A 112797-nucleotide genomic window follows, 5' to 3' on the forward strand; every position below is an offset into this window, starting at 1 on the left:
TCATATGATGTACCCCAGGGGTTGGTGCTAGGCCAATTCCTCAGTCCCTACACAATAATGATATTTTCCTCTTCCCTTCCTTCTTTTTAAACCTTTTGATACAGGATTAACATCCTCTACCCACCCTCCCCTCCCCATATTATCGCTCCTTTTTATCGGTTTCTCTGATATCAGTTTTAAGTGTTTTAATGCAGTAATCTTATGTCTTTATGTATTTAACTTCATTGTTTGTAGGCCCATTCCTCATGTAAGATGTCCCCAAATAAAATCTATTATTATTGTGTAGTAGACACTTGAAAGTTTGCACTGAGTCTGCATTTCTAACCTTATTTGGCAGCTCTATGAGAAAAGGCCCTGCCTCTAGCTGTTTGTTAAGATATTCTAGGTACAATTAGGAGGCCTGCATCTTGCAATCCTAGGTTACATGTAGGCATGTATGGCTGGATCATTTCAGCAAGGTAGGTAGGAGTAAGTCCATGTATTGCTTTATGGGTTAAAAATAAAACCTTCAAATCAGCCCTAAAACTAACAGGCAGCCAGTGTAAAGAGCATAGTATTGGAGTAATGTTTCCAATTTTTGTTGTTCTGGTTAGGATTCTAGCAGCCATATTCAGCACTTTTTGAAGTTTATTTATTGATTTATCAGGGTAACATTGCAGTAATCTAAAAGTGACAAAAGAATGGATTAGTTTTTCTGCATCGGTTTTTGATAAAAAGTTTCAGATTTTTGCAATGTTCCAAAGCTGGAAAATGCAGCTCTTGAGATATATTTTATATGTTAATCAAAGGAGAGATCAGGGTCGAGCTCTCCTTTGATTAACTAATTTCTAGCTAATTTGGGGAGATCTCCATGTTTCATCAAAATATACACCTGTGTGTAATCAGCATAAGAGTGAACATTGACATTATGATTCCAGATTACATCACCCAGAGGCAGCATATACACTCACCTAAAGGATTATTAGGAACACCTGTTAAATTTCTCATGAATGCAATTATCTAATCAACCAATCACATGGCAGTTGCTTCAATGCATTTAGGGGTGTGGTCCTGGTCAAAACAATCTCCTGAACTCCAAACTGAATGTCAGAATGGGAAAGAAAGGTGATTTAAGCAATTTTGAGCGTGGCATGGTTGTTGGTGCCAGAGGGGCCGGTCTGAGTATTTCACAATCTGCTGAGTTACTGGTATTTTCACACACAACCATTTCTAGGGTTTACAAAGAATGGTGTGAAAAGGGAAAAACATCCAGTATGCGGCAGTCCTGTGGGCGAAAATGCCTTGTTGATGCTAGAGGTCAGAGGAGAATGGGCCGACTGATTCAAGCTGATAGAAGAGCAACTTTGACTGAAATAACCACTCGTTACAACTGAGGTATGCAGCAAAGCATTTGTGAAGCCACAACACGCACAACCTTGAGACGGATGGGCTACAACAGCAGAAGACCCCACCGGGTACCACTCATCTCCACTACAAATAGGAAAAAGAGGCTACAATTTGAACGAGCTCACCAAAATTGGACAGTTGAAGACTGGAAGAATGTTGCCTGGTCTGATGAGTCACGATTTCTGTTGAGATATTCAGATGGTAGAGTCAGAATTTGGCGTAAACTGAATGAGAACATGGATCCATCATGCCTTGTTACCACTGTGCAGGCTGGTGGTGTAATGGTGTGGGGGATGTTTTCTTGGCACACTTTAGGCCCCTTATAGTGCCAATTGGGCATTGTTTAAATGCCCCAGCCTACCTGAGCATTGTTTCTGACCATGTCCATCCCTTTATGACCACCATGTACCCATCCTCTGATGGCTACTTCCAGCAGGATATTGCACCATGGCTAGAACGTGTCCATGTTGCCCAATATGGGTTTCCAGTCTCTCTTAGAGAAGGGAGTGATCAGTAGTGTCAAAGGCATCACTAAGATCAAGAAGCAACAGGACGGATGTAGCACCTTTGTCTGAGGCCATTTGAAGGTCATTTGTTACCTTCACAAGTGCATTCTCAGTACTATGATGGGGTGTGAAACTGGACTGGTGCATTTCATAAATGTTATTTTCTTCAGGAAGGCATTCAGTTGTGGGAAACACATTTTCTAAGAATTTTGAGAGGAACAGGAGGTTCGATATTGGCCTATAATTGTTTAATATATCTGGATCCAGATTAGTTTTTTTCAAAAGAGGCTTAATTTCTGCTGTTTTTAGTGAGTTTGGTACACATCCGGAGCAAAGGGAGCAAATAATTATGTTCAACATTAGTAACATTTTTGTTCACCTCAATCGGGTTGGAGAAATAAGCTGATCAAGCAGATGTGAGTGATCAAGCAGATTGTAGTGTACTGTCTATCCAAGCTAGTCTAAATACTTCCAACTTGGTGTAGCACCACTTTTGCTCCAATTTTCTGGAGGCTTATGTGGTGCTCTAGTATTGTAAGTGTACCAGGGAGCAAGTTTCTGTTGCGTATTTCTTGTTTTTATTGGTGTAACCGTATGTAAAGTAATATGCAGTGTTGAGTTTAGCTCCTCGATTAGATTGTTTGCAGATTTATTTACTCTGTCATCGATGAGCAAGCCCGGAATAATATAAAGAAATCTATTTGTAGTCTGAGAATTAATATTACGGTTTTTAAAAGTAATTATGGTGCAAGTGGGTTTTTGTTTTAACGGTAAATGTAATAAGATATATTCCAGGATTATGGGGGGAAATTATTAAATCTACAATATCTATTTCTCGTGAGTCTAAGGCAGAGGTCTCAAACCGGTTCCACAGAGGGCCGAGTGTCTGCAGGTTTTCGCTCTCACCTTGTACTTAACTGACTAATTAGGTCACTAACTGGTTCGTTTCTACCCCCACCTGGTTGTTTAGGTCTGAACTGGGAACCAATTTATAGGAAAACCCAAAAACCTGCAGACACATGGCCCTCCGTGGAACCGGTTTGAGACCTCTGGTCTAAGGTATGATTGTGGCAGTGCATTGAACCTGAGACATGCTGGACAAAACTCACTGAGTCAATTATGGCTTCAAAGGCTTTTTGAAGTAGGTCATTGGACTTTTCCATATGAACACTGAAATTACCAATATTTAGAATACTATCTGCCATGCCTACAAGGTTAGACAAGAATTCTGGAAACTCATTGAGGAACACTGTATGGCCCAGGGGGCCGGTAAATAGTAGCTATGAAAAACGATTTATCAGCCTGGTTAGCTTTCACTAGTAAAACATCTAAAGAATAAAAACCCGTTTATTTATTTATTGCACCGATTACAGAGATTCTTGTTGTATTTGATGTAGTTTACCTGGTCTTATTCTTTAAACAATTCACCACTCAGGTCTGGCCTCTATCAAAATGTTGATATTGTTGTCAGTTAACCATATCTTGACCACTTTCACTGTATGTTTCAGATCATCGTCTTGTTGGAGGGTCCAATGCTGCCCAAGTCCAAGGTATTCTGCAGACTGCCTGATGTTTTCCTCCAGAATCTTAATGTAGTCCTCTTTTCTCATTATGCCTTTGACATTGACCAGGTTGCCTGGCCCATTGGCTGAAAAACACCCCCAAAGCATTGCATTCCTACCACCATGCTTGACCTTTCTTTCTTTCGCCAAACAAAAACCACGTCCCTGTGTCCCAACAACTCAATTTCCCTCTCATCTGACCACTGTTAGAAATCAGCCATTTCGTAGAGTGGTTGTAATAATTATCGCATACCCGTTTGTCAAGGGAGAGAGTAATTCAATTATTTATTGCAGCATTAGAAAGCCTTGTTCATGAGGTTACGGACCTGGTCTTCCTTACACAACCTCAATCTCATCTCACTCAATCGCTTCTCTCTAATGTTGGTTACAAGCTGATATATACATTGAAGGGTGTGTCTACCTAGCAAAGATCAGGGGCCTGTTGCACAAAAGTAGAATAAAGAAATCCAGGATAACTGAAAAAGCGCAGCTTGACTTAGTGTGATCCGCTCATCGCGGCTTAACCGGTTGCACGTTTGCAGAGCCAGGATGAGAAGGTGAAGCTATTTCAAGCCAGGTGTAGATAGTCGGGATAAGTGCACATCCACGGCGTTCTTAAATAGACCACAGTATCGATCACAGATTCAGAGATGGAGAAGACGCGTGCGGCATATTTTTCACCCGAGGCGCAGCAACTAATTATGGAAAGTTATGAGGAGGTAAAGCATATAATATGCAGAAAAGGAAATACGGCTGCTGTTATTAAACTGAGAGAAAAAGCCTGGCAGACAATAGCGGACCGACTGAATGCGTAAGGATTTAAAAATATCTACTTTCTAGAAAAGTTGTACACTGTTTTAATTGCTTTTAATATGCTTGTTTTATGTGTCGGTCTCAGTGCTGCATCTTGTTGTGTGCTAAATGTGCTGGTTGTACTGTAGGTGTCTTTGAGTAGCCTAACATGTAAAGCACAATATAAATAACATTATATTATTTAGCCTACTTTGCCATAAAAGTGAGCAGAGGGAATTAATGTTCCTCAGGAAATGTACCCTAAAGACTAGGCTTAAATTCAAACTCTCATGCGAGAATGTTTTACAACCATGTGCACAAATCTCTAGAAGCTATGTCTAAGTCTAAATATCTTCCTACAATTAATGTTCATACAGAACATATGTGACTGGGGGGGGGGGTGCCTGCTGCAGACTTCCCCCCCAGCTGAGGAAATGGCCCTTGATTTGAACCAAGGAAGGCCTGTGTTTGAAGGATCTGTATGTAACAGGATCCAGACGCAGTACAGTATGACAGCCAGCCTGGCAACATAGTAAGTATGGGCTAATGGCAATCTGAATTATGCACAATTCCTGCTGTGCTAATCAATGGGTGGTTTACAGAATTCACAAACTGTAAGATGTCTGTATACATGACATCTGAACAAGCAAATAGAGCTGGCAGATGCACAGATTGCTGTAAGTAAAAGGACTCTCCAGGATCTGGACCTTGGTATAGAAATCAAGAATAGAACACTGAGGAAAATCCAGAAACTAGAAAAATAAGTGACTTCAATCCACACTGTTAGCGCATCTGTAAAACAATGTATTAATCATATTTTTCTTTCTCTCTCCCAAGCTCCAAACTGACAAGTGGCAGCACTAAAATAAAAAGCTTAAGAAGCATTGTGGTGTTCCCTGTGTGATGAATGTACAATACACTATGCAAAGTTATTAGTTCAGTGAGGTGAGATGAAAATTGATGTTATGAAACCAAAGTAAGCTACTATAATATCGAATAAAACATTAGGCCTAATTAACACAAACAATCCTTTATTGGAGAAGGACATGACAATGAAATCACTCATCTGAAATAATGTATTGGTCTCTGACCAGCCTGCCATTAATGTCATCTGAGAATATAGCTGCATTGTCCCACTCAATCTCCGGTGCCACTGCTGGACCCCTTTCCTTTCTCAGACAGGCAATATTGTGTAGGACCGTGCAGGCTACAGTAATGTGACAGGCCCTGTCTGGGGTGACCCTCAGGTGGTGGAGACACTGAAATCGTGACTTGAGAAGACCAAATGCCATCTCAATTCGGGCCCTTGTTCTTGCATGGGGAAGATTGTATCCTTGCTGTGCTGCTGTCTGAGGGTCTGCAAGGGGAGTGAGAAGGTATGTCTCACAGGCATAACCCTTGTCTCCCAGCAGAACGCCAGAGAATTCACCTGAGAATACAAAATGTAATCATTACAACTACACACAAGTAAAACCTTTGACGCAATTGTGTTTATCAGTGAAATGTGTGTGGCCTACCTTGTGATAGTCGCTGGGAAATGGTACTGGACCTAAAAACTCGGGAGTCAAGGACGGACCAAGGCCACTTTGCCTCCAGATTGGTAATGATGCAGGCAGCATCACAGATCATCTGAAACAATGCAATGTTTCCTATTCAGTATACATGTCATGCACAGAATACATTTGGGCTAGTTGACAGTAACTAAATAATTTTTACCTGAACATTGATACTGTGGAAGGATTTTCTGTTGACACAATCTCCCTCGTGGGCCCCTGAGGGGCGTTTAATGCGGATCTGTGGGCAGTCCAGCGCACCAATGACATTAGGAAACGCTCTAACACAAAATAGTCTGAGTATATCCTGTGACTGTTGTAATGTTACACGTTTTTGTAATCTGTAATTCATGTTACCTGCAATCTTGTAGAAATCTCTTTGATGAAGCACATTCTTCTGTGGCCAGCGAATGTAATAAAGATGTTTGCCAAGGATTTCAGTGCCAAACACACTTCTGACACAACGGCAAATAGTGCCTTTATTTAGAATTTCGGCATGTCCCACGGCATATACAAACATAACGCTTCTAAAAAAACGCAGTGCCACACAATAACGGATTCCATCTCCAGTAAATCGATACCTCTCATGCAGGTACTCGTCAGGAAAAGCTAAAGGGTCTGATCTGTCCCGAAACACCCTCTCACGTTTGAAAGCACGTCTAAATATCAGCGCTTCTTCATCCAAAACGTCATTCAGAAATGGGCATGCCATGGTGCAGGGAGAAACACAGGTGAATGGGACTTCATATATTGCCCTCATCACTGACTTAATTGAAATCCCTGTTGCAAATTCATCAACCATTTCAAACCATCTAAACTGCAATAGTAGGATTTAAATCAAACTCGTCACAGCAATAGTGACAAGTAATGCATGTTAATAACAATAAAGCAGAACACATTCAGAAGACAACGGAACGACTGTTAAAAACGTTTATTTCGAGTCAGAGCGGCAGCTGATTTAACACAAGACTCCAGGATTAATCTTAGCCTGGCTGTTAGCCTGCTCTGGAGCAGGCTAGCTGCAAAGAATACATCTCCATGGTTACTTGGCTGGGTTTAATTCAGCCTGCTTTTGTGCAACCAAGTCAAAGCTAAATTAATCCAGGATAACTTGGATATCCCGGCTTAATCCCTTATCCTGGTTTTGTGCAACAGGCCCCAGGTTCCCAAGACAGTTACCCCCATGCCAAATGGTCAATGTAAACATTCCTGTTGGTAACAGAGAGAATCTAAACAGAGAGGTTTCTATTGTTCTCATTATCTAGGCACTTTCACTTCCAATGAAATGTACATTCATATTGTAATTGTTAATGCTCAGATTCCACACTACAGAATTTATGACAAAAAGCTTTCTTTTTTGTCCAGATGAGCTTTTGCAAAGTCTAGGTGAGCTTTTCTGTGCCTGCCTTGGAGAAGTGTAGTCCTTCTTGGTCGGCGCCCATAGAGACCAGCCTTGTGCAGGGTCCATTGGAGTGTCTGCCTTCAGATGTTGGTACCAGATTTGCTCAGATTCATCAGGATGGTCTTGGTGGTAATTAGGCTTGATTATATACATTAGTCAATAAACAGAGGGTAGCTTACATTGTTAAATTCTGTATGGTAATTATAATGCCTTTTAGTGGTTTCTTCTCTAAACTGGACAATACTGAACTTGCGCTGATAACGAAATGTGATATCCCAAAAACATTGTGAAAAGCTACAACTTCATCTCACTGCCTCCCTGACTAGCTTCGATCAGATTTAACGTCACTGGTAATATCAGTAGCTATCATAACAGTGTTTACTTGGTGGTGTTTCTGCCTCTGTGATGTGCGTACATCGTCCTCTTGAAGCAATGTTTGTAAAGACAGAGCAGGGTCTTTATGTAGACCATCCACGTTACGGGGACAAATACCAAAAGCAAATACTTTTCATGCAGTTGGTGTTTGTTTTAATTTTGTGAAATGTCAGGAGCTACATAAGGGGATGTGGGCAAATACCGCCGGACTGGCATGTTCATCAGTTGCATATGTAGTTGGTTCATTTTCTGCGGGTTCACTTCTCTGCCTTAGAGAACATCATGATGCAGAACTGACGTTGTGAAAGGGCAAGACAACTGTTGACAACAATTAACAGCTATAAGGGGAATAGTTTTTCACTGCACTCTGACCAATGAAAGCCACTGTGGGGAAGTGAAAATCTTGCACATGAGAACACAGGATTAAGGGTTATGGTATTTGTTACACTTCCACATCTGCGGTGAAGGAACATGAGTTCTGTGTGTGGTTTAGCAGCACCTAAGTTAAAAGGTTTAGCAGGACCTAAATCATGGACAGTTCCCAGCACTGCAGACTCTCAGAGAGTGCATTGCTAAGTCATTCTCCCTTCTCACAGAATACAATTCACAGCAAAATGCAACAGAACAAGTGCCCTTAATTGCCATGGAAACGAGGACAAAGACAGGTGAGCAAGGGGAAAGCGGAATCTAACCTTTTTGGTTGGAAAGGGTTGATGCATTGGTGGGGAGTGTCCGTAACAGTGATCAGGAGGAAAAAAACTGGAATAGAAAGCACATACGTTGATCAAAAAGCACAAAATGAGGTCCACATTATTTTTTTTATTACAAGCTAAGACAGTCAAGAGCCTTCCCTTCCTTCCTTCATTGAATAAGAGGCATGCATGCCTCCTAGAGTTGCCTCTGGAAGAACTGGGGAGTCTTTGGCACTGACACTACTTCCTGGAAGAGATTAAACTCCCTGAATGTAAGTACCCCATATCTGGGGTACCTCTGTTACTGACTTAAATTCAGTCTCATTGGAGAACGGTAGGCCCTATCTGGGTAACCAGGATGTCTCCTGGAAGCTGAAGTCTTGTCTCAAGTCTTGTCTTTCCAGCTGTGCCTTCCTATCTCACTAGCATAGAAATCTACCATGTTGTTATTACACATAACCTATTACATAATTAATTGGGATTATTGTATGTTTACCTCTGAATCTTTCAAATTGTAGAGCACGGTTTTCTTTCACCGGGGCCCCATATTTTACAATGGATTACACCCTCCATCCCTGAAAAACAACTCCCAAACCACAGTTATTACCATACTCTTTCAATGTGTTGTAGTTTAAGAGTTCTGTTGTATTTCGTTTTTTGGAGGGATGAAGGGAGATGGACTGGCTTGCATACAATGGTTTGAATGGTAGTTACACTATCAGTGTGCCTACGAGTTGTTCTGCTCCTTTTTCCAACATCATGTAAAATGGGAATGGTTTCAGGATTGCATGCTGACCACCAATTAAGGCATTCCTGTTTTAATATAATATCGTTTATCAGGGACACAGCTTGTTCTCAACAACAACACTGCATCAATGAAAAACATATTGCTTGACATAGTGAAAAAGGATGAAAAGAACAGGACAAGGGTACAGAAGAAGAGTGTCAACTTCATGCAGGAACTTGTACATCAGGTAATTGACTATATTGTAAATGAATCCCTCAGGAAGGTCACCACAGCCTTGCTCTGCGCAGACAAATCACGCTCAGAACAGGTTCAGTGAGCTAGGCTTAAATCCAACCCGTGCTAAAAGGGGTTGAGTGATATGAAGGAAAGGCTAGTAGCATGAAGGCCAGCTGAAGACATCATGACCCAGAGGTAGGGAGTTCATTATCAGCCCAAACCCCGATCACAACCGGGCAGGGACTTAATTTCTGATATTGTAGTCGGGCTGGGCTTGTGACAATGATTTTTTTTAATTCATAAATGCAACAATAAATAATAATATAAACTAGCAGGGCATGCAGTTTGTGCAGCATTGTGCATAATGTGAATCAGCTTGTGCTGTAGTTGTTGCAATATTTATATTTTTATAGATGTTTGGAGAAGTAAAACCAGACAATTTTCAGAAACAATTCAATCTTTGTTTCAAACACACAGCTAATAGGCTATATACATTGTTAAACTTCCAAATTTGAGTCCTGTTTGTACAGTGGGCCTGTACTATAGGTTACCTTTGTATGTATATTGTTGAGTGGGCAGGGTTGCCAGATGTCATTGACCCTAAACCGCAGAATCACCTGTGGATTTGCACCCGCAGTCATTAAAAAAAGCACAATTTAACAGGAAACCGCCCATCTGGCAACACTGAGTAGTAGAGTTGGTTTTTGAGACCACATGCGCTCAATCTACTTTTTAATCAGCATTTTGAATGGGAAGGGTCCAGTATTTCCCCCCCAATGGCTCAGGGAGGGTGATGTGAAAATATTTTTGCTTTGGGGAGCATCAACCATTTTCATATTATCCACCCTATCATAAAACATTTGTTCCTTAAACAGCTGGTTATGCTAAGTCAGTTGAATTGGGAAGAACTGGCAGTGAATACCAAAACAATTCAACATTTTCCCTTAAACCTAATGGATCTGTCAACATTTGGCCAGCACACTTACGCTATTAAAGTCAGAGGATCACAGTTAAACTAGGCTGTTGGGAAATAGACTGCAAGATCACGAGCAAGGCAATAAAAAACAAAAAAGTAATTGACCGACTAAGAAAACTATACTTTTCACTCCTCAGTAGAGCAAAGTTCATCCAGTAGGAGTGCAACACAAAGGTCGGTTTCTTTTTTAGGTCACAGTTCTGTATCTTTTTGGTACAGGCAAGAAAACATTTGAGTTACTGAAGATCAGTTTTAAGTTTATTTGGCAAACACATCCAAAACTAATCCAGGAAGAAAATATAAATGCCTGAGCAAAATCAAAATAAAATATGTATAAGTACAATATGTAAACCTGGCACAAACTGTTCTACAATCTAGTGTGGGTACTACCTGTTTGCTAAAAGTCGTAATGTGGCACTGGAAGGTCCTGAAACACTATACACACTCATTCCTCTAGTTGTTTTTTTCCGGCACAATGACTTCTTGAATGCATTGAGGAAATAAGGTTGTGTTTAAAAATAGCAATTAACTGACATATTAAATAATCGATTAATCTGTCAAATATAATTGCAAATGATCCCTTAATCAGATTTGAAAAATCTTGGGATTAGATTGGATTAATTACAAGTATTACATATTAAATGAGTGTTTTTCCTGAACTTAACTCTTTAAAACAACTTGAGATTTTGTTTTAAGTAAATTTAAACTAAATGTGTTATAAATAAAAAGAAATGAAAAAAAGGTTTTATGAAGTGCATATACAAAACGGCATGCCGGGCACTACAAAATACTCTTCAGGAGTCAGAAGTCAGGAACATGGAAACATGACACACACAATAACCAACATGGAGAGGGAGAAAATGGCTGAACTAAATTCACAGACTAACAAGGAGAACAGAAACAGGTGGGGGCTAAACACAGGTGAAAGGAATAGACCGATTAACTGAAACAAGAACAGGAAAGACCATACAAGGACAAGACAAGGAAAAACAGAAAACACAAAGCGGAATAATCCCCTCAGGCTGGGACCGTTACAGTAGCAACAGATCTTTTACAAAGCTGTTTTTGTCTGTAGTTTAAAAGGTACTATTTTAAACTGTTTTGATCACTAATAAAGAATAAAGGAAACTTTATAAAATACTATGGTTAAATAACACTAATAAGTCTTCTTTAACATGTTGGAATTCCCCCAGAATATCTGTAAGGAAGAAGGTAAGACATTGTTGACAATCTTATAGCAGGCAGTTTAAAAAAAGAAAAAGAAAAGTACAGAGACAACATCCCGGTAGATTGAAACATTGAGATCGACTGGGGATGCATTTCGCTCAGTTTTGTGTTACAAAACTGCACTTCATAGTGGCCTTTTATTGACCCCAGCCACAAGGGGTTCCTTGTGTAGTTATCTTACTGTTTCATAAGCTTCCTGACATCCCGTACCAATATCAAGGTGGATGGATTATATTGGCATAAGGTGAAAAAACCCATAAACCAGGATATAAAGAAATTTGCACACATCTTAGAGCCATTACTTTTTTTAAGTATCTGAAATAGCCTATTATCTAAATCCCTGGCGTAGCATGGTGACACCGAGCCCGGGTGCAAGATGTCCTTAAGAATTAACTTGTGATAAAGTTAGCCAGGAGACATACACCAGACCTATGAGGCCTTACCGATGCCATAAAAAGCAGCGGTTCAGTCCGACTCTTCACCCTGGTTTCTTTCAATTTCGACCGGTTGTCCTAGACATTACAATTACATTACACAGACATCAATTACCCCAATACATTAGTGATGGGACGCTTGAAGCGACGCTTCGGTACGCGCCTCGTGATTTTCTAGCGAGACAGGTCGTAATGAAGCTTCCGTACTCGATTCAGTTATGAGAAAACGCCACTTAGATGACTTATGAAGCTTTGTTTCTGCAGTGTACAACCTGATGTGCTGGCTTTTGGTTTCGTGTCCAGTTTGAGTATATAAGGAAGTGAAATGCTGTTCATTTTCGAGAGTGGGTGAAAGTAGTTTGATGACTGAACAAATATTGTCACTTGTGAGATTTTTGGAATGGACCCATCTAAAAAAAAAAATCCTCAATACAAATATTTCCCTGTTACAAAAGCAATGTTCTTCCCTCACTATCCAGTTACAAAAGCTCAGTTGCCAGTTCAAAACACATGAAAAAGCATACACAAATGCTCTCTCTATTCCTCTACTCTCTGATTAAACATGCACTTTTACATTCAGTATTTACCAATTACTTATGCAAATAAAAACAAAAGTTTAAGAAAAAATAAAACAAATGAAATGGGAACAGGCATTTTGTAAGAAAAAAAACATTTTAGACTGTAGTTATATTGGCTACATTGACTTCACATTGCGAGTGAAGCGACTGACATGAGTCCTTGAAGTGGATGACTGATGCTCCCGTTGAGCCAATGCAACGTCATTGTGGTAATCATTAGTCGAGCTGCTTTTAATGATTTCAACCAGCGGGTACCCTCCCTCAGTGAGCACTATTTAGACGAGGCATCGAGAAGTACACAGGAACATCCAAAAGTTTATGTTGTTATCTGTCGTTGAAGCTTCAGTAGTTTGGTGGCTTAGATGCAATGTAGCTAACAGTAGCATCATGAAAATATTTTGGCATATAGAGGCTACAGGTTTGAATCCTTTTAATAACAACAATACATGGTTCTAATGGAGCGCCATTGAAAGACCAAATGATGCTTTACTACTAGTACAACATCAAAACTAAGGTAGGAAAGAGTAATAGCGCAGCACACTAACACACACACACACACACACTACGGAGGAAAAGAATACTGGTAATAGACAGGAAACAAGATGAGGGAAGGAGGTGTGGGAGTGAACGTTGACACAACTTTTCCAACCAGAACGGAATACCCCACAGTGCACAAATGACCAAAGACCCAAGCAAAGTGTCTCAAACTGTGGTTCAACTGTCCTATTCCAGACTGCTGTCGACAGGGTCACGGGTTTGATTCTTCCTGTTGCAGGTCTGACAATTTTGTTGAACACAAAATTAGAGGAAGTGTCTGGGGAGAGGGAAGTCTGGTCATCCCTGCTTAGACTGCTGCCCCCGCGACCCGGCCCCGGATAAGCAGAAGAAGATGGATGGATGGATGGACAAAATGTCGTCAACAAATTCCTGTTTTATTGAGTTTAGCCTTTTCAATGGTCTTTATTATTAATTAATCCAGGGCTGTTGGCCGCAAACCACACAAAAAAAAATGTACCGCTCCGGGATTAATGCAATAATGTCTAATGGTGCATTCAATTGTCCTCTGAAGTTGGAACTCGGAACTGGAAATGACGTCACACCCAAGTTAACCCAAGTTGATTGCGTTCCAGTGTCCGAAAGTCGGAAAACAAGACATTTTTGTTTCTTAATCTTTCACCACAGACTACAAACAAACTTACGAACAAACTGCTGACCATGAGATATTGACAGTAAAGGCACAAAGACCACAGTGGCCGTAGGGCGTACAGTGATTTTTGGGGCATCACAGCCAGAGCGAAAGGCAACGACGGCCGCTGCTGTTGATACAAGGTGCTGCCATCTTGGATTACAACCTCGGGGCTAGTGGGGTTCTTCCGACTTTCCGAGTTGGAATTCCGACTTAAGGGGGCGTTCCAGTTGAATCTGCTGACTTGGAACTCGAAAATGTCAACCTCCGAGTACAAATGGAACGTGACATATATCAAACATGTCATATTACATTTTCGCCAGCAGATGTCCCTGCTGTGCACTCTGTTGGAAAGCTTCGAGCAATGAAGTGTTTTTATTTTTAAACGGGCCTCAGTGGTTCAGATAGACTCGGTTTCCCATCCCTAGTTGTCACGGTTTGGAGGCATTGAGCTGTAGTGGAGAATCATTCCTTTTTTTGTCTTCAAAGAGCAACAAAAGAAGGGTGTGATGGCAATTTCAGTGATCAGAACTCTTAAAGGAGGAAGTACAGAGACAAAATTCTCTTGGCACAATTTAACAGTTTATTTATTTGCAAATAGAGAGATGCGTCAAACGCTTACAATCATAATCAAAGGTGTGGGGTCCCAACTGCAAACCAGAAACACCCAAGGCGGGACAGGGCCCTGGAGCAGAGGGAGGCTCCGCCCCCAAGGCAGGGGAGGGCGCTGGTGCAGAGAAAGGCTCCGCCCCCAAGGCAGGACTGGGCACCAAAACCCTCAGTGAAGAGATGCCTAGAACTACAATAGCTTTTATTTTATTCTCCTATACAGTGTTAAGGCTTATGTATCTTTTGGGGCAAAACTTAACCTATAGCCTAATGACCTGATACAGATTAAGTGAAGGTGGTGATGAAGCAGTTCTGCAACTGGTATTAGTCGTTTTTCCAGTTCCTCATGTAAGTCGAGCTGGATGATAGCCATTACCTTTAACATAGATGTTAAAGAGTATTTTCACATTGATATTCTGTTTGTATTAGCTCTCTATTGCAGCGGTTAAAGAATGTCCTAAATAAACAAAGAACACGATGAAAAAACAATTACTCTGTTTATAATGCCTAATGTATCCAGCAACCTATCAGGTAAAGTTTCAAATATGAGCTGCTGTCTTTGTCTTGTTCATGAGGTCGTGCACTGCGGCTAAATATAATGACAGCGCCACCCCAAAGCAAAGGGACGAAAGTTATGAAGGGAAAAAAATTATTTCTTAGCAATCTAAGATAGCCAGCGTTTTGCAATTCAGAGAACAAATGGAACAACAAGCTATCTCACTGTGCTGTTGGATGGATTGGACTTTTGATAAACTGGCCACTAACTGTTAAATAGGCCACGGTATCGATCACAGATTTACTGAGGCAGAGATGGAGAAGACGAGTGCGGCATATTTTTCACCCGCTGAGCAGCAACTAATTATGGAAATGTATGAGGAGGTAAAGCATATAATATGCAGAAAAGGAAATACGGCTGCTGTTATTAAACAGAGAGAAAAAGCCTGGCAAACAATAGTGGACCGACTGAATGCGTAAGGATTTAAAAATATCTACTTACTAGCAAAGTTGTACACTCTGTTTTAATTGCTTTTAATATGCTTGTTTTATGTGTTGGTCTCAGTGCTGCATCTTGTTGTGTGCTAAATCTGCTGGTTGTACTGTAAGTGTCTTTGAGTAGCCTAACATGTAAAACACAATATAAATAACATTATATTATTTAGCCTACCTTGCCATAAAAGTGAGCAGAGGGAATTAATGTTCCTCGGGAAATTTACCCTAAAGACTAGGCTTAATTTCAAACCCTCATGTGAGAATATGTTTTACAACCATGTGCACAAATCTCTATAATCTATGTCTAATTCTAAATATCTTCCTACAATTAATGTTCATACAGAACAAATGTGACTGGGCAAAAATGAACCTGGCAACAAGTCAAGATCAAATATAAAAACTGTTTGCAGGCTGGTAAGTGCCTTAATTCTTAACAGTGTGCAAATGGTATGTAGAAATTACTTACAAGATGCCTGCTCACATTTTATCTAAATGGATTTTAGCAGTTAGAAGACTCATTTGTCTGGCACTGGGGGGGGGGGGCACCAGCTCCAGACTTCACCCCAGCTGAGGAAACGGCCCTTGACTTAAACCAAGGAAGGCCTGTGATGGAAGGGATTCAGGGTGGGACAGCTATAGACTCTGATTCACCTGCAGAAACTGCCCTCTTCATACGAGGTACATTTTCCAGTACTGCACATCAAACAACCATTTATGGGCATATGTGGACTGTCTGACCTTGTGTCTTGCAGTGTCCGGCGACACAGTCACTCTCATGCCACCAGACGATGATCCAGTGAGTATTATTTATTAAAAGCATCTGGCTTGGCACATCCTGTCAATATAAATTATATTTAATATGGCAGGGGGAAGGGGCTGCTGCAGCTGATGATGAGGAGATGTGTCACTGGACTCCAGAAGGCCTGAGGTATCATGTCAATCTAATGGAAATGCATATTTAGCCCATAATGGATGAGAAGTCAGTGATGAAGCACTAAAATGTATGTATGTAACAGGATCCAGACGCAGTACAGTATGACAGCCAGCCTGGCAACATAGTAAGTACGGGCTAATGGCAATCTGAATTATGCACAATTCCTGCTGTGCTAATCAATGGGTGGTTTACAGAATTCACTAACTGTAAGATGCCTGTATACATGACATCTGAACAAGCAAATAGAGCTGGCAGATGCACAGATTGCTGTAAGTAAAAGGACTCTCCAGGATCTGGACCTTGGTATAGAAATCAAGAAGAGAACACTGAGGAAACTAGATCTGGAGATCCAGAAACTAGAAAAAGAAGTAAGTGACTTCAATCCACACAGTTTTACAGATGTGCTTACAATGTATTAATCATGTTTTTCTTTCTCTCTCCCAAGCTCCAAACTGACAAGGGACAGCACTAAAATAAGAAGCATTGTGGTGTTCCCTGTGTGATGAATGTACACTACACTATGCAAAGTTATTGGTTCAGTGAGGTGAGACGAAAATTGAGGTTATGAAACCAAAGTAAGCTACTATAATATCAAAAAACATTAGGCCTAATTAAGGAGTAACACAAACAATCCTTTATTAGAGAAGGACAAGACAATGAAATCATTTATCTGAAATAATTTATGTATTGGTCTCTGACCAGCCTGCCATTAATGTCATCTGGGAATATAGCTGCATTGTCCCACTCAATCTCCGGTGCCACTGCTGGACCCCTTTCCTTCCTCAGACAGGTAATATTATGTAGGACCGTGCAGGCTACAGTAATGTCACAGGCCCTGTCTGGGGTGACCCTCAGGTGGTGGAGACACTGAAATCATGACTTGAGAAGGCCAAATGCCATCTCAATTCCGGCCCTTGTTCTTGCATGGGGAAGATTGTATCCTTGCTGTGCTGCTGTCTGAGGGTCTGCAAGGGGAGTGAGAAGGTATGTCTCACAGGCATAACCCTTGTCTCCCAGCAGAACGCCAGAGAATTCACCTGAGAATACAAAATGTAATCATTACAACTACACATAAGTAAAACCTTTGACGCAATTGTGTTTATCAGGAAAATGTGTGTGGCCTACCTTGTGATAGTCGCTGGGAAATGGTACTGGACCTAAAAACTCGGGAGTCATGGACAGACCCAGGCCACTTTGCCTCCACATTGGTAATGATGCAGGCAGCATCACAGATCATCTGAAACAATGCAGTGTTTCCTATTCAGTATACATGTCATGCACAGAATACATTTGGGCTAGTTGACCGTAACTAAATAATTTTTACCTGAACATTGATACTGTGGAAGGATTTTCTGTTGACACAATCTCCCTCGTGGGCCCCTGAGGGGCGTTTAATGCGGATCTGTGTGCAGTCCAGCGCACCAATGACATTAGGGAAAGCTGTAACACAAAATAGTCTGATTATATCCTGTGACTGTTGTAATGTTACACGTTTTTGTAATCTGTAATTCATGTTACCTGCAATCTTGTAGAAATCCTCTTTGATGAAGCACATTCTTCTGTGGCCAGGGAAGGTAATAAAGATGTGTGACAAGGACTTCAGTGCCAAACACACTTCTGACACAACGGCAAATAGTGCCTTTATTTAGAATTTCGGCATCTCCCACGGCATATACAAACATGCCGCTTGCAAAGAAACGCAGTGCCTCACAGACCAGCTGAATTTTGGGACCCAGCAGTCTGCACAAATAACGGATTCCATCTCCAGTAAATCGATACCTCTCATGCAGGTACTCGTCGGGAAAAGCTAAAGGGTCTGATCTGTCCCGAAACACCCTCTCACGTTTGAAAGCACGTCTCAATATCAGCGCTTCTTCATCCAAAACGTCATTCAGAAATGGGCATGCCATGGTGCAGGAAGAAACACAGGTGAATGGGACTTTATATATTGCCCTCATCACTGATTTCATTGAAATCCCCGTTGCAAATTCATCAACCATTTCAAACCATCTGAAATGTAATAGTTGGATTTAAATCAAACTCGTCACAGCAATAGTGACAAGTAATGTGTGTTAATAACAATAAAGCAGAACACACTCAGAAGACAACGGAACGACTGTTAAAGACCCCAGATCCTCCATGAGTTGTGTGTTTGTTGTGGCACGGGCCTTAAAAGTCAGCCAAGGATTCAGGGAATGCTATAAAATGAAAATATTTATTTCAATAAATCTTCAAAAACCAAAAAAAGTTGCAATATGTGGTTAATAACAACACCAGTCTTTCACAGTCTTTGTTGAAACCTCTAGTTTCTCTAGTCTCTCCCCACACCTCACACTAAAGAGTACACAATGGCCAACAGGTGTTTGGAGAGTGACCAACACAGCTGTGTTGGACCGGAGACCAAATGATCTTAGCAGGTCAGGGCTTTGTCTCCACCTGTTGGCCACATAGCATCCATGTAGTGCAGGGCTGTCAAACTGGTTCCTCGGAGGGGCGAGTGTATGATGGTTTTTAGTTTTTTCCTTTCAATTGGATCCCAACCGAGACCAAATAAAACCAGGTGAAGGAGGATATTAACTAATTAGTGACCTAATTAACCAAGCACAAGTTGTGAGCGAAAACATGCAGACACTCGGCCCGCCGTGGAATCAACCCGGTCTCAGATTGGTGGAACAGGTGTTCTGCCGAAAACATCCCCTCTGCCAAAAATCTCCCCCCTTCGGGTGAACGCGCACTCTCTCGATTCTCATTGCTGCGACTTGTTTGCTTGTTGAAAGGACAGTTTAGCCTACATATTTTACTGATCTTCGTAGCAAAAAGCTTTAATTTAATTGTGTACATTTTACAAGTTTGCAAAAACAAACATCAAGTCCCCCAAAAGCACGTCGGAAAATTTGTTATGGTCTGATGAAACCAAGGTTCAACTTTTTGGCCATAATTCCAAAAGGTATGTTATGCCACCAGGTTATTGTAAGGTTTTTCTTTTTCATTTTTCCTCTTAGAAGATTTCAGTTTGTTTTTCAATTGAATTGTTCACATTATAGGACACATTAAAAGTGCAAAAAGTTCTGACCTAATTTATCTTTATGGTATTTTAACAGGGGTGTGTAGACTTTTTATATCCACTGTATGTGTATATACACTGAACAAAATTATAAACGCAACACTTTTGTTTTTGCCGCCATTTATCATGAGCTGAAGATCTAAGACTTTCTCTATGTACACAAAAGGCATATTTCTCTCAAATATTGTTCACAAATCTGTCTAAATCTGTGTTAGTGAACACTTCTCCTTTGCTGAGATAATCCATCCACCTCACAGGTGTGGCATATCAACATGCTGATTAGACAGCATGAGTACTGCACAGGTGTGCCTTAGGCTGGCCACAATAAAAGGTGTGTATATAAATATACACTCACCTAAAGGATTATTAGGAACACCATACTAATACTGTGTTTGACCCCCTTTCGCCTTCAGAACTGCCTTAATTCTACGTGGCATTGATTCAACAAGGTGCTGAAAGCATTCTTTAGAAATGTTGGCCCATATTGATAGGATAGCATCTTGCAGTTGATGGAGATTTGTGGGATACACATCCAGGGCACCAAGCTCCCGTTCCACCACATCCCAAAGATGCTCTATTGGGTTGAGATCTGGTGACTGTGGGGGCCAGAAATACTAATCCATGCTTTTGTCACTTTTACATTAGATCACTGCAATGCTCTTCTCTCCAGTTACCCTGATAAATCAATAAATACACTTTAATTTGTGTTGAACCTGGCTGCTAGAATCCTAACTAGAACAAAAAGAAATTGTACACATCACTCCAGTACTAGCCTCTTTACACTGGCTACCTGTTAGGGCTAGGGCTGTTTTTACTTTTTTATTGTTAACCTATAAATCAATACATGGACTTGCTCCTACTTACCTCGCTGAAATGATCCAGCCATACATACCTACACATAACATACGATCGCAAGATGCAGGCCTTTTAATTGTACCTAGAATATCTTAACAAACAGCCAGAGGCAGGGCTTTCTCTCATAGAGCTCCACTACTGTGGAGTGATCTGCCAATTAAGGTTAGAAATGCAGACACAGTGCAAACTTTCAAGTGTCTACTAAAGACTCATCTCTACAGAATGGTCTATGATGTAATGCAGTCTGGCCCAGGGGCGTGAAGGTGAACAGAAAGGCTTGATACTGTCCACCCTTGCTGTCTTGCCAGGTGGGCCCTCATGGCCACTGGGATGCCCTCCCTCCAATGCCATTCAGGGGCAGGGTCACTGGCTTGTTGTTGTCTCGCTGTTGCGCCAATTGTGCAATTGGGCTGTACTCTGCTGGCAATACTCATCCCTCATTTCAGGGTGGTTGCGGTTGGTTGGGGTCCCTTTGGTTGATGCTTGGCAATGTGGGTGGATTGACTTCCTGCCTGTTGGGTCCTGTCCGGATTATTACAACTTGTACTTTTAAAATGTTCACCTGGCACAACCATAAGAGGACTGGTCACCCCTCCGAGCCTGGTTCTTTTAAGTTTCTTCCTAAATTTCAGTGTGTTGCAAAGGTCTCAGAGCGTTTTTGATGTTTCACCAGCACCCATCACTACCAATTAGCACCTAAAGAACTCTCACATCATGAGAAACAGGACTCTCTGGTCTGATTAAACCAAAATTGAACCAGTGAAAGATGAATACAAAAATACAGACAGATCCTAGATCCCTGGACCTCAGATCCACAGTGCTCTGGACCTCAGATGTTTATGCATTTGCAAATACTTATTGTTTTGATTTGTCATTGTGGGTTATTGTATTGTATGAGGACAAGATATATTCACTTGATTTTAGAATTAGGCTGTAACATTAGAAAATCTAGAATGAGAATCTCTTAGAACACCCACACGTCCATACAGTTGTGGTAGAAACGTAACAAGGATGTTTATTCAGAAAGAGGACATTTTGTGTGGGTGTGTTTGTGCCTGGGATGTTTGACAGCCAGGCCAAACTGGTGTTAGTTTCAGTTTCAGTTTCAGAATGACAATGCTCTCTCAAATGGTAATGCCAGTGGAATGACCCCACTCTATCTGCCAAACCATTTATATCAAGGCGCTGGCTCCTAGACAGTTTCGATCAGGCTCATGAAAGGAGCAAAGTAATGGCTGCATTGCTTGCTGGATGTTCTGGATCTATCATAAATCAGAATAAGGAAAGCTCAATCAGTTAATGTGAAACTATGAAGAGAAACTTTTCCTAATGTCTCTGGTATGTTGAAATCAACTGTCATGACAATGTATTTCCTTTTATTACTTTCCCCTCTCTTTGTGTTATTGTTATAACTATTATTCGCTGTGATGTAGAGTTTTTGTCCAATAAACATTTGTATAGAAAGGGGCAAACTAAAAATGTTTGCCCCTGAAAAACAACAACAGATGAAAATGTGTCGGTTTTCTTGGAATGTGTTATTGGTGCACATTGATGTACAAGTAATGTACTTGGGTATTATGTCGAAATTTTGAAGCCAATGTTCTCTAGACTTAATGTACTTTCCCTTTTAAAACAAGTTATTCACCTTCTTGTTTATGTCTCACAAAAGTGAATGTGTTGTGTCTTGTATTGAACTGCTGATATTATTCTACCAATGTTTTTTTTGTTTTTTTTAAGTGAAAGGAAAAATATTCTTTTGCACACTGTCCATCAAAGGATTACCAGGTAATTCACACAGATAGTTAGTATCATGGATAAGTCTTCTCAGTCTAGATCATTTACAATTCAACTGTTAAAGCTTGTCCTTTCATGACCGAAAGGACAAGATCCCGGATACAGGCGGCCAAAATGAGCTTTCTCCGCAGGGTGGCTGGGCGATCCCTTAGAGATAGGGTGAGAAGCTCGGTCACCCGGGAGGAGCTCAGAGTAGAGCCGCTGCTCCTCCACATCGAGAGGGGTCAGCTGAGGTGGCTTGGGCATCTGTTTCGGATGCCTCCGGAACGACTTCCTGGGAAGGTGTTCCGGTCCCGTCCCACCGGGAGGAGACCCCGGGGGAAGACCTAGGACACGCTGGAGGGACTATGTCTCCCGGCTGGCCTGGGAACGCCTCGGTGTCCCCCTGGAAGAGCTGGAGGAAGTGTCTGGGGAGAGGGAGGTCTGGGCATCCCTGCTTAGACTGCTGCCCCCGCGACCCGGCCCCGGATAAGCGGTAGATGAGGCCATGATGCCAACTGTTAAAGTAGTATTTAACCTATTTATTATTTTACATCTTTATTTTCGGTTATTACCATCTCCCTGGCATGATGCCTTTGTACTAATGTCGGTAAAAAAATAATAATTTCAACTTCCATTGTCCTCCGACAGTGGCTTTGTATGCAAACATCCACATCATTGTGAAACCAACTGAATAAAGGATGTTTATTTGGGAAGAGTTAGGGAAATACTGTGTGCGTGCGGACATCTGTCAGGGCATGAATGCTTGGTGTGGGCAGGGTCACGGAACAGGCAAATGCTTGTTTATACAAATCACATGATTCCAACATCAACTCTGCACAAGTTTTAGTAATGCTCCATTTATCATAAGCATAAAACCTGGCATGAAATAACTAGAGCACTTACAATTTGACCCCCTTTTTACACCCCGGTGTCACCACTACAAAGCCCATGCGGAGTCGCGTGTCCTCAAGTCCGAGTCCTCTGAAAACTGTCCGATATCCCGGTCGGATTCTCTTACAGGCCCTCCCTAAACCAGGAAGGCAGTGTGAGCCAACACGTCGGAGGAACCACTCGCTCACATTGTCTTGACTCTAGCCAGGTCAGAGGCGCTGCTGGAATGCGGCAGCACAACGAAATCCCCAATGCCGATTACCTCCCCCCGGACGTATCAACCCAATACGTGCCAGCCATAGCGACGCAGTTACACCCGGCACCAGAGTGACATGACTGAGGGGGCATTCTGTATAAAAGATTGGGCTTGTTTAAACCACCCTTGCCCCCCTCCACCACGTCCCCCCACCACGTGCCCCCACCACGTCCCTCCACCACGTCCCTCCACCACTTCCCCCCCACCACGTCCCCCCACCACGTCCCCCCACCACGTCCCCCCACCACGTCCTCCCACCACGTCCCCCCACCACGTCCTCAACCACAAGGACTTTCAACAAAATCAGTACTAAAATCAGCACTACCAAATATCAGGTCATTAACTAACAAATCGTTTCTAATAAATGATCTCATAGCTAATCATAAACTCGATTTAATGTTTTTAACTGAAACGTGGTTAGATGATAACAGCAATTCAAAACCTATGGAGGCAAGTCTGAAGACCTATAACTTTATGCAGTCAGTAAGACAGGGCAGTAGAGAGGGTGGGTTAGCAGTGATCTACACGGAGCAGCTTATCTGTACAAAGGTCGACCTGGGAGTTTTCATCTTTTGAATACGTGATCTTCATCCTCAAATTAGAAATACCAGTGCTCTTCTTAGCGATCTATCAATCTCAAAAGCAACTATCAGCTTTTCTTTCAGAATTGTCTGAACTAATGTCACTGATTATCACCAGACATGACACTTGTTTTAAATGGTGAACTAAACATCCACATAAATAATACGGCTGATAAAAAGGCTATGGAGTTCATTGACCTGTTGGACAGTTTTGAACTAAGCCAACAACATGTCACAGAAGCCACACATCAACTCAGTAAAACATTGGACCTAGTCATGTCTAAAGGGTTAAAAATAGAGAATGTATCTGTGACAAATGTATCCCTCTGTCCATTATGGTGTATTTTACAATACGTACTTGGTTGCAACCAGGAACAAGGAAGGAACTGCTGTCCGAAAGCGGTTCCCAGATGAAGCATCAGAGCAGAACTACTCGGAACCTGTAAGTGCACTCAAACCCAAGTTGTGTAAACAGTTCAGTGCATGAAACATTTCCACAATATGATTTTTTTTTTAGATGCATCGATATGTCTATTTTAGTAAAGGGTTATAGCATTTTTATCTCAGATTTTTACCCAATCCAGTATTATATTTTGACAATTTTTAGGTTTCCGGTTTGCTTTTATATTTTCCTAGACTTTTATTGATGTAAATATGTTTTTATCTCAGATTTTATTGATGAAAAGCACTTTGAGCTGAATTCTTTTTATGAACGGTGCTATATAAAGGTTATTATTATCTTAAAATGCGTCCAAAAAAACCTGGCAACAACAAAGTTAACAAAGTTGTTGTTGAATAGTTTGACGTGTAATTCAATCATGATGAAATTGAAGTCTACCTTGAACTTATCCTAATTTAAAACATAATTCAATAACCCCTCAATAAATTACTTTTTATAATGACGCGATCACTGAGCAACACCCAAAAAACTATTTCCGTTAAGTCACTTCACCTCTCAGAATTCCCATTAAAAGCAATGGCTATATAAGATGTCCATGTCAACAAGAATGGGATTAGCATTTGGGTGTATAAAATTGGATCATATTAACATTGCCCGGTTTTCTTTCAGCAAAAATACTGCAAAAGCTTTGAGAATCAAATGTTTTTCTATGGTAAACACAGCATTTGCATCATGTGGACAAAATAATTATGGGGAACAGTTGTGGAAATTTCCACTGGCACTGGTATATGCCATTTAATTGGGTACTTTCATTTTGAAATAGAAAGTAACTCTGGTTTCTGGTTGGCTGCCAAACCTCCCAGGCACTTGCACAAAATGGAGCATGCACACAATTATATATATATAGAATTTCATTTAAAAATGATATCTGTGCCCTACTATGGACCAAAGCTCCGGTCAAATGTAGTGCACTACAAAGGGGTTATAGTGCCATTAGGAACATAACCAGAGACAATATTTTTTATTAAAAACATTTATTAGAATAGTTCACATTTAAAAGTCTGTAATTGACATGAAAACATGTCATGCCACAACAAGTCTGTTAAGATCAACAAATCACTTTCAAATATTATATTGTACCTTGTCAAAGTGAATCAATTAAAACACGTAACTCAGTGTAAATAGCCAAAGAACATGGATTAGTAAGAAAACGCCCATCAAGTCTGCAACATCAATGGTAAAAATACAGCTGAACAACAGCCTACAAGTCACAGTATATAAACAGTGTCTAATCATTCTATACATGTCATTACATTCCCATTCCAAACAATAGTACACAGAAAGTAAAGCAATCTTACCAGCACAGACAGACCATCCCTGATACAAGTCTGGCACCCTTTGTTATTTGTCTATAGCATTTGTTTTCCCAAACAACAGATAACTGTTAAAAGTATATTGGTGATGGTCCACCACACACACACACACACACACACACACACACACACACACACACACACACACACACACACACACACACACACACACACACACACACACACACACACACACACACACACACACACACACACACACACACACAGATGTCCATAGTTTGTACATTTTTCACTTTCATTTTCATATTTACCAGTGCATTAATGTCAGGCCAAGTTGTAGATAAGGATCAGATTTTTCCACCAGCAGATTAGATTAGTTCAAACTTTGTCATTGAACAGTACAATACAATGCAGTAAGCATATAACCAGATGTGCAAGTTGAAGAGGGCAGGAAATGTTATATATGTATATTACAAGTGCAATGTATAGATGCACAATGAAGGCAAATACAGTGCAAATGGCAATAACAAATAAGCAATGAGGGCAGATTTTTCCACCAGCAGATTGTGCAAGACAAGGAAAACATAGAAAACGGGTTAATAAGGGGGAGAAGCTACAAGCTGGCTACTGTTCATAATGTTGGTTAAATGTTACCTTGAGTATGAGTTACATAACACTGTCATATAACACAAGGTCAATGTTCTCATTTCAGATATCACCCTTTGGTCTAGTGAAAAGCACCTACTGTGGACTACTGCTCTTATCAAATGAAGTGCACAACTGTGGACTACTGCTCTTATCAAATGAAGTGCACTACTGTGGACTACTGCTCTTATCAAATGAAGTGCACTACAAAAGGGCTATAGTGCCATTTGGGAACACACAGTGTTCCTCAATAAATGATTGAACACTGCAAATATCAAAACATCTATTATTTCATGGCTTGATTCCATTTAGACCCAGTCACATAATGTCTCATTATATTTGTGGACATACTCAGGAACAGATATCTTAAATTTATTTTAAATGCATTTTTTAGTAACCCCCCCCTTTTTTTTTTTTTTACTCAAAAACATTACAGGCCAAAACAATACTCTGCTATAAAGCTTTGGTTTTTCAATGGGGAAGTTAATCATTTATCATTTAGATGCTAACTGTACATGTTTTTAGTAAAGCTCTTATCATACTGAATGATATGTTCGATACATGAACATTCGCCTACAGTACAGGGTATGCATTCATACATGGTCTAGTAGTGTTTACATGGTCGGTTAGTACCAGTTATAACAACGTATATTACAGTATAACAATGTTTTAAAAAAAAAAAGTGTTCACTAGTAGCATGGCAACCCAATATAGAAACGTTAATATATCGTGCAGATGTATAAGGTGTAGCTACCACATCAGACATCTTCCCTTTCAAGTTGCTGACGTGGGACTTCTGGCGTAGACACAGGGTCCTTAAACAGAAAAGCATGAGTCAACTGCTTTATGACAACAATAGAGGTGGAGTCGCGATTATCGTATGTGTTTGTTAAACAATTACTTATAATCGCTATTCTAAAGTGTGTTGTGATGCAATGTGCTGAAAACACGTCAAACTAACCTACATAGAAAACTCCTGAAGTGTGTAATAGGATAAGACAGATATCCATATGTAAGGCATATCAGACATGACACCGGAACTTCACAAGGAACCGAAAATGTGTTGATATAAATTAACATGGCTGTGCTGCAATGTCGTGCCCAAAAAGAAAACTTGAGTCCAATGGTTCTACTGAACTAGGACAACCATATCTATACCGCTACTACTGGGATGGAGTAATAAGGAAATCATTAAGGCCAAAACCACTTCAACAATACATGATTGCAGAAAATGGGTTCAATCAAGCAATGACATCATTGGTTGAACCTTTCCAGTTCAAAATTGAAAAGACTGTTGCATAATATTCTCAAATACACTCGAATCATTATGCAGACAACCGTTCCTCTCAGGAACTATGTTAATATGACACTACTTTGTACAATGCGATTACGTTCAGAATTAATATAAATCGGTGCAGTTACATTGGCTATCAACATATCCCCAGTGCTATTAGTCCTCATATGTTCATAGTCAATGAAAACATGTTTTCCAAAATTGTTACATAGGTAAATCCTGCGATGCTGCGTTGTTTGTAGAAAGACATATTAGGTTATATATAAATATACTGCATGCACAATTATTAGGCAAGTGAGTATTCTGATCATATCATTATTTTTATGCACATTTTACAACTCCAAACCATATAGACCTGAATGCTCATTGGATTGAATCATTTTCAGGTGATAAGTATTTGTGTAATGAGGGAGGATGTGGTGAAAGTAAATTACACCTTACATCAATGCATAAGTATTAGGCAGCTTCATGACCTCAGATAAAATGGGCCAGAAAAGAGATTTAACTGAGACTGAAAAGTCATAAATTGTAAAATGCCTTTCAGATGGATGCAAATCTCTTGAAATAGCGAAACTATTAATGCGTGGCCATCACACAATCAAATGTTTTGTTGCAAATAGTCAACTGGGCCACAAAAAATGCATGGAGATGAAAAGACGCAAATTAATTGCAAAAGACTTGAGAATAATTAAACGTGAAGCTACCAGGAACCCATTATTCTCCAGCGCCACCATATTCCAGAACTGCAAACTACCTGGAGTGTCCAGAAGTACAAGGTGTCAAGTGCTCAGAGACATGGCCAAGGTCAAGAAGGTTGAAAGAAGACCACCACTGAATAAGATTCACACGTTGAAGCATATCGATTGGGCAAAGAAATACCTGAAGACAGATTTTTCAAAGGTTTATGGACAGATGAAATGAGACTCTTTATGGACCAGATGGATGGGCCCGTGGCTGGATCACTAATGCACATAGCACCACATAGAGTCAGGCGCCAACAAGGTGGAGGAGGGGTATTGGTATGGGCTGCTATCATTAAGGATGAGGTGGAAGATGGACTGAAACTCCTATACATACTTCCAGTTTCTGGAAGATACTTTCTTCAAACAGTGGTAGAGGAAGATGGCCTCAGCATTCAAGAAGGCCATGATCTTTGTGCAGGACAATGCTCCATTTCATGCATCCAGGTACTCCACTGCTTAGCTAGCAAGCAAGGGCCTCAAAGGTGCCTGAATAATGACCTGACCCCCTTCCTCACCTGACTTAAATTCAATTGAAAATTTGTGGGCCCTTCTCAAACGTGAGATTTACAGTCAGGGAAGACAATACACCTGTTTGAACAGCATTCGGGGAGGCTGTAGTTGCTGCTTCAGAAAAAGGTGAAAGTGAATAGATCAAGAAACTGACAGACTTCATGGATGGAAGGCTCATGGCAGTTATTGCAAAGAACGGTGGCTATATTGGTCACAATATCTTTGAAAAGACACAGATTTTTATTAACTGTCATTTTGTGTTACTTATGTGTTACACTTACAGTCGATATAAAAAGTCTACACACCCGTTAAAATGCCATGTTCTTGTGATGTAAAAGAATGAGACAAAGAAAAATCATGTAAGAACTTTTTCCACCTTTAATGTGACCTATAACGTGAACAATTCAATTGAAAAACAAACCGAAATCTTTGAGGGGAAAAAAATTGCATAAAAAAACCTCACAATAACCTGGTTGCATAAGTGTGCACACCCTTAAACTAAAACTTTGTTGAAGTACCTTTTGATTTTATTACAGCACTCAGCCTTTTTGGTTAGGAGTCTATTAGCATGGGACATCTTGACGTGGCAATATTTGCCCACTCTTCTTTGCAAAAGCGCTCCAAATCTGTCAGATTGCTAGGATATCTCCTGTGCACAGCCCTCTTCAGATCACCCCACAGAGGTTCAATTGGATTCAGGTCTGGGCTCTGGCTGGGCCATTCCAAAACGTTAATCTTCTTCTGGTGAAGCCATGCTTTTGTGGATTTGGATGTGTGATTTGGGTCGTTGTCGCGCTGAAAGGTGAACTTCCTCTTCATCTTCAGCTTTCTAACGGACTTTGGATTTGCCTGGAATTTGGAAACGTTCATAATTCCCTCCACCCTGACTAAGGCCGCGGTTCCAGCTGAAGAAAAACAGCCCCAAAGCATGATGCTTCACTGTGGGTATGGTGTTCTTTGGTTGTTCTTTGGGGGCAGTGTTGTTTTTGTGCCAAACATACCTTTTGGAATTATGGCCAAAAACTTCAACCTTGGTTTCATCAGACCATAACACATTTTCCCACGTGCTTTTGGGGGACTTCAGCTGGGCTTGGATGTTTTTCTTTTTAAGAGAAGCCACTCTACCCCATAGCCCAATCATATGAAGAATACGGGAGATTGTTGTCACATGTAGCACACAGCCAGTACTTGCCAGAAATTCCTGCAGTTCCTTTAAAATTGCTGTAGGCCTCTTGGAAGCCTCCCTGACCAGTTTTCTTCTCGTCTTTTCATCAATTTTGGAGGGACCTCCAGTTCTTGGTAATGTCTCTGTTGTGCCATAATTTCTCCACTTGATGATGATTGCCTTCACTGTGTTCCATGGCATATCTAATGTTTTGGAAATTATTTTGTACCCTTCTCCTGACTGATATCTTTCAACAATGAGATCCCTCTGATGCTTTGGAAGCTCTATGCGGACCATGGTTTTTGCTCTGAGATGCAACTAAGAAAATGTCAGCGAAATCCTATTACAACAGCTGAACTTTATTTGTGATTAATCACAGTCACTTTAAATGATGGCAGGTGTGTAATGACTTCAATTTAACATGAATTTGAATGTGATTGGTTAATTCTGAACACAGCCACATCCCCAGTAATAAAAGGGTGTGCACACTTGTGCAACCAGGTTATTTTAAGGTTTTTATTTAAATTTTTTCCCCCTTTGAAGATTTCAGTTTGTTTTTCAATTGAATTGTTCACATTATAGGTCACATTAAAAGTGGAAAAGGTTCTGACATGATTTATCTTTATCTCATTCTTTTACCAAATTTTTTTTATTTTAACAAGGGTCTGTAGACTTTTTATATCCACTGTAAAAAATTGAGAACAAAAGTGAGTTGGAAGAAATAGTTTTTGTAATTTTGTTGCCTAATAATTCATCACACCAATTGTTGCCTAATAATTGTGCACACATATATTCCCCTTAGAAAGATCAAAACTCACTTTTCCTTTGTTAAACAGTCTGGGTTTAGGTTCAATTATATTTTGGACTGACATAAAGCATTGTGATTGTTCAATAATAAAATGTATCTTGAGAAATACGATGTGCCTAATAATTGTACACGCAGTGTACATGGATTGTCCCTGTAAATTTGTCAAAATGTCTAGAAGCGTTTGCTCATATTCTTCTGTGAGAAACAAAGCATGGAGGCAAGGCCAGTGTAAAACAAACATTTGATCAGATATGCCATGTTAACACACTGACAACGGGCTTGTGTACATTACAAGAAAGAGAATATTTTTTAGATGCTACATTAGACGTATCTTGGTTTGCATAATCAATTCCATAGCTTTTGAATTCACACCGGAATGTTCAAGACTTACCACACAGGATTGTGGCCATCAATCACAAAACAATAGAACGATATGCGTGCACACTGCATAGAAACTTGATACAGTTTAGACAGAATTGTCTTTGGGGGGTGGGGGGGGTCTCGTTCCAAAAATTTGCTACTACCTCAGAAGGAGGAGTCTCAAGCCATCGAAATCTGCAAGTTTAACAATATAATCTAGAGTCTTGGAAATTGTAGCGTAATGTTAACAAGCCCTAATGTAGCTAATAGCTAGTCCAGATAACACATTGGCTAATCTAGCAGCTAGTTAGGCCAGATAACACTGGGCAATAGTCACTATGAGAATAGCAAATCATGTACTTACGTTGTCGGAAGCGGCTCCTACTAAAATACAGAGTAAAAAAAAGGATCAGGGCTAGTATTACAACGATCACACCCACAGGAAGCCGACTTGAGGGGTCCGGAGGAGCTTTTGGTATATCTGTCAATCATATGTGGAGAACACACAGAGAAAAATAACAATAAATCAATAATTCATGTGTCAATTAGATTTAATAATAATATATAGAGTAAAATCCAGGTAAAATAGATTCAGTCTAACAATTCATTACCAGTTTCCCATTACTACATGCGTCATATGGCCTACCTATCAGCCCACCAGATCAAGAACAACTGGTTGACCCCAGATCATAAACCGATTAAAATCGGTTGCCATGCGATGAATAGTGACAGAATGGAAGGGGAATAACTGCACATACTATAATTAAGATGTCATAAAGAAACAGTGCAAACAAAAATAGATTGGACTGAGGCCTGAGTTTCACATTTGGTAAGAGTGAAAATATAAGATAATAGGGCAGACTGAGATGACTTGCTTTCACAAAGGGGGACTTCCTCAACATTGTATACAGCCATATACAGTGGCCCTCAAAAGTATTCACCCCCTTTGACATTTCCAACTTTTTATTGTTGCAGCTTTTTGGGGATTTGCTACTGCATAATCATCATCATCAACATCATCACAGCAACACAGAATTTTGGTACAGGCCTCTGTGGCAGCAATTACAGGCAGCAATCTACAAGCTTTGCACATCTGGACAATTTTTGCTCAATCTTAGTCAGGTTGGATGGGAACCATAGGCAAATTCTCTCTTTAGTGAACTCTTACCACATCTAAAAAGGGATTGAGTTCAGGGCTTTGACTGGGCCACTCCAGAACACTGACCATTTTGTTTTTAAGCCACTTCATTTTGTTCTCAAAAGCTAAATTTCAGTCTTTTGTCTAGCCAAGATTTTATGATCATTGTTTTCTTTTTGCCACCCTCCTTTAAAGGACACTTTTGTCAAGCACAAGGGCTGTTGTTGCAGAAAAGTGTCTCCCAGCTCAACCGTGGAAGACTAACTTCTTTTGAGTTCCCACAGGCCTCTTAGTAGCTTACCTGACCAGTGCCCTTCAAGTCTGCATACTCAGTTTTTGAGGATGGTCTGTTCCAGACAGATGCAGAGTTGTGGAATATTGTCTTTATTTTAAAATAAGATTTCACAGTGCTCTGGGGAATATTAAATTTTTCTTTTATATGTGCAAATAAATCACTTTGACAATATGAACTTTGTGTTGATCAGTGGCAGAAATCCATTTAGATTTTCATGCTGTAACAATAAAATGTGGAAAGATGCCGTTTCCTCCTGGAGTAATATAGAAAACTTTGCAAATGTTGTTTATTGAATCCTTTTGCACATACCTCTCGATTCCTCAGGTGACACGTTTTCTGGAATAGAGAAAGAAGAAACATTGTGTGGGATATACACTCACCTAAATGATTATTAGGAACACATGTTCAATTTCTCATTAACGCAATTATCTAATCAACCAATCACATGGCAGTTGCTTCAATGCATTTAGGGATGTGGTCCTGGTCAAGACAATCTCCTGAACTCCAAACTGAATGTCAGAATGGGAAAGAAAGGTGATTTAAGCAGTTTTGAGCATGGCATGGTTGTTGGTGCCAGACGGGCCGGTCTGAGTATTTCACAATCTGCTCAGTTACTGGGATTTTCACGCACAACCATTTCTAGGGTTTACAAAGAATGGTGTGAAAAGGGAAAAACATCCAGTACGCGGCAGTCCTGTGGGTGAAAATGCCTTGTTGATGCTAGAGGTCAGAGGAGAATGGGCTGACTGATTCAAGCTGATAGAAGAGCAACTTTGACTGAAATAACCACTCGTTAGAACAGAGGTATGCAGCAAAGCATTTGTGAAGCCACAACACGCACAACCTTGAGGCAGATGGGCTACAACAGCAGAAGACCCCACCGGGTACCACTCATCTCCACTACAAATAGGAAAAAGAGGCTACAATTTGCACGAGCTCACCAAAATTGGACAGTTGAAGACTGGAAGAATGTTGCCTGGTCTGATGAGTCTCGATTTCTGTTGAGATATTCAGATGGTAGAGTATTATTATATTTTTTTACTTACTATGACTGAACTGGTTCTTGGGCTACAGTATTTTAGTTGATTGACTTGAATGGTATTTACGCTACATATTAATATCCCTTTCAGATAGGACTACGGGGATTTTGGTATTGCTTCTAAAAAGAACTGGCAATGTTTCTTTGGTCACTGTTTATATGTAGATATGTTTCATGTCAATGTTTGCAGAACTCCAGAACATTGACCATTTTGTTTTTAAGCCACTTCATTTTGTTCTCAAAAGCTAAATTTCAGTCTTTTGTCTAGCCAAGATTTTATGATCATTGTTTTCTTTTTGCCACCCTCCCATAAAGGATACTTTTGTCAAGCACAAGGGCTGCTGTTGCAGAACAATGTCACCCAATTCAACCGTGGAAAACTAACTTCTTTTGAGTTCCCACAGGCCTCTTAGTAGCTTACCTGACCAGTTCCCTTCAAGTCTGCATACTCAGTTTTTGAGGATGGTCTGTTCTAGACAGATGCAGAGTTGTGGCATATTGTCTTTATTTTAAAATAAGATTTCACAGTGCTCTGGGGAATATTAAATGCAATTTTTCTTTTATATGTGCAAATAAATCACTTTGACAATATGAACTTTGTGTTGATCAGTGGCAGAAATCCATTTAGATGTTCATGCTGTAACAATAAAATGTGGAAAGATGCCGTTTCCTCCTGGAGTAATATAGAAAACTTTGCAAATGTTGTTTATTGAATCCTTTTGCACATACCTCTCGATTCCTCAGGTGACACGTTTTCTGGAATAGAGAAAGAAGAAACATTGTGTGGGATATACACTCACCTAAAGGATTATTAGGAACACATGTTCAATTTCTCATTAATGCAATTATCTAATCAACCAATCACATGGCAGTTGCTTCAATGCATTTAGGGGTGTGGTCCTGGTCAAGACAACCTCCTGAACTCCAAACTGAATGTCAGAATGGGAAAGAAAGGTTATTTAAGCAATTTTGAGCATGGCATGGTTGTTGGTGCCAGACGGGCCGGTCTGAGTATTTCACAATCTGCTCAGTTACTGGAATTTTCACGCACAACCATTTCTAGGGTTTACAAAGAATAGTGTGAAAAGGGGAAAAACATCCAGTACGCGGCAGTCCTGTGGGCGAAAATGCCTTGTTGACGCTAGAGGACAGAGGAGTCCTTTTGCACATACCTTTCGATTCCTCAGGTGACACGTTTTCTGGAATAGAGAAAGAAACATTGTGTGGGATATATATGCTGCTCAAAAACATTAAGGGAACACAAATCACACATTTGGTCTTGATGAAAGAAATATATTAGCGATCAAAATCGTACTCTACATTGTACAGTTTGTTGAGAACAAAATGACGTAACAACGGTCAATGGAAACCAAAATCACCAACCGATTGAGGGCTGGATTCAAACTCACACGGAAAATCTAAGTAAACAATTGAAATCACACACTGTTTCAACTTGCATGAATTTCATCACAGCAACTCGTAATGTCACTCAGTAGTGCGTATGACCCCCACGTGCCTGTATGCACTCCTGACAAAATCTGGGCATGCTCCTTTCACACCAGGTCCCAATTGACATAATTTGTATGTGTTTAAATGTTTCCCCTCTGCTCCCCACATGGTGGATCATTGTTGTTGCTGTTATTGTCTGTTCGTGTATCAGTGAGTGTTGCTTGAAATGCCTGCGCCTGGTTCCTTACCCAACATTACACCGCAAGAACATCATTACATACTCTGTGTTGAGAAATTCGTGTTTTACCTTTAGTTGTTTTTCTATGAGAAAATGAATGGGTCACGTGACCCATGGAACCAAGATGGCAAAATATGGGCGCTTCCAGTTTCCAAGTCTATGGCAACATATCACATTGATGGCAATAACCAAAACGTATATTGCTTCCCAAGAGTGGCTGAAAATCATAAGGTTAATATATTTTCTTAAATTCTCAATTTGTGGACAATTTGTGGAGACTATACCTAATAAGAAAAACGTTACTGGAGTATCCTTTATTTTGAAACTGTAGGGGAAACCTGTAAGTTCTTTAATGAAAAATGTTACTGGAGTATCCTTTATTTTGAAACTGTAGGGGAAACCTGTAAGTTCTTTAATGAAAAATGTAAAATGGTATAGTAAAGAACCATTTATACTTGTTACTCAAAGAACCAGATAAACAACATAGCTGCTCAAAAATCTATCCCAAAAGGTTTTTCAATGCATACTTAGAACCCTTTAACCCTCTTGTAAGAACCTATAGGGGTTCCCTCCAAGAACCTTGGCTTTTAAGAGAGTTAGAGGACTTACCGATGACACTGAGGCTGACTGTGTTTTCATTTTGCCCCCTGTCAGTTAGCACCTTGCATTCATACTCCCCCATGTCTTCCATCTTGGTGTTGGTCAACAACAGGGACACATTAGATGACTTGTTCCAACCAGGTACAGCAAACTGGAATCCAGGGGACACATCCATTGTGCCATTATGGAAGTTCAACAAATCCGTTCCCATCTTCTTCCAGTTCACTCCTATGATGGTCAAGTCATCTTCCCTACATTTCACTATACATTCCAGCAATGACTGCTGGCCATTAACCCCAGAGACTTCCTGTTTACAGTCCAATTCTACAAATTCTGTGAGAAAAATCAGAGAGAAGAGGTGACATTTAAAAATATATTTACTAGTCCATTATATAATATCATAAAAGTAGTCAGTGTTTTCATAATGTTACAAATGTAATTATACTTCAAATTATTCCTAATAAAAATATATAGTTATTTCAACAACACAGCAGGTTAACAATAAGCTGAAAACAATTAATATAAAAAATATATAATTATGGAAAACATACTCTCAGATTTGCCGTTACAGGCACAAGGGATCGCCAAAAACAACAGAGTGATAACTAAACTCATCTTTGGATTCCTGAGAATAAAGAGAGAAATATACAATGAAAACACATCTCACAACAGTGTGCAGTAAGTCTAAGAAGAAAGAAAAATGGAAACAGAAAAATAATTTCAATTGTATGAGACAATGTTTTGAGTTAGAGAAGGTATTGATGTATTCCAAATCTCCCAACTGGCTGGGTAAAATTCCAAACCCTGTTCCTGGTCACGTCTTTCCTTAATGGGATCTGGTGAGTTTGGGTTGACAAATTAAAACGCATACTATAGAGATTTAACTATGCTCGACATGGGGCACATTTTGAAGCATTTAAATGAACGATGATATTTTGTTATCTCTAACCTGTTGGAATAAGAAAGTTATTTATGGTAAGGTTATAGGTTTTCCTCAGCAAAATAAACACTTTTTTGTAAAGATTCCCTAAGTTAGTGATTCTCAACCCTGCTCCTGGGCGCCCCCCTGCCCTGCATGTTTTAGATCTCTCCCTGTTCAGTCTCACCTGATTCAAATGATCAGGGCCCGGTTTCCCAAAGCACTAAGATGATCGTAAGGCGCACGGAAGTGCCTCGTTATTTAAGTGGCACGTAACATCGCTCGATAATTAACGAGTGCTCCGGACCCCATGTTAGTCCATCTTAACAGGCACTTTAATGGTCTTGGGAAATAGCGCCTCCCTCAACATGCGTGGAGTGATGGCAATCACTTAATTTTAAGGCAATTGAAAAATTATTAAAACGGTTTTAATTTAGACAAATGTATTTAGGCCAAAATTATCTTTGATGGATAAGTGCTGGTGCCTCTACCTCGTCCAGAATAACATTCATTTCTTCAGATCTGAATGCTTGTTTTCCATTTTTATTTCAAACAATTAGAATGGATTTTTCCTACTATGCTTTCTATTCCAATTTAACCAGTCATGTGTTGATTGCTACAGTGGGGAGAACAAGTATTTGATACACTGCTGATTTTGCAGCTTTTCCCACTTACAAAGAATGTAGAGGTCAGTAATTTTTATCATAGGTACACTTCAACTGTGAGTGACGGAATCTAAAACAAAAATCCAGAAAATCACATTGTATGATTTTTTTGTAATTAATTTGCATTTTATTGCATGACATAAGTATTTGATACATCAGAAAAGCAGAACTTAATATTTGGTACAGAAACATTTGTTTGCAATTACAGAGATCATACGTTTCCTGTAGTTCTTGACCAGGTTTGCACACAGCAGCAGGGATTTTGGCACACTCCTCTGTGGAATCTGAGCATTAACAATTACAATATGAATGTATGTTTCATTGGAAGTGAATGTGCCTAGATAATGAGAACAACAGAAACATCTGTTTCGATTACCTCTCTGTAGGTGGTGCTCTAATGACCACAGGAATGTTGACAATGACCATTTGGCATGGGGGTTACTGTCTTGAAAACTTGATCTTTGCTATGTAGAAACGCCCTTAATGTATAGGCTAGCTGGCCACCAACATTACAGTGAGAACGTTCACCGAATGACATATGTGCTGCAATTTTCCAATAAACGTGAGCGAACTTCTCCCTCAATTTGATACAGGTTCTACATTATTTGACCAATTTACAAAACCGCAGATTTCTAACACTTCCATACAGACCTTCTCCAGATCCTTCAGATTTCGGGGCTGTCGTTGGGCAATACAGACTTTCAGCTCTCTCCAAAGATTTTCTATTGGGTTCAGGTCTGGAGACTGGCTAGGCCACTCCAGGACCTTGAGATGCTTCTTACGAAGCCACTCCTTAGTTGCCCTGTTTCGGGTCGTTGTCATGCTGGAAGACCCAGCAACGACCCATCTTCAATGCTCTTACTGAGGGAAGGTTGTTGGCCAAGATCTCACGATACATGGCCCCATCCATCCTCCCCTCATTCTGTCCCTTTGCAGAAAAGCATCCCCAAAGAATGAGGTTTTCACCTCCATGCTTCACGGTTGGGATGGTATTCTTGGGTTTGTACCCAAACCTTTTTCCTCCAAAAACGGCAAGTGGAGTTTAGACCAAAAAGCTCTATTTTTGTCTCATCAGACCACATGGCCTTCTCCCATTCCTCCTCTGGATCATCCAGATGGTCATTGAAAAACTTCAGACGGGCCTGGACATGCGCTGGCTTGAGCAGGGGGACCTTGCGTGCGCTGCAGGATTTTATTCCATGACGGCGTAGTGTGTTACTAATGGTTTTCTTTGACACTGTGGTCCCAGCTCTCTTCAGGTCATTGACCAGGTCCTGCAGTTTAGTTCTGGGCTGATCCCTCACCTTCCTCATGATCATTGATGCCCCACGAGGTGAGATTTTGCATGGAGCCCCAGACCGAGGGAGATTGACCGTCATCTTGAACTTTTCTAATAATTACGCCAACAGTTGTTGCCTTCTCACCAAGCTGCTTGCCTATTGTCCTGTAGCCCATCCCAGCCTTGTGCATGTCTACAATTTTATCACTGATGTCCTTACACAGCTCTCTGGTCTTGGCCATTGTGGAGTTGTTGGAGTCTGTTTGATTGAGTGTGTGGACAGGTGTCTTTTATATAGGTAACAAGTTCAAACAGGTGCAGTTATTACAGGTAATGAGTGGAGAACAGGAGGGCTTCTTAAAGAAAAATGAACAGGTCTGTGAGAGCCGGAATTCTTACTGGTTGGTAGGTGATCAAATACGTATGTCATGCAATAAAATGCAAATAAAAAAATCATACTTTGTGATTTTCTGGAATTTTGAGTCCGTCTCTCACAGTTGATGTGTACCTATGATAAAAAATACAGACCTCTACATGCTTTGTAAGTAGGAAAACCTGCAAAATCGGCAGTGTATCAAATACTTGTTCCCCTCACTGTCTGTAAGTAGCAACCCCCCCAGACATGAGTTTTACAACGTTGTGGCGATCCTGCCACACATTAACAGCACAGGTGATGTCGGATTGCGATCTTCCCACTGAAACACATGATAAATGTGAAAACACAAACAATAACATGGGCCCTCAACCCACCGCGGGCCCTGGTGCAACCGCACTAGCTACGCCAGGGAGGAACTGATGTTGTGGTCGATTTCAGGAGATATGATTGATTTGGCTGATGTCCATTCCATTGGTTGGAGATAATGTTTCGTCTACCCTACATTTCACTACTTTTTCGAGTCTTACATTTTCCTATTGCCTAAGTAGTAGTAGCATACATCGCCAGTGATATTAAATGCATCAGCTCTATCGACATGCAGCAGGCTTTTTTATAACGTATTCATGGCCTTATTCCATTCCAAACACCAAACATGGCCTAATTCCCTTCCAAACAGCCGTAACGTAGAACTTATGATGCACTTTATAAAGAGTAATGTACGTGGTGCTTTGGGAAACAAGCGTAAATCCGACGTAACAAAGTCCATCTTAAGGCTACTTGCATCGTTAAAACCGGGTGTCCAGGAGCAGGGTTAAGAAACACTGCCCTAAGGTATGCTAAAAGTTATTGTCAAGTTTAAAGGGGACAAAAGACCGGATCCTCAATATCGGGAGCCGGAAAGATATTGGCCAAATGTAAAACATGAACTAGTTCTTGAACGCAATAAGCTACTTTTCTATTAGTTGTGGATTGCGGTATAAATGGTGCCCGCGTAATGATAGGCTGCAATATTTGGGGTTGCATGTTTAAAGTAACTGATTGGTCAAATCCACAGAGATGGGACGATTTCAGCCGTCTCCCGTTGTTCGACAGCGGAAAGGCAAGCAATTCACCGCTAATGTGTGTAAGGGGGTCAGACACCAAGTTCATTGCCTCCACCTGGGTTCAGGTGTACAGATCCACATGGTTTTAGGACACATTCTGCAGTTTTCGTAGGTTTGGTAGGCAACTGCGGAGAAAATCTTTAACTATGTGGAATAAGCAACTTTCAAAAGATCTAAGCGACAACAGCATGGAAAGACAGATTGGAGGATGGGTATATAATATTTAAAGGCCTTATGTATGTAACAGATCCTACTCAGACTCAAACCCGGGTGGGTCTCATTGCACAGCTCTGTACTCACTGGCCTCCGTTACATGTAAACATCCTTGGAGCAACGTCAAGATGATTATCAACAAGCAGAAAGTGTATGGAGCAAAAAACAACATGCCTACGTCAGACTGTTCCATTCAAACTGGATGAAACTAGGAGAAATATTACCAAGAGGCCAATCGCAACTTTGACAGAGATACAGGTTTTTATGGCCAAGACTGGTCAGTGTGCATGTACAAAGAATATCGCCAACACACCAGAAATCTGGTGGAATCAATTAGTCAAGAAAACCATCCTTGAACCCGGTTTAAAATATGCCAATAATCAACGGGAACTCTGTAGCCATGTAGGAAAATGTTTTCTGTTCTGACAAATGTAAAACGGAACTTCTGGGCCTACATGCAAACTGTTACATTTGGCACAAATCAAACATGCTACATCAGCCAAAGAACAACATACGTACTGTGAAGCATGATGGTCAAGGACTGGGGCAGGGGTCTGGATATTAGGGAAGTTAATAAAGCAATTTACAGAAAAGTCCTTAAAAAAACCTGCTGCCTGATGCAAGAAAGTTTGAACTAGGCAGAAAGCTTTCATTGCAAGTGCAACAGCCAAAGCTACAGTACAGTGGCTAAGGAACAAAGAGGTAAATGTTTTTTTCAATAAATCCAATCAAGAATTTGTGGCATGATTCTGAGATTGCTGTCCATCAACAAAGTAGACAAGGCAAACAAAAAATATGGGTCAGTCAAACTCGATATTAACACACATAGCTAGAGAGCTAATTAACCAATAAATATATACTATGTTAAATAAGGAATTGTTGGAAAGCAAAGTAATCATTGAGTTATATTTGTATTACAAATAGTTGAACACTCATGTACCCATAGACATTTCACAAAGGAATTCCAACAAGTTAATAGCAAGGTTGCCAGATCTTATTGACTGTAAACCGAAAAATCATCCGCGGACTCCACACAAAAATGTGTACAAAATCCAAACAGTAATTGGACAATCTTCACAGTATACTACCAATAGCACAGGGACATTTTTATTTATGGGAAGGTTATATAACAATAGTTCAGTCAATTAATTCAGTACTTAATCGTTTGGTCAATATTAGCCTGTCCGACAAATATATACAAAAATGCTAATTTGCGTCAATTAAAAATAATTGTGCATGTTTGCCAGAAGAGAGCGTTGTTGAAGTTACCCATTAAACATGATTGACCTCTACAATGAAATGCACACGTAGTTATTCACCACATTATTGTCGCGTTGGATTAAAAGAAATGCAATTGTGCTTCTTCATTGACCTACACAAAATAAGTTAACATCAAAATAACTACTCAATATGAAAGGTGACATGAGTGTACGTAGAGAAAATATGGGTAAAATGACCGTCCCAAGTCCCCAATGACCATGGCTAAAAACATGTGAAACTAGGCAACAGGCTACTTGAACAATCAGCAAAACAGTTCCAATGATACAGTACTGCAACAAGACTCAAGAAGTATACAAATCATGCAGAAAAACTGATTTAACATTGAAATGACTTTAATATCAGGAGTGGTGCCCGTTGTGTAATAACAGGCAGTTACATTACCTGTAATGCAATAATTGGCAACAATGCGCTTGTAATATTAAGATAACATATAATACATTAGTTACAGACAAAACGTTCTTGTCTTACCGCACAATCGTTTCAGGCTGTTCTCGTCTGGGTCTGCGTAAATCTGATTGCAACATGGACAGACTGGCATACACTTTCGATTTTCTTTTAGGGAACTTGGCTACCTACTAGAACGGTGTGATTGTAGCTTGCCCATTACATTGAGATTAGTATTAGTATTAGTATTAATCTCAATGTAATGGGCAAGCTACAATCACACCGAAACGCGAAGACTTCACAGATTTGTATAAATGGGTGCTGCTATAAGTTTTCACTTCTGAGTTTTTCAGACTGTTGCGAGAGGAATTGTAAATTATTTTAAAATATTTGCAAGCTGAATTTGTAAGATTACTTTATATTAGGTAATGTTAGAGTAAACACCAGCAGTTAGCAGTGGAGAGCACAGTATAGTTAAATAAGGGATTCTAGTACCGGTCGTGGATGGTGGGTATGGCAGAAACCCACCACTGCTTCACCCCACTGGCCAGTTAGAATACAAGGTGATTTTTTTTCCTAACCAGAACGCTACTTTAATCCCAGTGCTATTCCCAACACTAGTTAAATTGTAACGTATCATTACGTGTATATAAATTAAAAATGTTATTGGAGTGTTTATAACATAAGTAACGAATTTGCCAAAATGTATCACACATTTCGATTGCACTTCTTAATGTATTCAAACATCATACAAATCACATAAACTTCAAGTCAGGTTAAAAGGGAAACAGCATGTCAATCAGTTAACCCCCACGATCTGAGACTTTCAAGCTGTTTGTCAGGTTTGGTGTGTAGATGTAGTGATTGTATGAGTTAGTGAACTGTTATAAGCTGTTGTAACCAATGAACCAAAATATTAATTGTTTGTAATATGAGCTGAAACTGACAGAGCAAGTAGGAGAATAGGAAACCCTGTTCAAGCGGTTGCAGGGGAGAGAAAGATTTAGTATGTCTGTCTTTTGAGAAACAGGACACAGGTTAGAGACACACACACATAGTCAGACAGGCCAGACAGAAACCAGGAGGGGACAAGAAGATGTTTGCATTTATCCTTATAAGGAATAGAACTGGAACTGGACCAATAGCATACTTGTTTTGTGAATTTAACAACTCTATCTTTTAGGGGGCGTAGTAGAAGTATAAAATGGTCTGTTGAATGTTGATCCTTAGACATTGTGTGGCGACACTTCTGTAATAAATGGACATATAATACGGTAATTGACCTGACTCCCTGTGTTTTATTCTCCTTTCCAACAAACCAACTCGGGGAAGTGTTAGACTTCAACAGGTGGCAGAGCAAATGTTGAGTTACGTTATTGTAATAAGGGAGGGGGGCCCTGTTACCCCATGTAAATATATTTAGGTATTTTTATTTAGCGACTGCTCTATAATCCCATTGGAAATTAAATCCTGGCCATGTATGGTCAAAAGTGACTAATGTTCATTTTCATTTGTGCCAACATTCACTTTTACAGTGAAACAAACCTGCATGAACAAGGTGGTCTTCCAGCCCACGTTTTCATGCCTTTATTATATTCCAACAGAGGTTCACTTCCCACTTTCCCCCAGGTTACGGCTGTGATGGTCAGGTCCTGGCATTTCTCAGGTTTCAAATTACATTCCAGTAATGTCTTTATGCCAATAACACCAAGACATTCATCGTTACACTTCAAGTTGTATAAATATCGTCAGGGGAAGATTGGGAGAAGATTTCACATGAATAAAAACATTTCCTGTAAGTGGTATATATCATCGTAATGTTTTGATCTTATTTAACTTCAATCTATTAGAAAAAATAACACTGTGAGGTCTATTAGAAAGCCAAAAATAAATATATTTACAACCATTAATTTGGGGATCATGGCAACATTTACTATAAGATTTACTAGTACAGGAACCATGGATCATCAAAAACACCATGCTGGCAACTAAAATCCTCTTTGATCCTAAGAAAGACATTTCAAAGTAGTATGAGGAAGGTCTTTTGACTGCCTCTCACTGACAGAATGGATCAGGACTTTTATCTGTGGTTAAACTACACAGATTTTTCTTTTAAATCAATTTGGAGTAAACAAAAACTTTTGTGTATTTAGTATTGAAACTACAAACTGTCACATACTGAGCAAAACAAAGCAATGAAATTGTACAACACTGTCTTGTCCCAAAATGGATATTAAACTGAGGTGGCTGATTAGTTGGTGAGAAATTAAATGTATTGGTGTCAGTGTATCCATCTTTTATTTTATTCTATTCCCATTTGTTGTAGCTGACCCTATTTTACATCATCTGAGGATATGTTGTGCCTGCCATCGCCTAAGACACAACATGCTTTGGAATACAAGCTAGCTGTCATGGGGCCGATAAAAGTACTCTATTTGGAATTACCAGGTTGCACGTTAACAAAGTGAATCAGTGAAAACACCGGACACTGAGCTGAAAGGCTATGCACACAGGTTAGTAGGAAAGAGCCCATTGGGTCAAGACAGTTAGCAGATTATATCAAAGGTGTCATCATTCTACACATCATTATGACATGTCTAGGGCCAATCATAATTATCGATACAGCAAAGCAATTTACTAGTACAGACCAGAACCCCCATGAAACAAGGCTGGTGACCTACTCCATCTTTAGTCCTCTGCCTCAGAAGCAAGTAATCAGTACAGTACTCTCAGGGGGTGGACAAAATAATACGATTGTCCATCAGAACAGCTGCAATCCTTACTGGAATTCTGTTGAGGGATGCTGCACCACTCTACATGAAGAAGAGCCTCCTGTTCTTTGAGGGACGAAGAGGTGGAAATCTATTTTGCACTGTGCTCCAGAACATCTCAAAAAGGTTCAATGATGTTCCGATCTGGTGATTGGGGAGGCCATGAAAGTTGTTTAACATCATCAAGGCATGCTTCAAACCACTTTGTAATTGCCCCATTCTTTGGCCATTATATGACCATGCAAACCAATCATCAAAGCCAATGACTCCCACAAGACTGTGTATGCAATTACGGATTCCCCACCATAGTAAAACAGTTAGCAGCAGACCCTGAGCTGAAGAGGTTCTCCAAATGTAAACATGATTATATCATAGTGCTAATCTTCAGACCTCTTTTTTAGATGACACATGACCTCTTCCACTGTGACTGTAATTAAGTTAATTTTCCATATGGTACGGGGCTCTTAACATTCTGCATGTGAAGCCAAATTAATACAATTTCACATTTTTCAAAAGTTCTGTTGTAGTATTTATGAACAAAAGTTGTATAATCCACCAACTTTGTTTACATTTCCTGTTCAGCCACATTTTGAAAATACAGTAGACTGCAATAATGAAGGACGGACAGGTGTTTGTTAAACATTGTTTTTCGTCACTGCTTGATGAAAGTAGCCTACACCGAAAACATTTTGACATCTTTAGCCAAACTCGCCCCCAGTATCACCCCAGTATCTGTTTGATTGAGTGTGTGGACAAGTGTCTTTTATGCAGGTAACAAGTTCAAACAGGTGCAGTTAATACAGGTAATGAGTGGAGAACAGGAGGGCTTCTTAAAGAAAAACGAACACTGTCTGTGAGAGCCGGAATTCTTACTGGTTGGTAGGTGATCAAATACTTATGTCATGCAATAAAATGCAAATTAATATTTAAAAATCATACTATGTGATTTTCTGGATTTTTGTTTTAGATTCCGTCTCTCACAGTTGAAGAGTACATATGACAAAAATTACAGAACTCTACATGCAAGTAGGAAAACCTGCAAAATCGGCAATGTATCAAATACTTGTTCTCCCCACTGTAGCTCATGAAGGACTTGAATCAGGTATGAAGAGGTTCTCCAAAAGTAAACATGATCATTTCATAGTGCTAATCTTCAGACCTCTTTTTTAGATGACACATGACCACTTCCGCTGTGACTGTAAATTAGTTAATTTTCCATATGGTTACAGGGCTCTTTATATTCTGCATGTGAAGCCAAATTAATACAATTTAAAAAAATTCTAAATTTCTGCTGTAGTATTTATAAACAAAAGTTATAATCCACCAACTTTGTTTACATCTCCTGTTTAGCCACATTTTGAAAATACAGTAGACTGCAATAATGAAGGACAGACAGGTGTTGATAAACATTGTTTTTCGTCACTGCTTGATGAAAGTTTTGACATCTTTAGCCAAACTCACCCCAGTATCAGAATCCCTGGCGTTAACTAGGAAATGCAAAGAAATAACACAACTTTGTCTCCCAAATACATTCAAGTAGCCCTTAGCACCAGTCTAAGCAGGCTAAAGAAATCCCAATAGCAATGGGTGTGTGTATGTTTGCGTGGGCGCGCGCATAGCCTCCGGATGTTCCTCTCCAACCTATTTCTTTAGACCGTGCCCTCCCCAGGCATTATATATTGGATTAGTGTCGCAAGCTTTGCCAAATAAACTGAAAACTAATCTCCAGGTAATGTGACGGTTCCCAGAAAGGGCGGAAATGCGGGACCGTGCAACATCGCCACCTGGTGTTTGAGTTTAGGCGAATCAGACGCCAATAAAGAACACCATTCCAGAGCATTACCTTGCATTGTTCTCTATACAAGGTGTTCAGAGCTGCAGTCAGTTTAATCTACATTGTTTGGAATAGAGCAATCTTAGGGACACTGTGTTTCTGCTCATATTTTTTGTCATGCTGGAGTATGACTGGATTGTCACATTTGAATGCCTGGCCAATGTACAATCTGCAATTAACTTCACCGCAGTATGCAAAAGCTATTGTGATTTGAGGAGTAGATCTACCACTGCACCCCTAACATGCACGTAATATTGCATTTGATTACCCAGCACAACAAACAAATAAACAAGCACCAATCAGATTCCTACTACTTAGTACTACTTTTTTTAGTGTTAGAAACGTTCAGTCAAAAAATAAATTGCAATGAAATTCATTGCTGTCATAAAATGCTCTGTATGGATTACATTTTAAAAACAAGTACATTTGGTAATTATAGATGAGCAATGAGTTGGTTATTAATTATAAACACATATTTGGGAGTAATATGTAAATAGGCTGCTTTAAACGTGTAGTAATATGTATGTTTATTGTTGCCCACTGATTTTGAGTAGAACAAATTGCATATCATTTGGCAACAAAAAGCTTAAGATATTAAGAGGAAGAACAAAATAACTTACGGTAGAAAAGCTTCAGGCTGGCGTATGGTTACGAGTCAATGTTTACAGACGGTGATATATTGACAGGCTGCCCTAAAACTGCGTAACAACCTGTATTTGGATAATGAGGTCCAGAAGACAAAAAGTCATACACTCAGCGCCAAGCGATTTATGGAGGAAAACAGCGACTTCTCGGCAGAAACAAGCGCTCTTCAGCTTTGTAACGCGACGGGGGAGGGGCTTGGTCCTTATTGGATAGTTCAGAGTAGAGGAGGTGAAGGAGCCCAGGGTTGCTGATTACAATAGGCATGTGTTTAGACAGTTTTTTTTATTCGCTTTTTTTTCAAACATGTAATCACATGTTCAATTGACTAAGTACAACGCACAAAATTACACATTCACTCTTTCACCACACCTAATAAGTGTGTCATCAAGACTTACCTTTCATATGAAGTAATTGTCTTTCACAATGCAATGCTCACAATACTTTTGATATGCTTCTCATCTGATTTGTGCAAATACATTTGACCAACACTTAATCCAACTGATCTTAATGGTTAATCACTTAACCATTTGGTAAACCTATATATTTCCATTTCAGCAATACAGTATATGGATTTTGAGAACTATAGAAATAAAATATGTGTTTGTAAGAACATATAAAATAACCACACCTGATGAAAACTTGTTATTGCTAATTGATTTCAGATGGGGTAACCACAATTGGTCATTAGATATAAAAGTGAGGGTCTAAACACTGGCAATTTCTTTCAACATGGACCAGGATAGACAGCAAGGAATTGGAAGAGCTCGTGGACGAGGGATCCGTCAGAGAGGTGGGCATGGGATCCGTCAGAGAGGTGGGCATGGGATCCGTCAGAGAGGTGGGCATGGGGCCCATCAAAGGGTTGGTCATCGGAGAGGGGGAGGCAGAACTGTTGTCTCTAATGAAGTCCGGGCCATCATCGTTGATCATGTGGTGAACCGAGGCCTTACTATGGCAGAAGCTGCCAGATTAGTTGAGCCAAATCTAAAAAGATCAACTGTCAATTCTATCATCCGAACCTTTCACCAAGAAAACCGGTAAGTGTGGAAGATGTATACTATTACATTCACAGTAAATTGTAATGCATGTTAGTAACGTTACAGTATTTGTACAGCATGATCTATTGATTAACAGAAAACCCCATAGTGGTGGTCGTGGCCGTGTGCTGACTGACCAGCAAGAGTTGGCAGTGGTGGAAATGGTGAGGGCCAGGAATGATATACGGCTGTCAGAAATAAAGCAGGCAATTGAGGAGAACAATGACACCTTTGCCAATGTGGCATCCATCAGCCTACCAACAGTAGCCTGCCTTTTAAAGCGGCACCAGGTATCAATGAAACACATTTACCTGGTGCCTTTTGAGAGAAACAATGACCGGGTGAAACAACTAAGGGCTGAGTATGTTCAGGTACAGCACTATACTGTATATTGTTTTACTGTTACTATTTGAAGCATCACTTGCATCATATGTATATTGGAACAACACTGTAAAAAGAACTAACCAAATTATATTTTTTAGAGGGTTATGGTGCTTGACGCTGATGTGAACCATCACAAGTACGTTTTTGTTGATGAAGCAGGCTTTAACCTTGCCAAAACTCGTCGCCGTGGACGTAACATTATCGGCCAACGGGCCACTGTCCAAGTGCCTGGACAACGTGGAGGGAACATCTCTATGTGCGCAGCTATCTCTGAAGATGGTGTCCTAGGACGTAGGCCATTACTTGGCTCCTATAATGCTACACATCTTATTGAGTTTCTCAATGACATTGAGCTGGCCTGTCAAGGTGAAGGGGTCACATATGTAATTGTGTGGGACAATGTCAGTTTTCACCACACAGAGGTAGTTCAAGCATGGTTTCAGACCCATCCTCGATTCATGACCCTCTACCTGCCTCCATACTCTCCTTTCCTCAACCCTATTGAGGGATTTCTTTCAGCATGGAGGTGGAAGGTCTATGATCGCCATCCCCTTGAGCGTGCCACCCTCCTTCAGGCCATGGATGACGCATGTGATGACATCAATGTAGACCAATGTCAATGATGTGGACGAGAATCTATGGCCAAATGCTCAAGACAGGCTTGAGCCAAATTAATGTAATGTGTGCACTAATTGTTATGTTTTGTTCTCATTTAGTTACATTATGGAAAATATAACTATGTTACAATTATAACTGAAAAATAAAAACTAATTTGCCCAAATGATTGAGGATGTCTTCATTGATCCTTCACTTGATTACACATAGGAGAGATATTTTGGAAATGATAGATTGTGTAAATGTAAGTAATGTAAGTGTATTGCCTAATGTGTAACTGTGTAATATGTATTTTATAGTACTATAGCATATTAATTTCAGCACTTCTAAGGCTGATTTGAAACATGTATCTTGCATTGTTTGCTGTTGGATGAACTGACTGTTAAAAGTACTAAACTGAAAGAAGATCATACTGTTGTGTTTCGGTGATTAAACCAAATGTTCTCATTACATATTACAATAATCTTGTGTTTGAAACGATGATCATGTGGACTGAAAACATTACATCAGGTTTTGAAAGAATGACTAGCTGCATTACAAGTGTGATCAGTTTGGATATTTGTACTAAGAGTTTTGAAAATGTACACCTTACTTGTGAAAATTGTACCAAAGCGATTAAAAAAAACTAAGTGCAATAGGAGGAGCACTTTAAGATAATTTAATATTGTAGGGCAGGCATTAACTTGTTTCCCAACATGATTAAAACAAACAAATACAACTAATGAAGAATAAATGACATGTTTCGAATTACGGGGGGATTGGGGGTTGAAAAGAGTTAAAAACTACAGGTCGGGGGTATAAACATTTATATATCCTTCATACCTGTAAATAATAGGCTATTGTCAGGTTCAAAACAACTAGTCAGAGGTTGTAAGGCTCTGACCTATTAGTCGTAAATTTAAAGAACCCAATGAAACACTGGAAACAGCGAACTGGTCTTAAGCGTTTATTCGGAGAGCTCTGATTGGAAAAACACACATTTTATACTCGTCCTAGACAAATCTGAATACTTCCTTGTCCCGCCCTGTCCTATTTCTCTTCCTTCGTATTGGTTACACATGTGCTAAGACTGTTTTTATGTGACACCTGGGTTGCCCTTTGTTTGACCTTTTTCTACTCGGCAACATACATGGAAAACAGGAAACACCTGAATGAAACATGAGTCTTTCAGAAAGCAGGATGAACATTTTCATCCTGCTTACCACCTGTTCTGAACGGTTTCAGAACAGGTGGTAACAATGAGTTCAGTCAACTCTGAGTTAAGTTAACAATGAGTAAAGTACGTGGACGAGGAGATAAAAAGCCCTCATCAGTAGAACGCATATAACGTGATTCACCATAGCAACAGGAGAAAAAGGTCTGAAATCCCATACTTCTCCCCAGTGGGGTTAGATATATAATATTGCAGAATGTGTACAGTGCCGGGGGGGAAATTAAGAGACGACTGCAACTTTTTCTTTCCTTTCCAAAAAAGTCAAAAAGGAAGGTTTTGTGTGAGGAACAGACGTATTCAAATTTTATAGACCACTGCAAATTGAACGCTTCTGTTCCTCACTCAAAACTTTCCTTTAGAATTTTTTGGAGAGGAAAGAAAAGGTGCAGTGGTCTCTCAATATTTTCCGGAGCTGTATAGAAAAAAGAAATACAGTACAAGCAGAAAAATAACGTGAGCTAGCGTGTCAGAAAATTGCTGACCGAGACAATGCGTGAGCATTAATAAAAAAAAAAAAAAAAAGAAAAGTCACACCTCGAGTGTTCCACTCATTAAAAAATTAGATAATTTGTTTCTGGGGGTGTAATATCAAGTTCAGAGTTTATTTATCAAATGCACCGAATAACACAGCGTAATTCTGAACAGTGACATTTGTGACATGGCACACATATGCATTTTAAGAACTAAGAAATATATAAAGCAAAAATATAGCAATAATATACATAAACATTTTAACTAGTAGCAATTGTAAGACAGTAGTATTGCAAACATGAACGATATGGGTGGAAGTATTGAATATTATAAATAAAATATGAGTGTAATATGCCCATGAATGGTACAGAAAAAATATATTCTAATGTACATTACATAGAAATCCATCAGAGTGTTTGGAATTTCCGTGTGTGATCAGTATGATCATAAATCATTGTTGCTGGTTGAGGAGCCTTGTGGCCTGAGGGAAAAAACTGTGAGTCTGGAAATGTGTGTCCCGATGCTCCGGTAGTGTCTACCAGACGGCAACGGCGGTATGAATAGACCAGTGTCTCCCAATCTTTTTCAGTTACTGTACCCCCAAAATGTTTTTGCACTGCTTTCAGTACCCCTGAAGTACCCCCTCATGTTAATTTCACTAGTAAGTCTATGGTGTCATGAGTGTTTTCAAGTACCCCCTGTGGAAAGACGAAGTACCCCCAGGGGTCCTAGTACCCCTGGTTGGGAACCACTGGAATAGACCATAGCCTTGGTGGCAGTAGTCTTTGATGATGTTCTGTGCTTTCCTAAATCATTGTGTATGAAAAATGCCTTGCACGGAGGGTAGGTGGCAGCTGATAACGCGCTCCGCAGACTTTACCACACTCTGGAGGGACATGTGATCGGAGCAGCGGCCGTGCCAGGCAGTAATGCAGCTTGAGAGGATACTCTCAATGGTGCACCTGTAGAAGTTGGTGAGCGTTTTTACAGACATGCCAAACTTCTTTAGGCTCCTCGAGAAGTATAGTTGCTTTTGGGAAGTTTTCACTGCTGAGTTTGCTTGCCTGTATCATGTGGGGTCATTTATTTATGCAGGTGCAACCCAACAGGCACAAAATGTACTTGGCAGCAACTGAAGATTAAATGAAAAAAATATACATCAAACAGGAAAAGTATAATAACAGTTCAAGCAATTGTGATGCTGTTTAGCCTCCCTTACCTAATTCATCACCCTTCAGAGGATTAATTCAACATATATTTATGTAGTGAAATTTAAGCAAAAAATAAGTACAATGCTCAAAAGAATCACAATTCTTTGCTGGCCTATCTGTACATTGATGCTGCAGAAAGACTTCATAATCTCCTTCATTTACTGAAGGAGCTGTGATAGCAGTATGAGTGTCATCTATGCAGCCAATCCCTGGACACCCTAAAATATGGACTGATTAGTGCTGTAAGTCTCAAATCTTCATACTAAATAAACCGATTACTGCTTAGACTAATACCTGCAATTCTGTGGAATTCATTTTTGATGAGTCTCATGGGTCTGTGACTTGGGAGCACCACAAAAGTGTACAGAAAACATTTCAGTGCAAGAGTCACATCTCTGACAGCCTGACAGAGACGGTTGCCCTGGACATAATGCTCAGCATCACCTATGTTATACAGAAAACTGCAACACAAAGAATTTGTGCCGAACTGAGAGCATGTCCACAATGTATCATATGAACAATATGAAAGTTGAGAATATATTCTAAATATATTGTTCCGATGAATGAACGCTTGTGCAGAAAAACGGTAAAGCTCAAACAAATAATCATTAGGGAATGATAAAAAACATCTAAGCGGGGTCTGATCACTCCAGACAAAGATTTGTGCTTAAAGTGGCTCTTTGAGAAAAGGACACGCCCTGTCTGACACATTCAGAGAGCACATTTCAGTTAAAGAGTAGAACAAACTCAGAGTTAGTTGAATAAAACCTGCTAGCGAGCAGGTTAGCTTCACAGAGTATGTTGCCGTAGTAACTGACTCAGAGTAATGCTGAACTGGCTCTTTGAAACCATAAAACCAGAGTTTCCCTCAACTCTGAGTCACCTAACTCTGAGTTTTCACTAAACCTGCTTTCTGAAATACCCCCAAAGTATATGACATTTTTATCACCCTTAACCACAGCTCTATTATTCTAGACGGTTCATCAGACGGTTCATCAGACGGTTCATCAGACGGTTCATCAGACGGTTCATCAGACGGTTCATCAGACGGTTCATCAGACGGTTCATCTGGTCATTTCTACTCTTAGTAAAATATTTGCTTAAAGCCAGCAAATAATAGGAAATAAAATCAGCATTTAGTAAATGTCAGTTCTTACACAAATCTTTATCTATGTGTGACATTAAGGTCCTCACAAAGGTTATTCAAAGATTAGTCATGTAGACACAATTCTCTAGTTAATATTGATAAATGCATGCTTGGTTTCAAATTTACCCAACAACTATATGTAGCCTACCATATCACCCTCTCCGGGGCTCCACCTCGCCGGCGTACTAACTGCTTTGCGGCTGTTCAATTAGTTCATGTTTATGTTTGTTGTAATGGATATGAAGGTTACAGAGCTTTGTTGTGCCATCTTGTAATTTATGTAGTTGCACACTCTTGAATGTTTTCTGGAGATTATGGTTGTTTTTGGGTGCCAACTATAGAAAGGAAGACTATTCTGTTTGGTGTGCTTTGCTGCTTCATACATTCTTAGGCATTGTGGAGTTCTGACTCCTAAATGTTTCTGCTAACCATATGGCTGGTAGTTTTTATGAATGCCATTTAAGTCAATATTAAATAAAGAAAGTATGTCTATGAAATAAATCCTGAAATACATATGCCAAAAATATGTCCACTGCTATGTCTATGTTTTTGTTCAAATGGTCAATGTCGTTGTGAATGTCGTCTGCATTGTCGTCTGTTTTGTCGTTACAATGTGCATTTGGTATTGCATTTCCTGTAAGTTTATGTCGTTGGAGTTGTTGACTACTTCGTCGTTACCACAGGCATTTGTTTAAATCGTTGTCGACTCCTAAATAGGCCATCCCCCTACTAATTTAGCCACGTGTGTTGATTTAGCAACTGTTTTTGCTAAATAACAGTACAGTAAGTAAAGTAACAGTACAGTTTTCTCTGTTAGTCTGATACGTAACCATTAGTAATAACAAATGCTACCAGTCATCCTAAATGCGTCAGTGTACAATCTCAGAGATAGGGCCTTCATCCTATCCAAGAATTGCTACACCGTCTTAACTGCTGAACCATAAATAAAGCACCCATAGGCCACAACCGACCTTATCAGTGTCTGGTATATAACCAGCCGTGTTTGTACAATGATCTTTTAGACACCTTGAAGCCTACAACAGTTTGTAGTTTGCCTAGATCCTTATACCTGTTCAGAATCCTCATGAATGAGGATTATGCTCACTGATAATCCTTCCTGCAACTAACATTTTTGGAAACAGGGTTGTAGATCTCATGCCTCCTCTTCCCCTCTTACCCTCAAAAGCAATCCCATATGCACTATTGGCTGGGGAGAAGCCAAGGTGGGATTACAGGAAAAAACACTGACGGGGTAAACTCTTTCCGAAACAGCCCCATCTCAGGAGCCAGTCTATCCCCAATTCACCCATAACTGGAATTCCTTAAGCGTCCATGCTCTCAACAGATTTGGAGAAACATTGCGGTAGGAAATGCACCTTGTGACCTTGCAGATTCATCCCTACATCAAGGCCAGTTGTTGCCTTATCAACTTCCGAGGCAATTCTCACATCTACAGTAGGTGCCTAGACACATAATTGCACCACGGCGTATCCTCATATCCACAATACAAATAATTGCTTTAAACTGACTATGCCCGGTGCCCAGAACTGCCTATAACTGTAAGTGTAAAAGGTTATCAGTTGAACAAGCAGTAAATAACATGCTTATTCTTAACGTAGACTAATTATTTAAAATGTATAAACTATATATAAGACCATTTCGAACTGAGTGAACTAGTAATTCTAAATTATGGAGGAATATTTTCATGAACAATGTGTTTTAATGAGCCGAGTGTTAATATTTTCAATTTGAAGAAAAACACTATTGTTAGTTTTTATTTGGAGTGTGTTCTCCCTGTGTTATGTGTAACGCTATGCAGTGTTCCTCTGCTTAGAACTCCGCATGATTTCCCTGCTAAAAAGTTCATACAAATAATAATAGGTAAGCTAATTAACATTTTAATTGGGTAGTTGGGACATGTACATCCAGGCACCAAGCTTATAAGAATGGGGATCGTTCATCCCCCATTCATCTCTGGTGCCAGTACAGACTTCTTTATCTATGGCATTCAAGAGGAATTGCCCCTAACAACTACTTTGAAATCACAACATTTACAATGGTGAATTGGGTTTGGTGTGTATCCGGTTTGCTGCTTCATGTACTGTCTTGCATTGTGTAGCTCTGACAATTACATGTTTCTGCTGACTATGTGCTTGGAACAAATAATTTATGCCGTTGTGTAGACTTGTTCCCGAAACCTCCCCCAGGGCCACTTTAGGATAGAATTCAGTTTGCTTACATCAAAATAATGGAATTTCCATCCCATTTCCCACAGACTGTAGGCCATGTTTCAGACTGTCAGTGTGCACATGTCTCATATGTGCCTCTATTGAGTTCTGAGGAATAAGAGATAAATTGCAAGACGGCGTCAATAAAATCAAATAAAATCAATCAAATTTTTTTATAAAGCCCTTTTTACATCAGTAGTTGTCACAATGTGCTTTTAAAAAAAACCCAGCCTGAAGTAAAAAAGTAAGTAATTTGTAAGTTCATTGGACAATAGGAAATAGATGATAAAAGGAAGTAACCAAGTTCTATGCTGTCTGAAGGCCATTCTCTTTGGTGTGCTTTGCTGCTTCCTGTCATCTCCGACAAAGTAGCGCTCTGACTCTTGGATGTGTCTGCTAACCTTGTGCCTGGTAGATGTTTGGGGAAGCAAGTGTCGCCTGAATACATATATTTGTTGTGGGCCTATAAACCACAAGTACGTATATACTGAACAGACTATATCCCTGAATCCTCCACCAGGGGGCGGTCCAGGACACAATTCAATCATCTCATGACTGTCACTACATTGGAGCTTTCGATTTATATACTTTGTGAGTGAGATTTGCATCCAGTTCCTGTCCAGCACGCAGTTTGGGGGAAATCAATCGGTTGCCACATGCCATCAGAAACTCAAGGCTTATTTTTTGGGATCAATGCCAAATTGCATAACACACATTGGTAGTGACGATTGGACATCAATAAAGCCAATAAAGTAAAAGAGCTTACCTCACTTCAGCAGACAGTTTTTCTCCAAAGGCATCCCTTATTAGTTCAGTGACAGTCTTCTGGTCCCAAGACTTCTGGAATTCAAACCCGTTCAGTATATGTCCGTCTTCATGTAACCGTTGTTTAGTGCAATGCTTGACAACGACACTGCTTGATGCACCCGGTTCGAATTTTATCATTGGATTGAATGAGCGTTATCAGTGGTTATCAGCCTCATAGATATGGGTCAGAAGGGGCCTGCTAAGCCTACTGGTAGGCTCAGAAGGCTGTTATCATCCATTCACATGGTTAATCACGGATAAATACACGAGAAGACTCCAGATCCAATCCCAGACGAATCCAGGTCGCTGTGGTGGGTTAGGGTTAGGGTGATAATTTAGTCAATACTTTTAGTCAAACTGTGATAATTTATTCAATACTAAATTATCTAAATACTAAATTAACCATGCAATATTAACTAGACAATTGTGTCTACATGACTAATGTTTGATTAACCTTTGTGAGGACCTTAATGTCACCCATAGATTTAAGGTTTGTGTAAGAACTGACATTTACTAAATGCTGATTTTGTTTCCCATTTGCTGGCTTTAAGCAAAAATGTTACGAAGAGTACAAATGACCAGATGAACTGTCTGATGAACCGTCTGATAAACTGTCTGGAATAATAGAGCTGTGGTTAACGGTGATAAAAATGTCATATACATTGGGGGTATTTCAGAAAGCAGGTTTACTGAAAACTCAGTTAGTTGACTCAGAGTTGAGAGGGGCAGTTCATCGGTCTGTCGTGGTGAAGAAAGATTTACCGGTCAATCTACGTTCCTACTCTCACCTATGGTCATGAGCTTTGGGTCATGACAGAAAGTACAAGATCCCGGATACAGGCGGCCGAAATTAGCTTTCTCCGGACGGTGGCTGGGCGATCCCTTAGAGATAGGTGAGAAGCTCGGTCACCCGGGAGGAGCTCAGAGTAGAGCCGCTGCTCCTCCACATCGAGAGGGGTCAGCTGAGGTGGCTTGGGCATCTGTTCCGGATGCCTCCGGAACGCCTTCCTGGGAAGGTGTTCCGGGTCCGTCCCACCGGGAGGAGACCCCAGGGAAGACCTAGGACACGCTGGAGGGACTATGTCTCCCGGCTGGCCTGGGAACGCCTCGGTGTCCCCCCGGAAGAGCTGGAGGAAGTGTCTAGGAAGAGGGAAGTCTGGGCATCTCTGCTTAGACTGCTGCCCCCGCGACCCGGCCCCGGATAAGCGGAAGAAGATGGATGGATGGACAAAGTATTGAGATTAACTTTTGTTATTGACCAGATACTAATTTTCCACCATAATTTACCAATAGATTCATTAAATATCCTACAATGTGATTTTATGGATATTTTTTTCTCATTTTGTCTCTCATAGTTGAAGTGTTCCTACGATGAAAATTACAGGCCTCTCTCATCTTTTTAAGTGGGAGAACTTACACAACTGGTGGCAGACTAAATACTTTTTGCCCCACTCTATGTGCCTTTTTTGAGTTCTAAGGAATAAGAGATAAATTGCAAGATGGCATCTGTTATAACCTTAGATGGTTAAGAATGCATGCACACTTTGAACGGTTAACTGACTTTACTTAACGTCTGCATCAGCTCACATACACAGGTTGGAGCACTCTGAAGTAGCACAAGTCATTCTGGTGGGGTAACCCTCTTAACATTCCTGGGGGGGACACCTGGGTTAATTAATAAAGGTTCCGGGGTGCAGTACCCTTAAACACAGCGACACAGTTTCAGTCTGTAACACTTCTCCCCCTTTAAGTGAAAACATAATGTACACAAATACAACTATGCAAATCAGGTCCTTTTTCTAACTTACAGAAATGTGTCTTGCAATATATTTTTAAAACAATCTTAAACAACCATCTACCAAATGCTTTGCTTTAATACCTTAACATTTAACATTTTGTCCTAGCTTTTGGACCGTTTAACATGTCAGTCTATCTGGAGGCTTGTGCTGCCTCTTAGATCTCCTTAGTCCCACTGTGGGACCAACAGGTCCAGTAGCAGGTTGTGTACTCCCAGCCAAGTTTGGTGTACAGACAGGCTGGTCAACCTGTACAGACTCACTTTGCGCAGACAGTCCATTAGTTTGCTGCGGTGCTACTGGCACCTCAAAAACACCCTCAGGGCTGTCCACACTGTCCTTGCGTGTAACACTCTCCCCTTCAGCCCCACGGCGAGCACGCAGGTGATCCTGGTGCCTGCGGATCTGCCGTCCATCCAACAAATCCACCGTGAAGGACACCGGTCCCGTCTGGCGGCTGATGAGCCCTGGCAGCCAGGGCTGTCCCTGAGCAAAGTTCTTGACAAACACACAGTCCCCAGGCTTAAAAAAACCTCTCTTTAGCATGTTGGTCTCGCCTCCCTTTCGGCTCTTCCTGCGAACGAATAACTCTCGCTCCGACGTCTGGGTGGAGCAGATCCAGATGAGATTTGGGCTTCCTCCCCATTAACATTTCTGCTGGGGAGACGCCTGTGGTTGTGTGAGGGGTGATCCTATATTAGAATAAGAAACGGGAAAGCTTAGTTTCCAGTGTATGTCCTGACATCTTCCATAGACCATCTTTCAGGGTCTCAACGGCTCGTTCTGCTAAGCCATTGGAGGCCGGATGATAGGGAGCCGTGCGAGCATGTCGGATACCATTTTTCTCTATGAACTCCTGGAACAACTCACTGGTGAAAGTGGGACCATTGTCTGTCACAACAGTATCTGGCAACCCGTGAGTAGCAAAGATGCTCCTGAGCTTTTCTATGGTGACTGAGGCAGTAATGTTTGACATGATGTGTGCGTCCAGCCACTTAGAATGGGCATCTACCAGCACTAGGAACATGTGACCCGTAAATGGACCCGCAAAATCCAGGTGGAGCCTTGACCACGGACGACCAGGCCACTCCCATGGGTGGAGCGGGGCAGGTGCTGGCATCTTTTGGTTACTTTGACATTGTGTACATGCCTTTACCTTTTCTTCTAGAGCACTGTCCATCCCCGGCCACCACACAAATGATCTGGCAAGGCTCTTCATCCGGGACACGCCAGGGTGGGCGTCATGCAGCTCGTCGATCACCTGTGCCTGCCCTGGGGGTGGAACAATCCCTCTGGATCCCCAGAGGAGACAGCCATCCTGGACACTTAGCTCTAGCTGACGCTTGGAATAGGGCTTAAACACCTCTTGCTCAACAGCTGCTGGCCAGCCCTGCATCACCCATCTCTTAACTTGAGATAACACTGGGTCTCTTTCAGTCCACATTTTGACTTGCTTTGATGTCACTGGAGTGTTAGACAGCCTGTCTAACATGAACACAGTCTCTGGGGGAAGGAAAGTTTGGTTTGGTGTGTCGGGAAGAGGGAGTCTGCTAAAGGCATCAGCATTGGCATTTTCGCTGCCCGCTTTGTACACTATTTTGTACTGATACGCTGAGAGGGTTAGTGCCCAGCGCTGTACTCTAGCCGACGCCATGGGCGGGATGCCTTTTGACTCACTGAACAGACCCATAAGGGGCTTATGGTCTGTATAGATAGTAAAGGGACGACCATACAGGTACTGGTGAAACCGTTTCACAGCAAAAACCACAGCTAGTCCCTCTTTCTCTAACTGTGAGTACCCTTTTTCTGCGGAAGTGAGAGTACGTGACACATAACCAATAGGCTTTTCAGAATCGTCCTCCATCTGGTGCGAAAGGACCGCCCCCACACCATAGGGCGAAGCATCACAGGACAGGATGACATCTTTGCCTGGATCAAAGTGCACCAGCAGTCGATCAGAGTGTAACAGCTCCTTTACCTGCTGGAATGCTGCCTCTTGTGCTTGCTGCCACTTCCATGAGCTGTCTTTATGCAGTAGCTGATAGAGGGGGGGCCAGTACCGTGGAGAGGTCAGGTAAGAATTTGCCATAATAGTTCACTAAGCCCAAGAACGACCTGAGTTCTGCCACATTCTTTGGGCTTGGAGCCTCCTTTACTGCCCTCACCTTCTCTTCCACAGGCGACAGACCCTGAGCCGTAATCCTGTGGCCCAGGTAGGTGACACTTGGAGCTTGGAAAACGCACTTACTTCGCTTCAACCGCAGCCCGGCTTCTGCCATCCTCTTCAACACCTGGCCCAAGTTACTCAGATGCTCCTCCTCTGTTTTCCCGGTGACCAAAATGTCATCCAAGTAGACTGCCACCTGGGGAATGTTTTGGAGCAGATTGTCCATGGTGCGTTGAAAGATAGCTGGACTGGATGCAACGACCAAATACCAGGCGGTTATACTTGAACAACCCTTTGTGGGTGTTGATGGTGACATACTGTTTGGATTTCTCATCCAACAGCAGCTGCTGGTACGCATGACTCATGACCAGTTTTGTGAATGTCTTTCCACCTGCCAGCGTAGCAAACAGGTCCTCCACCCGTGGCAGCGGGTAGGTATCTAGCTGTGAGGCCTGGTTTGCTGTCAGTTTATAGTCTCCACAGATGCGTACCTTACCATCCTCTTTCAAAACTGGCACAATCGGGGCTGCCCAGTCTGAAAACTCAATAGGGTCAACGACACCTAGCTGCTGGAGCCTCTCCAGCTCTGCCTCCACCTTGGCTTTCATGGCATATGGCACTGGGCGAGGTCTGAAAAAGCGTGTTTGTGCGTTGGGGTCTACACATAGTTTTACAGTTGTGCCATGGAGGGTGCCCAGCTCATCTTTAAAAACATCTGCATACTTTTCTAGGATGTCTTCAATCACTCCCACATGCTTGATTTCCCCCCAGTTCAGGTGAACTTTCCGCAGGATGTCACGACCAAGCAAACTTGGCCCCTCTCCCTTGACCACAAACAGCCTTGCTGTAGCTTTCTGCCCTTGGTACACAATGTTAACTTCTATAGATCCAAGAAGTGGAATGCACTCACCTGTATAGGTCCTCAGTCTGACATTAGTCCCTTTGAGTGCAGGCGCTTCCTCTGAGCGCCACAACTTGAGGTAGGTAGCTTGACTAATCACTGATGCTGAGGCGCCTGTGTCTACCTCCATTTCCAGCTTCTTTCCATTTAACTGCAGTGTTGCACCGATGGGCTCAGCTCGGGGCTCGCTGAGGTCGATGAGGTTGAACATGTTAAAGGAAACCTGTTCCTCAGCCTGCTCACTCTCCAGGTGATGTGTGTTCATATTGGGCCTAGATTTCCCCCAATCCTTTCTCTGTTTATTCTTAGCAGCTCTGCACTTCTTTGCAATGTGCCCCTTTTTCTTACAGTTATGACATGTAGTGTCTTTAAAGCCACAGTCATTAGCAAAATGCGACTGACTTCACATTCAACGGACTTCACTGGCTTGCCTGTTTATTCCTCGAACACACGATGAACAGCGCGTTGCTGCACACCCCCGTTGGCCTGTTGGATGTCTTTAGTATTATTGGCTGCCGTTTCCATTGCTTGTGCGATCTCCAATGCCTTCTTGAACGTGAGTGTAGCTTCTCCCAACAACCGGCGTTGGATGCCGTCGTCACTTATGCCACAGACTAACCTGTCGCGCAGCATGTCCTCCAGGGCCGCTCCAAACTCACAGTGCTGCGATAACTGTCTCAGCTCCGCCACAAACGCAGCCACCGAAACACCTGGCCCGCGGACATGAGTATGAAACTTGAAGCGCTGAACAATTACAGACGGCTTCGGGTTGTGGTGGTCTTGCACCATCTTCACCAGCTCCTCAAACCCAATACCACTTGGGCTACGCGGCGTAGCCAGGTTGCGTATCAGGGTATACGTCTTTGCCCCGCACACACTGAGGAGGATGGAGCGTTTCTTGTCCTCTCCCGTAATGTCATTCGCCAGGAAAAAGTGCTCCAGTCTCTAGACGTATTCAATCCAGACACCGTCCGACTCGACATATTCACTAAGTGAACCCACAGTAGCCATGCCTAAACAACACGGAAACTTCTCCGACCTAACTTGGTTTTAATCCTCGTCGCCAGTGTTATAACCTTAGATGGTTAAGAATGCATGCACACTTTGAACGGTTAACTGACTTTACTTAACGTCTGCATCAGCTCACATACACAGGTAGGAGCACTCTGAAGTAGCACAAGTCATTCTGGTGGGGTAACCCTCTTAACATTCCAGGGGGGGACACCTGGGTTAATTAATAAAGGTTCCGGGGTGCAGTACCCAACCCTTGGTAGCCTATGGGGCTTTCGGCCGGATTTCACTAGTGGGACATTTTGGGTCCTAGATTCATTTCTGTAACAGATACAACCTATTATGATGTATCCTTTTAATAGCAACCCCTCTGGCTACAATAAAAACACATAAAAACAGACTTCTGGGTCACTATTTATAAAACTCATCTGTTTGAAAGGCAAAAAAATTGTTTTCGGAAAACATTTATGCCATTCAGCATCAAGATTTTTTTTTGAAAGCATTATGAGATTTTGTGTCAATGGTATTTCCTCATACTTTCATGCCTTTACTATCAAATTACACTGTAACTGGGATGAAAATAATGAAATAATTATATAATAGAAGGTAAAAAATATAGGCACCCCCAAAAAATTTGGTTCTTCTACCTAGAAATAAAACATTATGAAATAAATAAGATTGAATGTAAATACCCATGTAATAGGTGTAATGACTCAAAACGCACTAGATCGCTAGTTACGTTTGGACTTATATATTTTATAAACTCAGAAAAATTACCAACTTCTTCCCAAAAACTCAAGAACATCCCCCTACTATTTTGACTAAATATTAATTTTTATATCTTATATATAATACAAACGATGTATTATGGTTCAAAACATCATATATAGTGATGTACACGCTTGTAATATTTATACTGATGTACAAATGAGCCTTTCTAAGATGAATAGGCAATGTCGTTGCCTGGTGAAAAGTTCTCATAGCAACCCAAACTATACAACTATACAACCCATATTATACACGGAAAACCCCAATTATACACGGAACGCTTCAGGAAAGTGGCTACAAATAATATACCATTGGAATCGGACGATTATGGAGAATCTATTTTTCGAAATATTTATGCAAATTAGCACTGTCCGCGGGATCGCGGACGTCGACCATGGAACACAGCGACACAGTTTCAGTCTGTAACAGCATCAATAAAATTAAATAAAATCAATCAAATGTATTTATGAAGTCCTTTTTACATCAGCAGTTGTCACAATGTGCTTTTACAAAAAAAACTGCCTGAAGTAAAAAAGTGTTATTTGTAAGATCATTGGACAATGAACATAAAATAAATGTGTTTTTCCAATTGTCATGACTGTCACTACATTGGTGCCTCGTAGAAGTGCCTCCCTATAGGGTGATAAGAAATATAAGATACTTTGCAAGATGGTGGAACAGTGATATCAGTAAAAAGGTGCTTATTGAAATGTTCCCATACATTGGAAATTTCATGAAACCTATAAATATTATCTTCTACTCAACTCTTTTTGACATTTCCAGTGGCATAGGTGTTTTATACATGTCTCCCTATTGGGTGTAAAAAGCTAGGAGCTTAAATAAAAGATGGCAGACATAATGCGCCACTGGCCACAATGAAGACATTTCCACCCCAATTAACCTAGAATGATGATTCTTTGTGAACATCCCTAATTCCCCCAGAGATACAAAATTGCCTCAAAAACCTATCATGTTTGTCATTTTGGATTTTTGGGTGTTGAAAGATAAGTGGAAAAAATGCAAGATGGCAGAGAAAGTGGATGACAAGTGTAAAACAAATGCATCCATCAACATCATGTACGCATTACATGATAGCACACTGACAATATAGACAATGTATGCCTTCCACACAGACACTGGACCTGATTCCTCCACAGGGGGGCACCACAGGCCACCCCCTAATTCATTTATTTTCACAATGACACTATTTCCACCCTGATTGACCTAGAATGATGACTTTTTTGTGTGCTTGCCTCAAAATTGCATCAATGTCCGATCATGTCTGCCATCTTGGGTATTTAGTCCAGCAAAAATTGACCATGCAATCGGCATACCTGTGTCCTATACGTCTCCCTATAGGGTGGTAAAGGCTAAGAGATGTGTTACATGATGGCGGACAAAATGGCTGACCAGTGTAAAACGTATGGATGCATACAGTTCATGTGTGCACTACATTATGGCATGATGAAAATACAGACCAGATACATTATCCACGCAGACACCTGACCCAGTCCTCCACAAGGGGCGCCACAGGTCACATCTTAATGCAATTTCCCCACAATTATGCCATTTCCTCCCCGACTTAGAATGCTGATTCTTTGTGTGCATGCTTCATTCCCCAGGAGGCACAAAACTGCATCAAGGACTGATCATGTCTGTCAAGTTATTCACATTCTTGTTTATGTCTCACAAAGTGAATGATTTGTGACTTGTGTGTTGAACTAATGATACTTTTTTTTAAAAGAAAGGAAAAATATCCACTTCAATTGCACATTGTGCATCAAAGGATTACCAGGTCATTTACACAGATAGTATCAAAGATAAACCTTCTTTATCTAGTTAATCAATTACACCAATTGTTATTTTACATCTATTATTTCAGTTATAACCATCTCCCTTGTATGAAGCCTTTGTACTAATGTCAAAAAGGTTTCTATTCAAGTTCCGTCTTGGCTTTGAATACACACACCATTATGGAACCAACTAAATAAGGATGTTTATTTGGGAAGAATTAAGGAAATTCTGTGTGCGCGCGCGGATATCTGTCAGGGCATGAATGCTTGGTGGGGGTAGGGTCACGGGACAGGCAAATGCTTGATCATACAAATCAGATGATCCCAACATCAACTCTACTTTACTCCCAATCCTACGTTTTACACCCATATGGCACTGCTACAACAGCCCATGCAGAGTTGGGAAAGTCGAGTGTCCTCAAGTCCGAGTCCTCCGAGTCCTCCGAGTCCTCCCAAACCTGTCCGATGAGCCGGTCGGTTTCTTTTACACGCCCTCCCTTAACCAGGAATTCAATGTGAGCCAACATGTCGGAGCCAAAACCTTGTTTTATCTCTAGACAGATCAGAGGCACCCGCCCTGCCAGGGGCAGCAGCACAAGTATATCACCTCCAGAGGAAGTGAACCGCAAAGGCTATGGAATTCATCGACTTTTTGGACAGTTTTGAACTAAGCCAACATGTCACAGATGCCTCACATCAACATGGTGAAACACTGGACCTAGTCATGTCTAAGGGATTAAAATCAGAAAATGTATCTGTGACAAATGTCTCCCTCTGACCATTATGGTGTATTTCACAATATTTCAAGTTCAAGTTCATTTATTTATATGCACATTTAAACTGCCGCTAGACAGACCAAAGTGCTTTACAGAACAAGCATATAAAAATAAAAGCAGCAGAACAACCCATAAACACATAGAGAACATCTAAGCTAAGATTAACTTTAAAACAAAGACACAAATGTAAAACAGTAAAAACAGCCCAAGAAAAGTAATCAATATTCTAACGAGAACAGGTATGTTTTAACCAAAGACTTAAAAGCAGAGAGGTTGGGAGCCGTTCTGATCTCTAGAGGCAGGGTGTACCACAGACAAGGCCCTGCCACCGCAAAAGCACGCTCCCCTCCCCTCTCCTGTACTCCCACTTCACCTGTGTTCCTGTAAACAGTTCCAAAACCATCGTTAAGTTTGCAGAAGACACCTCGATGGTAGGCCTGATTAGTGACAATGACGAGTCAGCCTACAGGGAAGAGGTCATACGCCTGGCAGCATGGTGCGCTGACAACCTGGCCCTCAACGCAAAGAAAACCAAGGAACTCATTGTAGATTACAGGCAGTCTAAAAGCTGCAACCACGCCTCAGTCATCATCAATGGTACGGAGGTGGAGCGTGTCCAGCTTCAAATTCCTGGGTATCCACATCTCAGAGGACCTCTCCTGGTTCCTCAACACCTCAGCTCTGGTCAAAATGGCACAGCAACATCTATATTTTTTGAGGAGGCTGAAGAAGGTCCGACCTCGTGAAATTTAACCACTGCACAATCAAGAACATTGACAAACTGCGTCACAGTGTGGTTTAGCAGCTGCTCCATAGCCGACCAGAATGCCTTGCAACGAGTGATGAAAACCGCCCAGCACATCACTGGTGCCCAGCTTACTGCCTTCGCAGACCTTCAGCGCAAGCGGTGTCTGCGCAGTGCACGTGGGATCATCAGGGACCCTTCACACCCATGCCACAAACTGTTTGTCCTCCTTCCATTAGGCAGGTGGTACAGGTCTCTTCGGTTATGAATCAGCAGGACCAGGAACAGTTCCTTCCCATCCACTGTAACCCTGCTGAATTCTGTTGACCCATCACTTACCACACACCCCTGACTCTCAGGTCCTTGTTACACTTTTCCCTTGTACTACTCTGACACTGCCTTGCAAGCCTGATAATGAATGTTTTTCAGTTGTTGCAGGTACATGTCTACCTCAGGAACCTCACCGCTGCAATCTCTGCATTTCAGTGGCACATGCACCTTGTACATTCAATTTGCCTCTTTGCACATTTAGAATTGCCATTGGGCTTGCATTTTTCTTTTTTAACAGTTGTTATACACGTGGCTACCTCGGGGACGTTAATGCTGCTATCTATGCATCCTGGTTGCTCATGCTAACCTACTACATTTGTCCTTTATTTGCCTCGTTTGTACATCTAGAATGCTAACTGCATTTCATTGTATTGTACTTCTACTCTTCAATGATAATTAAGTTGCATTTAATTTAATCTAATATTCCCTGATGCTTATAAAACAACTATTGTAAAGCCACTTCTAAAGAAACCACAACTAGACTCTGAGGTCCTAAGCAACTATAGAACAATTTCAAACATCCAAATTCTAAGCACGGTCCTTGAGAAAGTTGTTTTAACCAAATCAACACACTTCTAAATGATAACAACATTCTGGAAAAGTTTCAATCTGGTTTTAGAGCAAATCACAGCACAGAAACAGCTCTAACCAAAATAGTATATGATTTAAGACTTAGCATGGATGCAAACAAAGTCTCAGTCGTAGTCCTCTTGGACCTGAGTGCAGCTTTCGACACCACTGACCACGTTTTTTTTAGATTGTCTTGAACACTGGGTTGGTCTCAAAAGGTGTCCACAGCTGGATTCGATCTTCCATTATAGGCAGAAAATTCGTTTTCAGGCTTGGTGATCATGTATCTGAGGAACATTACATACTACAGGTGCATCTCAAAAAATAAATCTATGTGGAAAAGTTCATTTTCCCCCCATAATTCAAAAACTGACACCTTCATATATTCTAGATTCACTACACATAAAGTGAAACATTTCAAGCCTTTTTTATTTCTATCTTGATGATTAAGTCTTACAGCTAATGGAAATCAAAATTCAGTATCTCAAAATATTAAAAGAAAAAATTTATAATACAGACATGTCGACCAGAGAAGAGCTCAAATCAGCTAAGTAACTCAAAAGACCTACAAAGGTTTCCTTAGTATGTTAATTTATGCACTCAATACTTGAGTGCATAAATTAAAAAGGTCGGGGCTCCTAAAGTAAAAAGGTCGGGGCTCCTTTTACACAAATGACTGCATCAATGCGGCGTGGCATGGAGACAATCAGCCTCTGGCACTGTTGAGGTGTTTTGGAAGCCCAGGTTGCTTTGATAGCAGCCTTCAGCTCATCTGTGTTGTTGGGTCTGGTGTATCTCATTTTCCTCGGGTCAATACCCCATACATTCTCTATGTCAGATAGAACGGTTATCAGGGTCAATTGCTTTCTTTTGCAAGGGCCAGACCTTTTGAATCTGAGCACGTAGCCTTGTGAGCACAGGGCAGGCACAGCATTGCAGACTGGAAGACTTATTCAGAAATAGCACTTAGGTCAGTCTGAATAGTGGCGACAGATTCTACATTCTCTGCGTATGCGGTGTCAGTCTCCGGAAGCAGAAGTCAAGAAAGGCACTCAGCAACATAGTTCAAAGATCCTGTTCTGTACTGAACATCAAAGTCAAACTCCATCAGGTGGGCAGACCATCTGGCTATCCGTAAGCCAGCCCGGTTGTTACCTTTGGCAGTCAGGAGCGTTGTCAGCATTTGATGATCCGTACGTAGTAGACATTTCCTTCCCCTGAGCCATGTACGCCATTTCTCAGCAGACCAGACACAGACTAGTGCTTCCTTCTCAACAACTGAGTATTTCCTCTCAGCATCCGATAGACTGCGCAAAGCCAAAGCGACAGTCTGTTCTTCTCCAGTTTTGTCTTAGTCAAGACTGCTCCAACCCATCAAATGCGATTTTCGGTTGACCCGGGCAGTCCAGAAAAACGGCAGGGGGCTGCAACGTGAAACATGTCCTTATTGAAGTCTTTTTCGCTAGAAGAACTAATACATTACCATACTCGTCTTCAATTTATTGTGGCAAATTCTAGTTTGTAAAGAGTCACAATGGAAAGTTGACTGGAACCCCCCTCTGACACGCGGCCCCAGCCGCGCGACGACACCGGCCCCGGGGCCGACCCATGGGACGCGGAGCAGGGCGATCCGGACGACGCCGATGGAACTCGCGGATGAGGACGGGAGCCAGGACGTCCTTTACCGGAACCCAGCTCCGCTCCTCCGGGCCGTACCCCTCCCACTCCACGAGGTACTGGAGGCCCCCCGCCCGGCACCTCGAGTCAATGATGGAGCGGACGGAGTACGCCGGGGCCCCCTCGATGTCCGGGGTGGGGGGGACACGGACCTCCCGCACCTCACACCCCTGAAGGGGACCAGCCACCACCGGCCTGAGGAGAGACACATGAAACGAGGGGTTAATACATTAGTCGGGGGAAGGCGTAAACGATATGTCACCGCGTTGACTCTCCCCACAAACCGCGGGGCCAGCTTCCGGCAGGGCAGGCGGAGGGGCAGGTTCCTGGACGAGAGCCAGACCCGGTCGCCCGGACGATACACTGGGGCCTCCCTGCGGTGGCGGTCCGCAAAGATCTTTTGGCGGCAGACAGTGAGCCGGAGGCGAGCCTGCACAGCCTCCCACGTGCCCGCTGCCCGCCGGAACCAGTCATCCACCGCAGGGGTACCGGTTTGGCTCGGTGTCCAGGGTGCCAGGACCGGCTGGTAACCCAGCACACACTGAAAAGGTGACATGCCCGTGGAGGAGTGGTGCAGAAAGTTGACAGCGTATTCTGCCCAAGGCAGAAACTCTGCCCACTCCCCCGGCCGGTCCTGGCAGTAGGATCGGAGAAACCTGCCCACTTCCTGGTTTACCCGTTCCACCTGCCCGTTGGACTGGGGATGGTAGCCCGAGGTCAGGCTGACCGAGATCCCCAGGTGCTGCATGAAGGCCTTCCATACTCTAGACGTGAACTGGTGACCCCAGTCAGACACGATGTCCTCGGGCACCCCATAGTGCCGGAAGACGTGTGTGACCAGGGCCTCCGCGGTCTGTAGGGCAGTAGGAAGGCCGGGCAGAGGCAAGAGGCGGCAGGACTTGGAGAACCGATCCACAACGACCAAGATGGTGGTATGGCCCTGTGAAGGGGGAAGATCAGTCAAGAAATCAACCGATAGGTGGGACCATGGTCGTTGTGGAATGGGCAAGGGGTGCAACTTGCCCACAGGTAGGTGCCGGGGTGCCTTACTCTGGGCGCACACCGAGCAGGAAGAGACGTACACCCTCACGTCCTTGGCTAAAGTGGGCCACCAGTACTTACCGGCCAAGGCGCGCACCGTTGGCCCGATACCAGGATGACCGGAGGAGGCAGATGTATGCGCCCAGTAGATGAGGCGGTCGCGGACAGACGCCGGCACATACGTACGACCCTCAGGGCATGTGGGCGGAGAGGGCTCGTCACGCTGCGCTCTAGCGATGTCCGCGTCCAGTTCCCATACCACCAGTGCCACGATGCACGACTCCGGGAGCATGGGAGCATCATCCACTGGCCTCTCCTCCGTGTCATGCTGGCGGGACAGTGCGTCGGCCCCGACGTTCTTACTCCCCGGCCTGTAAGTAAGAGTAAAAACAAACCGGGTGAAGAACATAGCCCACCTTGCCTGGCGAGTGGTCAGCCTCCTCGCTGCCCGCATGTACTCCAGGTTTCGGTGGTCCGTCCAGATGAGGAAAGGGTGTTTAGCCCCCTCTAACCAGTGCCGCCACGCCGACAGGGCTCGAACCACGGCCAGCAGCTCACGATCACCAATGTCATAATTCCGCTCCGCCGCACTGAGCTTCTGGGAGAAGAAGGCACAGGGACGGAGCGTGTTACAGGTCGGGATGGGCCAGGACCGAAGCGGTGGTGAAACAGTGTTTCAGTTCCACAAACGCCTGCTCCGCCTCCACGGCCCACAGCAAAACCGGGTCGCCCCCCCCTTCAGAAGGGAGGTGATCGGAGCCACGACCTGGCTAAAGCCCCGGATAAACCTCCTGTAGTAATTCGAGAAGCCTAAGAATCGTTGCACGTCCTTCACCGTGGTTGGGGTCGGCCAATTACGCACAGCGTCAATGTGAGGCTCCTCCATAGCCACACCTGTGCTGGAAAAGCGATACCCTAGGAAGGACACAGACGACTGAAAAAACAGACACTTCTCAGCTTTCACGTACAGGTCATGCTCCAGCAGTCTAACAAGCACCCTGCGCACCAACGAGACATGTTCGGCGCGGGTGGCAGTGTATATCAAGATGTCATCGATATACACTACCATGCCCTCGCACAACATGTCCCGGAATACATCGTTGATGAAGGATTGAAAGACTGATGGAGCATTCATCAACCCGTACGGCATTACTAAATACTCATAGTGGCCGGACGTGGTACTAAAGGCTGTTTTCCACTCATCCCCTTCCCGGGATACGTACCAGGTTATAGGCGCTCCTGAGGTCTAATTTGGTGAAAAAGCGGGCCCCGTGCATCCTCTCCACCTCCGCAGAGATCAAAGGGAGAGGGTAGCGGAACGGAATGGTGATCTTGTTCAGCGCCCTGTAATCGATGCACGGGCGCAAACCACCGTTCTTCTTTTTCACAAAAAAGAAACCTGTGACTTGGAGGGCCTAATGTAACCCTGTTCCAACGCTTCCTTAACGTACGCGGCCATAGCCTCCGTTTCGGTGCGGGACAGTGGATACACGTGACCCTTCGGGAGTGCGGCTCCGTCAACGAGGTCTATCGCACAATCCCCCGGCCGGTGTGGTGGCAACACAGTGGCCTTAGCCTTGGAAAAAACCGCAGCCAAGTCCCTGTATTCGGGGGGAATTGGCACGGCGGGAGCACTGTCTGGACTTGCCACCGAGGTTGAGCCAACGGAAAAACCCAAACACCTACCTTGACACTTCCGCGACAACCCCGAAAGACTCTGACTAGACCAGGAGATGACGGGGTCATGTTGGGACAACCAGGGGAAACCCAAAACGACTGGGAATCTGGGTGAGTCGATCACATGGAATGAAAGGGTTTCGCTGTGTCGGTCGCCGGTAACCATAAGGAGGGGGACAGTGCATCGGGTGACCAAACCCGACCCTAGTGGCCGGCTGTCCAAAGCTCTCACGGGTAGGGGGGTAGTGAGGACCTCAAGGGGTATGCGTGAACACAGAGCAAAGGACATATCCATGAAATTCTCAGCTGCGCCTGAATCTACCAGCGCCTTACACTGGGAAAGCAACGGAAAGCCGGGGAACGTAACCGGGACAGTGCACATAGAGAGGGAAGAGGTAAGTGGTGAATGGGCATGTGCTACCTGGGGTGTTGCGGAAGTGCCATGCCTGTCGCCTCTCGACTCGGGGAGGGAGGTGCGATGTGGTGCGGTTGTACGGCCTCGTCTCCTCTTGGAGGCACTCCGCACTTGTCCTCCCCGACCTCTGCCCGAAAGCGCATGGGGACGGCGGCGTCTGGTTGGCAGGGTGGAACGGGCGGGCCTCTTCCGGGACGTCCTCGGGCAGCCAGCAGGTTGTCGAGACGGATGGACATGTCTACCAGTTGGTCGAAGGAGAGGGACACGTCCTCGCGAAGGCTACACCGATAGTGGTAGATTAGAGCCCGCTCGTTCCACCCCGATCCCGCTGCCAGGGTCCGGAACTCCAGTGTGAACTCCTGCGCCGATCGCGTCCCCTGCCGTAGGTGGAACAGCCGTTCACCCGCCTCTCTCCCTTCGTGAGGATGGTCGAACACGGCTCGGAAGCGGCGGGTGAAGTCGGCGTAGCTGCCCTGGGTGGCCTGCTCGATGTTCCAAACGGCGGTGGCCCACTCCAGGGCTTTCCCGGACAGGCAGGAGACGAGTGAGGAGATCTTCTGGGCTTTGGTCGGCGCAGGGTGCATCGCCTGGAGCGCGATGTCCAATTGCAGCAGGAAACCCTGGCAGCGGTCCGCCGCCCCGTCGTAGTCCCTGGGCAGCGGAATGTGCATCGCCCCCATGTTGGGCGGCGCAACTTGGGGAGGCGGAGAGACGGCCGGTGCTGCGGGGTTCTGCTGGCTCAGATCTAGGCGCTGCACCGCTTTCAACACAGTGTCCATTGCGGCACCTAGGCTGGCCAGCATTGTAGAATGTACTTTGACTGCCTCCGCAACACCCGCCTCGCCTGTGGCTCCTTGTGGCTCCATATCCTTCTCTCTTTTTGGTGTGTTATTCTGTCATGTCTTCGGGGCGGAACAAGGAGGAGCAGGAGAACGGCGTAATACTTTTGTTGTATCTTTTAATAATAGAGTGATATATATGCGAAGGGCAACACTGCTCTTTGTAACATTGAGACAATAACACACAAAGACAGGGGGAGCAGAGGGAGCATATATACTGGGGGGAATGATGAGGATGAGAACCAGGTGCGCTAAACAAGACACAGGTGAAATGCATGATGAGATGGACGGTGCTGTCAGAAGGCCGGTGACGTCGAACGCTGGAGTCTGTCTGCTGCAGGGGGAGGTGAAGCAGCTGAGGGTGCAGTTGTCACAAAGACTCCCCTGATCAAGCCTGTAGTACAGAGTCTGGTTGTCATCATAGACACTGACCTGTTTTAAATCCCATCTGAACAAGGTGACAAAAACCACTTATTCTCACCTTAGAAATATTGCCAAAGTAAGATTCTTCATAACCCTGAAAGATGCAGAAAAGCTCATTCATGTATTTGTTACATCTAGATTGGACTACTGCAATCCCCTCTTCATAGGTATTCCAAGAAAGCCTTTAGAAATGCTTAAACTCATCCAGAACTCTGCGAGATTCTTAACAAAAACAAAGAGGCAAATACACACCACCCCCTTTCTGGAATTCGCTACAGGATTGATTTTAAGGTCCTCATGCTTGTTTATAATACTCTAAATGGCCTAGGACCAGCCTATCTTACAGACTCTCTACTGTAGAAATATTTGATATGCAGCCTTTTCTAACTATGCACCAAAGCTTTGGAACATTACCAGAAAAGATCAGGGAAGTGTCATCTATCAACATATTTAAAAAGCTGTTAAAAACCTTTTTACTTTAGCCTACGATTAACCCCTTCGCAAGACATACCCGACACTGTCTATATTATGCCCTAAATGCTTTATGCAAAGGGTTATAGCATTTTATCCAATACACTTTAATATTTTGATAATGTTTGTTTTCTTTGTTTGCTTTTATATTTTCCTTGACTTTTATTTGTTTTAAATTTGTTTTTATCTCTGTGATTTCATTGAGGTAAAGCAATTTGAGCTGCATTCTTTGTATGGAAGATGCTATATAAATAAAGGTTATTATTATAACATTAAAATGTATTCAAATGCCATGACAACAACAAAGTCAACAAAGTTGTTGTTGAATAGTTTGATGTGTAATTCAATCATGATGCAATCATAATATAAAATTCAATAACCCCTCACTGAATTGCTTTTTGTCCTCACACTTTTCAACTCAGTATAAATCTGTTCCACATCTGCCAGGTCTGCTTTAACTGCTGGTGGGAATCATAGCATCTAAATGTTCCCCCTAACAACAAAATAAATAAGTATGGGGTATTTACTGTACAAACTGCCAAATATTTTCTGAAGAAGGAACTCATAGGTTTGGCAGGTGTTTCAAGAGGAGTGTTGTTCCCTCAAATATCAAATGATTATATAATTTTGTTTCTTTCATAAATGTCCAAAAGTTACAAAAACCACCACCAGGTAAATAGCTAAATACATTAGTAAGAAAATGCTGCATCATCAATGGTAAAAATAGAAAAGCTACTTTTTCCCCATTAAAATAACATCAAAGTGGTCAGAAATACAGTGAAGATATTGTACATTTTGTAAATGGTTATTGTAGCCAGGAAATGGTAGATTTTCAGTGGAATCTCTACATAGGTGTACAGAGGCACATTCAGCAACCATCACTCCTGTGTTCCAATGGCGCATTGTGTTTGCTAATCCAAGGTTATCATTTTAAAAGTCCATTGTTCGTACATTTTTCACTTTCATTTCCATATTTACCAGTGCATTAATGTCGGGCCAAGTCGTACATAAGGATCAGATTTTTCTGCCAGAAGATTAGATTAATTAAAACGTTGACATTGAGCAGTACAACAAAATGCAGTAAGCATATAACTAGACATGCAATTAGAAGAGGGCAGGACATTTTATATATGTATATTACAAGTGGAATGTATTGATTCGCAATGAAAGCAAATACAGTGCAAATGGCAATTTTAAATGAGCAATGAAGGAAGATTGTGCAAGACACGGAAAACATAGAAAAAGGGTTAATCAAAAAAAATAATATAACAATAAATGCAGGAGGAAGCTACCAGCTGGCTACTGATTATAATGTTGGTTAAATGTTGTTACCTTGAGTATGAGTTATATAACACTGTCATATAACAATTTGGTGAATAAATGATTGAACATTGCAAATATCAAACATCTATTATTTCATGGCTTGATTCCATTTAGACCCAGTCACATAATGTCTCATTTTATTTGTGGAAATACTCAGGGACAGATATCTTAAAAGCATTTATTAAACCTGGTGTTTTTTGGGTTTTTTCCTCAAAAACATTACATGCCAAAAAAATACTCTGCTATAAAGAGTAGCAGAATCAAAGCACAAGAAGAACAATATCCACTGAAAGCTGATTATTAAAAAAACTTTGCTTTTTGAATGGGGATGTCATTCATTTAGTGATGCTACATGTTTTTAGTAAAGCTCTTATCATACTGAATGATATATGAACCTTGGCCTAGAGTAAAGGTCTGGTCTGGTAGTGTTTACATAGTCGAGTAGTATAAGCCCCGGATAAGCGGAAGAAGATGGTATGGTACTAGTAGAGCGGCAACCCAATATAGAAACGTTAATATAACGTGCAGATGTATAAGGTGTAGCTAAAACATCAGACATCTTCCCTTTCAAGTTGCTGACGTGGGACTTCTGGCGTAGACACAGGGTCCTTAAACAGAAAAGCATTAATCAATTGCTTATGACAACAATAGAGGAGTCCTGATTATTGTATGTGTTTGTTAAACAAATACTTAATCTCTATTCAAAAAATTGTTGTGATGCTGAAAATTGGTAAGCTAACCTACACAGAAAACTCCTAAAGTGTGTAATAGGATAAGATACATTTCCATATGTACGGCATATCAGACATGACACCGGAACTTCACAAGTAACCGAAAAACGATATTTATCAATATGGCTGTGCTGCAATGTCGTGCCCAATAGGAACACTGTTGAGTCCAATGGTTCTAAATGGTTCTACTGAACTAGGACAACCATCTATACCATTACGACTGCGATCGATCAATCAGGAAAACATTCAAACCTGATATGGCTCAGGTGTACCACCACTGCGCTGGTTCGCTTTAACGAAACATGCGACAAACTGAGCGAAGTGTCGTAAAATTTGGTTTAGGCATGTAATGTATGTGCAGAAAGCTTGGAATCTCCTTAATCTACTTGGAGTATCCAATTTAAAATTATTCAATTTGCAGATTTGCTGGAAGCAAGGCCAGTGTAAATGAAACATCTGATCAGATATGTAACACACTGACAATTTGCTTGTGTACATTACGAGAAAGAATAAAAATGTTAGATGCTACATTAGACGTATCTTGGTTTGCATAATCAATTCCATAGCTTTTGAATTCACACCAAAATGTTCAAGATTTACCACGCAGGATTGTGGCCGTCAATCACAAAACAATAGAATGATATGCGTGCACACTGCATAGAAACTTGATACAGTTTCGGCAGAATTGTCTTGACACATGCAAAGCTCTGTGGGGGCTCGTTCCAAAAAATTTGCTACTGTAGAAGGAGTCTCAAGCTATCGAAATCTGCAAATTGACACAGTATAATCTAGTGTCTTGAGTCTTTGCTGTGTCTTGGAAATTGTAGCATAATAAACAAGCAATTATGTAGCTGACATGTACTGGGCAATAGTCTCTATGAGAATGGCAAATCATGTACTTACTTTGTCGGGAGCACCTCCTAATAAAAAAACAGAACATAAAAAAAAGAAAAAGAAAAAAAAGGCTTGAAGCTACTATGACAATGATCACACTCATGGAAATCCGCCTTGGGGGGGCCGCAGTATCTTCTGTGATATGTGGAGAGACAAAATTTACAATTAATTGACAATTATTGAGTAAATTAGATTTAATATAGAGTAAAATCCAGGTAAAATGGATTCAGTCTAACAGTTCACTATCACTTTCTCATTACCACATGTGTCATATGACCTAACTATCAGCCCACCAGATTTTAAGAACAGCAGGTTGACCCCAGATTATAAACCAATTAAAAATCGCTTTATATGTGATCTATACAGTGACAGAATGGAATTTCCAGGGGAATAACTGCACATACCATAATTAAGAGGTCATTAATGAGAATGTGCAAAAAAAAGTAGATTAGACTGGGGACAGAGTTTCACAATTCGTAAGAATGAAAAGATAAGACAATTGGGCAGACTGGGATGTTTAGACTTGCTTTCACAAAGGGGGACATCCTCAACATCTACAGTGGCTCTCAAAAGTGTTCACCCCCTTTGGCATTTTCCAAAATGTTATTGTTGCAGCTTTTTGTAGATTTGCTACTGCATCATCATCGTCATCATCATGGCAACACAGAATTTTGGTAAAGGCACCTGTGGCAGCAATTACAGTCATGAGTCTATTCGGTAGTATGTCTTAAGTCTCTCCAAGCCTTGCATATCTGGACACATTTTCCTCAGTCTTGGTCAAGTTGGATGGGAATCTTTCGTGATCCTCTAGTGAATTTTGGTCTCAAAAGCTATATTTAGGTCTTTTGTCTAGCCAAGATTTTATTATCATTGTTTTCTTTTTGCCACTCCCCCATAAAGAGCACTTTTGTCAAGCACCATCAACGCCATTAATGAAATACGCGCTTAATTGAAATAGCCCTGTTTGAATGAACGCCAACTTCCACTTAACGCTCAAGCTATGTTATTAGCCGTTCCACAGTCTAGCTGTGTCTGGTCAACGTTAACTCAAACCTGGCTTGAACAAGCTTGCATTGTTCACACACATGGAGTATAGAAGCAGCCCAGAACAATCGATCATCGAATGTCGCAAATAATTGGCTAAAACTAGAGAAGTGATCTTCTGAACAAACCCTGCTGGTGGGACTTTATGAAGAATTTAAAGGAGTCATCACAAACTGCAATACTGCCGCAATTGACAAGGTGTGGGAGATAGCTTGGCAAAACATTTCTGACAGATTAAAAGCCAAAGTCGTTCGCTGAGATTATTCAACTGAATAGCAAAGAAAGAACGTGGCAACAGCTTTGATATTAGATATCAGGAAACTTCCATTACAGATAATCTGATAGCAGAGGATTACCAATGATGTGGCACACTTGGTTGGCAGAGCCTTCATTTTAAATTGCTCAGCATGATTAAGAAGAGATGATGCAGTGGTGTCTTTCAAAATGTAAATTCCAGTTCCGAATTATCTCATTGATAATATAACATTGCTCACATTCAAGAATAATATTTTTAACTTTGGGTCTGACAATGTGAGTTTTCAAATCTGGTTTTACAAAGGTTTTTTTCCAGCTACATGTTAGTGCTATGACATACTTGCTTAGGAAAGGAAATACCAGATCGATCTGTGCTGATAAGGTAAAGTGAAACAATATCTCTGTACAGTACAGTTACTACATTCGGTGAGGCAGACATTGAAATGTACATTTATGTGAAAATCTGCCAGGGTAACGCAGTTTAAATCCAAATTGTTGACATCGAAACTTATTTGAACTATTTTCACAGATGTGCACATTTCATCTAAATCCAATTGCTACTATTCTGCCAGACAGTTTGTGGACAGATGCCCCTAGTAGATGCCTGTTCGTTTAGGCTATGGAAAGATTTCCGATTTACTGGCATGCATATGGGTACAGTCTATTTATCCTATTACATTGGGGAAGCCTGAAAAAGAGGATTACGTTAATACAGAGGCTTGTCAACCTGTGGGTTACTTTCATTAATTTTAACAATCACAAATAATGCCCCCTTGATTGTTTGTGTTTCAAGTTGACCAGGGATAGTGATGAAAATATTCAGGTGCTACTTTAGAGTAAGGTATACCCTTATTTCTTGGCATGCAGTTGCCTTTACAAGACCTTCTGCATCACCCACACTCTACAAGAATGTCCCACATGCAAAGAAACACAGAGCTATGCAGACAGACTGAACAGTGGTCAAGGCTAGGCTACGTTGAGTGTGCTTCCTTGTGTGGTTCCTGCAGACTGCATAGGTAAACTTTGCTGGGCCTACTGAACCTGTACCTCTCCCACAGATATTCATCAGGGAAGCCCAGTGGGGAACTTCTGTCTCTGAAGACCCTTGGGGCTGATGGTGTAAATGCTTTGTGTAGAATCTGAGCACCTTCATCCACAGGTTTGTTGAGGATTGAATATACAGTGAGGGGGAAAAGTATTTGATCCCCTGCTGATTTTGTACGTTTGCCCACTGACAAAGAAACGATCAGTTTAGTGAGTGGAGTATTTGATCCCCTCTCAATCAGAAAGATTTCTGGCTCCCAGGTGTCTTTTATACATGTAATGAGCTGAGATTAGGAGCACACTCTTAAAGGGAGTTCTACTAATCTCAGTTTGTAACCTGTATAAGACATCTGACCACAGAAGCAATCAATCAGATTCCAAACTCTCTACCATGGCCAAGACCAAAGAGCTGTCCAAGTATCTGATTGATACTTTTCCAATCTTGTCCAAGGATGTCAGTCACAAGATTGTAGACCTACACAAGGCTGGAATGGGCTACAAGACCATCGCCAAGCAACTTGGTAAGAAGGTGGTAAAAGTTGGTGCGATTATTCGCAAATGAAAGAAACACAAAAGAATGTCAATCTCCCACAGTCTGGGGCTCCATGAAAGATCTCACCTCGTGGAGTTGCAATGATCATTAGAATGGTGAGGAATCAGCCCAGAACTACACGGGAGGACCTTGTCAATGATCTCAAGGCAGCTGGGACCATAGTCACCAAAAAAACAATTGGTAACACACTATGTCGTAAAGGACTGAAATCCTGCAGCTCCCGCAAGGTCCCCCTGCTCAAAAAAGCACACGTACAGGCCTGTCTGAAGTTTGCCAATGAACATCTGAATGATTCAGAGGAGAACTGGGTGAAAGTGTTATGGTCAGATGAGACCAAAATCAAGCTCTTAGGCACCAACTCAACTCGCCGTGTTTGGAGGAGGAGGAATGCTGCCTATGACCCCAAGAACACCATCCCCACTGTCAAACATGGAGGAGGAAACATTATGCTTTGGGGGTGTTTTTCTGCTAAGGGGACCGGAAAACTTCAGTGCATCAAAGGGACGATGGACGGGGCCATGAACCGTCAAATCTTGGGTGAGAACCTCCTTCCCTCAGCCAGGTCATTGAAAATGGTTCATGTATGGGTATTCCAGCATGACAACGACCCAAAACACACGGCCAAGGTAACAAAGGAGTGGCTCAAGAAGAAGCACATTAAGGTCCTGGAGTGGCCTAGCCAGTCTCCAGACCTTAATCCCATAGAAAAAATGTGTGGAGGGAGCTGATGGTTCGAGTTGCCAAACGTCAGCCTTGAAACCTTAATGACTTGGAGAAGAGCTGCACAGAGTAGTGCACTAGAAGAAATGTCAGACCTCTGTGATTGCCAACAAGGGTTTTGCCACCAAGTACGAAGTCATGTTTTGCAGAGGGGTCAAATACTTTTTTCACTCATTAAAATGCAAATCAATAAATAACATTTTTGACATGTGTTTTTCTGGATTTTTTTGTTGTTATTCTGTCTCTTACTGTTCAAACAAACCAACCATTAAAATAGACTGAGAAATGTTTTGTCAGTGGGCAAATGTAAAAAATCAGCAGGGGATCAAATACTTTTCCCCCTCACTGTATAGGCTGAATCTTAAATTGCATACTTGCATACTATACAGTATGCCAGATTAGTATGCGAGAAGATTAGTATGCCTCAAACCATTGTACGTTAAAATTATGTATGCCAAAAGTTCCCAGATGGTCTATTATTTCTGGTGGATTTTCTAAGTATGCATCCATGCATGCTTTTAGGGGTAATGTAGACCACACTTGCGCAGTGAAAGAGGAGGAGTTTTCAGTTACAGTCACCTACTGCATATTTATAGTTACTGTATCAATGTCGAACACTTTTGTGCCCCGAAATTAAATTACTTTGGCAGTGCAAAGTTTGTCTTCAGTCACGCAAGCAATTCCTCAATTCTCATGACTATTCCAAGCAGTAATATACTAGTATTAGTATAGTCTAAGCTTATTAGTATAAGCTTTTAAAACGGCCAGTGGCAAAAGCCACAGTTCATAGATGCTATCTTTGGTGTTAGTAAACTTAATAAGAAATGTTTGTCAGTTTAACAAAATACTTAATAGTGTCTAGGAAAATATTTAAACTTGGCGTGATGTAAATGCATGACAAAATTTAATCTTGAGACACAATATTATGAAAAGGTAGGTCCAAACACTGGCATACTAGCTTACTATATACTAAACGGTAACTCCTTTATCATCCACGAGGTACCTACTGTACTTGTATGCAATTCGAGATTCATCCATAGTCTAGGCTTATGTCAATTAACTATTGGCTTTAGAAGACCGTGAAAGAGGTAAAACATGCTTTTCTTAACTTGTCTATTTTTATTGATACTTTTCGAAATTAGCCTGGATTTTTCTTTATCTGCTTTGATGGAATACCCCACAGGGCTGTTGTTGCAGAACAGTGTCTCCCAGCTCAACCGTGGAAGACTAACTTATTTTGAGGTGCCATAGGCCTCTTATTGTCCTACCTGACTAGTGCATGGCTCATCCACATACTCAGTTTTTGAGGATGGTCTGTTCTAGACAGATTCACAATTGTGCGATATTCTCATTATTTCAAAATCTGGGCATGCTCCTGATGAGACGGACGATGGTGTCCTGGGGGTCTGGTGGGGGTCTCGTCCCAGACCTGGATCAGGGCCAAGGGTGGGACGATTTGAGAATTTCATGACACAATTATCCTGGCCAAAATTATCCCAATTTACGATTTTATCCCAATTAATGACAATCCCAATGACAGCTCTGGTTTCTGGCTCAAAATGGCTGATTAGATATTCTTCCATTACATAAATATTGTTCTTGTGCATTTAAAAAGCAATTACAATAATATCAAAGAAGATTTTTCATAATTAACTAATACTCTAAAAACAATACATCTCTAAATGTATATAGTTGCCAACTTCATTCATAATACATTGCAGAGGATGTCAATTGGCATTTAGAATTCCCATTTGTGCTGCACTTGCATTCATTGCATATCTGTATGTCACATCTGTAACATACATTATACTTAATACAAGTAAACTCTAGACGCACTTCTTGTTAGATGCTAACTGCATTTCGTTGTACTGTACATGTTTAATGACAAAGTTGAATCTAATCTAAAAAAGAAATTCTGCGCGCTTGCACCACCAGTTAAATAAAACAAGTAGTCAGAAACACTTCGGTGACTGGCAAGAGATTTTTCAAGTCACTTATCTGAGGATCAGAAGTAAAAATAGATGTCATTTCTTACCGGTGCTTATGTGCCTTATTAACTAAGGATAGGCCTGTTTGATTTGGGGATTCTTTATAATTCATTATAACAGCTCCCTGTCATGGCGCATCATGTATTGTGCAGATCATGCAGATGGACAATGTTATTTTGGCCCGCAAAAATTATGATGTTCTATTTGTCTTCTCTTTACATTTTCAGTATGCCCAGATCCACCAAAACGAGGCTTAGACCCCACATCCATGATTTTCTAGTGATGTCCCTGGTCTAATCACTACACTTACTAGTCTACAAAAAAAGCTTCTGATCACATGTCCACTTCCCGCTATATGCAAATACCTGTCCATTCCATTACCACGGAAAATAAGCAGTTGAAACAATGTTGAGCCCAAACAAACCAAAGATATCCTAGAAGACATGCAGCTATGATGCATGCAGGGAAAAAAAGTGTTTAACTGCAAATTGCTGAAAATATTAATAGAATATACATAATACACATCTCTTTCGATTTTCCAATTATAATTATGTTTATATTGCAGGCTAATTGTTAACGCTTTCCTACACTCTCAGAAATAAAGGTACAGTAAAGGTAAATTTTTGTTCTTTAAGGTATCATTTTCACAAATGTAAACCCCTAAGGTACAATAATGTTACCGTGGGGTACTAATATGTACCTTTTACAAGTAAAAAAAAAACGGTACCCAAGGATTATGTATTGCTGAAAGGTACATATATGTAACTGCTGTGAATAATATACTGTTGGTGGCATAGTTCATGACCCACAGCACACAAAAACTTTACCGATATAACCCTTTCCAGCCTGGGCAGAATGTTCCATTGCTTTATTGACCAAGAGCTGCTTTTGTATTAATTAGTATAATTTAGTGTGGCAACACCCTATATGAAAACATGATACATCTTAATAAAGCTTAGAAACAACCCTTTCAAATCATATACCATGCTATAGGAACCCAGACAAAGAACTGGTGATCAGTTAAGAAATGATACAGGTGGAAATATGTATTTTGGACAAAATCCATGATTCTTTTCCCAAACAACTTTCTAATGAAGATAAAAACTTTGAGTATATTGATTCTTCCTTGTTTTGTAAGGTTTGAACATCTGAAGGCAGAATAGAAATACCTGTTACAGCCATTTAAGTCCCCAGTGGTACTTCTCAAAAATTCTATTGAATGTTCCCTGAACAGAACCTTCTTATTTAAATTGTATATTACAACTTAGCTACACCAAAATCTCTTTCAAATAGCATTTAGCCTTCTATAATAAGGAAAGACATAAACAATATAAAATATTTATAAAATAATTGTATTAAAATAATAAGGTTTGGGGAATACATTCTAATATCATGTCTTAATATCATAACCGTATTAAAATAGATGTATTCTATCCAAAGCCAAATTCATACAAATTTGTCATTATATATAATATATTAAAGAAATTGTACTGTATTTCGCAACTCTTCTGAACATCCATATATCTCGGCCTGTAGCCTATTAATTCAAAACCAACAACATTTTAAAAGCCACTATTTCCAAGTTTTATACAGTCTTTTTAAAAGCCCTAAACATGTCAAAGCAATGCGAGCTATGAATCCAATATGCTGACACGTTGCCATGCAGGATGTATGTGATAAGGAAAGGAGAACATACAGTACAGGCCAAAAGTTTGGACACACCTTCTCATTCAATGTGTTTCCTTTATTTGCATGACTATTTACATTGTAGATTCTCACTGAAGGCATCAAAACTATGAATGAACACATATGGAATTATGTACTTAACAAAAAAGTGTGAAATAACTGAAAACATGTCTTCTATTCTAGTTTCTTCAAAGTAGCCACCCTTTGCTCTGATTACTGCTTTGCACACTCTTGGCATTCTCTTGATGAGCTTCAAGAGGTAGTCACCTGAAATGGTTTTCCAACCGTCTTGAAGGAGTTCCCAGAGATGCTTAGCACTTGTTGGTTCAGTACTGGTTCAGCATGCCTCCAATTTTGAATAAATCCAATAAAGCACCCCCACACCATCACACATCCTCCTCCATGCTTCACAGTGGGAACCAGGTATGTAGAATCCATCCGTTCACATTTTCTGCGTCGCACAAAGACACAGCAGGTGGAACCAAAGATCTCAAATTTGGACTCATCAGACCAAAGCACAGATTTCCGCTGCTCTAATGTCCATTCCTTGTGTTTCTTGGGCCAAACAAATCTCTTCTGCATGTTGCCTCTCCTTGGCAGTGGTTTCCTAGCAGCTACTTGACCATGAAGGCCTGATGAAGGCCTTACCTCATATGTTTGGCTTCGTCTGCACATCAAATCAGCGAAAGTTTTACTTTCTCCAGATCCAGTCTTCGGACCGTGGTCTAAAAATCACGACAGGAAAATTGGGATTTTGCTCAGTCCCATTTTGGGGCTAAATAAAAAAAAAGTCCCACCGATAATGCACATTTAGTAAATAAAAACATTGACCTCACTGTTTACGTTGAGCAATTGTCCAGCGCAATAGGCTAACGCAATGAGCTGAATTCACAAAAGGAGGGTCCTGGAATTGTAACGGTTACTGACAAAATAAAGAGTAGACGCCGCATCGACCGCTACTGCCTACTGGCGCTGACGAGCCGTGGGACCGCCATCTTGGACCGGTCTGCCACTCAGCTCATAGAGAGAAGCATATCACTATAACAGAAGTAAAAGAGGAGTTACAGAAAATCTCAATAGGTCAAAATGACAAGGCAAACCGACCAGTACTGCTGTCCGAAATACATTTAAACAAGTCTAAAATAGTTGGATAGTTCAAAGTGGTGTCTTTTTAGGTTGCTCCCTTTTTTAGTAGCACACCGTGTTCCACTAAATATTGGAATGTGTTCCTCTTATGTCGTGAGATTTCAGATTGTCATGGCATATACCGTAAAAAATAGTCTTCCCATGTTAGTACCTGAGTTCCTCAGGGAAATGAAAGATGTACTTGGGATTATTACACCTATAGTGCCATTACATGATACATTACTCGCGACTTACGTTAATATATGGACCTATTCAGTATCAGTATTTTAAAAAATGTTGCCAGTAATATTAGAAACTTCATCAACATAACTACAACACTAAGTAGCCGTCACCAATACAAACAGTGCTGGGAGTTTTCCTCCAGGATTTTGTGTGACTTTGAAAAAGTACCAGGAAAGAGTACTGGGACACCATTTGAATCTTTGCTGGCCCAACTTCAGGCCTCTCTTCCAAACTTTGTAGGAATCGATTTCAAGGACAAAGTTCCAAAGTGTATCTGAAATTTCAGAATAACATTTTAAATATGCTTTTAAAGACATTTTTGTTATTGCTACAGTTCATTCTAAGGATATTCCCTTGTTTTTTGAGATGCATTTTAAACATCGACACAAAATGGGTTTTGTGTGGGAAAATGCTGATTCCAGTATCATATCTTTCACACTTCCATGCATACCATGTTAAATTCGACACTGATTGGTAACTTTTTCTGCCAGGCCAAGAGATACATTATTCACACCTTGATAGCTATACTGTGGATGACAGATTGTTGGTGAATATTTCAAAGTAATGACTTTATTGATGGATTTGATGAATAGATTTATTGTGTATTGATAAAAATGTGTTGTATTGGAATTTATATTGTACTGGTGAATATTTCAAAGTGATGTGTATTGTGAACCTTATTTTATTGTCATTTATGAATTTAATGTAAAATGTTATATTCATGAAATTAAACTAAAAAAAATCTAGATAATATTTGCCTGTTTTTTTCTGTAGCAAAACATTTTACATTGTCCACTTTTAAAGGTACAATCAAGTGACACATTTGTACCTGAAAAGGTACAAATAGCCTTGTCACTCATGTTGTACCATAAAGAGACATTTTGTCTCTTTAGGGTAAATGAAAAAGGTACATATTTGACCCCCTAGGAACATGAAAAGGTACAATGCACAAGGGTACAACTTTGAACCCATAGCTTTTGTACCTTTAGGGTACCACTCCAGTGACAAGCGCTTGTACCTTTCTTTCTGAGAGTGTACTGAAAATGCATGGGCCAAAATAACATTGACTATCTACATGTGATGCACACAACATAACAATGAATTCTAAAGTTATTATGAAGAATCAACATCAAATAAGCCTAGTTAGCTAATAAGGCACATAAAATACACAGAAGTTAATGCAGCCAGAGGTCAGTACACGTACGAAATCAAATCTATTTTCACATCTGATCCGTAGAGGAGTGACTTGAAAAAGCTCTTGCCAGTCACCTGACTACCGGTTTTATTTTTTTTCCTGACATTTCTTGTTCCCGACTACTTGTTTTATTTAAGTGGTGGAGCGCATATCTCACTAAAAGCTTTAAAAAAAACTTTCTCCAAAATCTCCATTGCAAGTATGCAAACATAAATTACGAAAAGACCCATTATTTCCATCAGCCTATCATCGGTCTCTTCCTGGAGGATGCGCAAAAATAAACGTCTTAGAACCACTTGAATGTGCTTCAGTGTCCGCAAAGAAAGTGTCCTAATGTCGAGGTCTTCGTGGGATCACAAAATATATAACCCTGCCGAACTGTATCCGTGACATTATTATCGGATACCCAAAATATCCATCTGATTAGTTGTAAAATCAATACCCAACCCGACTGATATCTAAAGTCGGTAATATCCAAACCGAAATATGCCAGGGATGAGGTATAATCAGATCTTTAATTTGTGTAAGATAATTAGGATACCAGACACATATGTCCTGAAGACAAAAAGGCTGCATTAAGTCCGCTAAATTGCTACCTGTCTGGCAGTGGACATTGAGGTTGCACATGCATTTTATATTATAGCTGGGCCAGTCTCAGCTTTTTACAATCTACAATTTAGTATTTTCATAAAGACATTCCTATTTTAAAATGGGGAGCCAAGAAGTGTGTGTATTATAAATGTATATCTCCCTCACCCTCTAATGTGTGGGTTTTCATGTATTTGTTGAATAGGAGCTTGAGCACAAATTAAGCCTACCTGGCCTGTGTACATGTGTAGTCCTACCTGGCCTGTGTACATGTGTAGGCTATAAAGGTGTGTGTGGGGTGTCTGATAGCAGTCTAATTAAAATGAACGTACTTAAAGGAGTTATGGTGCTTCTACATTATCATCACCTCACACACATAGTCAACAGTATTTTAGGCTATTCATTGCGATGGAGAATGATACAAAGAATAAACTAGTTTTCCAATTCCTTTACAACAGTAGGCTAGTATAACCACCACACTTAGTAGTTACCAAAAAAAAAAAGATTCCGATCACGTCTTCGCTTCCCGCTATATGCAAATGCCTGTCCAAATTGTAGAAAATATGAATAGAATATACGTTATTATACATGTATCACTAATTATAATTGTGTTTATATTGTAGGCTATTTATTAACGCTTTCCTATTGCAGAGGATGTTAAGTGGACTATGTACAAAGTGAGATGAGATGTGCGCCCCACTTAAAACAAGCAGTCAGGGAAACATCAGCGACTGTCAGAACTTTTTCAAGTCACTCGTGAGGATTATCCCGATTCACAATTATCCCAGGAAGGCGTTCCGGAGGCATCCGAAACAGATGCCCAAGCCACCTCAGCTGACCCCTCTGAGCTCCTCCCGGATGACCGAGGTTCTCACCCTAAGGGATCGCCCAGCCACCCTGTGAAGAAAGCTCATTTTGGCCGCCTGTATCCGGGATGTTGTCCTTTCGGTCATGACCCAAAGCTCATGACCATAGGTGAGAGTAGGAACGTAGATTGACCGGTAAATCGAGAGCTTCGCCCTGCGGCTCAACTCTTTCTTCAACACGACAGACCGATACATCGACCACATTACTGCAGAAGCTGCACCGATCAGTCTGTCAATCTCCCGTTCCATCCTTCCCTCCCTCGTGAACAGGACCCCTAGATACTTAAACTCCTCCACTTGAGGCAGGCACTCTCCACCAACCTGAAGTGGGCAAGCCACCCTTTTCCGATTGAGGACCATGGCCTCGGATTTGGAGGTACTGATTCTCATACCCACTGCTTCACACTCGGCTGCAAACAGTCCCAGTGCATGCTGAAGGTCCTGGTTTGAAGGGGCCAACACGACGACATCATCTGCAAAGAGCAGAGTCGAAATCGTGTGGTCCCCAAACCTGACACCCTCATAAAAATTACAAACAGAACCGGCGACAAAGGGCAGCCCTGCCAGAGTCCAACATGCACTGGGAACATGTCTGACTTACTGCCGGCAATGCGAACCAAGCTCCTGCTTTGGTCATACAGGGACCTGACAGCCCTTAGCAAAAGACCCAGGACCCCATATTCCATATTGCACTCTCCACAGGATGCCACAAGGGACCCCGTCGAATGCCTTCTCCAAATACACAAAACACATGTGGATTGGTTGGGCAAACTCCCATGAACCCTCCAGCACCCCGTAGAGGGTATAGAGCTGGTCCAGTGTTCCACGGCCCGGACGAAAACCACACTGTTCCTCTTGAATCCGAGGTTCTACCATCAGCCGTATTCGGTTGAGCCCATAACAATTGTATTATTGTCATATCTCAAAACCAACACACATATTTAAATTCTGTTTTCATCCAATTACATTTTTTATCTACTTACTAAAAAACATGATGCTTTTAAAAGTGGACAACACTGACGATGAATTGTTTCAGTAAAGGTAGCAGTGACAGAGTGAAGGGCAGTTTTGGACCAGGTTGCACAAAGGATTACATTGTCAACATTATATATAGCCATATAGTTAGGAACTGTGGTAGAACTTACTGGTCCTAGAACGGGGCTCAAATGATACTGTTCTCTCCACGTCTCCGTTGATGCTGAGAACGTTGCATGTGTAGTGTTTGGATATATCCTTTCTCACTGTTAATTTACTGGAAATGCTAAACCGTCCATTGTCTTTTTTTTGGGCCACCAGTTCAGAACGGTCTGTCAAGTTCTTGCTATCCTCATCAAACCACCAGATCATTTTTTCCTCGGCACTGTCTGTGGAGTTGCAGTAAATGGTCTCTTTAATGTTGTTTTCAGGACTGGAGTTCATGGTTGGAGTTGTGTTCATAGCTGGAAGAGACATTGTATTATTATACATGTGCAGGGATGGACACAAATTAATTGGTTCAATTACAAAATACAATTACCAAATACTCTTAAAAAATAAGTATCAAAATCAAATAGAGGAATTATACTAAGTATTGTAACAAAATAGGTCCCCCATAGCTCAGTAATTACATCACAGTGCTTAGAAAACCAGGTTTGTGGCTTTAATCAAGCATTTGTTGTTTCAAAATGTGTATACTCAACTCAGTTTCTCTGGATATGAGCATTTGCTTAATTAGGTCATATTTAAAACACGTAATATACAGCTCTATAAACCATCTGGTCAGAAAATACATCAGACTACAGTTGAGCCCATTGAAATACAAATGATAAAATATGTATTTAAATACATACGCTAAATACATTTTCATGTACATCAATGTACATATGTGGGGCAAAATAGACCAAAGTTATTTACAGTTAGAAAAAGTGTGCATTTTACCTTATTTGGCTGACAATTGCTTTAGACAACCTCATGCCTATATTGTTATAATTATTTAGCGTTAGGCAATTATTTTACTAAAACCTTAAAATACAGCTAATTACAGAATTTTCTGTCAACCCCAATATACAGGCGATTCGAATGTTATCATTGGATTGAATGGGCGTTATCAGTGGTTATCACCCTCATAGATATGGGTCAGAAGGGGCCTGCTAGCCTACTGTTAGGCTCAGAAGGCTGTTATCATCCATTCGCATGGTTAATTTAGTATTTAGATAATTTAGTATTGACAAAATCATCACAGTTTAAAGGCTCTCATTTTAATGGTCTTACCTGTAGACTTACCCTAACATTAACCCATTTTAATGGTCTTACCTGTAGCAGCGACCTGAATTCTTCTGGGATTGGATCTGGAGTCTTCTCGTGTATTAATCCGTGATTAACCATGCGAATGGATGATAACAGCCTTCTGAGCCTACCAGTAGGCATAGCAGGCCCCTTCTGACCTATATCTATGAGGCTGATAACATCCATTCAATCCTATGATAACATTTGAACCGGGTGCAATATAAAGGTTTATTTTTTTGACACCCGTAGCAGACACAGAATACAGCTGGAGTGGGTAAACAGTTAAAACAGACTTTTTCAATGTCAATCCATATGTTAAAGCTTATTTGAGATTTTAGCTTAATTCACTTTCTATCAAATTGTATTATTATCTTTATAAAAATGTGCACCCCTACATTAAACAGCTCACCAAAGACTGTCAGGGTTGGAAAGATCTTTCAAGTTGTGATGAGGCCATTTACCAGCAAAGTATAGTAAGTCTTGGTTGAATATTTGCACATGCTATTTCCTCATCATGCAGTGGAATAGCGTACGTTTTCCAGTTTTAAAACATAATAAAACAACCCCTCAATAAATAACTTTCATTTGAGATTAAATTACTTTAATCTCAAATGGACAGATGTTATGTTTCTCTGCATAAATTACACAGTCCCCACCACCTTTCAGAATTCCCATTTCAAGTACCAGCTACATAAAATGGGAATGTCGACAACAATGAGATAAATATTTGTCTACACAAAAGCAGACCATATAAGTACTGCTAATCTATTTTTCAGGAAGAATATGGAACATTTCTCAATTTAATCACCAAGTTTGAATACTAAGAGCAGAAAAAAATTATGAAGGTTAGTGAACATTTCCACTGGAACTGATCAGTACAATTTGAGGAAACATTGTCACTCTGAAACAGAAAGTAATTCTGGCTCATGCTATGCTGTCCAAACTCACATGTACAAAAACAGACAGACATATGAAATTCCTGTTTTACCTTTAGTTCTGTTTTTCTAAGAGAAAATGTATGGGTCACGTGACCCATGTAACCAAGATGGTAAAATGTGGGCGCTTCCAGTTTCCAAGTCTATGGCAACATATCGCATTGATGGCTATAATCAAAAAGTATATTGTTTCCCAAGAGTGGCTGAAAATCACAAGGTTCATATATTTTCTTAAATTCTCAATTTGTAAAAATTCAATTGGCAGATTAGACTACACCTAACAAGAAACATTTTATTAGAGTATCCTTTATTTTGAAACTGTAGGGGAAACCTGTAAGTTCTTTAAAGGAAAAATGTCAAATGGTATTGAAAAGAACCATTTATACTTGTTACTCAAAGAACCAGATAAACAACATGGCTGCTCAAAAATCTATCCCAAAAGGATTTTCAAAGCATACTTAGAACCCTTTAACCCTCTTGTAAGAACCTATAGGGGTTCCCTCCAAGAACCTTGGCTTTTTAGAGAGTTAGAGGACTTACCGGTGACACGGAGGCTGACTGTGTTTTTATCATGCCCCAAGTCAGTTAGCACCTCGCATTCATACTCCCCCATGTCTTCCATCTTGGTGTTGGTCAACAACAGGGACACATTAGATGACTTGTTCCAACCAGGTACAGCAAACTGGAATCCAGGGGACACATCTGTTTTGCCTTTATAGTAGCCCAACAAAACCTTTCCCATCTTCTTCCAGTTCACTCCTATGATGGTCACGGTATCTTCCCTACATTTCACTATACATTCCAGCAATGACTGCTGGCCATTAACCCCAGAGACTTCCTGTTTACAGTCCAATTCAAAATATTCTGTGAGAAAAATCAGAGAGCAGAGGTGACATTTACAAAGATATTTACTAGTCCATTTCATAATATCATAAAAGTAATCAGTGTTTTCATGTTGTTACAAATGTTATTATACTTCAATTTATTCATAGTAAAAATATATACTGTAATCTCAACAACACAGAAGGTTAACAATAAGCTGAAAACAATGGAATAAGCTGAAGATGGAAAACATACTCTCAGATTTGCTGTAACAGGCACAGGGGATCGCCAAAAACAACATGGTGATAACTAAACTCATCTTTGGATTCCTGAGAATAAATAGAGAAATATACAATGAAAACACATCTCACAACAGTGTGCAGTAAGTCTAAGAAGAAAGAAAAAAATGTATATCACTTATTGTATTTTATACTGGCTAATTTTTTTTAGCTGGAGCTTCTGAGCTTTAATTTTTTTGTCTTAAGCTCCATTTTAAATGTGCAATACGCCAGGGAGGAACTGATGTTGTGGTCGATTTCAGGACATATGATCGGCTGAAGTCCATCCCATTGGTTGGATATGATGTTTCCTCAAAACTAAATTTCACTACTTTTTCGAGTTTTACATTTTCCTATTGCCTAAGTTGTAGTAGCATACATCGCCAGTGATATTATATGCATCTGATTAGTAATCAAGCTTTATCGACATGCAGCAGACTATAAAAAGGTATTCATGGCCTTATTCCATTCCAAACACCGAAGGTGGCCTAATTCCATTCTAAATAGCCGTAAAGTAGAACTTATGATGCACTTTATAAAGAGCAACGTACGTGGTGCTTTGGGAAACAGGAGTAAATCTGTAATAACAAAGTCTGTCTTAAGGCTACTTGCATCGTTAAACCGTCCAAAGTGCAACGTTATTGGGGAACTGGGCCCAGATCATTATCAAGTCCTTCATGAACTACATGAGGTGTTAGCGCAGGGAGAGAACGAAAACATGCATGGCAGGGGGAAGTCCAGGAGCAGGGTTAAGAAACACTGCCCTTAGATATGCTAAAAGATATTGCTATAAAGGGGACAAAAGACCGGTTCCTCAATATCGGGAGCAGGAAAGACATTGGCCAAATGTAAAAAATGTACTAGATCTTGAACGCAATAAGCTACTTTTCTATTAGTTGGGGATTGCGGTATAAATGGTGCCCGCGTAATGATAGGCTGCAACATTTGGGGTCGCATGTTTAAAGTAACTGATTGGTCAAAACCACAGAGATGGGACGATTTCAGCCGCCTCCCGTTTTTGACAGCGGAACGACAAGCAATTTCACCGCTAATGTGTGTAAGGGGGTCAGACACCAAGTTCATTGCCTCAATCTGTGTACAGCTGTACAGATCCACATGGTTTTAGGATACATTCTGCAGTTTTCATAGGTTTGGTAGGCAACTGCAGAGAAAATCTTTAACTATGTGGACTAAGCAACTTTCAAAAGATCTAAGCAACAACAGCATGGAAAGACAGATTGGAGGATGGGTATATAATATTTAAAGGCCTTATGTATGTAACAGATCCTACTCAGACTCAAACCCGGGTGGGTCTCATTGCACAGCTCTGTACTCACTGGCCTCCGTTACATGTAAACATCCTTGGAGCAACGTCAAGATGATTATTAACAAGCAGAGTGTATGGAACAAAAAACAGCATGCCTAGATCAGGCTGTTCCATTCAAACTGGATGCAACTAGGAGAAACTTTACCAAGAGGCCAACCGCAACTTTGACAGAGATACAGGTTTTTAGTGTACATGAAAAAAAGAAAGAATATCACCAACACACCAGAAATCTGGTGGAATCAATTCGTCAAGAACACCATCCTTGAACCCGGTTTAAAATATGCCAATAATCAACGGGAACTCTGTAGCCATGTAGGAAAAAATGTTCTGGTCTGAAATGTAAAATGGAACTTCTGTGCCTACATGCAAATTGTTACATTTGGCACAAATAAAACATGCTCCATCAGCCAAAGAACAACATCCGTACTGTGAAGCATGATGTCGGCAGCATCATGTTATGAGGGGGTGTCTCATTGTCAAGGATTAGGGAAGTTAATAAAGCAATTTATAGAATTCCTTAGAAAAACCTGCTGCCTGATGCAAGAGAGCTAGAACTAGGCAGAAAGCTTTCATTGCAAGTGCAACAGCCAAAGCTACAGTACAGTGGCTAAGGAACAAAGAGGTAAATGTTTTTTTTTCAATTAATCCAATCAAGAATTTGTGGCATAATACTGAGATTGCTGTCCATCAACAAAAAGTAGGCAAGGCAAACAAAAAATATGGGTCAGTCAAACTCGATACGAACATACAGAGCTAGAGAGCTAATTAGCCAATAAATATATGCTATATTTGATAAGGAATTGTTGGAAAGCAAACTAATCATTGAGTTATATTTGTATTACAAATAGTTGAACACTCACGTACCCATGATAAAGACATTTCACCATGAATTCCAACAAGTTAATAGCAAGGTGTCAATCAGGGTTGCCAGATCTTATTGACTGTAAACCGAAAAATCCAGCAGGGGCTAGCTCAAATAGCGGCATCGGCAGCTCGCTGTGGCATTTCCGGTTGAGATGCCACGGCATCTGCCCGTTAGCAGTGGAATTTTTTTATGTGGCAGGTTGAGATGCCAACGATTTTCCTGACATGCCACGGCATCTTTCTCCGTTTATATGGTATTTCCGGTGGCAGCCTGAGATGCCACAAATTTACTACACCGATTATGGGGTAGAACGGTGGCAAACAAGGGCTGTGTCCGAAATCACCCACTACTCAACATATACAACCAAACCAGTAGCCTTTCGTACTGTAGAGGAAAGAGCATATCTGACTGCAACTGCTGGTGTTTGTAGCATTTGCTAGTGAGATACCTTATAGTTTATAAATGTTAACATTTGCCAATATTAGACTTGGTAGCATTGTCATGACCCTATTTGTTTATTTTTTTCAAATTTCTTTGATTATTTATAATCTTTTATTTGTATCACAGTCTGTTATGTTGCAGTGCTAAAGAAAAAAATTGGTGGTAGCCCTGACAAAACATTTTACTCACTCAAATAAAAGACTGCAGTTTAAAGCATGATTACATTAGGGGAACAATATTTAGGATGGTGCCCCCTTTATTTTTTAAATCTTGACATAATTTTTTTTTCAGACCCTGATCAGCAGGACGACTATAGCTTTCTGAAGAGCGATTGTGAAGCTCCGACTGTCGCCATGCTGGCAGAAGCCTATCTCCCGGATATAAGATGTGGACCGTCGGTGGAGCGGAGGCCAAATATGAAGCCTGTAGCTGCGGCTAGTGTGGGAATCAACTATTAAAAAAAAAAATTGTATTGCTAGTGACAGCCGAAGATAGACAGGAAAGGGGCACAGAGAGAGAGGGGAAGACATGCAGCAAGGGGCCGCAGGTTGGATTCGACCCCCCCCCCTCCCCTCCCCTGGGGGGAAATCACCTATAAAGACAAAACCTTTTTTGTATAAGGCTGTAAACACCGTATTTCTTCTGTAAAGAAGGCCATGATTTATAAAAAGAAGAATCAGTTTGTTTTATTTTTCTTTAGTAAGAGAACTTTGTACACATTTTACAAAAGATAGTCACAAACCTTTTGTTTTATAAACGTTATTTTTTCTGTAAATTACTAACTTTCCAGTGGGAGGTTACTTGGCATTTCAACCTGTAAACATTTGGTGAGGTTTGCGGATGTCACTATGCATCTGCTTTAGGCTACTAATGGATAATAGTACTGAAGTGTTTAAAACTCCTACATAAATATCCTCACAGAGAGTACAAAACCAGTGAAGAGATCCATCAATCAGCAGCCAGTGACTTATAATTTAACAGCACATGGGAATGGAAACAACAGCATGAGTTTCTGAGCAAGCTCTGGCTTCGTCTTTTGCGTCTTTCAAGTTGCTATATCCAATACGCTACATCTAAAGTAAAATAACCTTTTCTTTCACCTGCACTCTTCTGTTAGCATTCATATTAAAACGTGTCTATATACTGTATTTGTTTATGCTATCATTGTTTTCACCTGTCACCAGCAGGCACATAAGCACAGACAGAAAACATAGGAGCATAGATAAAAGCAGATAGACATAGAACACATAAATCACATGAATACAGCACATGAGCACCAAAATCAAATGCATCATGTTTTATGCAATCTTTAGTTTTTATTATGTAGCCTAGAGCACAAAATGTTTATGAAAGGTTCCACATAGCATACATAAACTTCACTTTGCCTTATAATATTAATCATCTGAATACAGTTTGCTAAATTAAATTGAAAAACAATATATATTATTACAATTACATTAGAGTACACAAGACATCTTTGTGTGGTTGTGTAAAATGGTTGCCAGATTTGTGTTTGTCCTGTAAGAATATAGAAATCAGCCCTGATGGTTAATTACTTGCGATGCTTTATGTTGTTTGTAGGAACACTTGTTTTCTCTTAATGTATCCATTAAAACATTACCCATTTAAAGTGTGCTGAGGCAACAGTTATGATAAGGACACTATATTATCACAAGTGGCATGAGGTGATTGTCAAATTTGAAAATATAGTTTATGGACTTAAAGTAATCCATAGTGCATGATATTTAGCCTAAGAACAGTATAACACATGCCGATGTATTGGAAACATAGGCATTTTTTGCTAATTATTTATGAAAATGAGGCAACAAGAGCTTCTTTGCTCTGGTGCCCAAATACTGGTATGTTGTCACTGACAAGGTGTCTGCAGGTTTGATTGATTGTGGTTTGTTACCACAATCAATCAATGTTAGTTGTATGACTGGAAGAATAAAATGGTTCTACAGTAAAAAAATATATATCTCTATATATATAGTTGTTGGAATTTAATTTAATTGAACAAGAGAGAAGGAGGATAAATGCAAGGTAAGTAAGTAATACATTAATAATTGTCCAAAATGTAGCCTTTCAAACAATTCACATATCAGATAATTATAACTCCTTATAAGAAGCATAATGTACATCTGAAGCTGCAATACTTAAATTACCTTCCATACCTGGCAACCCTGCAGGGCGTCATCTGAATAGTATAAAGAGGATCACTGTCCACCTTTTTCTCAGAGCAGCACTTGGGTGTTGTCGGTTGCTTGACCATACAATACAACGTCGCTTACTGTGACAGGAAGATTTTTTGCTTTTTTTGATGTGTATTGGAGATGCTCTGGATACAGATTAGTTGCATTACCATTTATTTATTTTATTTACATGTACAATTAAGACAATTATGAATATATACTGACATTTTGGAGGGTTTTAGATGGAACCCACAGTGTTAATAAATACAGCATTTGTTGGTACAATTTTTTTTTAGGTTTCTTTCAGATGTACTGAAAATGCTCTATAAGTCTGAAATCTTCACTTGGGAAAAACAAATTATCAATAACATACTTTTTTTACTGCAGGAAAATATTCTTATCCGACATAACACAACATTTGTCTTCAAAAAAAAAAAAGGACTACGACAACTTTTGGAAAGAACTTGTTGATAAAAACAATTACAGACTCTTTGCAAGATTTGAGGAACAGTGATTGTTAAAATATTTTTATATTATGTTATATTAAAGAGTTTGTTCCTAAATACAGCCTAGTAATTCATACAAAGACCTTTGTACAAAGTTTTAAATTGGAATCCTGTGTTGCACAGATACATATAAATATCACCTAGTATAGTAAGCTATAAATGTTGAGGGTTTAAAGTCAATAATTTTGATTGGGTCATCTGTTACAACATCTTGTTTAATTTACAATCAGAAAGGGACAGCTGCCACAGGGGACAGCAATTGCCACAAACATTGGCAGGTGCTTTGCCAAGTGTAAGCCTATAGCCTAAATATTGTTCCCCTAATGTAATCATGCTTTAAACTGCAGTCGTTTATTTGAGTGAGTAAAGTATTGTTTCATTGCATTATAAATTTAAAAACATAGGCTACAACCAATTTATTTCCTTAGCACTGCAACACAAGACAGTAATACAAATAAAATATAAATAATCAAAGAAACGTTGATTTTATTTACAGATAGGGTCATGAAAATTCCACCAAGTCTAATATTGGCAAATGTTAACATTTATAAGGTATCTTACTAGCAAATGCTACAAACACCAGCAGTTGCAGTCGGATATGCTCTTTTCTCTACAGTACGAAAGGCTACTGGTTTGGTTGTATATGTTGAGTAGTGGGTGATTTCGGACACAGCCCTTGTTTGCCACCGTTCTACCCCATAATCGGTCAAATGTGGCATGGCATCTTACGGTGAACCGGTGGCAACCCACACAAACAGCGGCAGGTGCCGCGGCATCCTAGATTGCCACCGGAAATACCATATAAACGGCGAAAGATGCCGTGGCATCTCAGGAAAAATCGTTGGCATCTCAACCTGCCACCGGCATCTCAACCTGCCACTAAAAATGCCACTGCTAACGGGGCAGATGCCGTGGCATCTCAACCTGTAGCTCCCCATAACGCGCGGACACACGATGTTTAGTGAAAAACAGGGTGATCTTTATTCCATCGTAGACCATTAAACCCGTGAAACTGCCAACAAAAAAACACGTATCACAGCTACTTGACGTAACCACATTGCAACACTAGCTTACAACATTAACAAAGCAAGCTATCAGGCTAAGTTAACTAAAACATGTAAACATTCTCAACGTACCTCGTTGGCAGCTTGTTACAAAGGAGCTAAACCCGAAACTTGTATCTTCAACACGTCGCATACCAACTTATCTTCACAAAAATCCAATGTAGTAACTTAACTTAAAATATTAATACACTTTCTTACGGAATGCGCTTAATACGTTACATCACCGCTCTTTCCATCCATGAATATCTCGAAACTGCCCCACACGGGCAGTGCACGTGCAAATTAGTTCCGCCCCAAGCTATTCAGAACATTATGTAGACACATACATTCATACACATACACTATATTAGAACTGTACTGAAATTGCACACCACATAAATGAAATCTAATGCATGTTAATGAACTGACGGCAGTTACACAACCTGCCACCGGAAATGCCACTGCGAGCTGCAGATGTCGCAATTTGAGCTAGCGGTCACTAGAAAAATCACCCGCGCACTCCACACAAAAATATACCGGACGCTGTTTTTTCGGTACACCCCTATTTGTAAATCGACCCGCCAAAGCCAATTTTCGACATTACAATTACTTCGGAAACCCTCCCATCTGCCAAAACTGGTGTCAATATAGCTAAATAAAAAAATAAAAATAAATGTTTTGCAGTAGGGGCGCTCCTAACTTGAACTGACCATTTAAAAATGACGCGTGCAATAATGACAGAAAAACAAATAAACTACAGGTCTGGTATGACTCCATGGTGATTTTAAAACATCCTGACATATTCTGCAGCATTGCAGATGAAAAATGCTCAGAGGAATAAACATCTGAACAAGGATGGACCTCCCTAGTGAGATCTACTGGAAGGAAATGTTACAGATATATTCATATGATACCAAATACATGTAATAAGTGAGGGACAAAAGTATTCAATACCCATCATATTAATTTAATTAAGCACATCAATTTAAAAGATATGTGAAGTAAATATTTACATTTTAGACATTAAGATATGTTCTCATCGACTTAGATTATCGATTGCATACAAAATCCAAACAGTAATTGGACAAACTTCACAGTATACTACCAATAGTACAGGGAAATGTTTATTTATGGGAAGTTTATATAACAATAGTTCAGTCAATTAATTCAGTACTTAATCGTTTGGTCAATAATAGCCGGTCAGACAAGTATATATACAAATGCTAATTTGCGTCAATTAAATAAAAATAAAAATAGTGCATGTTTGCGGGAAGAGAGCGTTGTAGGAGTTACCCATTAAACATGATTCACCTCTACAATGAATTGCACACGTAGTTATTCCCCCCACGGACTTTATCTACATTGTCGCGTTGCAAAGTGGGATTAAAAGAAATGACGGTCCCAAGTCCCCAATGACCATGGCTAAAACATGTGAACTAGGCTAGGCTACTTGCACAATCATGACAACAGTTCCAATGATACAGTAATACTGCAACAAAGACTCAAGAGGCATTCAAATCATGCAGAAAAACTTATTTAAAATTGAACTGACTTTAATATCAGGAGTGGTGCCCGTTGTGTAATAACAGGCAGTTATATTACTTGTAATGCAATATCAATTTGCAACAATGCGCTGGTAATATTAAGATAAAATACCATACATTAGTTACAGACAAAACGTTCATGTCTTACCGCACAATCGTTTCAGGCTGTTCTCGTCTGGGTCTGCGTAAATCTGATTGCAACATGGACAGACTGACATACACTTTCGATTTCAATTTATTTAGGGAACTGTAAGCTACCTCACCCATATTTTACATTACGAAATACTAAACTCAATGTAATGGGCAAGCTACAATCACACCGAAACGCGAAGACTTCACAGATTTGTATAAATGGGTGCCGATAAGAATTTTAACTTCTGAGTTATTCAGACTGTTCTTGAGAGGAAATGTAAATTATTTTACATAAATACTTGCAAGCTGAATTTGTAAGATTACTTTATATTAGGTAATGTTAGAGTAAACACCAGCAGTTGGAGAGCACCAGCAAGTGGAGAGCACAGTAAATGTTATAGGAGTGTTTATAACATAAGTAACGAATTTGCCAAAATGTATCACATTTCGATTGCACGTCTTAATGTAATCAAACATCATACAAATCACAAAAACTTCTAGTCAGGTTAAAAGGGAAACAGCATGTCAATCAGTTAACTCCCACGATCTGAGACTTTCAAGCTGTTTGTCAGGTTTGGTGGCAGAGCAAATGTTGAGTTACGTTATTGTAATAAGGGAGGGGGGGCATGTTACCCCATGTCAATATATTTAGGTGTTTGAATTTAGCGACTGCTCTATAATCCATTTTGGAAATTAAATCCCGGCCATGTATGGTCAAAAGTGACTTTAATGTTCATTTTCATTCGTGCCTACATTCACTTTTACAGTGAAACAAACCTGCATGAACAAGGAGGCCCATGTTTGGTTGCCTTTATGGTATTCCAACCGAGATTTACATACTGAGCAATACAAAGCTAGGAAATTGTACAACACTTTCTTCTCCAAAAATAGATATTAAACTGAGGTGGCTGATTGGTTGGTGAAAAAATTAATTGTATTGGTGTCAGTGTATCCATCTTTTATTTTATTCTATTCCAATTTGTTGTAGCTGATCCTATTTTAATTCATCTGAGGATGTGTTGTGCCTGCCATCGCATAAGACACAACATGCTCTGGAATACAAGCTAGCTGTCATGTTGGGGCTGATGAAAGTAGTATAATTGGAATTACCAGGTTGCACGTTAACAAAATGAATCAGTGAAAACACCAGACACTGAGCTGAAAGGCTATGCACACAGGTAAGCAGAAAAGAGCCCATTGGGTCAAGACAGTTAGCCGATTATATAAAAGGTGTCATCATTTTACACATCATTACGTCATGTCTAGGGCCAATCATAATTATCGATACAGCAAAGCAATTTACTAGTACAGACCAGAACCTCCATGAAACAAGGCGGGTGACCTACTCCATCTTTAGTCCTCTGCCTCAGAAGCAAGTAATCAGTACAATACTCTCAGGGGGTGGACAAAATAATATGATTGTCCATCAGAACAGCTCCAATCCTTAATTGAATGCTGTTGTGGGATACTGCACCTTTCTACATGATGAAAAGCCTCCTGTTCTTTGAGGGATGCAGGATGTGGAAATCTATTTTGCACTGTGCTTCAGAACTTCTCAAAAAGGTTCAGATCTTGTGATTGGGGAGGTCATGAAAGTTGTTTAACATCATCAAGGCATCAAACCACTTTTGTATTTGTTTAGCAGTGCGTATAAGACCTTGATCCTTTAAAATCGCCTGATATTCTTTGGCCATTATATGACCATGCAAACCAATCATCAAAGTCAATGACTCCCACAAGACTGCGTATGTAATTACGGATTCCCCACCATAGTAAAACAGTTAGCAGCAGACCCTGAGCTGAAGAGGTTCTCCAAAAGTAAACATGATCATATCATAGTGCTAATCTTCAGACCTCTTTTTTAGATGACACATGACCTCTTCCGCTGTGACTGTAATTAAGTTAATTTTCCATATGGTACAGGGCTCTTTATATTCTGCATGTGAAGCCAAATTAATACAATTTAACATTTTTCAAAAGTTCTGCTGTAGTATTTATAAACAAAAGTTGTATATCCACCAACTTTGTTTACATCTCCTGTTTAGCCACATTTTGAAAATACAGTAGACTGCAATAATGAAGGACAGACAGGTGTTTGTTAAACATTGTTTTTCGTCACTGCTTGATGAAAGTAGCCTACACCGAAAACATTTTGACATCTTTAGCCAAACTCACCCCAGTATCAATATCCCTGGCGTTAACTCGGAAATGGAAAGAAATAACACATCTTTGTCTCCCAAATACATTCAAATAGCCCTTAGCACCAGTCTAAGCAGGCTACAGAAATAACAATAGCAATGGGTGTGTTAATGTTTGCGTGCGCGCGCGCATAGCCGTTGATGTTCCTCTCCAACATATTTCTTTAGACCGTGCTCTCCCCACGCATTATATATTGGATTAGTGTCGCAAGCTTTGCCAAATAAACTGGCTCTTCAGGTAATGTTGTGACGGTTCCCAGAAAGGGCGGAGTGCGGGACCGTGCAACATCGCCACCTGGTGTTTGAGTTTAGGCAAATCAGACGCCAATAAAGAACACCATTCCAGAGCATTACCTTGCATTGTTCTCTATACAAGGTGTTCAGAGCTGCAGTCAGTTTCATCTCCATTGTTTGGAATAGAGCAATCTTATGGACATTGTGTTTCTGCTCATATTTTTTGTCATGCTGGAGTATGACTGGATTGTCACATTTGAATGTCTGGCCAATGTACAATCTGCAGTTAACTTCACCGCAGTATGCAAAAGCTATTGTGATTTGAGGAGTAGATCTACCACTGCACCCCTAATATGCCCGTAACATTGCATTTGATTACCCAGCACAACAAACAAATAAACATACAAAATGTTACCAATGAGTTGGTTATCAATGAAAAACAAATATTTGGGAGTAATATGTAAATAGGCTCCTGTTCTTTGAGGGATGCAGGATGTGGAAATCTATTTTGCACTGTGCTTCAGAACTTCTCAAAAAGGTTCAGATCTTGTGATTGGGGAGGTCATGAAAGTTGTTTAACATCATCAAGGCATCAAACCACTTTTGTATTTGTTTAGCAGTGCGTATAAGACCTTGATCCTTTAAAATCGCCTGATATTCTTTGGCCATTATATGACCATGCAAACCAATCATCAAAGTCAATGACTCCCACAAGACTGCGTATGCAATTACGGATTCCCCACCATAGTAAAACAGTTAGCAGCAGACCCTGAGCTGAAGAGGTTCTCCAAAAGTAAACATGATCATATCATAGTGCTAATCTTCAGACCTCTTTTTTAGATGACACATGACCTCTTCCGCTGTGACTGTAATTAAGTTAATTTTCCATATGGTACAGGGCTCTTTATATTCTGCATGTGAAGCCAAATTAATACAATTTAACATTTTTCAAAAGTTCTGCTGTAGTATTTATAAACAAAAGTTGTATATCCACCAACTTTGTTTACATCTCCTGTTTAGCCACATTTTTTAAATACAGTAGACTGCAATAATGAAGGACAGACAGGTGTTTGTTAAACATTGTTTTTCGTCACTGCTTGATGAAAGTAGCCTACACCGAAAACATTTTGACATCTTTAGCCAAACTCACCCCAGTATCAATATCCCTGGCGTTAACTCGGAAATGGAAAGAAATAACACATCTTTGTCTCCCAAATACATTCAAATAGCCCTTAGCACCAGTCTAAGCAGGCTACAGAAATAACAATAGCAATGGGTGTGTTAATGTTTGCGTGCGCGCGCGCATAGCCGTTGATGTTCCTCTCCAACATATTTCTTTAGACCGTGCTCTCCCCACGCATTATATATTGGATTAGTGTCGCAAGCTTTGCCAAATAAACTGGATCTTCAGGTAATGTTGTGACGGTTCCCAGAAAGGGCGGAGTGCGGGACCATGCAACATCGCCACCTGGTGTTTGAGTTTAGGCAAATCAGACGCCAATAAAGAACACCATTCCAGAGCATTACCTTGCATTGTTCTCTATACAAGGTGTTCAGAGCTGCAGTCAGTTTCATCTCCATTGTTTGGAATAGAGCAATCTTATGGACATTGTGTTTCTGCTCATATTTTTTGTCATGCTGGAGTATGACTGGATTGTCACATTTGAATGTCTGGCCAATGTACAATCTGCAGTTAACTTCACCGCAGTATGCAAAAGCTATTGTGATTTGAGGAGTAGATCTACCACTGCACCCCTAATATGCACGTAACATTGCATTTGATTACCCAGCACAACAAACAAATAAACATACAAAATGTTACCAATGAGTTGGTTATCAATGAAAAACAAATATTTGGGAGTAATATGTAAATAGGCTGCTGTAAACGTGTAGTAATATGTATGTTTATTGTTGCCCACTGATATTGAGTAGAACGAATTGTATATCAATTGGCAACAATAAGCTTAAGAAAAACTAAATAACTTACGGTAGAAAGGCTGGCGTAAGGTTACGAGTCAATGTTTACAGACGGTGATATATTGACAGGCTGCCCTAAAACTGCCTAACAACCTGTATTTGGATAATGAGGTCCAGAAGACAAAAAAGTCATACACTCAGCGCCAAGCGATTTATGGAGGAAAAAAGCGACGTCTCGGCAGAAACAAGCGCTCTTCAGCTTTGTAACGCGACGGGGGAGGGGGCTTGATCCTTATTGGATACTTCAGAGTAGAGGTGAAGGAGTTGAGGGTTGCTGATTACAACAGGCATGTGTTTTTTAAGTGCAGTAGGAGGCGTGATTTAAGATAATTTTATATTGTATTTCAGAAAGCAGGGTGAACATACTCTGTGTTGACGGTTTCAGAACAGGTGGTAACAATGAGTTCAGTCAACTCTGAGTTAAGTTAACATTGAGTGAAGTACGTGCACGAGGAGATAAAAAGCCCTCATCCGAGACAATGCGTGAGCGTTAATTGATAAAAAAAAGAAAAGTCACATCTCGAGAGTTCCTCTCATAAAAAAATTATATAATGTGTGTCTGGGGGTGTAATATCAAGTTCAGAGTTTATTTATCAAATGCACCGAATAACACAGTGTAATTCTGAACAAGTGACATTCTTGTGACATGGCACACATGCATTTTAAGAACTAAGAAATATATAAAGCAAAAATATAGCAATAATATACATAAAAATGTAAACTAGTAGCAATTGTAAGAGAGTAGTATTGCAAACATGAACGATATGGGTGAAAGTATTGAATATTATAAATATAACATGAGTGTAATATGCCCATGAATGGTACATACAAAATAATATTCTAATGTACATTGAATGTACATAGAAAGACATCAGAGCATTTGGAATTTTCGTGTGTGAACAGTATGATCATAAATCATTGTTGCTGGTTGAGGAGCCTTGTGGCCTGAGGGAAATGCGTGTCCCGATGCTCCGGTATTGTCTGAATAGACCATAGCCTTGGTGGCAGTAGTCTTTGATGATGTTCTTTGTTTTCCCGAAAGCATCGTGTATGATAGATGCCTTGCACGGGGGGTAGGTAGCAGCTGATGATGCGCTCCGCAGACTTCACCACACTCTGGAGGGACTTGTGATCGGAGCAGCGGCCGTACCAGGCAGTAATGCAGCCTAAGAGGATGCTCTCAATGGTGGAGTTTTTACAGACATGCCAAACTTCTTTAGGCTCCTCAGGAATTATAGTTGCTTTTGGGCAGTTTTCACTGCCGAGTTTGCTTGCCTGTATCATGTGGGGTCATTCATTTATGCAAGTGCAACCCAACAGGCACAAAATGTACTTGGCAGCAACTGAAGATTAAATTAAAAAAATATACTTCAAACGGTATAAAGGTAAGGTAAAGGTATAATAACAGTACAAGCAGTTGTGATGCTGTTTAGCCACCCTTACCTAATTCAACAACTTTCAGTGGATTAATTCAACATATATTTGTGTAGTGAAATTTAAGCAAAAAATAAGTAAAATTCTCAAAAGAATTACAATTCTTTGCTGGCACATTGATGCTGCAGAAAGACTTCATATTCACATAATCTCCTTCATTTACTGAAGGAGCTGTGATAGGAGTATGTCATCTATGCAGCCAATCCCTGGACACCATAAAATATGGACTGATTAGTGCCTTAAGCCTCAAAGCTTCATACTAAATAAACTGATTAGTGCTTAGACTGATACCTGCAATTCTGTGGAATTCATTGTGGAGTCTCATGGGTCTGTGACTTGGGAGCACCACAAAAGTGTACAGAAAACATTTCAGTGCAAGAGTCACATCTCTGACAGCCTGACAGAGACGGTTGCCCTGGACATAATGCTCAGCATCACCTATGTTATACAGAAAACTGCAACACAAAGAATTTGTGCCGAACTGAGAGCATGTCCACAATGTATCATATGAACAATATGAAAGTTGAGAATATATTCTAAATATATTGTTCCGATGAATGAACGCTTGTGCAGAAAAACGGTAATGCTCAAACAAATAATCATAAGGGAATGATAAAAAACATCTAAGCAGGGTCTGATCACTCCCGACTGAGATATGTGCTTAAAGTGGCTCTTTGAGAAAAGGACACGCCCTGTCTGACACGTTCAGATGGCAGATTTCAATTAAACAAAACTCAGAGTTAGTTGGATAACACCTGCCAGCGAGCAGGTTAGCTTCACAGAGTATGTTGCCGTAGTAACTGACTCAGAGTAACGCTGAACTGGCTCTTTGAAACCATGAAACCAGAGTTTCCCTCAACTCTGAGTCAACTAACTCTGAGTTTCCACTAAACCTGCTTTCTGAAATACCTCCAAAGTATATGACATTTTTATCACCCTTAACCACAGCTCTATTATTCTAGACGGTTCATCAGACGGTTCATCAGACGGTTCATCAGACGGTTCATCAGACGGTTCATCAGACGGTTCATCAGACGGTTCATCTGGTCATTTCTACTCTTAGTAAAATATTTGCTTAAAGCCAGCAAATAATAGGAAATAAAATCAGCATTTAGTAAATGTCAGTTCTTACACAAACCTTTATCTATGTGTGACATTAAGGTCCTCACAAAGGATATTCAAAGATTAGTCATGTAGGCACAATTCTCTAGTTAATATTGATAAATGCATACTTTGTTTCAAATTTACCCAACAACTATATGTAGCCTACCATATTCATGCTAGGAAGAATCTTGAAATACGATTTCAGACAACCCTAAAGCGGACCATACAATTACTTAACCTTGACGTTAGTTGAATGTGTTGTCTGACTGCCTCCCTCTGTGGCTTTTTTAAATGACCCTCCCAACCCCCCCCACCCCCACCCTCACTACAACAGGTAAACCAGAACTATGAAGACATATTCATTAATTCAGTAGGCCTATAATGTTGGCGATACACACACAGACATTTTGACATTATGGTAGATAATAGTACACAATATTACAATGCCATTGTTACAGTTGCTCCGCGTGGCGCTGCGCACCCTCTCCGCCAGGGGCGGCAGCACAAGTATATCACCTATGCCGATTCCCTCCCTCCAGAGGAAGTGAACCCCAATGTGCGCTGCCCTATGGCAGTGGCTTGACCGGGGCTTAAACCCACAGCCACGGCAACACAGTTCCACCTGTGAGCAGGGTCGCCGCCAGGATGACATGACTGAGGGTGCATTTTGTATAAAAGACGGGGCGTGTCTGATCACTGCACGCACCCCCAGACCAAAAAATCATCACTACTAAATATCAGGTAATTAAATAACAAATCGTATAGATTCTCATTGGTAATCATTAACTCGATTTGAATGTTTTCAGCAGAAACTTGGTTAGACGAAAATAGCACTTCAACACTTATTGAGGCAAGTCCGAAGAACTATAACTTTATGCAGTCAGTGAGTCAGGGCAGAAGGGGGGGGGAGTAGCAGTGATCTACACGGAGCAGCTTAGCTGTACATAGGTCAACCTGGGAGTTTTCATCTTTTGAATACGTGATCTTCATCCTCAAATTAGAAATCCAGTGCTCTTAGCGATCTATCGACCTCCAAAGCAACTATCAGCATTTCTTTCAGAATTTTCTATATTTGTGGACACCAAAGGCAGGTGCCAAGTCCTGCTGAAAAAGGAAATCAGCATCTCCATAAAGCTTGTCAGCAGATGGAAGCATCAAGGGCTCTAAAATCTCCTGGTAGATGGCTGCATTGACACTGGCCCCACAAATCATCACTGTGGTCACACTGGATTCTGTGCCTCTCCACTCTTCCTCTAGACTCTGATTTACAAATGCAATGAAAAATGTACTTTCATCTGAATAGAGGACTTGGGACAAGTGAACCCTGTTGATTGTGCACCTTTTGCTACCACACTTTTCCCTTCCAGTCAACTTTCCATCAAAATGTTTTGATACAGCACTCTGCAAACAGCGAGCCCTTTCAGCAATGACCTTCTGTGGCTTGTGGAGGGTGTCAATGAGTGTCTTCTGGACAACTGTCAAGTCAGCAGTCTTCTCCATGATTGTGGTTGTGTGTATGGGAGGCTCAGGGAGTTCATTAGCTGATTAGAGCTCTTCTCAGGTCAACATTTTTATTATAATATTTTGAGATACTGGATCTTTGATTTCCATGTGCTGTAAGCCATAATCATCAAGATTGAAACAAAAGGCTTGAAATATTTCACTTTGTGTAGTGAATCTAGAATATATGAAGGTGACACTTTTTGATTAGAATTACAGAAAGAAATATACAATATTCAATTTATTTTAGATGCATCTATATGTGGTGTTGCACAAGCTGTCTGGCCTCACAATTTATTTCATGATACACGCTTCCATTAAGTGATGTCATCAGAGAACTTGACATATATTTCCACAGCTATGCTGATGACACGCAGCCAGAAAAACGACACAAAACTCCCTCTCTAGGTGTTTGACTGACAATAATTGGATGAGCCCATATTTTTTTAAACTGAATGAGGATAAAACAGAAATCCTTCTAGTTGGACCCAAAATCAAAAGGGAGAAAATCAGTTGAGAACTTGGTAAGATGACTCCCCTGATCAAGCCTGTAGTAAAGAGTCTGGTTGTCATCCTTTTTTTTAAAGAAAGGAAAAATATCTACTTCATTATATGAACCTTGGCCTAGAGTAAAGGGTATGCATTCATACATGGTCTGGTAGTGTTTACATAGTCGAGTAGCATAAGATATAGCCATGTTTAACAATAGAGCAATGTATATTACTGTATAACAATGTTTTAAAGTGTTCACTAGTAGAGCGGCAACCCAATATAGAAATGTTAATATAACGTGCAGATGTATAAGGTGTAGCTAAAACATCAGACATCTTCCCTTTCAAGTTGCTGACGTGGGTCTTTTGGCGTAGACACAGGGTCCTTAAACAGAAAAGCATGAGTCAATTGCTTATGACAACAATAGAGGAGTCCTGATTATCGTATGTATTTGTTAAACAATTACTTAATCTCTATTCAAAAATGTGTTGTGATGCTGGAAATTGGCAAACTAACCTACACAGAAAACTCCTAAATTGTGTAATAGGATAAGATACATTTCCATATGTACGGCATATCAGACATGACACCAGAACTTTTACCCCTTGATAGCTATACTGAGGATGACAGATTGTTGGTGAATATGTAAAAGTAATGAGTATTGTGAAGCATTTCTTTATTGATGGATTTGATGAATAGATTTATTGTGTTTTGATAAAAATGTGTTGTATTGGAATTTATATTGTACTGGTGAATATTTCAAAGTGATGTGTATTGTGAACCATATTTTATTGTCATTTATGAATTTATTGTAAAATGTTATATTCAAGAAATTAAACTAAAAAAAATCTAGATAATATTTGCCTGTTTTTTTCTGTAGCAAAACATTTTACATTGTCCACTTTTAAAGGTACAATCAAGTGACACATTTGTACCTGAAAAGGTACAAATAGCCTTGTCACTCATGTTGTACCATAAAGAGACACATTTTGTCTGTTTAGGGTAAATGTAAAAGGTACATATTTGACCCCCTAGGTACATGAAAAGGTACAATGCACAAGGGTATAACTTTGTACCCATAGCTTTTGTACCTTTAGGGTACCACTCCAGTGACAAGCGCTTGTACCTTCATAGGGCCTGTTTTGTACCTTTCTTTCTGAGAGTGTACTGAAAATGCACGGGCCAAAATAGCATCTACACGATCTGCACAACACATGATGCACACAACATAACCGGGAGCTATTATAATGGATTATAAAGATATTATGAAGAATCGACATCAAATAAGACTAGTTAGCTAATAAGGCACGTAAAATACACACGGAAGTTAATGCAGCCAGTGGTCAGTACCCGTACGAAATCAAATCTATTTTCACTTCTGATCCGTAGAGGAGTAACTTGAAAAAGCTCTTGCCAGTCACTTGACAACCCGTTTTATTTTTGTTCCTTACTATTATTGTTCCTGACTACTTGTTTTATTTAAGTGGTGGAGCGCATATCTCATTAAAAGATTTAAAAAACGTTCTCCAAAATCTCCATTGCAAGTATGCAAACATAAATTACGAAAAGACCCATTATTTCCATCAGCCTATCATCGGTCTCTTCCCGGAGGATGCGCAAAAATAAACGTCTTAGAACCACTTGAATGTGCTTCAGTGTCCGCAAAGAAAGTGTCCTAATGTCGAGGTCTTCGTGGGATCACAAAATATATAACCCTGCCGAACTGTATCCGTGACATTATTATATACCCAAAATATCCATCTGATTGGTTGTAAAATCAGTACCCAACCCGACTGATATCTAAAGTCGGTAATATCCAATCCGAAATATGCCAGGGATGAGGTGTAATCAGATCTTTAATTTGTGTAAGATAATTAGGATACCAGACACAAAAAGGCTGCATTAAGTCCGCTAAATTGTTACCTGTCTGGCAGTGGACATTGAGGTTACATCTGCATTTTATATTATAGCTGGGCCAGTCTAAGCTTTTTACAATCTACAAATTAGTATTTTCATAAAGACATTCTTATTTAAAATGTTGAGCCAAGAAGAGTGTGTATTATAAATGCATATCTCGCTCACCCTCTAATGTGTAGGTTTTCATGTATTTGTTGAACAGGAGCTGGAGCACGAATTAAGCCTACCTGGCCTGTGTACATGTGTAGTCCTACCTGGACTGTGTACATGTGTAGTCCTACCTGGACTGTGTACATGTGTAGTCCTACCTGGCCTGTGTACATGTGTTGTCCTACCTGGCCTGTGTACATGTGTTGTCCTACCTGGCCTGTGTACATGTGTTGTCCTACCTGGCCTGTGTACATGTGTAGGCTATAAAGGTGTGTGTGGGGTGTCTGATAGCAGTCTAATTAAAATGAACGTGCTTCAAGGAGTTATGGTGCTTCTACATTATCATCACCTCACACTCATAGTCAACAGTATTTTAGGCTATTCATTGCGATGGAGACTGATACAAAGAATAAACTAGTTTTCCAATTCCTTTACAACAGTAGGCTAGTATAACCACCACACTTAGTAGTTACAAAAAAAAAAGATTACGATCACGTCTTGACTTCCCGCTATATGCAAATACCTGTCCATTCCTTTTCCGCGGAAATAAGCTGTTGAAACAATGTTGAGCTCAAACAAACCAAATATATTTATCCTAGAAGCAACCCACTCTCTTCCTTTTGCGTACATACAACACGGGTTCACACAATGTCGTGCTATGCATACGCAAAAGTCCTTTTTTGCGTGCAGTTGAGACGCGATCTCCTACCATTAATAATAATGGTCAATAAAATCGTTTCATTGACACGCACCAACTGAAAACTATTTGACGTCACCATCATCGAGGCACGGATTTCCCGAAGAATGACTAATCGTTTAAAAGCCATATATTTACTTTTTTCTTGAAAGAACGTCAAAGGGTAAAGGTAAAACTTTACTATCGCATTTATTCACCATAGTTCTTAATGGGAGGAGATCGCGTCTGCACTGCACGCAAAAAAGGAATTTGGCGTATGCATAGCACGAAATTGTGAACCCGTGTTATACCCGTGTTGTATGCACGCAAAGGGAGGAGAGTGGATCATGCAGCTACGAGAGATGCATGCAGAAAATGAAAAAAATGTTAGCACACTTCAAATTGTAGAAAATATGAATAGGATATACAATTATCCATATCTCTTTCTAAATATAATATTGTTTATATTGTAGGCTATTTGTTAACGCTTTCCTATTGCAGAGGATGTTTAGAGGACTATGTACAAAGTGAGATGAGATGTGCGCTCCACTTAAAACAAAACAGTCAAGTTCTGACAGCGACTGTCAGAACTTTTTCAAGTCACTCGTGAGGATTATCCCGATTCACAATTATCCCGATAATGGAGTTTCTCTACAATCTCGTATTTTCCATCGCGATTAGTACAACTACTGGGGATGTAAAAAGAATCTCAGAGAGGATGAGTCTTTCAGAAGTAAAGATGAGGAGGAGTTCACCACTCTGTGAAAGACTACGCGGGCAAATAGTGCAACAATGAAAGAATATGTACAATTACAAAGAGTTTGGGGATCTCATCATCTGTTCAAACTGTTGGGCAGTTACAATCCTATTTCAAACGAGAATGGAAAAACTTTTCACTTTTAAAAATACAGCAATGGGTC

The 112797-nt window shown here is 40.7% G+C and overlaps 2 protein-coding genes, 1 long non-coding RNA gene and 1 pseudogene across 5 annotated transcripts; 1 reads left to right on the forward strand and 3 right to left on the reverse strand.

The window, feature by feature from the left end:
• Positions 1-4243: 4243 nt before the first annotated feature.
• Positions 4244-15764, forward strand: LOC105012268. Its single transcript, XR_004576190.1, has 3 exons — positions 4244-4265; positions 15576-15646; positions 15736-15764. It is a non-coding gene; the product is annotated as an uncharacterized LOC105012268 (long non-coding RNA).
• A 10600-nt stretch (positions 15765-26364) lies between these two features.
• On the reverse strand, positions 26365-42015 carry LOC105012267. The gene is made up of 9 exons (XM_020049929.3): positions 41912-42015; positions 36159-36232; positions 35617-35940; positions 34493-34519; positions 34050-34076; positions 33223-33279; positions 32591-32617; positions 31213-31329; positions 26365-26783 (listed from the first exon to the last, which is right to left on the reverse strand). The coding sequence occupies exons 1-9, from the start codon at positions 41965-41967 to the stop codon at positions 26743-26745; spliced, it is 750 nt and encodes a 249-aa protein (XP_019905488.2). The 5' UTR covers positions 41968-42015; the 3' UTR covers positions 26365-26742.
• Positions 42016-57866: 15851 nt separating this feature from the next.
• Positions 57867-65153, reverse strand: LOC114839876 (annotated as a pseudogene).
• A 9924-nt stretch (positions 65154-75077) lies between these two features.
• LOC105012266 lies at positions 75078-102471 on the reverse strand. Of its 3 annotated transcripts, none has more exons than XM_029121856.2 (6): positions 102371-102471; positions 92123-92196; positions 91586-91909; positions 88991-89284; positions 76548-76673; positions 75078-75521 (listed from the first exon to the last, which is right to left on the reverse strand). In XM_029121856.2, exons 1-6 carry the CDS (start codon positions 102439-102441, stop codon positions 75481-75483), a joined length of 930 nt encoding a protein of 309 aa, XP_028977689.2. In that variant the 5' UTR covers positions 102442-102471; the 3' UTR covers positions 75078-75480. The 3 variants fall into 3 exon arrangements, with proteins under 3 accessions (XP_028977689.2, XP_019905021.2, XP_028977691.2); XM_020049462.3 differs by lacking the exon at positions 102371-102471 and adding an exon at positions 100212-100298; XM_029121858.2 differs by lacking the exon at positions 102371-102471 and adding an exon at positions 98613-98871.
• Between the last annotated feature and the right edge of the window lie 10326 nt (positions 102472-112797).

Source organism: Esox lucius, chromosome 9, assembly GCF_011004845.1.
Source record: "Esox lucius isolate fEsoLuc1 chromosome 9, fEsoLuc1.pri, whole genome shotgun sequence".
Lineage (NCBI taxonomy): Eukaryota > Metazoa > Chordata > Actinopteri > Esociformes > Esocidae > Esox > Esox lucius.

What these genes read in the sequence shown, in the direction of transcription:
- LOC105012266 (XM_029121856.2), bottom strand. Translation starts at nt 102,441, where the DNA reads ATGTATTTGGGAGACAAAGATGTGTTATTTCTTTCCATTTCCGAGTTA. An exon ending in AGTCAGCCTCCGTGTCACCG is followed by an intron (nt 89,285 to 91,585) that starts GTAAGTCCTCTA and finishes TGTCTCTTCCAG; the next exon opens with CTATGAACACAACTCCAACC. An exon ending in TAGGAGGTGCTCCCGACAAA is followed by an intron (nt 75,522 to 76,547) that starts GTAAGTACATGA and finishes TTTCTGTTTAAG; the next exon opens with GACCCTGTGTCTACGCCAGA.
- LOC105012267 (XM_020049929.3), bottom strand. Translation starts at nt 41,967, where the DNA reads ATGTTGCAATCAGATTTACGCAGACCCAGACGAGAACAGCCTGAAACG. An exon ending in GTCACCTGAGGAATCGAGAG is followed by an intron (nt 31,330 to 32,590) that starts GTATGTGCAAAA and finishes TATGATTGACAG; the next exon opens with ATATACCAAAAGCTCCTCCG. An exon ending in TAGGAGCCGCTTCCGACAAC is followed by an intron (nt 26,784 to 31,212) that starts GTAAGTACATGA and finishes TTTCTGTTTAAG; the next exon opens with GACCCTGTGTCTACGCCAGA.